We start from the raw sequence: 136,607 nt of genomic DNA, 5'->3' as shown, positions 1-136,607 counted from the left end.
CGGCGCCGGTGCAGTCGCGGCGCCCGGGGTCCCGCAGGGTCCTAGCGTCCACTGCATTGGCTGCCGAGGGTCACCATGTGATCTCGAGGGTGGGAGCAGACGCCTCCTCCGCGTCCGCCCGATGGCACACTTGGGCGCTGCACCAGGCCGGGCGGGGGCGGCCCGGGGCGCGACGGAACAGCCAAGCCCCGCGAGGTGGCCGGGGACGAGCGAGCGTGCGGCCAGGGTCCAGGAATCGGCGCTCCGTGGCGCTCCTGGCTGGGCGCTTCCTGCCGGGCCTCTACGCCCCCGCGCCGCCGCCGCTCAGCACCCGCCTGTGAGCCCCCGAACCTGGGGCGGGACCGCCGGAGTCTGCAGCGCCTCGTCCTCTTCGGCCGCCGGGCGCTGTCACGAAAGCATTTCCATCTCCAACTCCTTGTCCCGCCCCTTTGTCTGAACGCGGCGCCCGGCCGGGGCCCTGGGGAGGGGGCGCCCGGCTTCCCCCGCCCGGCGCCCCTGGGAACCGGCGCCCGGGGCTGCACAGGCTGGAGGCAGGGGAACGCGGTCGGAGCAGGGTCTGACGCCCACGTCGCCCGCAGCTCAGCTTGTCCTGGCGCAGCGCTGCACGCCCCACTCAGATACCGGATACCCGCAGCCCGCAAGGGGGTGCGGAGCCCTTGGGACCCCTCCCGGCTCGGCCCCCGCCCTCCTCCGTCCGCGCATGCGCCCCACGATCTCGGTGCAGGTGCAGAGGGGGGCTCTCGCCGCATGCCCCGCGAGCCCTAACCCGCCGACGCTGTGAGCCAGGGGCGAGGAGGTGGTGAGAAGTGGGCAGACAGGCAGTCCCAGACCCGCCCCCAGCACCTTCGAACCCAGCCCCCTGCATCTCTGCACCCCCTTCCCCGTGTCGCCCCAGTTCCTCGCCAGTGACCCATAGGGCAGCCTGGAGCTGAGTTCACACCCGCGCAACCGGAGGTGAGGCCTAGGGGTCCAGGCCTGAGGACCCTCAGCTCCCGTTGGGGCCCATCGAGGCAGATACAGTCACCTAGAGGCCAGAAAAGGGATGACTCCTTTCAGCCACCCAGCGAGGTGAGAAGAGGAAGGACGCCGGTCCACAGGGTCGTAGGGGGAGGGGCAAGCTGGGAAGTCACCTCCACATCGTGTTCAGAGATGCCAGGATCCGTCTGGGGTCCAGCCGTGACCTTCCAGGAGAACAAAGTGGCATGAGGGGAAATCTCAAAGGCACTCAGGCTTCCATTCAGGAACCCCCTCCACACGCTGCCTGGAGACTCCCAAGTGCCCCTGACCAGCCGCAGCAGGACCAGGCTCCCAGGGGTCCCGAGGATGTCCAGGAGCGTGGCCAGAAGAATGTCCCAGCAGAGAGGACAGCGTGCAAGGGGCTCAAGCAGGAAAAACCCAGAATGGGGGGGGGGGGCAGCGTTGGCAGCTGGTGGCCTGGAGGGGTCAAGGGCTTCCAAGAAGGGGAGGCTGGACTTGGAAAGTGAAGCTGGAGTGCCAGCCCAGGGGTCAGGAGGACACTTGTCATGCTGTCACATTCCCTGATGGGGGCCAGGAGGGGAGAGAAGCAGACCACCGTCCAGGACCCCTGACCCCAGATCCAGGTGGGAGGGATCCCTCAGAGCACAGTGGCCCAGTCCCTACAGAGCCACAGCTTCTGCCATCTCTTCCCCACCCTATCCCACCCTCAGAGCCTGAGCCTGAGGCTACCCCTCCTCTGTCCCAGCAGCCTGGCCTCACCGTTCAGCCCAGGGCCTTAGAGCTGTGATCCAGCACAGCCCTCGCCCCCCCCACCCCCCGCTCCACCATCCAGAGGGTCCTGGAGAGTGCCAGGACCAGGTGGGAAGGGGGAGCCAGACCCAGCTTGGAAGGGACAAGGCTGGACCCCAGGCTCGGCCACCTGTAAGGTCTTAGAGACGACAGGGCCTGGATTTCAACGCACTGTGAGTAGTGGGTGGGCTGAGAGAGGAAGACAGGTACGGGCAGCCAGGCAGCCCCAGGCCCCAACCCGGCCTCAGCCTGGGGCCCAGGGAGGTGGCCGAGGTCACCTAGAGGCCAGGAGGGAGACTGCTCCGCAAACCCGGCAGAGTGGGGGCGCCAGGAAGCACAGCCCATGCTGCCGTCAGGAGCCTATTTTATAGAAAACCGAGGGTCTGCGAAGTCAGTCTCCCTGTTCTCCCAGCGCCCAGGGCTTGTTGCCCTCACCTCCCCCCCAACCCTGCCAAGTCCCGCCCACCCCTCTGGCTTTGACTGCCTCCGCCACCGAGATTCTGAGATTCCTGGGCCTGGCACCCCAGAGCAGGCGGTCCCAGACAGGGTGTACTTGGGTGGGGGTAGGGCGGGGGGTCCTTAGCCCGACACAGGACAGTTCATTTAGCAGAACAGCCCCCAGCCCAGGCGAAGAGAGGGACCCAGGTAGAAAACGGTACTGGGAAGGACAGCAGATGGGTGGGAGCCCTGGAGGAAGGGGCTGGAAGAAAGAGACGGGAAGAACCAGGAAACCAGGGCCAGGTCGGAGGCCCAGGCTGCAGCTAAGAGCCCCCCCCCCCCCCAGAGAACACGAAGGGCAGAAAGAAGAAAACTGGTTATTGCCATCGCTGTCCCCAGCTGAGCACTGCCACTCCTGCTTGGAACCTGGCCAGCACCGTGAGTGCACCTTGGGTTCAGAGAGCTTCCTGAGGGCAGAGAGGGAGGGCTGCCCTTCCCTCCACAGAGGCGGCTCGAGCCCTCAGCAGAACAGCTCTGCTCTCCTGGGGCTTGGGGCAGGGGGGGGGGGGAATAAAGCAATGAAAGAACAGGAAGCTGGGATGAGAGGCTGAAGAGCGAGGTGGGTCGGGGGAAGCCAAGCGGCAGCTCCCGGGGAGAGGACGGCCTGTGCAAAGGCCCTGGGGTAGGAGGGGCCATGATCTGAAAGTGCCAGCAGAGGGCATTTTCAGACAGCCCGCTCAGAAAGGCCACTTTGCACCCTGTTCTCCAGGCAGCCCACTGAAGGCCTGCAACAGGGAGGAGACGGTATGGCTCTGGGAAGCAGGGGCTCCAAACTGGAAGAGTGTAGGGCGGGCAGTGGGGAGGCACAGCTGGCTGGGAGCAGGAGGGCAGGGGCCAGGGAGGGCCCCTGTCAGGACCGCTCTGACTGTTGGGGAACGTGAGGGCACGGTGAAGGCGAGAGAGGATAGCAAGACAGACAGTCTCCAGGAAGAACAAAAATGCCCCAAAAGCTGCCGAGAACTAGACTGGTCGTGAGAGGTGCTTGTGATCCGGTCGCCAGAAAGCAGTGGCACGGCTGGGGACAGGGCCTGAGGGCCATCGGCCTTGACCGCATGCAAGGCTAAACCCTTTGCAAGAGTCCTCTGCGACGATTTTCCAACTACCCCTTTAGTGAAACCCCCATGCAGGCCTTCCCCACCCCAACTGACCCTCTTCTTCTTTTTTGGGGGGCCACACCTGAGGCGCATGGAGGTTCCCAGGCTAGGGGTCGAATTGGAGCTGTAGCCGCTGGTCTATACCACAGCCACAGCAGCACGGGATCCGAGCTGCATCTGTGACCCATGCCACAGCTCATGGCAATGCTGGATCTTTAACCCACTGATCGAGGCCAGGGGTTGAACCTGCAGCCTCTCGGTTGCTAGTTGGGTTTGTTTCCGCTGCGCCATGTCGGGAGCGCCATCCGATCCTGTTCTTGTCAAGGCTGACGCTGACGATAACCAGGGCTGCCACGTCCAGTGGTCCAGCCTTGGGCCTTGCTTCCAGAGGCCTCCCGGGTCTCACCCTCTGGCCTCAGGCCTGCCCCTCCTCTGGGCGCTCATCTCCCCGCCTTCTCAGCCCACATCTTCCTCGGTCCACATGCAGGCCGCAGGGGTCCTGGCCTTCTCTCTCCAGCGCCTTTCCCAGGGGTCTCTGCCCTCCTGGACCTCCGGTAACTCCATCCCTCTTTTCCTCGTCCCTCTCTCTCCAAACCCACCTGCAGTTCCCACTGGCTCTTTCAAAAAGAAGTGGAACCCTCCTCTCACGCCGCCCCCGCTGCCACCACCCGCCCCGCCCACTGCCCCTCATCCCACAGCCCGATTCCCAGCAGCCAGAACTGTCCTGTTCAAACCGACTTCAACCTGCCCCAACCCAAGGCTCCAAAGAGGCCCCCTGCCCCCTGCCGCCTGCCACCTCCAGACAGACCCCACACAGCAGGGTCCTGGTCCTTCTGCAGTCTGCGCCCCTACTTCTGCCCAGGGGCTACTTCCCTGAGGGGCTTTCCACGGGCACTCTCGGCTGCCCCTGCTTTTATGGCAATAGGAGCCCCAATTGGAGCAAGGGCTCATGGCTGCCCACAAAAAACATTTATCAATTTTGGATAAATGAATAATTTTCAGTGTATGTCCCAAATATTGCATGGGACACATGGGCACTAAGAAGTACATACGTATGCCGGAAGTACCTGTCCTTTCCACCCTGAAAAGTCTCACTGGTCCTCCATCTGTTTGTGAATCTGGTCACAAGCCTTTAACACAGGCTGTACCCCACCTCCCTTGCAGCAGGAGCGACCACGTGACCAAGGCCAGCCAATGGGACATGAGCAATGTCTGGCAGTGCCCTGGGGGGGGGAGGCACCTGCCTCTGCAGCCCTGGGCTCCTTTAGGGGCCCCCAGAATACATGGACCCATTCCTGACACGGCACCCCACTCACACCCAGGCCTGAGGGCCTGCCTAGGCCTGCCCGATCTCGTCTCTCTGGCCTGCTGTAGTGTTTACGGGGACCCCCGACACCAGATAGCAAGCTCAGCCCTCACCATGGTCCCGACAACTGGACCAGCCCCTGCATGCTTCCAGCAGAAAAGGAGGTCAGGAGAGGTCAAAGTCAAGGGTTGGGGAGCCCCTGGGGGCAGGGAAGAGCCCGGGGCAGGGGATCTGAATAGGTATGTGCCTTCAAAACCCAAAGTTAGGACCAGAAGGCTGAGGTGCAGCCTGGAACACCCAGCTCTACCCACCTGAGACGGCAGGCATTACCGGAGGAGCCGCAGAGCCAGAGCCCCAGAGAGGCCAAGTGTCCCGCAGTGGCCCCTTCCCATTGTACCTACCGTGTCCCTGGGGTTTTTTATAACATGCCTGCGGCACTTCGGAAATGAGCTGTAGTTTTTACTTTAAAACACAGCGTGTCCGGGAAGCCTCCCGCCTGGTACTGTGCACACGTGAGGGGATATGAGTTCCTGGTGTCCCAGCTGGGCCGCGGTCTGCGGGAGGGACCCAGCAGGCAGGGTGAAGCTGTGGGAGCTCCCGCTCCCTGCCCAACCAGGCCCCTCTCCCTGCACCCTCAGGCTCCTTGGCTACAGAGGACTTGGCCAGGCAGGGCCCACCCACTGGACCGCCAGGGAGCCGCTGACTGGAGGTCAGAAGAGCTGGGCCAGCTGCTCCAGGGACCAGGCAAGTGGAAGGCCTGTGGATACAGGTCCACGAGGGGGACCCGACGGGCCTGCCCTCCACTCCGGCCCTGGTGTGGACCATGCCCGAGAGGGCCTCAGCCCACACAGAAGAGCTGGGGAAACCAAGGCCCATCCGGGGACTCCAGGGGCAGCGACGGGGGGCTCTGGGGGCCAGAGCAGGGACGCAGGACATAGACACGACAGGCCAGGTGTTTATTGGTGAAAGAACAGTGCCAGTTGAGGGTCCTCAGCGCCCAGCCGGCCAGCAGGCACACAGGGCCCGGCGCTCCGCCTGCAGCAGGAGAGTCTCCGTCTGAAAAGCAAAAAGGGGCCCTGAGGGAGCTGCAGAGCTGTCCCCCAGCTCCTGGCTTCCCCACCCCACCCCACCCCCAGCTCCTGGCTTCCCCACCTGCGCCCCCCAGGTGGTCCTCCCTCCACCTGCTCCCCCCAGCCCTGCAGACTGTGACTGCAGGGGACCCTGTGCTCCCTCCAGGCCTCTGCCCCAGGGCTTCCCAAGCCCTCTCTGCACGGCTAGAGCCTCTGGGTTTGTGCTTGCACTGCAGTCCCCCCCACATCCTTAGACCTGTTCCTCTTTCAAATTATACCCCCCCCCAAGGGATCCCCCTGTTCTCTAACTCCTCCCCTAATCTCAGGCTCCCAGAGAACACTACAGGTCTCAGAGTGGGCCCTCAGGAATTGGCCAGAACAAGGGACCAGGGTGGGGCTGCCCTTCCTTCTAGGTCTGGGAATGCTCTCCCTTTCTCAGGACCACAGACCTCCATCCTAAGTGAAAACTCCCTTGGCTGCGCACAGCAATAGGGTGGGGGACTCGCTGTTCACTCCAGACTGGGGACACCCGGCACTTCACGCACCCAGCACCTCGAGCACCCACCCCTCCCCTGATGAGCCTCGGGGTGGGGAACCTCTCAGACAGCTGTGCGCAGGCTGCCCAATACCCCTGCCGCCTTCCGACTCCTCTCGTTCCGCCTCGGTGTCCCCTCTGCCCACTGGGCCACATCCCCCACCTGGGGGACGTTGGACGGGCTGGCTGTCCTTCTCTGGGTCTGGATGGTGGTCACCAGGAAAGGGTCGGGTGAGGCCTTGGGGAGGAGGGGGCCCCTCCCTCACTGAGGCTGGAAACAATATGGGGGGGCATTTGAGGTGAGCATCCCTCCACTCCCTTGCGAGGCTCACCCGCGCGTCCAGGCTGTAGGCCGTCTTCCGAAGGTCCTGCAGAGCGCGTTGCATGAACTCGAAAGCGTGGCAGTCCACGCACGGGCGGCCTGCGGGTGGGGCGCGGGTCAGGGCGGAGGCGCGCTCCCAGCCCTGTCCCACCCGAGCAGCGGCCTCTGTGCGACCCCCAACTCCCACCCAAGGGGGCGCGCGCGGGGACCAACCGCGGAACAAAGGCGAGCCACGCCCCTCCCGCACGCCCGGGTGGGGTCAGGGCCCGCGGAGACCCCTCCGCATGCGCGCGCAGCACCTACTCTGTGCGGGGACCGCGCTCCCGGCGGCGGCGGCGGCGGCGGCGGCGGCGGGTTCGGCCCGGGCCTGGACGCCCAGCAGCGCGACACTCAGTAGCAGCAGCAGCAGCAGCAGCAGCCGCGATGACGACCTCGGGGGCCTGCACGGCGGCGAGGGGGCCATGGCCGAGCGGAGGGAGCCCGGGCGGCCTGCAGCAGCGGACGGTCAGCAGCGCCGGCCCCTCGGCCCCCGCGCCCCTCTAGGCAGCGAACCCCGACTCCGAGCCCAACCCCACCCCTCACCCTGGAGGTAGGGCTCGCGAACCCCCACACCCCAACCTCCCAGGACAGGCGGACCCACCTCCAGGGCCCCGCCCCCCCGGGACCCGCGTACCCCCGCCCCGCCCACCGGGTCTCGCGACGCCCCGCCACATCGGGGCCCCTCCACCCCCGCCACGCCCCCCAGGCCCAGCGACTCCCTCCCTCTCCCGCCGCCGGAGCCCGGAGAACCCCCACCCCGCCCTTACCGCGGTTCGGGGACCCCGCGACAGCAGAGCGGGCGACTCGGGAAGACGCGCTGCGTCCGGCGCGCACGCGCATGCGCCCGGACCCCGCCCGCCGTCGTCATGGAAACCCGGGGACTGCGCGAACCGCTAGTTTAAAGGGACCCAGGCGGCTCCCTGTCCCGGTTCCTCGGCCCCGGCCCGGGTCTGCGCCTGAAGCACCGTCAAGCCCGCAGGCGATGGAGTCGGGAGGGCCGCCCATAGGAGGCGGCGCGTGGACAGCACCTCCAGAGCCGCCGGCGGCGGGAGCAAAGCCGAGGAAGCGGGAAATCTGCCGCTGGAGCTTGGCGATCCTTAGCCTTGGGGTGTCCCTGAGCTGATCCCAGGGAGTGGCTCGATGCATGCCGGGGACTGAGGGCCAGTGAATGCAAAGGCGGGGCCTCTGCTCCTAGGCCGGTGGAGTCCAGTCGGGAGGGACTGGGGCCGGGAGAGGCTGCGGCCAGGAGCGCCCCAGGCAGGTGGGCCCGTGGGGTTCCCCTTTCTCCGCTCCTCACTCTGGCGAGAGGGGCAGGGGAGAAGCCCGGCGGCCTTGCAGGTCCCTCTCGTCTCTCTGTGCCCTAACACCTATTTGCCGCATAGCCCACCCTGCTGCACGACCCCGGAGGGGTCGCTTGGCCTCTCTGTGTCCTTTTCTCCTCCGCGGATGCACAAGGGTGTTGGAGGCAAAGAGCCAAGTGAGGTCCCCACGGGCACCCCGATGCACGCGGGCGTCAGGTTTGCCAGCCTCACGCGTGCGGGGCAGACTCGGTCCCGCTGAGAGGGATGGGCTCCACTTGGCGTCTACTTGGCCTCAACAAGGCCCAGCCTGTTGCGGAGGCTGCGACCTTCCGGGAACGCGCCTAGGCCCGCGCCCACGCCAGAGTTCCAGAGCGCCGGGCAGCGCCCGGCCCCTTGCTGGTGTGCAGCGTCGAGCCTAGACGTCCTCTGTCCCACACCTGGGCCTTGAGTCAGTTGTCGCCCCCTCGCGGGTTTGCTGCCTGAGGGGGTGGTGCCCTGTGACCGCCTCTCTCTCCTCCCCGTGGGGCTCAGGGGCAGGCTCGCGCTGCAGCCCGGGCCTGGATCCCGCGGCGTCCGGAAACGCGCGGGGTCTGGGGGACTGCGGCGCGATCCCGGACGTGCGCATTTCCTGGCTCTGCATCCGCAGCCCTGCGCCGGGGTCTCGCGGTCGCAGCCACCGAGTGGGGCGGGGCGGCCGGCCCTGCGCAGCCGCCCCGCGGGGTCACTCGCTTGGGACGTGCGCCCGAAGGACGCCGTCCAGCACAGGCTTTTTTTTTTCTTTCTTTCTTTTTTTCCTTTCCTTTTTTTTTTTTTTTTTTTTTTTGGTCGTCTTTTGGGGGCCGCGCCAGCGGCATGTGGAAGTTCCCAGGCTAGGCGTCAGATCGGAGCTGTAGACGCCCTCCGTCACAGGCACAGCAATGCTGGATCAGAGCCTCCTCTGTGACCTACACCACAGCTCGTGGTAACTGGATCATTCACCCGCTGAGCGAGGCCAGGGGTGCCCAGGACGGAACGCTCAGGCTCCCCCCCCCCCACGCGTCAGTCCAGGCTGCCTCCAGCTGGGGGCGGCTCCCGCCGCGCCCTCCCCTCACGCTCTCAGGGCAGAGCTCGGGCGGCTGGGCTGGGAGGCGGAAGGCCCAGCGACCGGCCCCGGAGCCCTCCCGCGCCCTATCCGTCGGAGCCTTCCTTCGCCCGCCTCCCTGGCGCTCCGGGATCCTCTCCGCCTCACTGCATCCCACGGTCCTCCTGACCACCGCCGCCCGCGCACCCTCGAGCCCCTGGCCGCATCCTCGGCGCGACCAAGCCCGGTTCCCAAGGGGGCTGCACCACCGTCTGGGGCTGCAGGGTGGACCCTCAGCGCTGCCCGGGGCCCGAGGGCCGGGCCTCTCCTCCTTTTCCGCCCCCCTCCCGCGCCAGCGCCAGTCCCCTCCCCCCAGCCTACCTCCTCCTCCCTCTGGCTGCCCAGGGCACGGATTTCCCTTCTCCACAGGCCCTTTTCCTCAGCAAACGGGCTGCGACTTCTTTCTTGTCCAAATAAAACCCACGGGTGAGCCCCTTGCCCCCGTCATGGCCTCTCCTCCCTGTCCAGCTGCTCCATTTTTCTCTCCTAAGCCCTCACCTGTCCGGCTCACCTCCCACCCTGCCGTGACACACCTAGCGACCCAAGGACCGGACCCCGCCCTTCCTCCCCCGCAGGCGCAGCTAGCCCGTCCTTCACTCACACCCTCCCCAGGGCCATGTCCTTTGTGACTTTGTCCAGTCACAGCTGTGAAAACCAGCCGCGGAGCTCCAGGTGCCCATGTGCCCACGCCCAGCTGCCCCGCCCCGGCCGTCTCCGCTGGGAGAGAGCGCGCAGCTGGAGGTCAGCCCGATCTCACCCTCCGCCGAGCGCCCTCCTCCCCCCAAGACGAAAGTCAGCAACTGCCCCCGGCCCCTCCCCACCTCCCTCTGTCCCGGCAGACACGCCCACCAAACCCACCGCGGCCTTTTGGAAACACTGTGTGCCCACCCTCAGAGCCACCAAGCCCGGGTCCACACGCCCCCCCCCCCCCCCCCCCCGCCTGGGCTCTTGATTCTGTCACCGTCACCCTGTTGCCCACACCCTTGTGGTCCAGTCTCCTTACAACAGCCGGAGGGACCATGCCTACCTTCTTTTTTAAATTACAGTAAAATATACATCACATAAAATACAGCACGGTCACCACTGCTAGGTGTCCCGCTCAGTGGCATGAAGTGCCCTCACGCTGTGCAGCCATCAGGACTGCCCGTGCCCGGAACCGTTTCATCTTCCCAAGCTGAAACTCTCCCCGGGACACACCGGCTCCCCGCCCTCCCTCTCTGGGCCCCTCATACCCACATCTACTTCCTGTCTCTATGGATCGGACTCCTCTAGGGACTTCAAATAAATGTGACTGCACAATATCTGTCCTTGCATGACTGGCTTTTTGCCCTGAGCAGTGTCCTCAAGGGTCACATACATTGCAGCAGGTGTCAGAAGTCCCTTCCTTCACTTGTTTTTCTTTTTTGACCGTCCCACAGCATATGGAGTTCCTGGGGAGCGAACCCGTGTCCCAGCACTCCCAAGACGCCACCAATCCCATGGTGCCACAGTGGAACTCTGCATTTATTTTTTAAAGTGCTACAGCACCCGAGACAGAAATTCCGGGCCAGGGATCAAATCTGAGCCACAGCCACAGCAGCTCGGGATCCTTTAAACCACTACACTGGGGGATTGAACCTGCACCTCCACAGCGACCCAAGTTGCTGCAGCCAGGTTCTTAACCCACCGTGCCACCAGGGAACTCCTCATTTCCTTTTTTAAGGCTGAATAATATTCCATCGTGTGGCTGGGCCACATTTGGTTCCCTCTCATCCATCCATGGATACTGGGGTGCTGCCGTGTTTTAGCTGTTGTGAGTAATGCTGCTCTGAAGGAAGGACCTTTTCTGTTCCCCTCAGACACTGCCCTCTCTGCTCACAGCCTCCATGGACCCCGTGTCACCCCAGTGACAGCCCAAGCCCTGATGTGGCCAAGAAGCTATCTAGCTGCCCACCTCCCCTCCCACCCCTTCCCTGCCCACCCCATGCCCGCCACGCAGCCTCCTTGCCAGGCTGCCCCAGGGCCTTCCCTCAGGCCGGGCCCACGGCTTCCTCCTCCCTCCCTTGAGGCTCCAGTCAAATTTCCTTCTCAGTAAGAGCCAACCCACCCATCCTGCAGAGTGAGGCTGCCCCCAGCCACCTGTCTGGTGGGCTCAGGTTGCCATAAGACACAGCCTGGGCGACTTAAATATCCTCAGTCCTGGAGGCTGGACAGTCAAGATCAAGGCTCTCGCCAGTCTGGTTTCTGGGCTCAATTCCGGCGGCAAGCAGCCGCCTTCCCGCTGAGAAAGCACCGGGAGAGCAGAGGCAGGGAGCAGGCCTCCCGTGTCTCTTCCTAAAAGGACACTCATGCTGTCAGATCAGGCCCTGCCCCCTGCCCCCCGTTAGCCTGTTTTCTCCTTTAGGGGACCCCATCTCCAAGCACCCCATCTCTGGACGTGAGCGCAGAGGGTGGGCAGAAACAGGCTAGCACCTCCCGGCCCTTCCCTGCGCTGCTTTTTTCATTTTCCTCCTCTCGCCCTCCAACCCACTGATATGCTTTATTAGACATGCCCGCCCTCCTCGTGCCCAGAGCTCTCTGGGTGGGGTCAGTTTTGCCCCGGGCGATACTTAGTAATACCTGGAGGCACTCAGAGCAGAGGTGCTACTGAATCCACCCGGCGGCGAAACGCCCTGCAGCGCAGGACCACCCCACCAGGACGCTCTGATCTGGCCCCAACTGCTCTGTGTCGTCTCACCGGGTGCTCGAGGCGTTTGCTCCCTGCTGCGTCCGCAGCACCCGGAACCACAGTCGGTGCTCAGAGGATGCACAGAAAGTGTGGCTGCGTGAAGGTGGGGCCGCGTGAGCCGGAGGCAGGCCTGTGCAGGGAGGGGGGCCTGGACCAGCGGGAGGAGGGCACCGCGGAGGACGCTGGCGGGGGGGGGCCGGGGCGGGGGTGAAAGGGCGCAGGGAGAACGCGTCCCGGGATCGGCGCTGTCGGGCGGGAGACTGCAGAGCCGCAGTGAGCAGGAGGGTGGCTTCCGCGGTGACGCCCCGGAGGTCTGGGAAGGAAGCCCCGGGACCACGCTCCTCCAGCTGCGGCCACCCTCGGCTGGCGCCGTCCGAGGGGCACTGCGAGAGGCTGCCGGGCAGAGTCTCAGGGCCCCTCCCCCGCGTCCCAAGCAGACACCCCCCACCTCTCAGCCTTCAAGTTGCCCCCCCCCGCGGCCCCCCTCTAAGGAGCGGAGACCCCGACGCGGAGGCGGAGCCCACCTGCGTTGCCACGGAGCCCAGGACGTGAGGGGAGGGGAGGCAGGGGCATCGCACGGGCCTGGGGGCATGGGGGGGGGGGCGCTCAGCTCAGGCCGGAGGCTCTGGCAGCCAAAGGCCTGGGAGGAGAGGAGGGAGGGTCTGGGCCGCCGGCTCCAAAGGTGAGCGGGGTTGCGGGGTTGCGGGGTTACGGGGCTGGGAAGGGCCCCCAGAGGTGCGCCCCGCCCGCCCTCCTGCCCTCCTCGCCCGCAGGTCTGGGAGGCGCCGTCTTGACGCTGAGGGTGAAGGGAGGAGAGGCCGCAAGGCAAGCGCCTGCTGCAGCCTCAAACTGCGGGCAAAAGCCGCGCGCTGAGTGCGCCAGGAAAATGCAGACGGGACCATCCTGGACGGGTGATGCTCATGGCACCTGGCAAAAGCAAATTCAAGTGATCCTGGGAGAAAACGTCCCCAGCTTAGGCCTTGGAAACGCCAAGCAGAGTGGAGGCGACACGTGACCCAACTGCACCCTCTCCGTTAGAGACTCTGAAATCCTGGCCTGGGAACGCCGCCCGCCTCAGGGCGGCAAAAACAACCAAAAAAAGCTCGATGCCATAAAAAGTGTATTCTCTGACCACAGAAGGAAAACTGGAACCTTCCCAAATTTGTGTAAAGAACCAAAGCATCAAAGAAGAAATCAACAGGGAAATTAGAAATTACTTGGAGAGTTCCCATCGTGGCTCAGCGGAAGCCATACCGACTAGTATCCATGAGGTTGCGGGTTCAATCCCCGCTCTCGCTCAGAGGGTGAAGGATCCGGCGTTACGTTATGAGCTGTGACGTTGGTTGCAGACTCAGCTCAGATCCTGTGTTGCTGGGGCTGTGGTGTAGGCTGGCGGCTACAGCTCCAATGTGACCCCTAACCTGGGAACCTCCATATGCCTCATGTTTGGCAAGAAGGAAAGACAGGAAGGAAGGAAGGAAGAAATTACTCGGAGAGCAGTGAAAACAAAACATAACAAAACTTGTGGGGCAGAGCAAAAGCAGTGCTAAGGGGCAAAGTTATAGCTGTAAACACTTATGTTTAGAAAAAGACAGATCTCAAGTTGACAACCTAATTTTACAACTTGAGGAACTAGAAAAAGAAGAATAATCTAAACCTAAAACTAGCAGAGGAAAGAGGTAAAGATTGGGGTGGAGATACATGAAATAGAGAATAGAAAAACAATAAAGTCAATGAAACAAAAAGTTGGTTCTTATTTTATTTTATTTTTTTGCGTTTTTGCTTTTTCCTAGGGCCGCTCCTGCAGGTTCCCAGGCTAGGGATCTAATCAGAGCTGTAGTCGCTGGTCTACATCACAGCCACAGCAACCAGGGATCCAAGCCACGTCTGCAGCCTACACCACAGCCGGATCCTTAACCCACTGAGCAAGGCCAGGGATCGAACCTGCAGCCTCATGGTTCCTAGTCAGACTCATTAACCACTGAGCCACAACAGGAACTCCACAAAAAGTTGGTTCTTTAAAAAAAGTCAACGAAATTGACAAACCTCTAGCTCAACGGACTAAGAAAAAAGGAGAGAAGGGAGTTCCCATCATGGCACAGCGGAAACGAATTAGACTAGGAACCCATGAGGTTTCGGGTTCGATTCCTGGCCTCGCTCAGTGGGTTAAGGATCTGGCATTGCAGTGAGCTGTGGTGTAGGTCGAAGACCCAGCTCAGATCCCAGGTTGCTGTGGCTGTGATGCAGGCCGGAAGCAGCAGCTCCAATTCAACCCCTAGCCTGGGAACCTCCATATGCTGTAGGTGTGGCCCTAAAAAGAAAGAAAAAAGGGGAGAAGACTCAAATTGCTAAAATCAGAAGTGAAAGCGGAGGCACTGCTACCAATGCAGCAGGAACGAGAAGACTCGTAAGAGACAGCGGTGGACAGTGGCACAGTGGCGCACCAATGAACTGGCTGGCCTGCGGATGAAACACAGAACCCGCGAGACTAAGTCGTGGAGAAGCAGGAATTCTCAGTAGACACAAACTAGTAAGGAGATGCAATCTGTGGTCAAAACTCTCCCAACGAAGACAAACCCTGGATCTGATGGCTTCACTCTGAATTGTAGCAAACATTTAAAGTAGTGTTAGCACCAGTCCTCCTCACGTGTTGCCAGAAGGTTGAAGAGGATGAAGCATTTCCTTCCTTATTCCATGAATCCAGAATTACCTGATGCCGAGGCCAGGCAGACACTGCCCAAAAGACTGCAGGCCAACCGTGCTTAAGAACATGGAGGCAGAAATTCTCAAGAGGTGCCCGCTGTGGCACAGTGGGTTAAGGATCTGGCATTGCAGCAGCTGTGGCTCGGATTCAATTCCTGGCCTGGGAACTTCCATTTAAAAAAATACATTTAAAAAAAAATATATATATATATATACATATCTCCTCAACAAAACCCAAGCCGACTGAATTGAGCCGCATGTGGAAAGCAGCTCCAGCAGCGGCTCCCAGGGCCTGTGTCACTCTAGCTCTTGATGCTGGGGCTGGAGACACAGTGTGTTTACTTTGTGGAAGTTGAACGGTGCGCTTATAATGCGTGGATCTTTCTGTATGTATTTACTTATATTTCCACACAAAGCATGAGACCAAACAAACACATCTTCAGACAGAGGCAGAATGTCCTCAGGGGGGAAATGCAAAAGGATGCAGTTCAGGCTGCGATAAAGGGCCCCCGACGGAAGATCTGGGGCTGAGCGAGGGCAAGGTGAGAGGGGAGTCTGGGGGTGAATGTGAAGAAGCCGTGACTCCACTTGGCAACAATAAAGGGGTCCTCTGGGGGTGCAGCCGGTTAAGGATGTGGTGTCGCACTGCAGCGGCTTGGGTCCCTGCTGTGGCTCAGGTTCAAGCCCTGGCCCCAGACATCCACATGCCACGGGCGAGCCTCCCAAAAAACATAAAGAGATAGAATTAAATATATGACAATCAGGAAGGGGTGGAGTTAATGTGTTCTGGATAAAATACCTGAAGGGTTGGCATTTCTGGTAGGAGGATGAAAGTGTTATTAAAGTGACTTTATCTTTTTTTTTGGCCGTGCCTGTGGGATGTGGAAGCTCCTGGGCCAGGGATCAAACCAGTGCTACAGCAGCCACTGGAGCCACAGCAGCGACACTCGATCCTTCACCTGCTAGGCCACTAGGGAACTCAGATTTTGTCACTTTTTTACAGTTTCTTTCAGGTGTGACTGGCATATGCACTAAACAGTTCGATCCATTTTTATGTATTTATACCTGGGAAAGTTAATGAGGGAAGACTCACGAAGACGGAGTTGGGGAGTTCCCATCGTGGCGCAGTGGTTAACGAATCCGACTAGGAACCATGAGGTTGCGGGTTCACCCCTGGCCTTGCTCAGCGGGTTAAGGATCCGGCGTTGCCGTGAGCTGTGGTGTGGGTTGCAGATGTGGCTCGGATCTGCGTTGCTGTGGCTCTGGCGTAGGCCGGGGGCTACAGCTCCGATTGGACCCCCAGCCTGGAAACGTCCATATGCTGCGGGAGCGGCCTAAGGAATGGCAAAAAAGACAGAAAAAGAAAGAAAAAAAAAAAAGACGGAGTTGGAAGGCCGGCAGGGGGAGCCCTCCTGCAGCAGCAGAGTCAGCTGCTGGAGTAACTGTCACTGACCAGAGGAGTCATCGACTCCAGGGCCCAGTGAGAGAACGTCTCCCTGGCACCCCCTCCAAGCACTGAACCCCCAGCAACTCAGCCAACGAGAGACGCTCACAGCTCCGAGCTCTCACTTTTCTCCAGGCCTTGGCTTCAAAACCGCCGCCTGCCTGTGGCTTGTGTATAGCAGGCTCTCATCCCAAATGGCAGTTCTCTGCTATTCCCGAGCGAACCCATTTCTGCTGGTAAATAACTTTTATTTTTAGTTTTATTTACTTATTTATTTTTATTTCTTTTGTTTTTTGTCTTTTTAGGGTGCACGTGCAGCATATGGAGGTTCCCAGGCTAGGAGTCGAATCGGAGCTGTTGCTGCCGGCCTACAGCCTAGGCCACAGCCACAGCAATGCCAGATCAGAGCCGCGTCTGCGACCTACACCACAGTTCACGGCAACACCGGATCCTTAACCCACTGATCGAGGCCAGGAATCGAACCTGCAACCTCATGGTTCCTAGTCCAAGTCGTTTCTGCTGCGCCACGACGGGAACTCCAATAAAATTTATTTTTAAAGTCAATATGGGGGGAGTTCCCGTCGTGGCGCAGTGGTTAACGAATCTGACTAGGAACTATGAGGTTGTGGGTTCGGTCCCTGCCCTCGCTCAGTGGGTTAATGATCCGGCGTTGCCGTGAGCTGTGGTGTAGGTCGCAGACGCGGCTCGGATCTCACGTTGCTGTGGCTCTGGCATAGGCTGGCGGCTACAGCTCCCATTAGACCCCTAGCCTGGGAACCTCCATATGCCATGGGAGCGGCCCAAAGAAATAGCAAAAAGACAAAAAGTAAAAAAATTAAAAAATAAAAATAAAAATAAAGTCAATATGGGGAGTTCTCTGAGGGTCTAGTGGTTAGGGCTTGGCACGTTCACCGCCCCAGCTTGGGTTCAAGCCCTGCTCTGGAAACTGAGATCCCACATCAAGCCACAGCCAAAATAAACAGACAAGAACCAAAACAAAGAAACAAGGATGAAAAAAAAGGCAAAAACAAACAAATTTTAAAAAAGGAAAAAGGGAGTTCCCGTCATCGCGAAGCAGAAACGAATCCAACTAGAAACCATGAGGTTGAAGGTTCGATCCCTGGCCTCACTCAGCGAGTTAAGGATCCGGCGTTGCCATGAGCTGGGGTGTAGGTTTGGATCCTGCACTGCTGCGGCTGTGGTGTAGGGTGGCAGCTGTAGCTCCGATTCAACCCCTAGCCTGGGAACCTCTATGTGCCTCGGGTACAGCCCTAAAAAGCAAAAAAGTAAAATTAAATTTAAAAATAAATAAATGAATAAAAAAGGGAAAAAAGCCATCATCGGGACCGATACTGTACTGCCGTCACCAACATGAAGAGGAGAACGCTCCCACCCCACCCGGAAGGCTTCCCCCTCCTCGCAGGCTCCCTGCCTGACACAGGTGCCTCCCCCCAGACGACCGCTCGTCCGCCTTCTGTGGCAGTTCGCATCGTCTGCGTTTTGTAGAAGCAGAATCATGCGACATACTCTGTCTTGTGCCCACACCCATGGCACGTGGGAGTGTGTGGGCTCCATGGCAGTGACCCAAACCACTGCAGCGACAGTGCCAGGGCCTCAGCCCACCTCGCCGCAAGAGAACTCCCCTCACTTAGTGTCTTTTACTGTCTCCCAGCTTCCTGGGTGTTTCGGGTAGTGGCAGGAACCTTCACCGCCCTTTCCTGCCAGTTCCATCATCCGTCGTGTTTCTGCTTCGGTTCTGACTGATCGTTTCCCCCTACTTTCCTGCTCCTTTATGTTTGCGGTAATTTTTATTGGATGCAACTTTTATTGTAGTTTTTATCATACTGGGTCATTGAAATTTTTTTATATGCTTTTGCGCTTTGGTCTGGAATGCAGTTAAGTTACTTGGAAATAAATTGATGTTTTGGGGTCTTTTAGGTTTTGTTAGGTGGGCTCAGAAAACTTAGTCTGGGCCAGTTTGACCCTCTGCGAAGGCGGTGGCTCTGAGCTTTCCACACAGTGCGGGGGGGCTGCAGGGACATAACCTGTCTGCTCATGTGTGCTCTGGGGAGCGCTCACGCGCTCTGTCCCAGGGTCCTTCCCAGCCTTGGGGCGTCTGCACGTGCTGAGTGCTGGAGGGGACACACAGCATTGCTCTCGCCCCAGCTCTGCCCTAAAATCGCTGGTCACCTTGGGCTCCCACATTGGGAACTCTGTCTCTTCAAGTTATAGGGATGCCAGGCAGTTTTGTTTGGGTTCCTCCTCTCTGCCCTGCAGCCCGGGAAGCCTCTCCAGGGTGGCCCGGCCCGTTGCAGAGCTGCCTCGTGGTCTGCCTGCTCCTGGGACGGCCGTCCTGCATGGCCCATGGTCCGCTGCCCGGAAAGCTTTGTTTCCTCTTTCGTCCAGTCGGTTTAGAGGTTGACAGGGCTGCGCTGAGAGGTCCTGCTCCTTGGGCGCAGCAGGTTAAGGATACGGTGCTGTCTCTGCAGCAGGTCAGGTCATTGCTGTGGTTCGGGTTCGATCCCTGACCTGGGAACTTCCACATGCCACGGGCTCGGCCAAAAAAAGAAGAAAGACTGTCTCCTGGGTTGTCATCGTCAGGTTGGCTTGAATTACGTTTTCCATTGCTTTCGTCCATCGCCTGCTGGCTTCCTGTGGCCACGAGCATGGCCTGGTGGAGGCAGCCGCCAGGGAACCGCTGCCCTTGCCCCAGACCCCTGTTTGGCACCAACACGGCCCTCCGAGCCCCCAGCTCCTGGCACCGCTCAGTTCTGCTGGGTCTCCTGATACCCAGACCACATTGCTTTAAGTGATGATGCTAAGAAGTTTACTCAAGCCTCTTCCGTTTGACTTGGGGCCCTTGGGGGCCCCAGTGACTTTGCCAGGTGGGGACCTGGGGGATAAGGAAGGGCGGCCCGGGGGCACGGGCGGCTGGGTGTTTGTCGAATGGGGCTTAAGTTGAAAAAGGCAAGTTGCTACACGGCCTGAAGAAGCCCCTTGGTGCTGAGATGAAGACGGAGCGACTCCAGCTCTGGACAACAAGGGCCATCTGGTCTTTGGCCACAAGGTGTCGTCAGGTGACCGAGGACCTGGAGGGAGTATCAGGACCCACCCCCGCGCAGAGCAGCAGTCCTGCAGGGGCCACCTGCCACCCTTCCCACACGCTGCTCTTCTAGGGCCACCGACATGGCCTGATCACCTGGCAGTCCCGGCACCCAGGGCAGTTCTGGTCCGTGACAGGTGGCCGACCCACGGGTAACTCCTTGGGGACCCAACTGCGGAGCCGTCATCCCACGTGCCACACCGTCCTCAGAGGTTGTCCAGAGCCTTTCTCGTCTCCGAGTGAGGAGGTGACCAAACTGCTAGTGGAGACTGAGTCTGCTGGGCAGCCACCCAAGGGGACACCCGCTGAGCCGGGTACACTTGCAGGTGTATGTGCGCCTTTGCCCTTAACTGGGAATGAACAGAAATCGGGCCGACGTGGCCAGGCTGGGGCTCTGCAGCCTCTCCAGTGGGCCTTCGCACACACGGTAGGAGGCAGAGGGTTACGTCCTCACCGCGCCAGTCCTGGCCCCGTGCGCAGCGTCTACAGGACACAGAGGCGGGCGGTTTCTCTCTTCTGAAATCAGCTCAGCAGCAACATTTGTAGGACTAACTCCTTGGATCTTCTGCACCGGAAAGTCGTTTAAATTGTTAACACGTGGACGGGGAGGGAGCGGGACGGACCGGGAACCTGGGGTTATGGATGCCAACTGTTGCCTCTGGACGAGATAAGCAATGAGGTCCTGCTGTGGAGCCCTGGGAACTCTACCCAGTCACTTGTGATGGAGCGCGATGGTGTGAGGAAAAGACTGTGTGTGTGTGTGTGTGTGTGTGTGTGTGTGTGTGTGTGTGTGTGTGTGTGACTGGGTCCCCTTGCGGTACAGTAGAAAATTGACAGAACCCTGTAAACCAGCTATAATGGAAAACACAAAAATCGTTTAAGAATAAACTGTTAGGAGTTCCCGTCGTGGCGCAGTGGTTAGCGAATCCAACTAGGAACCATGAGGTCGCGGGTTCGGTCCCTGCCCTTGCTCAGTGGGTTAACGATCCGGCGTTGCCGTGAGCTGTGGTGTAGGTTGCAGACGCAGCTCGGATCCTGCGTTGCTGTGGCTCTGGCGTAGGCCGGAGGCTACAGCTCCAATTCGACCCCTAGCCTGGGAACCTCCATATGCCACGGGAGCGGCCCAAGAAATAGCAACAACAACAACAAAAAGACAAAAGACAAAAAAAAAAAAAAAAAAAGAATAAACTGTTAGCACGTTTTAGACGGCCCTCAGCTCACGACGGAGCCTATTTTCCTGGGTCTGGAAAAGCCCCAGAAATCTTCCGAATCCCAAGAGAGCCTTGGTGGAGGATGCTGCAGAAGGAGAGTGGCAGATGCTGGCATTAAAGCCACCCACGAGGGACAGACGAAACCCTTCACGGTCACTTGCTCCTGTCCAGCCTCCCTTTTCCCCTCATCCCCCTTTTGAAGCACTTTTTCTTTTTTCGCCTGTACCCGAGGCATATGGACATTCCCAGGCCAGGAATCAAACCCTGCTCACACAGCGGCGATGCTGGGTCCTCAACCTGCAGTGCCACCGGGGAGCTTCTTGGTGTGTTCCTTTTTTTTCTTTTTAAGGCTGCACCTGCGACACATGGACGTTCTGAGTATCTATGTAAGCACTTAATTTCCACTCTTTTACAAATTAATATTGGCAATTAAGAGATTAGCTCCACCTTTGACCTGAGGAGGCTCCCCTAACAGCCACAGGTGGCCCCATTTTTAAAGATAACCATTTAATAGCCTCTTCAGAGAGAACGATTCCGACAGAGGATTGACAACGCGCTCCTGGGGAGTTCTCTTCATGCTCTGTGCTAACAATCCCGACTAGGATCCATGAGGATGAGGGTTCGATCCCTGGCCTCGCTCAGTGGGTCAAGGATCTGGCGTTGCCCTGAGCTGTGGTGTAGATCTCAGACGCAGCTCGGATCTGGCATGGCTTTGGCTGTGACGTAGGCCAGCAGCTGTAGCTCCGATTCAACCCGTAGCCTGGGAACCTCCACATGCCGTGTGTGCAGCCCTAAAAAGCAAAAGAACAATGAGTTCCCAGGGTTCCTGTTGTGGCTCAGCAGGTTAAGGACTCAGCTAGTATCCATGAGGATGTGGGTTCAATCCCGGGTCTTGCTCAGTGGGTTAAGGATCTGGCGTTGCCGTGAGTTGTGGTATATGTCTCAGCTGCAGCTCGGATCTGGCATGGCTGTGGCAGTGGTGTAGGCCAGCAGCTGCAGCTTGGATTCAATCCCTAACCTGGGAACTTCCACATGCTGCAGTTCCAGCCCTAAAAAGACAAACAGTTGTCATCTCACAGATCTAGTCTTCACCGGACCAGAGGTGTAGCTGCAGAAACAATCCCTCACCCACCAATCCTTTTACCATTCCCAAGTCTCCCCATTTATCTTGAGACTTGGAAGAGTTAAAAAAAAAGTCTGGCCTTAAGGAAATAAAATTTCCTCCTAGGACGAACTTGCACTTCTCCTCCTGTGCTCTTGACGTGTAAGTCTTCTACCTGCCTTCGGGGAATGCTTGTCTAAACCGTCTGTTTCAGTTGCAAATTTTGGGAAAGTAACTTTTGAGGAAAGAAAAAACAAAAGCGAGACAGGGCACTTGGATAAATCTTAACGTCCTCTCCGTAAAGGTTAGGAAACAAGGTCTAGCCTTCTAAACAGGTGACCTTAATTTATTTCATCTGCCAGAAACCTCTTTCGTAACTAACGTTTCGTATTACTGTACTTGATTCGTGGCTGAAATTTTGGAATGAGAGCGACGGGGGTCTCCGCAATGCGGAGCACTGACCCCGCAGCTCCTGGGGACTTGGCGGGGCCTCCATACGGGTCTCCGTGTGTGCGTGTATCACAGACGTGTGGTGTTGCCAAGACCAACGTGCGGAAGAGTGAAAATCAAGTGCTTATGTAGCTACTCGGAAACGTGTTCCCAGCGAGTTTCAGGATCACGTAATCTAGCATTAACTCCTTTCCTGTGGCTGCCCCGAGGCACATGGAGTCCCCAGGCCGGGGATCAGAGCCGAGCCACAGGCGTGACCTACGCTACAGCTGCGGCCGATCCTCTCTTTAGCCCACGGGTTCGAACCCGTGTTCTGGCGCCGCAGAGTCGCTGTTGATCCTCTTGCGCCACGGTGGGAACTCCCGGGATTATTTTCTTTTACGTTTAAAAGGTTGACTGAAGTGTAGTTGGCTTAATGCTGCGGTGATCTCTGCTGTACAGCGTGACTCGGTTACACATGCACACACGCCCACACTTCTTCAGACTCTTTTCCCACAGAGACGATCCCGGAATGCGTCGATTTGCCTGTGCGGTACAGCAGGTCCACACTGGCCAGTCTTTCCATAGACAGTGTGCACAAGCCAGTCCCAAAGCCCCAGTCCATGCCTCGCCCCCCCCATAAGTTTTTCAAAGTCTTTGAGTCTGTTTCTTGTTATTCAAATAAGTTCATTGAATCCTGTTTTAGATTCCACATACGAGCGATAGCCTACAATGTTTGTCCTTCACTGTCTGACTTCACTTAGTTTGATCATCTCTGGGTCTAACCACGTTGCTCCAAACGTCATTACTTCATTCTTTTCTTACAGCCGAGTAATATTCCATTGTATGTAAGTACCTCATCCATTGTCTTGGCTGTTATAAATAGTGCCGCTATCAGAATTCCGTCATGGTGCAGTGGAAAAGAATCCAACTGGGAACTATAAGATTGTGGGTTCAGGAGTTCCCGTCGTGGCGCAGTGGTTAACGAATCCAACTAGGAACCGTGAGGTTGCAGGTTCGGTCCCTGCCCTTGCTCAGTGGGTTGACGATCCGGCGTTGCCATGAGCTGTGGTGTAGGTTGCAGACACGGCTCGGATCCTGCGTTGCTGTGGCTCTGTCATAGGCCGGTGGCTACAGCTCCGATTCGACCCCTAGCCTGGGAATCTCCATATGCCGCGGGAGCAGCCCAAGAAATAGCAACAACAACAACAACAACAACAAAACAACAACAACAAAAAAAAAAGACAAAAAGACAAAAGATTGTGGGTTTGATTCCTGGCCTTGCTCGGTGGGTTAAGGATCTGGTGTTGCCATGACTTGTGTCTGTCATAGATGAGGCTCGAATCTCACCTTGCTGTGGCTGTGGTGTAGGCTGGAGCTACAGCTGATTAGACCCTAGCCTGGGAACCTCCATATGCTGCGGGGGTGTGGCCCAAAAAAAGACAAAAGACAAAAAAAAAAATTGCTTCTGTGAACATTGGGGTACGCATATCTTTTCAAACGATGGTTTTCTCTGGATAGATGCCCAGGAGCGGGACTGCTGGATCAAATGGCAGTTCTATGTTTAGTTTTCTGAGGACTCTCCATCCTGTTTTCCACAGTGGTTGCACCAATTTACGTTCCCACCAGCAGTGTCTTCTCTCCACACCCTTTCCAGCACTTATCGTTTGTAGACTTTTTTTTTTTTTTTTTTTTTTTTTGTCTTTTGGTCTTTTGTTGTTGTTGTTGTTGCTATTTCTTGCCGCTCCCGCGGCATATGGAGGTTCCCAGGCTAGGGGTTGAATCGGAGCTGTAGCCACCGGCCTACGCCAGAGCCACAGCAACGCAGGATCCGAGCCGCGTCTGCAACCTACACCACAGCTCACGGCAACGCCGGATCGTTAACCCACTGAGCAAGGGCAGGGACCGAACCTGCAACCTCATGGTTCCTAGTCGGATTCGTTAACCACTGCGCCACGACGGGAACTCCTTTGCAGACTTTGTGATGATAGCCATTCTGGCTGGTGTAAGGTGGTGCCTCATCGTGGTTTTGATGTGCATTTCTCTAATCATGAGTGATGCTGAACATCTTTTCATGTGTTTTTGGCCCTTGTGTGTCTTTGGGAAAATGTGTTTAGATCCGCTGCCCACTTTTTGATTGAGTTGTTGGTTGGATACTGAGCTGCAGGAGATGCTTGTATGTTTTGCAGAGTAATCCCCTGTCCGTTGCTTAAGCTGCGAATATTTTCTCCCATTCTGTGCGCTTTTTGTTTACGGTTTCCTTTGCTGGGCGAAACGTTTAACTAGGTCCCATTTGTTTACTTTTGTCTACGTTCATTACTCCCTAGGATTAATTTTTGATGATGAAAACAAGTTTCGTTTAACCAACACAGAACTGTCCCGGAATCACCGACACTGAAGTCCAAGACCTTTACGACACGTAGGTTTCCTAGAAGTAAGCGCGCACCCGTCAGCGTCTGCCACTTCCTCGCGTCGCGGGCCCCGCAAGGCCTCGCTCTGCACCCCCGGCGCCCGGGCCAGCGCGCGGCACGGGGTGGGGGTCTGCCGGGGGACCGCGAGAGCTGCCTCCCGCTGGCTCTTCGCGCAGGATCCCCTAGGCGGCCTCCTGACCGCGACCTCGGCGCTCCTAGTGGCGCAGGCCCCCGCCTCTGGGGCCCCGCGGAGGACAAGCCGACCGGGGCCTGCCTCCTGACCGCCGCGGGACCCAGGCCACGGCTTCCCCCGGCCTGCGCGGCCACCACGCGCAAGCGCCGGTCCGGAGCGGCGGAGGCGGGTGCCCTGGCCAACCGGCGCGGACCGGCGCCTTCGAGCGCCAGCCCTGGGGGTCGCCCGCCCCGTGACGTCATCTTCCGAGGCCGTCCAGAGCCGGCCGCGGGCGCCGCCATGTTGCGTTACGGCGGCCGGTGCGCCCCCCCCCCCCGGCGCCGCCACGAAGCGTCTCGCCGAGGCCCCGCCCCGCCGTCACGTCACGCGGCTCGCCGGGCGGGCGCCGCCATGTTGGGGGTCCTCGTAGCGAGCGCGTAGGTGTCCTCATAAGATGCCGGCTCGGCGGCGCCCGGCTTTTTTCCCCCCAAGATGGCGTCCATGCGGGAGAGCGACACGGGCCTGTGGCTGCACAACAAGCTGGGGGCCACGGACGAGCTGTGGGCGCCGCCCAGCATCGCGTCCCTGCTCACGGCCGCGGTCATCGACAACATCCGCCTCTGCTTCCACGGCCTCTCGTCGGCCGTGAAGCTCAAGCTGCTGCTTGGGACGCTGCACCTCCCGCGCCGCACGGTGGACGAGGTGAGGCGGGCGGCGGGGCACCCTCCGGGCCCCTGGGACCCCGGCCGCCCCGGGCCCAGCGAGCGCGGCGGGCCGGGCCGGGCCGGGCCGGGCCGGGCCGGGCGCGCGGGCCGGGCCGGGCCGGGCGCGCGGGCCGGGGCTCGGCCGCCGCTTCCCCTCGGGGCCCCGCCGGCCGCCGCTGCCCGCCGCGCGCTCGTGCCGCCGAGGGCGCGGGTCTGGCGCCCTTGCCGTCCGGCCCTTTCCCGTCTCGGCGAATTCATCGCGTTTGCGCGGAGGGTCGAGGCTGCCGTCGCCCCCCGAGCGGCCAACGCGCCCTTCGCCGCAGCCTCGGGCCGTTCCCGGCGGGGCGTCGGTGGCGGAGCGCTTCCCGGGTCGGACCCGCGAGCGGGGCGTCGAGCGCGGCGTGTCCTGCGTGGGCGGGTGGGCGCGCCCGTTCCTTTGGCGGCGGGGCCGCCCCCGTCGGTTCTCCGAGGACCGTGTGGTCGGGCGTCGCTTCCTGGGGTTCTTCCTTCTTCGGGGTTCTTGTGACTTGTTTGTCCCTTTTTCGTTCGTTTTTGTTTACGCCCGAGGGCATGCGTTCCACTGCTTTGGCGGAGTTTTACGATATTTATTTTGTTTTGTCTTTGAGGGCCGCACCCGCAGCAGGTGGAGGTTCCCAGGCCAGGGGTCTAATCGGAGCTCAGCCTCCGGCCTGCACCGCGGCCGCTGCAACGCGACCCCCCACGGCTCCGGCACCACCGGACCCTAACCCGCCGAGCGAGGCCGGACTGACCCGCAGCCTCACGGCCCTCGTCGCATTCGTTAACCGCTGAGCCATGATGGGGACTCCCTTGTGAAAAAACAGATTTTGGGGGGCTTCTCTGTGGCTCGAAGGACGGAGGATCCTCTGTCACTTCGGCGGCTCGGGTCCCTGCTGAGGCGAGGGTTAAACCCCTGGCCCCTCAACGTCCGCACTCCAGGGGGTGCGGCCAAAATAAGTACAAGTTAACACATACGTTTTGAAGAGCAGTCTTTTTTTCTTTTTTTAGGGCTGCACCTGCGGCACATGGAGGCTCCCAGGCCAGGGGTCCCGTCGGAGCTGCAGCCGCCGGCCTCCGCCAGAGCCACGGCCACGCGGGATCCGAGCCGCACCTGCGACCCACTCCCAGCTCAGGGCAGCGCCGGGTCCCGGACCCACAGAGCCAGGCCAGGGGTGGAACCCGCATCCTCGTGGGTAGCCGTCGGGCTCGGTACTGCCGAGCCCCGGCGGCAACTCTGAGTAGCGGTCTTCCTCACTCAGGCGTGCTCTGCCTTCCTTCCACCTGTGTGTCGCCCCCGCCGCCCCCTCGGCACGTGGAACGTCACTGGCCAGGGGTCAGACCCCCCGGCCGCAGCCCGAGCCGCAGCCGTGACCCCGCGGGCTCCGGCGGGTGCTGCTGGGCATCCGCTCCGGTGGGTGCTGCTTGGCATCGCTCCGGTGGGTGCTGCTGGGCATCCGCCCCGGTGGGTGCTGCTTGGCTGTCTTCGAGATCTTGGGCTGCGCAGACGCCCTCACTGTGACTGAACAGGCGTGCACCTCCGGTCTCCCCTACGGTTCCGGCCAGTCTTCTCTTGTTGAGGCGATGTTTCCCGAGGAGGCAGAGGAAACTCCCTCTTGTCTTGCCAGAGGCACAGTTTGCCTCTCACCTCTCAGAGCCTTCCTGGAACTCGGCCTGGGATGCATGTGAGTTTGTTTCCCCTCTGACGTGTTTACTGACCATGCCTGACCTGTGTTCGTGGCCAAGGCTGGAAACAAGCGGACGCTGTCTTTGGCCTAAGCCGTCCCGAGCTTGGCCTCGCGCAGGTGTCCGCAGTTCGTGGTGCTCGGGAAGCGAGGGAGCAGGCCGGGGAGAAGCAGTGGCGACACCTGCTTCGTGACGACACACAGCCCGGCTTCTCCTCAGGTGGAGGGACGGACAGGTGTCCTTGGGCTCTGCCGCCACCAGGGCCCCCCAGGTGCTCTGCTGACCACCCAGCCCCCTGCTGAAAGCGCGTGTGACCCTGGCCTCAAGCCTCCCCAGCTCCGCTGTTGGGGAGACTCGGCTTCGGGAGGGGTCCCCAGGGACCCCCTTGCTCGCCGCAGGTCAGGCGTCCTTTCTCCTCAGCTCTCCCTCGCCGTGCCTTCTGGCTCCACTCCCACCAAGAGGTGAGCCTGGCTCTCAGGTAGCCAGTGCGGTCGTTGTAAGTACGAGTGAATGCTGGGTTTTTCCGATGTGCAGAATGTCTGTGGACACGTGGTTGCCACTTCTACAGGACGCGTGTTCCTGAGGGCGACCTAACTTGTCGCTTTACCTGTAGGATTATGGTGATGTTTTGAATGGAAATGTTGTGTCTTTTTTTTCATTTCCTTTTTTTTTTTTTGTCTTTTGTCTTTTGGGGCCGCACCCTCAGCGTATGGGGGTTCCCAGGCTAGGGGTCTAATTGGAGCTGCAGCCGCAGGCCTACGCCAGAGCCACAGCCACGCCAGATCCGAGCCGCGTCTGCAGCCTACACCACAGCTCACAGCAACACCGGATCCTTAACCCGCTGAGCGAGGCCAGGGATCGAACTCGCATCCTCATGGATGCAAGTTGGATTTGTTACCGCTGAGCCATGATGGGAGCTCCCGGAATCGTTTCTTCTGAGTGTTTGGCCGAACTTAGTCGTGAAGCTGTCAGGACCTGGATTTTCTTGGCGGGAAGATGTCGAGTATTGGTGTTTGATGTTACGTTTTTTTGTTTTTTCGGTTTCGTCTTTTTAGGGAGACTCCGCGGCATGTGATCTTGAGTGGAATTGTCCAGGTGCTGTATATTTTCTGGCGATTTGGCGGTTTCCACTAGAATTTCACATTTATCAGCATCAAGATGATAACATCCTCGCGTCTTTTTTAACATTGGAAGCATGTGTGGCGATGTTCCCTTTTTCTTTCTTTTCTTTTCTTTTTTCATTTTTGGCCACCCTGAGGCGTATAGCGGTCCCAAGCCAGGGATCAGTCTGAGCCACAGCTGTGGCCTAGGCTGCAGCTCTGGCAGCGCCAGATCCTTTAACCACTGTGCCAGGCCAGGGGTCAGGCCTGTTCCTGGTGCTGCGGAGGTGCAGCTGACCCCGTTGCACCACGGTGGGAACTCCTCTTTTTTTTTTTCGTCTTTCTGCCATTTCTTGGGCCGCTCCTACGGCACATGGAGGTTCCCGGGCCCGGGGTTGAATCGAAGATGTAGCCGCCAGCCTACGCCACAGCCACGCCAGATCCTTAACCCACTGAGCGAGGCCAGGGATCAAACCCGCAGCCTCATGGTTCCTGGTCGGATTCGTTAACCACCGCGCCTCGACGGGAACTCTTTTTTCCATTGATTCGTCTCACCAGGTGGCTGTCACTCGTACAGGACTTCAAAGTGTCATAACTTTTAACTTCGTGTTTTCTGTTGCACAGTTTTTGTACTTTTGTATTTTCTTCCCTTTTTTTGTATTTATCTTGTTCTTTTTCTGATCTCTTAGGAGGGATGTCCTCATTTTTCAGCCTTTTTTTCTTTTCTATAATATACATTTTATGTCATAGGTTGTTTTTTTTTCTAGTCGCAGCTTTGGTTGCATTCTACAAGTGTGGATAAATAGTGTCACCATCACCAAGTCACAATACATTGTAATTTCTATGATGACCCTTTGTAATTGAGAAAAGTTTCTTAATTTCCTTACATGGGAGGGGGAGAAATTTTAGCTACATTTCTACCAGTGATTTCTAGCTAGACTGAGTGCTTGTCAGAGAAGGTAGTCTATATTAATTGTCATTTGAAATTCGAGATTTTCTTAATGTACTGTTTTTGTAAACATTGAAAATGAGCCTGAGAAGCGTGTTTAGGTCTGTGGGCCATTGCCCGTGTGCATTAAGTCAGGTTGTTTAATCGGGTTGTACAGCTATACGACAGTCTTACTAATTAAAAACTTTTTTAAGGAGTTCCCGTCGTGGCGCAGTGGTTAACGAATCCGACTAGGAACCATGAGGTTGTGGGTTCGGTCCCTGCCCTTGCTCAGTGGGTTAACGATCCGGCGTTGCCGTGAGCTGTGGTGTAGGTTGCAGACGCGGCTCGGATCCCGAGTTGCTGTGGCTCTGGCGTAGGCTGGTGGCTACAGCTCCGATTCAACCCCTAGCCTGGGAACCTCCATATGCCGTGGGAGCGGCCCAAGAAAAGGCAAAAAGAAAAAAAAAAAAAAAAAAAAACCACACAAACTTTTTAAAATCGGTTAATGTTAGGGTGTGTTTATGTCTGTTATGGTTATGGATTTATCTGGTCCTTACAGTTTTATGAGCTTTTGCTTTATGTATTTTGAGGCTATGTTTTATTTTTGTTTTTAACTTCAATTTTTTGTCTTTTTAGGGCCACTCCCGCAGCATATGGAGGTTCCCCGGCTAGGGGTCGAATCAGAGCTGTAGCCACCGGCCTACGCCACAGCCACACGAGATCCGAGCCGTGTCTGCCACCGACACCACAGCTCACGGCAACCTGGATTCCCTGACCCACTGATTGAGGCCGGGGACCAAACCTGCATCCTCATGGATACTAGTCAGGTTTGCTAACCACTGAGCCATGATGGGAACCTGCACTTACTTTATTATTGTCAGTCATTTAAGGGTCTGATACCTCAGGGCTGTCATTCTGAAGGTGAAGCTTTTGATGTGGGACCAGCTGACAGGGACGTCCATGCCCCAACACTGTTGTCCAGGGCACCGCAGGGCGTCGGAACGCGTAGCCCGAGCTGCCTCGTTGTGCCGTGTGTGCTGTCTAGAGAAAGAGAGGGAGAGAGGTTTTTATTAAAAGGAGATGGCTCGCCCACATGCCTCCTGAAAAGTCCCAGGATCTGTAGCCAGCAAGTTGGAGACCCAGGAGAGCTGAACCATAGGTCTTTTTTTTTTTAAGGCCCATACCTGCGGCACATGGAGGTTCCCAGGCCAGGGCTTGAATCAGAGCTGCAGCTGCTGGCCTACACCACAGCCACAGCAACACTGGGCCTGAGCTGTGTCTGTGACCTACGCTGCAGCTCACGGCAACACTGGATCCTTAACCCACTGAGCGGGGCCGGGGATCGAACCCGCGTCCTCATGGATGCTAGTCGGGTTTGCTAACTGCTGAGCCACGACGGAAACGCCAATGCTGCCTCTTTGGTGTGTCCAGGCCTTCAGTTGATCGAATAAGGGCCACCTGAGTTAGGGAGGGCAGCGGCTTCACCGCAGTTCAGGGGTTAATCTTATCCGGAGATTTGTCACAGACACACCAAGAAGAACTTTTGACCTGGTGTCTAAGCACTTCTTGGCTGGACATGTAACAGCAAACGGTGCAGGGAGTTCCCGCTGTGGCACAGCGGGTTAATGAGCCGGCCTGTCTCTGTGGAGGCGCTGGTTTGATCCCTGGCCTGGGAACCTCTCTGTGTCTCAGGACTGAAGGAGGAGGAAAAGATAAACAGAAGCATTATACACCTGCTACAGCTCGTATTTCTTTCCTCCTCCCTTCCTTTTTTTTTTTGCTTGGCTCTGTGTCATTGACCTCAAAGTACCCCTTGGAGACAGTTAACAGAACAAACATACAGGAGTTCCCATCGTGGCTCTGTGGTTAACGAACCCGACTAGCATCCATGAGGATGCAGGTTCGATCCCTGGCCTTGCCGAGTGGGTTAAGGATCCGGTGTTGCCATGAGCTCCAGTGTAGGTCGCAGATGCGGCTCGGATCCTGCGTTGCTGTGGCTCTGGTGTAGGCCGGCGGCTGCAGCTCCGATTTGACCCCTGGCCTGGGAGCCGTGTGCTGTGGGTGCGGCCCTTAAAAAAAAATACGGAAAAAACCAAAAAACCCAAACAATACACAGTGAGAAGGGAATTGGATCCAGGCCGGTGCCACCTGGCCCCAGGGGAAGTCCCCCAGCCCCAGCGGGTTTCTGCCGAGTGCCCGAGGGAAGGCCGTGCGGAGCCAGGAGCAGCCGCCGCCGGGTGGAGGAGCTGTGGGCGCAGGCACGGGCGGCCGCGTGTTGGTTTTGCCTCTGGCCGCGAGTGCGCTGCCGGCTGCCGGGGCGGAGTGTCCATCTGCCGCTTCCCCAACCAGCCTCGTCCCTCGTCCCCTCCACTCTGCACGCGGACACGTTGGCCTCCACCCGTTGTCGCAGCGGAGGGACCTTCCTGTCGTCTGCCCTTGTGTCTCATCGAGGTCCACGCCCGGCTTTCTCTGGCGATCGTGTCCCCATTCGCTTCGATGGCCCGTCGCCGTGGGCCCAGCCTTGGCGGCCACCCGCCTGGCAGCAAGACCCAGCCCGGCTGAGTGCACGGCGGCGTCATCGGCATCCCTGCTCTCCTCGGGCTTCCAGGGGCGCCCGAAGGAGTCGCCCACGCCGAGGCTGGGCTGGGCTGCGAAAGGGGCGCGGCTGGCGGGCCGGGGCCCCGGGCCCTGCGCCTGCGTTCCCTGATGCCCTCTCGAGACCCGTCCGCTTGTTTTGTGATGCGTCTCTTCTCTTGAAAGCCTCTGAGTAGACAACCACCCTTAGCTCTCACCGTGGCGGAGGAAGGGGAGGCTAGTGACCCAGTGGCGTAGTTTACCCGTGGGGGCAGAAGTGTCAGGCCCTGCTCTCTAGGCACCTTCCACTTGCGGAGGGAAGCGAGGACAGCGGGAGGCAGCGCAGAGCGGTGGGCCGCTGACCGCAGGGCCGTGGGGCCTGAGTCCTGACGTCGGGACGTGTGCGCCGTATTCGAAAGGGCGCTGAGAAAAGGGTAAAAGCCGTGCGGAGTAAAACCAGTGACCCTCTTGTCTGAGACCTAAACTCTGCCACCAAAGGAGGTCGAAGGGGTGGTGTCCGGGGTGACTGATGGCCTCGGGAAGTCTTAGTCCAGAAGCGCGCGGCTGGCATCGCTGTCTCTTTATCCCCTGGGATGACAAACAGGTCAGGCCAGCTGCCCAGTGACCAAGACACAGCGTTTCCCAGGGGACACGCCACAGCTGCGGATTTGCAGGACCTACCCTTCTTCTCCGCTGAGAGTCTCTGCAGCCCGAAAGTCACAGGCTCGGAGTTCCCTGGTGGCTCGGCAGGCTAGAGATTTGGCGTTGTCACTGCTGTGACTCTGGTTACAGCTGTGGAGAGGGTTTGATCCCTGGCTTAGGGACTTCTTGCTGCCATCATGGCCAAAAAGATAAATAAAAATGAAAAGCAGAGTTCCTCCTGTGGCACAGTGGGTTGCAAACTTGATTGGTATCTGTGAGGATGCGGGTTTGATCGCTGGCCTTGATCTGTGGGTTGCAGATGGATCTGGCGTTGCCATGAGCTGTGGTGTAGGTTGCAGACGTGGCTCAGGTCCTGCCTGGCTGTGGTGCAGGCCGGTAGCTGCTGCTCTGGTTCGACCCCTAGCCTGGGAACCTCCATATGCCACAGGTGTGGCCCTAAAACAGACAGACTGCAGTTGGCAGTGGCTTGGGTTGCTGTAGAGGCGCAGGGGGTGAAAGGGTCTGGCGTTGCCACAGCCGAGGCTCAGATCCAGTCCCTGGCCCCGGGAACTTCCATATGCCATGGGTGCAGCCTTAAAAAATAAAAATCGGAGTTCCCGTCGTGGCGCAGTGGTTAACGAATCCGACTAGGAACCATGAGGTTGTGGGTTTGGTCCCTGCCCTTGCTCAGTGGGTTAACGATCTGGCGTTGCCGTGAGCTGTGGTGTAGGTTGCAGACGCGGCTCGGATCCCGCGTTGCTGTGGCTCTGGCGTAGGCCGGTGGCTACAGCTCCGATTCAACCCCTGGCCTGGGAACCTCCATATGCCGAGGGAGCGGCCCAAGAAATGGCAACAACAACAACAATAAAAACAACAACAACAACAAAAAAGACAGAAAAATAAATTAAAAAAAAAATCACAGGGTCTGGGAAACTTTGAAACATCCCACTTTGTGTGTGTGTGTGTGTGTGTGTGTGCGCGCGCGCGTGTGTCTTTTTAGGGCTGCACCTGTGGCATATGGACGTTCCCAGGCTACGCTTCAGCCACAGCGATGCGGGGTCCGTAACCCACTGAGCGAGGCCAGGGATCGAACCTGCGTCCTCGTGGATACTAGTCACATTCCTTTTCTGCTGAGCCCCGACGGGAGCCCCTGAGGTTGGGCTCCTGTTTGTCGTGCGTCCTGACTCTCCTCTGTAAAGATCCGGATGGGGGCGTTTCAGTGGATGTGGAGTATGTTGGCTTGTCTTCCTCAGTTTTCCCTCTGCTGCTTCGTCTGTGTTCTTCCTCTTTGGCCGCAGCACACCAACCCCACTCACCCGTGGCCGCCCGAAGCCCCTCCCGGAGACGCGGTGTGCGCACGTGAACTTGGGGGGACGTGCGCCAGTCCGTCAGGGCCGGCTTGCTTGCTGGTGCTTTGCTGGGGTTGCAGTGAGCAGGGGGCCGCAGAGCAGGCGTCTCCGCAGCAGGAATGTGCTGCCACAGCTCTGAGTGGCCGGAGGTCACTTCCACGCCTCTTCCCACCCTCGGGGCTCCGGTGTTCTGTCCTCCCGGCCCGCGCCCTCACGTGGTCCTCCCCGCGCGGGGGTCTGCGCCCAGGTTTCCCCCTTGCGCGAGGTGCTGGCGGCCGGAGGCCACTCGGACGACCTCGTCCTGTTGACCTCGGCCTCCCGCAGGCCCTGTCTGCAGAGGTCACGCTCGGAGGTTACTGGCCTCGGGATCCGGGGCGGCCTCCCTCGCCCCTGTGCCAGCTGCTCCTGCCGCGGAGAGAGTTGCCAGGCCGGGGACCGAGGCCGTGCCCCAGCGGGAGCCCAGGCCCCACGCCTCGAGCCTGCGGGTGGGGGACACGCGCGTGCTCGCTCACAGAGAGCGCTGGGGAGACCGCTGTGTCTTGTCTGTGCCCCAGCACCCGGCTGGGCCGGGCCCCGCGTGGCGGGGATGCCCGGTCACCAGGGATCCGCCACCTGGAGCGCGGGCAGGAGCCGCGTTCGTTCTCCAGCGGAACCCACCTGGTCTCCCGTCCCCGACGCTGGGCTCGGGCGGCAGCGACCGCTCTCGGCGACGAGGCCCCTGGACGGTGACTTGTTGGACGTGCTAGCCGGTCGGGCAGAAGGCTCGGGCGTCGGGAGTGGTGACGAGTGTCCCGAGGCGACTGTGGCAGAGCTTGTGCTGGCTTCCGTCCACAGCCTGTGTGGTCCCTGCTCCCTGGGCGGGGTCGCTCCTGCCAGGCCTGTTCCAGGGCCGAGCCCCAGGGTGGCCACGCCAGCCCTGCTGGAAGCGCGTTCTCCGGCCTGGGGGTGGCCACGCTGTCCTGGGCCCCAAAGCCCCTCACTGTCGGGCCTGCCCTCCCAGGCCGGCCACCCCGGTCAGCCTGCTCTGCCCCTCTCTCGGGGGGACCTGTCTCCTCCTGGGTTTATTTTGCATTTCTCTTATGTTAAATCCATTTTAAAATCATCTTCCTCATGATAAACTTTAAAATTTGACCTGTAGGATCAATACACGTCTGTCCTTTGTGTTATAAATACAGATATTTAGGAGTTCCCGTCGTGGCTCAGTGGTTAGCAAATCTGACTAGGACCATGAGGTTGTGGGTTCGATCCTGGCCCTGCTCAGCGGGTTAGGGAACCAGCGTTGCCGTGAGCTGTGGTGTGGGTTGCAGATGTGGCTCGGATCCCGCGTTGCTGTGGCTCTGGCGTAGGCTGGTGGCTACAGCTCCGATTCAACCCCCAGCCTGGGAACCTCCATATGCTGTGGGAGCGGCCCAAGAAATGGCAAAAAGACCAAAAAAAATTAAATAAATATAGATATTTATAAAACATAAACACACACGTGTGTGGGTTTTTTAATTGCCTGGGATAGAAGTTGCAACTGTTTTTTTCACCCAGCTTGCTGTCTCTCTTGGTAGCATTTATGGGATTTGGAGGTTTTTTGGTAGTTTTCCATGCAAAAAATACTTAGGTAGTAAAATTCGAACTCGTGTCTTTGATGGCTCTTTGGTTTAGAATCCTAACCACAGAAGCTGTCTTACTTACTCAGCAGTCACGCAGAAGAGACACGTGTAAGTTTTCTCCTAGTGCTTTTTTTATTTTCTAAATTTTTTTTCCTTTGTCTTTTAGGGCCGCATTCTGCGGTTATGTAGACGTTCTCAGGCTAGGGGTCGAATCGGAGCTGTAGCCCCGGGCCTACACCGCAGCCACAGCCACGCCAGATCCGAGCCGCGTCTGTGACCTACACCACAGCTCACAGTAACTCCAGATCCTTAACCCACTGAGGGAGGCCAGGGATCGAACCCGCAACCTCATGGTTCCTGGTCGGGCTCGTTAACCACTGCGCCACGACGGGAACGCCCGCTGGTGCTCTTCTTAGTCTGATTTCTCAAATTGAGGTGCGGTCCATTTGGCATTTATCTGGGCGTAAAGCGGGCAGTGAGGACGGGGCTGACCCGGGGCCTTTCCGACTCGATTGTCCGAGGAGCTGACCCGCCTCTCCCTCTTCCTTTTCTTGTTCTTGGTTTTGCTTCGTGACCCTCGCACAGGACGTTGAGGCTCAGGGTGTCCGGTTCTGAGGAAGGAGCTGTGCGGTGTGAGCAGGGTCACCCCGGGTGTGTCGCGTCACTGGGGGTGTCCGTCTTTGTGCTGTTGAGGGCACTGGCCACCGCTCAGGCCTTGCTGGGGCTCCTAAAGATTTCACCGCATCTCAGGTCTGTTTCTCGGTGTGGTCTTTTTATTGCTTTCGTCAGCTGTGGTCGTGCCGTGTCTCTGACTCGGTTCTCTGCTTTTTGTCCTTATTTTTTCTTCTTTGCTCTTTAGGGCCACACTCACAACATATGGAGGGTCCCAGGCTAGGAGTCTAATCGGAGCTGTAGCCGCCGGCCTGCACCCCAGCCACGCGGGGTCCAAGCCGCTTCTACAGCCTACACGGCAGCTCATGGCAACACCGGATCCTTAACCTACTGAGCGAGGCCAGGGATTGAACCTGCAACTTGACGGCTCCTAGTCGGGTTCGTTTCCGCTGCGCCGCGATGCGAGCTCCTCATGTCCTTCCTTTGGCGTTTGGCGTTTGGCGGTGCTGTCCCCGCAGGGCGCCGACAACCCCGTGGCGGCTCCTCTGCTGCCTCCTCCAGGCTCCGGGCTCCCCCTGCGCTCACGGGAGCTCCCAGCGAGGGAGGCCTGGAGCCGTGTCCCGGGTGACGAGCCCTGCTCCAGGGACAGGCCTGTCCTTGTCCTGCCGGCCCGCTGCCTCCATCTCAGCCGCGCTTCCTGGGCTCTCGGACTTGTGCCGCCTGGTGACACGATGCTCGGCCAGGGCTGGGGAGGCCCCTGCCCGCAGGCGCAGACACGTTCTCTGGGTCCCAGGCAGGAGCCTGGGTGTGAGGCCAGCCTGTGGGCTCTGACTCAGCTTCGCCCTGAGCTCCCCCTGCCCCTCCCTTGTACAGATTTTCCGGTTGGGATAGTCACGTAGGACCCATTCTTGTAAAGTGTGCACATCGAGTTCCCGTTGTGACTCAGCGGTAACGAACCTGTCCATGAGGACGCGGGTTCGGTCCCTGGCCTCGCTCAGTGGGGTAAGGACCCGGTGTCACTGTGAGCTGTGGTGTGGGTTGCAGACGCGGCTCGGATCCCGCGTGGCTGTGGCTGTGGTGTAGGCCGGCGGCTATGGCTCTGACTCCACCCCTAGTCTGGGAACTTTGTATGCTGCAGGTGCAGCCCTAAAAAGCAAAAAAGTAAATACATAAAACATGAAGCGTCCAGATCAGTGATTCTGGTGTGTTTACGACGTGCCGTCGTCACAACTGTTTAACACAGCATGTTTGCGCCACACGGCGGGGGAAACCCTTTGCCCGCCGGCAGCCACTCCCTCCCCGCTCAGCTGTGGGGCCGCCGCCCCGCTTCCTGCGTCGGAGTTTACCTGTTCTGGACAGTTCGCACGTGTGTGCTCCCTCGTGTCTGGCTTCTTTCACAGAGCTTTGCGTTTGGAAGGCTCACCCATGTTGTCACACAGTTAGTGCTGCTTTTTCTTGCCAAACAGTAGCCGACGCACCGATAAACCCTCCGTTGCACAGGTGGTGACACGGGGTTGCTCCACTTTTTGGCTCCTATGAAGATAGCCATTCCGGAGTTCCCCTCGGGACTCAGCGGGTTAAGAACCCGACTCGTGTCCACGAGGATGCGAGTTCGATCCCTGGCCTGGCTCGTTGCAGCGTTGCCGTGAGCTGCGGTGTGGGTCACAGACGTGGCCCAGATCTGCGTGGCTGTGGCTGTGGCTGTGGTGCAGGCCGGCAGCTGCAGCTCCGATCAGACCCCCAGCCTGGGAACCTCCATATGCCGAGGGTGCGGCCCTATAAAGACAAAAAACCCCAGCCATTCAGTCCCTGTTTTTGGGGCAGACTTTCAGTTCTTTGGGGCAACACCTGGGAGCGCGGCGGGGTCCCGAGGAGACGGGCTGGTCTCTTTGAGGCGCCCCGGCCGTGGCGTCAGGCCTCCCACGTCCCCACCCCGTGGCTGGTGTCACCTGTTTTTCCTCGGGTCACAGGCAGGAGGCGGCACCCACGTTTGGCCCGCGTCAGTGACCTTCGCGGCCTCCCCTGGTCTCCGCACGGCCGGCCGTCTGTTTGCTTCTTGTTCTGGGTGCTTTGGGGCCACCGCCGAGGGGGCTGCTTCTGGGGAGCCGCGTCACGTGGGACTTGGGTTCCGAAGCCGCTGTCCTTCTTGACGCGGTGTTAGTTTGCCAGGGACGTGTCTGGACCCCTCGCGCCCCCGTGGCTGACCGGGAGGTGCTCTCCCTTTCAAGCCTGATGTTTGTAACGTAGGAGGGTTTAGAGCTCAGCGGATGAAAGGGGAAAGGTGGGAGGTGGGTTTATTTTTCCGTAACGTCATCTAGAAGCTGTCTGCTGCAAACATCACGAGACGTTTCCTGTTTTTGCTGCAAATCAAAAGAGCGCATTTCCCTGCATTTTGAGAGACAGGCCTTTGGAACTGGGTCAGCTGGCACTGAGCCTGTGGATCCTGTGCGTGGCCTACAGGAGGGCCCCCCGTCTGCCCCCCCCCGACGTCGGGCGTGGCTGGTGGGGACTCTGGGACACTGGGCCCAGCCCGGGTGGGCTCTGGCCGCACGGGTGTGGATGGGGGCTCCCCAGGCAGGTCAGGCCTGCCTGAATCCCGAGGGCAGTGGGCCGCTGGGCCAAGGCCCAGGCCAGCGAGCAGGCAGGTGGAGCCCAGGGCTTGGGTGGGGGAGGGAGGCACGCGGAGGGCCGTTCAGCTCTCGGGACTCTCAGACAGCAGTGACTGTGGCAGGACAGCGGGCAGTGCCACGGGAGCCGGGCTCTGGGCTCCGCGCAGCCCTGGGAGGAGGATCCAGCCTCGCAGGGAGGGGACGCGGGCAGGGGTGCGGCTCCGGCCGGGCGTGGCCCTGGTCCTCTAGCAGCCGCCACCTCCGGGTTCTTCCCTGGCCCCGCAGCCCTGCTGGAGGGTGGCTCGCCACTCCTGGTTGCCTTCCTGCCACATCGGAGCCTGGGCAGCAAGGCGTGGGACAGGGCTCAGCGCCGCCTGCCTCAGGGCCCCGACGCCACCTGGCCGGGCTCCGCGCACTCTGGGGGCCTCAGCAGCAGGTGCCGAGAGAGGCGTTTCGGGAGCTGGAACAGGCTGCTCCCTCGGGGCCTGTCTCCTGCTGTCCCGCACATGGAGCCGCCGGGAGGCCGGGGGCAGGGGGGAAGCGCTGCCCCGGGCGGGACGGTCCGCAGGCCAGGGCGGGGGTTGGGCGTTGCAGCCTGGCCGGGACGGGCGGCCAGGGACCGGTGGCCCTGGGGTGGGGGGGGGCAAGGCTGCAGAGGCAGGACACGGCCCTGTGAGACAGCAGGACGGGGCGGGCGACCAGGACTGTCCCCTGTCCTTCCTCGGCAGATGAAGGGCGCGCTCACGGAGATCATCCAGCTGGCCACCCTGGACTCGGACCCCTGGGTCCTCATGGTGGCCGACATCCTGAAGTCCTTTCCTGACACCGGCTCCCTGAACCTCGATCTCGAAGAGCAGAACCCCAACGTTCAGGACATCCTAGGAGAGCTGAGAGAAAAGGGTAGGTTGAGTGTGTTTGGCCTGTGCTGCAGGGGGAGGTGGGTTTCTTTAAAACGCCCCTTCGGAGATGAGCTTGGCCTTGAGAGCATTAGGTCGTGTGTGCTGTGTGCACGTGCTGTGCTCCTGAGACGTGCCCGTAGACACGCGCGCCCACCCGCTGCCGGGTGGCATTTTGCGCATCTTTGAAAACAGCAGCCCGTGCGCTCCTTCCCCAGGGCATCTGCTGTGCCCAGGGTGCCTGCTGTGCCCAGCGCCCCCTTTACTTATTTTCACGTGCGCACATGCTCTCTCCCCACTCGGCTCCCTGAGGACACGAACTCTGCCAATTCAGGCTGTACCTCCGGGGCCTAGAACACTCGCTGGCGCAGAACAGACACGCGTATGTGTTGAAAACATCATTAGTTTACATTCTTTAGAACGTGAACTGAAAACTACTCAGAAAACATTTGCAAATCGTCCTCAAAAGCACGGAACGATGAGGTCCGTTGTCCCCCCGCCACGCGGGCCCCTCTCCCAGCGGGAGCATTGCAGCTGCAGCCCCTTAAAGACGGAGGCAGCAGGGCCGGTGCCCGCCACCCACGAGTGGCCTCCGGTGCCTCTTCTCGGCTCCGCGTGGCCGCCCACACCGCGGCTTCCACTCGACTTGCAGCTGCCCACGGACTGCGTGGGCACCCCCAGAGCATTGGGGTGCAGACCCAAGCTGTCCCTGTCCTGGTCATCCCCTGACGAGGGTCCAGACAGGTCCAGGCCACCCGGGTGCCCTCCCTTGGCCGGCAGGGGCCTGCCCCGACGCTGCCCCTGTCTCCCGGAGCAGGGCTGGGCTGGCCCGTGCTTTCCCTCCAGGGCAGCTCGTTACCAACCTGGGCAGCGGGCTTGGGGCTTCTCATGCGGCCCCGAGAGGCCCCTGATGGGGGCCATGGGCCTGTGCCCCTCTGCTGCTGCCCTAGCAGGTGCACGGAACAGCTTCCAGAGGGCTGTGTTGATGGGCCTCTGTGGCGCCAGCCCTCAGCAAGTCCGGTGATGGGGGACGGGGGGGTGGCAGGCGCTTCTGCCTTTAAAAAGCTCCCAGGGATCCTGCTGTCCTGGACCTTGGGCCAGCGTGGCGGCCGGGCTGGCTGGGTGGCGGCAGGCCGGGGATGCTTGTTTCGGTTTTGAGATCCAAGCAGAGGCGCCACCTGCCAGGTTGTGGGTTGTCATCTCCTGTGAGCTGTGAACACGGTGGCCTGTGCGACACGCACCTCCTAACGTGTTGGTTCTTGAACGGGCAGTGAACGAGTGCGAGGCCTCGGCCATGCTCCCGCTGGAGTGCCAGTACCTGAATAAAAACGCCCTGACCACCCTGGCCGGGCCCCTCACGCCCCCGGTGAAACACTTTCAGTTGAAAAGGAAGCCGAAGAGCGCCACGCTGAGGGCGGAGCTCCTGCAGAAATGTGAGTGCCCGAGGGCGCGGGTCTGGGCGGGCGCTGCCCGGGGAGGCCCAGCCGCCGTGGCAAGACCGCCTGCCAAGCAAACCGCGCCTGTCTTAGGCCTGGAGCTTTTGTTTTTAGATTTCTTCGGGGGGTTACGGTACCTAAGTTGTCTTCTTTTTGGGGGGGGCCGTGCCTGCGGCATGCAGAAGCTCCTGGGTCAGGGGATTGAACCCTCGCCGCAGCAGTAATGATGCCAGATCCCTAACCTGTGCACCACAAGGGAGCTCTTCGATGCCCCGTTTTCAAAGAATCCAGATAAAACACAGCAGCCCTGGTGACTCTTGTTCCGGGTGGACGTGCCCTGGGGTCAGCCCCGCTCTGCGGCTTCACGGAGCTGGCAGCGCGCAGTGCAGGCCTCGGGCTCCTGGGCAGCTCCCTGGGGTTGGCTCAGCTCCTCAGACCCTCCACGTGGTCAGTGGTTGCACCTGCCAGGCCAGGTGCTGGCGTGGGGCTGTGTCCCCTGCTGTGGGGAGGGTCCCTTGTTTCCTGCCTCATGGTTCCACGTCTGTGAAGGGAGGTGCTGGCTCATGCCTACCGACCACCAGCGAGGGCGCCCCGGGGGCTGCCCGCCCCCTGCCCCCCCCCCCAGCTCAGCTCTGCCACGTTCTGTGCCAGCCTTGCCCCTTGTCTCTGGGAGGTGCAGCCTCAGCGGCTCTGTTCACTGAGGGTGGACTTTCCTGCACAGACAATGCAGTTGTGACATTTGAACTTGGGCCTCTCGTCCCACAGCTGATGTGTGTCTGTGCGTCAGTCCTTCCAGCTTCCTTGTAACTCAGACGGAGGGACGCCATCCGTCCCTCCACGGCGACGGGCGCCTTGTCGCTGCGGGGAGCACTGACACCCGCCCCTCCTTGCAGCCACCGAGACCGCGCAGCAGCTGAAGAGGAGTGCGGGCGTGCCCTTCCACGCCAAGGGCCGCGGGCTGCTCCGCAAGATGGACACGACGAGTAAGGCCCGGGCCCGGGTCTGTGCGGAGGGTGCCCAGAGCCACGCCGTCCCTCGCCCGCGGAGGCCTGGAGTGCTGGCTCTTGCCCGCGGAGGCCTGCTGCTGTGCTGCGGGCCCTGCCGGCTGCCGGGACAGGACAGCCCCTCTGCGCGCTGTTGCTGCCGCACTGCGCTCGCTCGGCCGCCTCCGGGTGCCCCAGGGCTGGGGGCCCAGGGCTCTGAGACGCGGGCGCGGGGTGCTGGGAGGTCCTGCAGGGGCTTCACAGATGGCCGTTCCCCCAGCTCCGCGTGGCCCGCGTCGCAGGGCCCCAGGCTGCCAGACAGGCGAGGAGGCAGGTGGGACCGGCAGATGCCTGCCCCCCGGAGCCGCAGGGAGGCTCCCCTGGGCTGGCCGTCACCCAGGAGGCCTGGCCGGCACATCAGGTTGACACGGGCTGTCACTGTCACGTCCCTTCTGTCCCCATGTGCTGGTCCCCCGAGACAGCTTCCTTCCCTGCCCCGGGGCCACGTGTGACCTCAGGAGTGGGCAGGGGACAGGCCCCGTTCAGAAGGGAGCGCCCTCCCTGTGTCAGGTGACTTCCCTGAGACAGGGCTGGGCCTGGGCGGGGAGGGTGCGGGTCCGGCTGCAGAGCGGGGGCTGCCAGCCCGCCACGGGCCCCTTCACCGGGAGACGCGCGAAAGGGGAGGTTGCAGGCGTGTCTCTGCCAAGGAGGTCCTCCTCAGCTGTGGTGCCGTCGGGTCCCACAGCCCCGCTCTTCGGGGCAGGCTGACCCCCACTCGGGAGGGTGGGCCTGGGGTCCCAGCGTCCCGGGTGTCGCCTCCCCTGCCCTCGCGGAGATGCGGCGAGTCCTCGGGAGCGCTTGCCCGGCTCGTGGGCGGCAGGGGCCGAGCTGGGGCACGGCGGGCGTGACGGGGCGGACGAGTTGCTGCCCGCTGGGCCCTGACCGGCCGCCGCCCGCAGCCCCGCTCAAAGGCATCCCGAAGCAGGCGCCCTTCAGGAGCCCCACCGCCCCCAGCGTCTTCAGCCCCGCCGGGAACCGGACCCCCATCCCGCCGTCGCGGACGCCGCTGCGGAAGGAGAGGGGCGTGAAGGTGGGCGCCCCCCTGCCCCCACCCCCCGCCCCCTGCCCTGGCGGCTCTGCTCCCAGGGCCCTGCCCCGCGTGCCGGGCTGAGCGCGGGCCTCTGTCTCGGCAGCTGCTGGACATCTCGGAGCTGGACATGGTGGGTGCCGGCCGGGAGGCGAAGCGGCGGCGCAAGACGCTGGGTGTGTATCTGGGCCGCGTCTCTGTCTCGGGCTCGTCCCCTGTGCCGCCTGTTGTCCCCCTGAGCCCGGGGGGGGCCGCCAGGGCGCTGAGGCCACTGCTCTGCCGGCAGATGCGGAGGCGGTGGAGAAGCCGGCCAAGGAGGAGACGGTCGTGGAGAACGCCACCCCGGACTACGCGGCCGGCCTGGTGTCCACTCAGGTAGGGCTGCGGGCCCCCTGGTCCTTGCTCAGCCGCTGGAGCAGGTCCTGTTGGAGGACAGACGTGCGGCCGCGGCGGAGGCGTGGCCCTGGCCGCACCGTGCTCCCTGGCGGGTCCTCTCCATCCAGCGAGGTGGCCGGGCAGGCCTCGCGGGAAGGCTGGCCTGGGCCTCGCTGCTCGGAAGGCCTTGGTCTGCCCGCGGGAGCCGGTCCTGCCTGCCCTCGGGCGGCTGGACTGCCAGGCACCATGTCACACCTTGTCGCTGTCATTCGTTTCTGGGTGTCAGGCAACTTGCCTCTTATTTCTCGTAACGCCTCTGCTTTTGTGGCAAGAAAAACATCGTTGAGCTTCTCTCGGAGACGGCTGGTGTGGGAGGCTCCACAAACCGCAGGAGCGGCCCCCGAGGCCGCTCCAGGCTCCTCCTGTGGGCACAGCAGTGCCCTGTCTTGCTGCTGCGGCACTGGAGGCGCCGAGGCCCACGGGAGCCGGCAGCGCCCGGTCTGGGGCAGCGCGCGCTGAGCCCCGGCCTCTGGGCGGAGCCGCGGCCTCTGTCTTCCAGAAACTCGGGTCCTTGAGCAGCGAGCCTGCGCTGCCCTCCACCAGCTACCTGCCCGCCACGCCCAGCGCGGTCCCAGCCTCGTCCTACATCCCCAGCTCCGAGACCCCGCCAGGTGAGCAGGGAGTCGCCCACGTGGCGCTTTTTTGGGTGTCAGGCCTTCTGTCCCGCGTCTCTTTCCTCAGCCCTGCTGCTGGCAGCGGGGCACTAAACCTGCGCTCCCAGCTGCTCTGCGCCTTCCTGGGCCACACGGGAGCTGCTCCCCAGGCGGCAGCAGGAGCACGTCTCAGCCCCCGGTTCAGAAGGAAGGTGTCTGAAGCGTAGTCCTGTGGGCTGTGCCCAGGCTTTTCCTCCCTGGGTTTAGCTGTGCTGCCAGGCAGGAGCCCGGCCCCGGGAGGGGGCCCTGGGGGTCCGGCAGGGCTGGATCCCGGGACCTGCCTTCTGGCGTCTCAGCAGGGCCGGCTTGGGGCTGGGGAGCTGGTCCCCAGGCCAGAAGGGGACCAGAGCCTGGACGTCTGGTCTGCCCGTGGCCTCTGGCCCACTGCCCAGTTGGCAGCACCACCCTGGCCCCGGTGCCCCGTAGGGGCTGTGCGGGCTCCATCGTCAAGGCCTCTCACCAGGCCACACCTCGCTTGCAGCCCCATCTTCCCGGGAAGCCAGCCTGCAGGCCAGCCGGCCGCCCGAGGAGCCCAGTGCCCCAAGCCCCGCGCTGCCTGCACAGTTCAAGCAGCGGGCACCCATGTACAACAGTGGCCCAAGCCCTGCCGCCCCCGCGCCCCCTGCACCCAGCTCGCCCCTGACGCCCACCACGCCCCCAGCCGTTGCCCCCGCCGCCCAGACGCCTCCGGTGGCCATGGTGGCCCCCCAGGCCCAGCCCCCTGCCCAGCAGCAGCCCAAGAAGAACCTGTCGCTCACGGTAGGTGGGCGGGGCGGGGTGGCGGCCCCGCCGCTGGGGTGCGGCTGTGCCCTGGGTGGGCTGGCGGGGCCCCGGTACCCACACCTGTTCCCCGCCGCAGAGGGAGCAGATGTTCGCTGCGCAGGAGATGTTCAAGACGGCCAACAAGGTCACGCGGCCCGAGAAGGCCCTCATCCTGGGCTTCATGGCCGGCTCCCGAGGTGGGTCCGCGGCCGGGAGGGGGCAGGCGGGGGGGGGGCGGGTCCCGCAGGGCGGGGGCGGGGGGGCGCGGGTCCCGCAGGGCTCGGGGGCGGCTCTGCGGACCCAGGCCCCCTCCCAGCGGCCCCCGCCCCCGCCCCGCAGAGAACCCGTGCCAGGAGCAGGGCGACGTGATCCAGATCAAGCTGAGCGAGCACACGGAGGACCTGCCCAAGTCGGACGGCCAGGGCAGCACCACCATGCTGGTGGACACCGTGTTCGAGATGAACTACGCCACGGGCCAGTGGACGCGCTTCAAGAAGTACAAGCCCATGGCCAACGCGTCCTAGGCCGCCGCCGCCGCCTCGGGTTTAGGTTCCGTGTCCCTGGGGTGTTTTGGACTCGGTTTTTAAATTTTAACGTGGGTGGGTTCCCTCGTGTGTGATTTGAGGCACTTTTTTGGATTCAATCTTACTTTTTTGAATGTTCAACTTGGCCAAAAAAGTTGTAACTTCCTGATCGTAGCGACAGCTCTGCCTGGTAGACGGATCTTTTTTATTTTTCTTAAGTTCCGCCCGCCTGGGGGGAGGCCCTTCCTCGCTGGAGCAGCGCGCTCCCCGCCCCATGAGGCAGAGGGACCAAAGCGGGCGCTGAGGGCAGGGCGGGGCGGGGCGGGCCCGGGCCGTAGGCGCCCCGCGGGGTTGGGGTTTGTATGTGTCTTTTGTACGGTCGCGAGCCTCTGAGCCCAGTCCCTGGGTCACCTGTTTCCATTGTAAAAACGACCTGAGTCATTAAAGTTGAGCTTTTCTAAAGAAAGCACCAGAGCTGTGTTTCTGGCCAGCTCGACCTCACTGCTCTGGGGGCCCGGCCCCCCTAGGGGCGGGTGCCGCTGGGGTCAGCCCAGGGGTTACTCCTTGGGCGGGGGGCGGGGAGGGCATCAAAGACTCTGGAGTCACGAGAAGGACCAAGGCCCGGGGCTCAGCTCCTCCCCCATCGCGGCACCTTCAAGGGCGAGGGCTGTTGCTTAAGATGGAAAAGCCACCTTTTTCCAAGACTGCTGTCTCTGTGCTCGTGTGACGGACACCTCGGCCCTACTTCCACGGCCACCAGGGGGTGACAGCAGGGGGCTGTGCCAGACGCCTCAAGACGATGGATGCTGGCGACTGGGAAAATGGAGAAAGATCCCAAGCTTGACAGTGCCGTGTGACATTAAATGAGTTTAAGAAAGAAGCCTTTAGACATTTTTAATACAAAAATACTCATACACAATTTTCCAAACAGAATTTCTCCTTAAATGCTATTATTATTTCCCCCCCCCCAACGGGCAATTCTCAAATCTACATTTCAGCATGTTTCCCCCGGAAGTGAACTTCAAGTTTTTAAGTCTCTGAACTGGCGGTAGCACCTGGGCAGTCCCACGAGGCGGGCCCTGGCCTGGCTCCGTGGCGCCCAGACGGCAGCAGGCGCGCCAGCGCTCGCATCTAGCTTCCCACTGGCGCGTCACATCTCAGCAGGGCCCCGCGAGGCGCAGGGACACTGCGTGTCTCACAGGATCAAGAATCTGGCAGCTGACGAGATGTCTGCATCACCTTTCACGAAAACGGGCTCTTCTCGTTCCCGAAAACAAGCTAGTCCTCGAAGGCGGGCGCCGCACGCCGGTTTGCGCCAAGGCGAGGCCTGGGGAGGCGCTGGGAGCACAGACCTGAGTGGGAGGCGGTGTCCGGAGTCCTCGCTGCATCGGACACGAGCCTGCGGCCCGCACGCAAGGCGTCCCGAGGCTCTCGGGCAGTTCTCGTTTTGTTTCCGCTTCGCATAACTGACCGAGACCTGAAACCGACCTTCAGAAAAGACCACATCCGTCCGGCAAGGACGCTCCCCTCAGGCACAGAGGCCCCGGCCCGGCGGGAGGGCCCTTCCAGCTCCGCTCGGCTCTTCCCGCTCCGCAGCCTGTCGGACTCCGATCCCTGCGCTGGTTTTCTACACGTGCTCAAGTTAGTGTTATCTGCTTGTGAGTCTCAGAGTTTGGAAAGAGGGCGACCACGTCTGAACTGTCCCAGCACTTCCTCCAGAAAGAGGGATTTGGAAATAATCACAAAGTTCTCCTGGGAAATACAAAAATAAGTTAATCTGTTCCCCACAGCGCACGGCAGAGCCAGCTCTGAGGTCCCGGCTGCGCACGAGCCCCTCGCTGGGGAAGGACGGGAGAGGACACGAGCCCCGGGCTCCAAAGGCCAGGGGCTCCCACGGCCGCCGTGCCCGCGCCAGGCACCCGGGGTGCAGGACAGGGATGCTGCCGGGCCAGGTCCAGGGCACGAGGAGCAGGAGTCTCTGTCAATCCAGTATTTTCCTACGACCACTCGAGGGAGACCAGAGTCTGAACCAAAACATCCCCAGTCCCCACATCGCGCCAGGCAGGCGGCTTCCGGGATGACTGAGCCACGTGCAGGAGCATCTTCACGAGGACAAACTTGTACCCCCAGTCCCACGTACAGTCACTTTCCCAGGGTCACCACTGATGGGCCACGGGCCGGTCGCCGTCACAGGCTCTCCCAGTCGTGCCCGCAAGGCCCGGGCACCTCACCCGAGGCACGCCGTTCCCCGGGGTCACGGCCTGGCAGAGCCCCACGGAAGCAGGGAGCTGGGGTCCAGGCACCCCCTGCAGTCCAAGCAGGAGGCCTCAGCAGCAGTTTCCAAGGACCCGCGTGTCAACTTGTCTGCAGAAGCGATGTCTTTAGTTACCTTGAGAAAAGGCCGAGGGGTGAAGGATCCAGCACCATCACTGCTGTGGCTCAGGTTCCATCCCTGGTGTGAGAACATCCGCGTGCCACGGGCGCGGTCAAGAAAGGAAGAAAGGGCCAGAAAAAAGCACCTGCTGCCGAGTGGCCCCTTCCCTCGCACTGCGGGTGGAGGCCGGCAGGCTCGCGGGCACCTGGCGAGACGCTTCCAGCGTCCAGGGCCCGGAAAGCGGGAGTCCGGCGTCCATGGAGAACCCAGCCCTTCCCGGAAGCGCCTCACCCTGGGGCCGGGCCGGTGAACAGCTCAGAGTTAGTGGGAATTGCGGGGTCAGGCCCCGAGCCCTGGACGTCGGCCCCGCGCAGCTCGCGTTTCCCAGGAACAGACCCGCAGGCGAAGGGGTCCCGTCCGATGGCCGCGGTCCTGAGCTCTGGGTCTCTCCTCAGCCCGAAAGCGAGTCCTGGACTTGCACGTTGCCCGCGAGCTCGGGTCCTGAGCACCCCGCAGCCCTGCTGTGTGACGAGCCCCAGGGACCGCCGGGCAGGGCCCAGGCAGACTGGTTCCTTAAGTCGTCACTTGACACAGCTGAGCGGGGGCCACACCCACGGCGCTCGTCCCTGCTGCTGCGAGAACTCAGGACGCATCAGTAAATACGCATCTCAGTCGGTGGTGATTTGTGAAACAGTTTAGCAAAAATATATTGAAAATAAAAGCCAGAAACTGGTCAAGAAAAGCCAACTGCAAAAGTACACAAACTTTAGGAGGAACCTCAGGGAGGCAGCCCCGCCAGCCTGCGCCGTGAGGGCCGAGCCGGGGCGGGGGGGGGCACCTGCGGGGCCTCACGACACGACGCTGCCCCCTCCCCCCCGTCCTGGGCTGCTGCTCACAAGGAGGGAAAAGAAGCATCTGGAGGAAAACTTTGCATTAGTACAAAAAAATCATACGTCTGTTCCATAAAAGCAAAATCATCAGAACCGTGGTTTCCGAGGAGTTTGGGGTCTGAGTCTCCGCCAGGGCCCCCGGTCTCTCCCGAGTGACGGCGGGAGGTGAGCAGGCCAGGTGACAGCGTGGAGATTCAAGGGTTCTTGGGAAAGAAACTACTTCCTCTGGCCGGTTCGGGTGAAGTAAAAACATTTCACACGCCAGCGACTGTTCAATCATCACTTGACCCTAAAGACACAGGCGGGAGGGACGCCGACACCCGGAGATTCAAGTTGGCCGTGGCCGTAAGGCTGTGTAGTGAGGCGTCTGTCCTGGACCGCCCGCAGCGCGGCGGGAGCCACGCGGCCGGACGGTCGTCAGTGCGGGCGCAGCGGACGCTGCGGAGACGGCTCAGTGGGGGAGGCGCTCCCTCCCCAGGAGGCCTGTGCGTCCGTCCTGGTGGCTGCAGGCCGCGTCCTGCGGGCCGGTCCCACGTCTGGCCCTCTACCCACAGGGCTGCCCCTGATCCGACGGAGCCGCGGCCTGGCGCTATTTGCCTTCTGTGACCCTGCGCCAGCACCGTCGCCGCCGCCTCCTGCCCTTGGGCTTGGCGGGCTCCGGGCAGGGCTGCTCAGTCTGGGCACTTCTGGCCGGCTCTGCCCTCAGGTCGTGCTCCGCGCAGAACGACCGCCCGTCCTGGGTGGAGCCGAAGGCCGTCCCGTCCTGGTGGTCCTTGCAGAAGGAATTGGGGCAGAAGTGGCAAAATGAAGTGGAGGGTTTGCCACACACGTCACAGTGATGCCAGGGACACTCCCACTTCCCTGCAAGGAAACAAGGTGTCACCAGACAGAAGTGATGGAGCAAGACTTTTAAACACGCAAACACGTCCATGGTCTGGAGCTCCCGTCGTGGCGCAGGGGTCAACGAACCCAACTGGGAACCATGCCGGTGCAGGTTCGGTCCCTGGCCTGGCCCAGGGGGTTGGGGATCCGGCGTTGCCGTGAGCTGTGGTGTAGGTGGCAGCCGTGGCTCGGATCCCGCGTTGCTGTGTCTCTGGCGTAGGCCGGTGGCTGCAGCTCCGATTGGACCCCTCGCCTGGGAATCTCCATATGCCGCGGGAGCGGCCCAAGAAAAGGCAAAAAGACCAAAAAAACCCACGTCCATGGTTGAAAGAGCTGCTCAACTCGTGCTAGGCAGGTAGCTACACAGGAACGAGGAGCCGGTGCTCGGAGGCCTGGAGGCTCCCGGTGGTCACCCACCCACCGCGGCCGGCCTCTCTGGCGCCCACCCCAGAGCCTTCAGGACAACATCCGTCCGCGGTGCTGGCCTTGCCCTGCCATCTCGGCCACGCGGGGGTCTCTGCTGTTCAACCACCTTTCGGCTGCTTGGGGAGCCCCTCCCCCCACCCCCGAGGTGACGGTCACGGGTCCCTGGAAGGCGCAGCCCCCCCCCCCCACGGCTTGGCCGGGCCCCCACCCGTCGGCCGCCCGGGACCCACCGAAGGGCCGCTTGCCGAGGCCCAGGCAGGGCAGGTGGTAGGCCTTGGTGCAGGACTTGCGGTCGCACAGCACCAGCTGGCCGCCGTCGCCGCAGCGGAAGCACTCGTCCTCGGACCGCTTCTTGCCCTCGCCCTTCGAGCGGCGCCTCCTTGTCCTCTTCTTGGCCCTTTTACCCTTGTCCTCCGAGGACAGGGCTGCCGAGGTCTGGGAAGGACAGTACAGCTCGCTGAGGGCGACCGTCGGGGTCGGGAGCCCAGGAACCTGGACGCGGCCTGACATGGAGGGCTCCCTGCAGCCCCGGGGACAGGCACGTACTGCATGCGGGGGGACAGGCCACCGGCTGCCCATGCGGCGCCTCTGGGGCCTGCCGCACCCACACACGGGCCACGGAGGGCTCCCCCCGCCCAGGGCAGTCCCGGTTCGTCCGTTAAAAACCTCACGGAGGGAGCATGACTGCCCCTGGGCTGCAGCGACGGAGGCGCCCTGGGACGCACAGCCTCGCATCCGGCCGGCATCACGCCCCCCTCCCTGCGCCGGCCCCGCCGGTCACGGCGCGGTGACTCACCTTGGGCCTGTCCCCGAGGAAGCCGCTGCAGTTGGAGGCCCCGCACCGACAGACCGTCTTCTCGTTGCCCAGACAGTCAAGGTTGTAGTTAAAGGTCAGCTCTGTCCCTGGGGGCGGAGGGACCAGGTGCGCTGGGACCGCCGCCCTTGCCCAGCCCCACCGGAGCGCCTGGGCCGCGCGGCCCCTCCCGCCCGGCGCCCGAGTCCCGGGCCCCCCCGACCCAGGCGGGGGGCCCACCGCATGGTACCTGCGGGAATGTCGCACACAGCGAAGAGGCCCACGCGGGTGTCACCGTTCACTGTCCACTTGAGGGTCTCGCAGTTGGGCTGGCAGCTGTGGTTCATAAATCGGGAATAGTTTCCTTTGGGGCCGGCGTCAATTATACGGTCCTGGAAGGTACAACTCGGGTTTCAAGCAGCAGCGGCGCACGCGGCACCGCTCAGCCGTCACACACGTAGCGGGCGTCTTCCCGTGTCGCACTGGGAACCGTGGTCTCCCGTGTCACCTCGCACGGGAACCCCCAAACCAGTCCTGTTTCTCTGGCTCCCGGGGGGCAGGTCAGGACCACGTGGAGAAGACCGAGTGCCCGGGGGCCCAGCACCCCCGCCAGAGGGCAGCCCGCTCGCGAGCACAGGATCCGGCCGCCCGGACAGGCCAGCAGGGGAGGAGACGCCCCGTCACGGGGCAGTGACAGCTGGCCTCCCTCCCCCCCCACCCGAGCCGCGAGGCTGCACCGCTGATGGGAGGGGCACCTCCCGCCAGAACAGCCTTGAGACGCAGACGGGCCACCTGGGCAACAGCCGTGAGGGCCACAGACGGGAGGCTGCGGGCCTGCCCTCGAGCTCCCAGGAACCACCTGCTGTCCCGCGGGCGCCCGGAGCCTGGGCAGGCCCATGGCGGGAAGCCCAGCATGGGGTATACTCGGGGGACGGCAGACGAGCCGGGGCAGACCCGGCCTCCTCACCCCAAGGGTCCTTCCACCGGCCGCAGAGCTACGGCCCCGACAGGAGCAGCCCTGTGAGGACAGAGCCGCACTTAGGGTCACAGCCACGCGTGGGGACAGACGTGTGTGGACACAGACGCCCCAGGGGCTCGGCCCCGAGACGCTGGCCAGGCTCCCTGCCCCAGAGGGCCGGCCGGGGCGTCTCTGGCTGCTGCTCTGCAGGCAGAAGGCAGCACCGAGCCCTGCTGCGTGCCGTCCTCGCGCTGCCGCCTGCCGCCCGGCCTCTCCTTCGTGCTCTGCAGACGCGCTCCGCGTGCTCTGAGCACCTTGACAGCTACGCGGACAAAGCCTTCTCACGAGGTCACGCCTGCATCTCAGCCTCACAGAACCTCCCCACTGAAAACTCTAGCTGCTCCTGCACGCGGGGCTCGGCCCCCAAGTCAGACAGGAGCTCTGCGGGCCATCCCTGTCACCAGGCTGGGGCCGCCGCACCACGATTGCGCCCAACGCCTCCCAGAAGTGGTCCTCCCTCAGCCGGGCCGGTCCCGCAGCCTGACTGCCCTACGCGGGCCTCGGCGTCACCTGTCGGGCTTTGTCTCTCAGCGGTGAGCGCCGGGCTGCGATCACAGGGAACGTGTCCACTTCAGAAGGTGCGTGTCGGCGCAAACACTTCGTCTCGCGGCCAGGGACGCGCTGTGCGCCCCGGCGGGTGGCACCTTCGACATCCCCCGGGGCCCAGGGTTTCTCCATTTCCACACGTGTGCTCTGGCTGTTCGTGTGCTTCTGCGTACGAGGGAGCAGGGAGAGCGGGCCCCAGGGCGCCGGCGGCGGCGGCAGCAGCGGCCAGCGCGCCTGCTCGCGCTTCTGGGTCCAGCGCCAGTGCGGCTGCCGCGGCCGGTTCGCAGAGCCTTCGCCCCCACGGCGTCTCTTGCTGCCCCGACTCCGCGACTCCCGAGGCGTCTGCGGCAGGATCAGGCCCCGGCTCTCAGTGCTCTGTCAACGTGCATCCCAGCCCCCTGGGCACGGGGGCTGCCTGTGCCCCCAGGTCCCCAGAGTCTGAGGTTTACCCCTGAAAATCAGGGGCATCGTCCCCAGTGGCTTTAGAAGGGGACTGCTCTGCGCCCCCTCTGGCCCCGGCTTCTTTTCCTCACTTCCAACTCGTGTGTTGTCTCCGAGGCCGTCCTGACCTTCCTCCTTCCCGGTCAGTGCTCACTGCGGGTCTCAGAGGGGCCTTCCCCGTGGCCGCTTCGGGGGGAGCGGCTGCTGGCTCGCCTGGGGCGCCTGGGGCGTGGCCCGCACAACGCTGGGCCCCGAACCTGCCTCATCCCAGACCTCTGTGCCATGATTCCGCGGCCCGGCCTTGTGAACAGGCCCGTTCTCCAACCTTCCAGAATCCGTCTCTCGAGACACACAGAGACGTAGGACTGGGTGACCTGTCGGACGGCTAATTCCTTTGGACAGATGTGACTTGTGGGGCACGGCTCTAACACATCCGCCTGTCCTGCTTGTGCATGTGGGTTTTAAGCCGTACGCGCACGTTTCCCCTCCCGCCGTGCTGGGAACATTTCTTTCCGCTGCTGGCTGCCCGTCTCAGGACACACAGGCCCGTGTGGAATGTTCTTGGCCTGTCCCCGTGGCGCCGTCCACGGGCCCACTTGATGGCCAGTGCGTCCTCCGGCCACCCTTACAGCCCGATTTCAATCAGCGGCGTTCTTGCCTTCATCCTTAAAGCGCTAAAACCTCCTCTCACGGGGTGTCCCAGCTCGGACTCCTGGGCGTCAGATCAAGCACGGGCTGCTCTGCCCTCCCGTCTCCGGGAGGAGGAGCCACTGTCTGGGCACAAACCACGGTCCCTTTGCTGGCGCTTCAGCGGACTTCTCCCGGCACCCCGGACTCCTCCAGCGGCACGTCCCTCCCAGGCAGCCCCTCGGCTCTCGTGTCCTCCCCTCGCTCTGCGGACACTGCCACCTGAGAGCTGCCTGGCTGCAGAGGCGGCTGCAGTCCACGCTTTCCTCGAGAATTCTTCCGGCCCTACTCTGTGCTCAGGCACTGGGTTCCACTGTGACAAGCCTCAGGATGGCTGTTCCTCTTACACGGAAGTCAGTTTTTTGGGTTCGCTAGCCAAAGGGTTGTCATGTCTGATTATTTTATTTTTACTTTGCTTTCTAGGGCAGCACCTGCAGCATATGGAGGTTCCCAGGCTAGGGGTCCAATCAGAGCTGCAGCCGCTGGCCTCCGCCAGAGCCACAGCCACGTGGGATCCGAGCCGCGTCTGCGACCTACACGGCAACGCCGGATTCTTAACCCACGGGGCGAGGCCAGGAATCGAACCCGAATCCTCGTAGATGTTAGTCGGGTTTGTTACCGCCAAGCCATGCTGGAACTCCTCTAATAACTGTAGTAAGATATTCACTTACTCTGTCGACCATTCTTGATGGGTTTCTCCTAAAACACAGGCTATTCTTTCAAGACCTAGGCTCTTACCTGCTTGAATTTCCCTGGAACGTTCTGACCCTCAGCCACTGCCGCGGGCCTGTGGTCACACACAAGCCCTCCGCGCCCGCCCCGGGCAGCACTGTCCTGCTCTGCCCCGTGCTTTCCACCCTCCTGCGCTGCTCCAGGCGGCTCAGGCCTGACTGCGGAAACGCTTTTGCCTTTTTCTTCCCTCACGCTCCGCTCTCCTCGCCGACTCGCTGTCTGATTCCTCACGCTGGTGCTGGCTGCTGGGGGACTAAGCTTGGCGGCCCGTCTCTGCACCTGCCGGGAGCCTCCCGGGCTCCTCACCACCCGCCTCCACACGTGTGGGGCTTCCTGGAGCAGCTGCTGGCTGGAGTCGGGGAGGTGCACTGGGTTGCCTGTCTCAGGCTCCCTGCTCTGTGTCACCTGCCGGCCACAGCTCTGCAGCCCTCCTCTGCCCCATGGAAAGCCGCCCCACCCTTGGCAGAGGGTCCTTCTGAGCCCTGGCACCACAGCTCACCAGGACCCCAGCCCTCCTTTTCCCACGGCGCCTGGTCAAACTCGCAGGTGGGCTGGGAGCAGGCTCGGCTCGGGGGGAGCTGGGAGGCGCCTTTGGTGGCTCTCGGAGGCGCTTTCGGGAGCTGAGTCCGTCTGGCCCTGGTTTCACGGAAGACGCAGGGTGTGTGCTCGGGCGCTGCTGCCTTGGAATCAAGGCTCCACCAGAATCCCGTGCGGAGATCTGTACTGCATGGACGGGGGCCACCGTGTGCCAAACCCTGCCTGCTTCCTTGGCACCGTGGCACTGCTTTCTGGTCCCTCCAGGCTGCCTCACGCATGCCTGCTCCTTCAGTCTCCTGTGCGGCCGCAAGCAGCCTGGTGGGTGTCGCCATTCAGTGAGTGCCCCTTCTCAGCTTAGTGCTGCCTCCTTCCACATGGTCTTACTTGATGTTAATACAGCCAAGGCCGCCCTCTTGGGGGAGGTCTTGCTAAGCTTTGGGGGGGTTTCTTGTGCTTCGGGCCACAGCTGCAGCACATGGAAGCTCCTGGACCAGGGGTCGAACCCCCACCACTGTGGTGACAACACCAAGTTCCCAACCTCTAGGCCACCATTGAATTCCGTCTCTGCGTTTTTGTCTTTTTAGGGCCGCACCCGTGGCATATGTAAGTTTCCAGGCCACAGCCACAGCCAGAGGATCTGAGCCACGTCTGCAACCTACACTTCAGCTCACAGCAACACCGGATCCTTAACCCACTGAGCGAGGCCAGGGACGGATCCTGTGTCCTCATGGACGCTAGCCGGATTCGTTTTTGCTGAGCCACGACAGGAGCGCCTTTACAGGTCTTTTTTTAAAAAAACAAAAACAAAAACGACACATCTAGGTATAGATGTGTTTTAAATCATCCTGCGCAAAACTTGGTCAGCGTCAGCCATACGATGATCTGTGTCAGACTCCAGAAAATTCTTTTTCCACACTGCCTCGCCCCAGGACTCTCATTTCCCTTCTGGAACATCTGCTGAATGTTTGTCTTCCACGTCCTGTAACTTCTGCCGCTGAGTCCCTGCTTTGCTTCCTGTGCCGAGACCTAGTTTCTCCAACGTGGTCTCCAATGCATATCCTTTTCTGTTGCTACCTAATTTTTCTTTTTCTTTCTTTCTTTTTTTTCTTTTTTTTTGCTTCTTAGGGCCACACCTGCCGCATATGGAGCTTCCCAGGCTACTAGGGGTCAAATCAGAGCTGCAGCCCCCGGCCTACACCACAGCCACAGCAACGCGGGATCTGAGCTGTCTGCGACCTACACACACCACAGCTCACGGCAACGCGGGATCCTTAACCCACTGAGGGAAGCCCAGGATCAAACCCGCAACCTCACGGTTCCCAGTTGGATTGGTTTCCGCTGCACCACAGCGGGAACTCCTCTACCTAATTCTCCTAACCATCCGCTCAGCGACCATGTGGCAACTCCCAGTTTTAGCTGTTTGTCCAAACCTGCCTCATCTGCGTCCCCCAACGTCTCGTTCTCCTCCTCTGCCTCGAAATCTACCTTTACTGCTTTAATCGCTTCTAACACACTTAACATCTTCTTTCAGACTCGGTCTAGCACCGCAGGGTCTCACCCAAAGCAGGCCTCCCACGTGGGGTCTGCCTGGGAGATCTTGTTCCGCGGTGTCTGGGCACCCGTGGGCAGGGCTGTCCTGGCAGGAGGCAGCCGAGGCATCTGCCGTGTGTCGTCGCCTGCCCTTGCTTCACCGTGGGCCCAGAGCGCGTGGTCCCATTAGGGACCACGTGCGCATGAAGTCGTCAGCCCGGCGCTTTTCAAAACGTACAAGTGGTTCAGGTTTAGACTCTAAGCACGGAAGGCCCAGGCCCAGGGTTTCCACACAGGAAAATTACACCGCCTCCCTCACCTCCCCAAAAGCAGGGGGGCAGAAGGGAGTGTAAATGTGCCACCCCCTGAGGTGCCTGTGTCACCAAAGGAGCTACTGGAACGGGCCTGCCCATCGGGCATCCAGTGGCCCAGACGTGCCCCTTGGCGCCCCCGCCCCGCCCCGGGACAAATGCTCTTGCCCACCTTCTGAGAGCACGGACCCGCCAGCAGCTCAGTGTTCCAAACCGCTGACCAGTCTGGGCTTTGGGGAAGCCACACCGCAAAGAGGCTCCGCTGGACCCCGGGAGGCAGTCACGCCCGGACCTGCGGACGGGCCGGTAGCCCTGCCGGCCTGCGTGGGATGCAGGAGGCACCCTGGAGGCTCGAAGGGCCTCGGAAGACGGGGCTGGGAGCCCGCGGCGCCAGCGGGCCGTACCTTGTCGATGGTGAGCATGTAGAAGCGGGTGATGTCGTGCTCCTGCGCGCGCCTGATGCGGGCCATACACTCTTCCTCGTCGATCAGCTCCCCCACATACTCGTTCACGAACTCGCCCTGCGGCGGGAGGCCGGGATGAGGGCCGGCAGCTCACCGGCCGCCCTCTGCCCCAGGGCCTGGGTGCCCGCAGCGGGAGAGAGCGGATGGCCCCGTGGGCCAGGGGTTGCGGGGGAAAACCTGCCCACATCTTTCCATTTCCATTAACGTCTGTCTTCATTTCTTGGGCTGCACCCGCGACAGACGGAGACTCCCAGGCTAGGGGTCGAATCGGAGCTGTGGCCGCCGGCCTGCACCACAGCCACAGTAGTGCCGGATCCTCAACCCACCGAGCAAGGCCAGGGATGGCACCTGCGTCCTCACGGATGCCCGTCATCAGATTCGTCTCCACGGAGCCCCGCGGGAACTCCAGCTAACGTCTTTTTCATACAGCGACCCCACTTCGCTTCCTGGTGTGCCCTGTGTCCCAGGGACCCCAGAGTGGCCCTCCAGCTCCCCCAGGACCTGGCCCCAAAGGCAAGTGCCCACGGGGAAGGGTTGGAAAGACGGTGGCAGCCTCGCCCGCGAGAGCCAGGATGGACAGCCGTCAAGGCAGGAGGAGGAGCAGGACTGCTGAGGGTCGGGCCGAGGACGGCCCTGGGTCTGAGGCCGGCCGCCCTGGGCCACGGCCGCGCGCACGGCTGCACCGGGCAGGCAAGTCCGCGCCCCAGTCTGAGAGCGGGGGCAGGCTGCTCGAGTCCCCGTCACCTCCTAACCTGGTTCCGCGCCGTCCCTGGGCCCCAACTGGAGCTGCTCGGCTCAGCAGCCTCCTCAGCCTGCCTCCCTCCCGAACCTTTCTCTGCCGCCAGCAGCCATCAGAGCTCCGGGCGGAGGCGAGTTTTCGGGGACTTCACAAGTCTCTACCTTCAAGGGCATCTTTCCCGTGACGTTTCGTCAAACTCACAAAAAAGGCTGGAAATGCCGTTCCCACACGCACCTGACGGCCCTGGGGACACGCGCGCGCACGCACGCACCTTTCTGATGTCCCTCTTGGCCACCAGGCCCCAGCCTTTGCCGTCCGTCTTGATGATCTTGGTCTCAGGGTACTGGCGCTTGGTGAAGCACTGGTTCTGGCAGAACTCGCCGGCCGGGCACACCTGGGGGTGGCACTCGAACATCAGCATCCGGTTCAGACACTCCGAGTCGAGGCCGCAGGGGTTCTCGTCGGTGGGCTTGCAGTTGCACTTGGGGATCTCGGAGATGTCCGCCGTGTGGATCTGGGCTTTGCCGTACGGCTTGTTCACCTGGCGGAGAGCCGGCGCCTCAGCCCGCACGCCCGGCCGCCCCCCTGCCCCGGGCCCGGCCTCCTGCGGGACCTGCAGCCCTACCCATCCCTGCGCCCCCTTGCCGCCTCGTCACAGCACTGGGCTTTTGTCTTTTGGTCTTTTTGTCTTTTCAGGGCCGTACCTCCGGCACATGGAGGTTCCCAGGCTGGGGGGTCTCATCGGAGCTGTAGCCGCCGGCCTACGCCAGAGCCACAGCAACTCGGATCCGAGCCGCGTCTGCGACCCACACCACAGCTCACGGCAACGCCGGATCCTCAACCCACTGAGCGAGGCCAGGGATTGAACCCACACCCTCATGGTTCCCAGTCAGATTTGTTAACCACTGAGCTGAGACGGGAACTCCGGGCTCTCTGTTGATGGGACGAGCCAGGCTGTGCCCACAGAAAGAGGGCGCCCAGTGGGACCATGTGGTGCGGGAGCCCAGCAAATGCCCCAAGATCCCGTCTCCTCGCAGCCCCTGTGAAGAAGCACGCAGAGGTGGGCACGGGGGCACCTCTGCCCTGATGGACCCGCAGCTCCTCTTTAAGGAGCAACCAACCAATCAAGCAGCAGAAAGGACTGCAAAGAAACTAGCGCGGAGCCGAGCAGGGCTGGGGAAACGGGGCCCAGACGCCCTTGTCAGCGTCCTGGGGGAGCCTGTGCCGCTGGAGAACCACCTGGAACCGGGCTCAGGAGTCCCAGGTCCTTCCTCTTGGACCCAGGAATTCTACTTGTGGGAACGCAGCCCGAAGAAGAGACTGAACACAGGCTAGAACAGGGGACACTTCCTTGACCCACAGGGACCGGGATTTCAGCAGCAGACACAGCCCTGGAGCCATGAGCAGGGGGCTGGCATGTCCTGTGCGTGGCGCCAGCTGGCAGGGGGCTCTGGGCTCGCCGTGCTCAGAACACGGCCCCACCAGCACTGGCGCTCTGTCCTGGGGTCAGCGCGGCCCTCCGCCCCTCCCGCTGCAGGCATCCTGGCCGGGACGGGGTTTGCACCCCGGCTGGGCCTCCCACAGCAGCGCCCCGGAGGCTCACCTTGATGTGCTTGTAGGGCGGGGGCCTGCGCTCGCTCTCCTGCGTTTCTCGGGCCTCCCTCTGCAGTTTGATCTCACGGAAGCGAGCTTCAGCCTCTTGCAACGCTAAGGAGTCGGTGAAACGTGAGTGCGAGGTTTTGGCACCGGTACAGCCACCCCGAAGCTCTGCACCGTAACCCCGTAGTGGAGACCTCACCTCCCTGCTAAGGGGTGTCCCGTTTCCACAGCACTGGCGGCGGGCTGCACGTGTCCCCACGGACGCGGGCCCGGGGGGCGCCGCCTAGGGAGGCCCCGGATGCTCGGCCCCCAGGCCTCCTGGCAGGTGGGACGTCCCAGCTGCGCCACCTGCCCCCGACCTAACCCTGAACTCAGGCCGCACCCCCGCTCAGTCTCAACACCCCCCCTTCGCGTCAGTTTTGAGAGCCTCTTGCCCAGCGTGCGCGAGGCCCCTCGCCGAGCTGTCGCGGCGAGGTAAGCGCGGAGGAGGGCTGCATGAGGCACCCTGAGCCGCCTGTCACGACCTGCGCTCGCGAGGCTGGCGGGTCCCCGCCCCCCGCGTTCCACATCACCAAGCGCCCCCCACTCTCTGCCTCAACGCGTCCGCCTGTAAACCCCCTTCCCGGCTGGAAGCAGCCAGAGTGCTGAGGCCAGCGTGTTCTACACAAACCGAACCCTCGAGAGCAGAGCCAGGACTACGAAGGCACCCGAGCTCGCTGTTTCTGTCCACCTGGGAAGCTCCGTACCGTTTTTGAAGACTCTTCCGATCCCTCTGACCCCCTGGTAGCGGCTGCCCCGGTCCCCCTCCATGTACGGGAACGCTCGCGCCTGATGCGTCCAGTAATAATCTTTAGACCCAAAGAAAAACACAGGGAATTCTCCAATCTCGTGCTTCATTTTCTGAATATTTGGGGGAACATTTTTGGGATGGCAAACTTCTGCCGGCCACCATCTATTATAAATATTAAAAACAGGGTTCACAGACTCTTCAGAGAGAGTGACAACAGCTGCAGAGTTTAAGTTCTGTAAAGTAAAAGCAGACGGAACAAGGAGAAAGAGCACGGCGGCTACTGCCCACACCTGTAGTTGCCCAGCTTCACCCAGACGACGTCCTGGAAGTGCAGCTTCTTCCCGGCCCTGCAGTCGTTGCAGAACCAGCTGCCGTCCGGCATCTCGATGTTGAGGCAGTCGGGGTGGAAGGCGGCGGGGCAGGACTCGCAGCACAGCAGGCTTCCCCCTGCGGAGGGCGGCGGCGGCCACTTAGCCCGGCCCTGCGGCCCGGGCCCGCCGGACCCTGGGACGCCAGACGCCTCAGGCCCCGTCTGTCTGCGACACGGCTGTGGGTGGCGCAGAAGCCCCAGAGGGCGCGGCGCGCGCAAACGCGGGGACCCGCCCACGCCCCGGAAGGCCCGCCCGCGCCGCCCCTCACCTTTGGAGCACACGAAGCACCAGCTCACGTTGACGTGGGCGTGGTGCCGCTTGCCCTTGCGGGCGGTGAAGTGGGCCGTGCAGATGATGCTGTGGGAGGCGATCACGGAGCAGCCCGCTGCCAGACACGCGTCCCCGCTGTGGTAGGCGACCGGGCAGCGGACGCAACGCATCATTTTACCTGCAGGCAGACACCCCCAGATGCCGGGACCATGAACATGTGACCAGAGACGGGTGAGGCTCCCCGCGTCTGCGCCTACAAGGCCGCTGCTGAAATACACCTCAAGCAGCTGATGCGAAAAGCACCCCGGACAGGAGAGAAGAAGATTTGTCAGATGACATGAAAACACACTTCCTCAAGGGGACTCCAGAGGATGTCAGGAAGCCATCGACCACTTAAAATGCTGTATCCTGGAGTTCCCGCTGTGGTGCAGCCAGCTGCAGATCCAGCATCGTCTCTGCGGCGGCATGGGTTTGATCCCCGGCCCGGGAATCTCCGTAGGCCGTGGGTGCAGCCAAACAAAATAAAATAAAAATGCTGTATCCTGGGAGCTCCCTGGTGGCTACTGGTTGGGACTCAGCACCCGCACTGCCGTGGCCCAGGTTGGGTCTCCGGTCTGGGCACTAAGATCCCATTACCAAGCCACTGCATGCCTCAGCCAAAAATTCAAAAAAAAATTTTTAAAGATGCTGTACTCTTGGCATTCCCATTGTGGCTCAGTGCAAACAAACCCAACTAGGAACCATGAGGTTGCGGGTTCGATCCCTGGCCTTGCAAAGTGGGTTAAGGATCCAGGGTTGCCCTGAGCTGTGGTGTAGGTTGCAGACAGGGCTCAGATCCTGAGTTGCTGTGGCTCTGGCGTAGGCCGGCGGCTACAGCTCTGATTGGACCCCCAGCCTGGGAACCTCTATATGCCGCGGGAGCCGTCCCTAGAAAAGGCAAAAATAAATAAATAAATAAAAATAAAAACAAAGATACCGTATCCTGAAATAACGTCATCCAGGGCTTTTGGGCCTGTGGGGACCGTCCTGGGCACTGTGCCACGGTCAGTGCGTCCCCAGCCTCCGTCTGCTGGATGCCAGCAGGTAGCCTGAGACCTCTGCAGACATGCTGCAGGTCCCTGGAGGGCAGAATTGCCCGGCTGAGAAGCACTCGTGCTAAAAGGTGAGCTAAGCCACCCCCCAATCTCACAGACCTATGGCAGCAAACCCAGATGTGATCTGATTTTAAAATGTTTTCCTTGTCTATGAAGGACCGTTAAAGCCAGAACAAGCAGAGTCTATCCAAACGGCTTCGAAGGCTCCCACCCCCACCCCCCGGCCAAGCAAGGGATCTTTAAGACAATTCAGGGCAGGAAGAAGGGGGATGGCAACCAGGAACAGAACCGCTGTCCCTCCAAAGCCACATCGGGGCCCACAGCTCTGGTGACAAACCCGACAGCCCCGCCTGCCCTCCACATGCCTCGTGACCACGTCAGACCCACACGGGGGCTCTCACGCGTCTGTACCTTTCGACGGCCTCGGGTTCGAGGGGTTGGAAGCGTGGCAGCTCACGCAGCTGTGCAGGGGGCAGCGGAAGCCCCGGCTCTCAAACACCGTCAGTGGGAACCTGCGCACGCAGGCCTCGTGGTAGAACTTGCCGCACTGCGACACGACGCAGCGCCGGACGTCCGCCTTGCTCTCCTTGCACACGAAGCACGAGTGCACCCCTAACGGTGGGCGGAGGGCCGAGAGAGGGGCACGGGCAGGACTCAGGCGGCGGCTTCTAGCCTCGCGGCCCGTTCCTTCCTCCCCAGACTGTGCCGGGGCGGCGGGGGCGGGGGGGGGGGCAGAAACACGCAAAAGCGGCGCTGGCTTGGGGCCCGGCCTGGAGTCCTTTGGATGGACACCGTGTCCTGGGGGACTGGGCCACCCCGGCTGACACAAGGGACACGGGGCCCCTGTGCACCCCCCAACCCCATCCTTCTGCTCCCCCCCAACGCTGAGCTGACTTCTGGGGGTGCTCCCGCCACCCTTGGGGGCGCCCGGGGGCCCACGGGACACACCTGAAGTGCACTCGAGGCAGGTGAGCCTTCCCTCGGGCCGGCGGGCCAGGCCCAGGCAGGCCAGGTGGAAGGCGCCACAGCAGGGACCCTCGCACAGCACGAGGCTGCCCGGCTTCTCGCACAGCTGCGGGCAGAGCATGGCGTGAGCCAAGGGAACGGGAGGGAAACGCGGGGAGTGGGTTCAGGAGGTTTCAAACCAGGCGCGAGGAACAGAAGAGCTACGCGCACGGTCGCGGGACAGGCCCCCTGGCACCGGAGGGCCTCCCTGGGCCGGAGCCTCTGCACAGGGACCCGGAGGGCGGGGGAGTTGGGGGACGGCAGGGCAGCCCCGCACCTGACACACGTGCTCCTTCTTGGCGGCCGCTCCTCGCTCCGACCGTTTAGACGAGACGGACGCCTCGGTCTGCGTTTCGTCCGCGCTCTCGTCCGGGGACTCGAGGGGCTCGTCTCCCGGGCTGTCCGAGACCTGGGGAGGAAGGAGGCGGACGACAGTTCACGAGCGGCAGCGAGCAGCCCCCCGGCCCAGCCCCCGCGCCCAGGCCCCAGGCCCGCTCTCCCGAGCGAGCGAGCGCGGCTCGTCGGCACACGGCGCCGGGTCAGACATGGCCCCGACCCGCCCTCCGGGCAGGACGCGCACTGGTGTGGGTGCGACGTAGCCCCCTCGGCACGCTGCCTAAGAGAGGAGTCGAGTTCAGGAAAACCTACCCTCGCGGTGACCAGCGACGGGCTTCGGGACCCAGGGCCCTGCGTTTCTTCCCGGCCCTGCTCAGGTCCACCTGCCTACGGGGGGGGGGGGGGGGGGGGGGCGGGGGCGGCCATGGGCCGAGGGCACACTGCCAAGGGCACTCTGCCAAGAGCGGGCTCCCGCGGGCGTTCCCGCAAGATCAGGAACCGGGTTTCCAGACTCATCGCACCCCCTCGTCTCTGAGGGACCACCCTGTTGGCTTCCGGCCCCCACGGCCTCAGGGCCCGCCAGAGGGGTGGGCCGGCCAGGCGAGGCGAGGCCTGCTGAGAGGCCCGGAGAAGGAGGTGGACTCTGGGGCAAAGGAAGTGACTCACAGGTCGGATTTTGTCCCTCCGGCCTTCATTCGGCAGCCACCAGTGAGGCCAGGCCGGGCCTCTCCCTCGGGCCGCACGCGGCACCTCCCTCACTTGACCAGATCTTTCCGCAGAAATCAATAAATCTTCTAATCAGAAAACTTGATGTCAAATTCAGATTTTTTTTAAAAAAGCCTAAAAACATGCTCAGTATTTATCTGATGTTAGGTAGTTAAATATGGAAAACGGAATTTCTCAACAGAGCAAAAGCATAAGCTACATTTCCCGTACACTTCGATTATCACAGCAACAAGTAATTATCATACAGGCTTGCTGTTTGCCAACAAACACACAGCTAGAAATTGAACCAGGCCACATTAAAAAAAAAAAAAAAAAAAAAAAAACCAACAGAAGAAACCCAGCAGGCAATCCACCCAATTCTGTCACCTTATCAATGACCTCTTCCCAGATTTAGCCCCGAAGTCACAGGGTGCAGTAGGAGGAACAAATCCCAGCAAACACAGGAGCTCTTGCTACTCAAACTGGTGTGGAAGGGGCCCTGCCGCTCTGACTGGTGCCTGCGGCGGGTGTCCAGGCCGCGGCGCCAGCCCCGGGCCCTTCGGACACAGCAGTCTCGAGAGAAAGCAGCCGTCTGAACGTGACTTCCTCAGCTTTCCGAGGGAGCAGCGAGCGCGTGAAGGAGCACAGGGCTGTGTAGGTCTGCGGCCGCAGGGTGGCCTGGACGGCGCCCCTCTCCAACGGCTCACCAGCCCCCCACACGGACACCCCAAAGAAGGCAACTGGGAATACGCTCGCAGTTCAACCCCCACGTGTAACAGGGCCAGCCGTCAGATACAGGGGCACAGGTGGGGCGAGCACCTGGGGCGCGCGCGCAGCGGGCACTGGGGGAGCCGCACCCCAGGAAGAGCAGTGACCCCGCCAGCCCTGATCCCACTCGGCTGCATGAGAGGAGGCCCAAAGAAAGGGCCTTCAGGGTGGGCTCCCGGGAGAGCCTGGCGCCCTGCCCACCAACCCCTGGTCCACCCTCAGCATGGCCGGAACAAATGAAAACGCTAAAAACGGAAAAAAAGAAAAAAGAAAGAGAAATAAAAAAAGGGAAAATGCACGGAGAGAAAGACAGAAAACACAGACCAGTCCTGGGTCAAAGGAAGAAACAGCACCTTTTATTGAAGCTTTACAGAAGAGTCAGCACGTTTCCACTGAGGCATTTCCTACAGGAGCAAAGTCTGCTTGAGGAGGTGAGCCCGGGTACACACTTGGCACGGAGGCGGGCATGTCCAGGACACGGGCTAAGGGACGCGCCCGACACGGCCCTTCCGCAGTCCAGTCCGCGGCCGGTGCGGGCGCTTCCGCTCCTTCCTGCCGCACCCCTTCCCCGCGCCGCCGCGCCGCGCCGCGCCGCCGAGCGGACACCGAGCACACGGCCGGGCTCCTCGGCGCTCACTGCACCAGCGGCGCGGCCGCACCGCGGGCAAAGCACCGGGCGCGCCTCGCTCCAGCCGCAGGCTCCGCCTCCAGGGGCACCGGGCCGGGAGATGCCTTTGCGAAAGGGACACCTTCGCCTGCACGGTCCCAACACAGTCCCACAGCTCAGTCTACGACACCTAGAGTCTAGTCCGTATCCAGTAGGAAGCACTTGGGAAGAGAAAAGCCGGGCGACCCGGCGCCCGGACCCACCAGAGCCAGGCCCACGGCTGGCGGCTCCAACCAGCAGCCTAGCCCTGACCCGCCAGCCTCCTGCCGGCCCAACGCCCGCTAGCCACGCGGTGGGCACAGCACCCGCTGCCCGTCCGCCCGCCAGCCCGCCCGCCCGCGCGCGCGCCGGTCCTCTGCAGAGAACGCCGTCTCCGCGGTAGAACAGGGCTCTGCCCGCACGATCAATGAACGTGATGCAGCCTAGTGCACACAGCAGACCCGCTTCCAGCGGCCGGGTCAGGAGCCCCAGGCGGGAACTCCTGGGAGACACGGAAGCGGCCCCTACAAGGTGGCCGGTGTTACACACAGTGCATTTCCAATCTTTTAACAAACAGATCCCTCCCCGAGTTGAAAACCACATCATTTGTCAAGTACAATTACAGACCTTGAACAACAGATATTTCCATAAACCCACATCATGTTCATGGTTAACTCAGGCTTTTGCAGATCGGTAACCGGAAGTACTTTCGCACAGAATTTTGGATTGACAAAGATAAGAATCCTGTACTCAGGAGATTTAATGAGTTTAAAACCAAAAGCCTAAAATCTCAAACAGGTCTTCCAAGTTAACATCACAGTGAAACACTGGGGTGGAATTAAAGTCACTTTTAACTTCGTCATTTGTCACCGGAAGTACTGTAATTCGGACACAAGTGATTAAACTTTTGTCGAGGCGACCCTTCCGGATGACAGACTAGAGCCTCGCCAGCTGCCCTCGACTCCGGGCCTGGTCATTGTCCTCACACCCGCCTCCTAAGCTGGGCGCTGCCAGGGCTGGTGGGAGCCAGTCAGTCAAGACGAGTCTCTACAATGTCCCACCGACCGTGTCCCGAGCAGTGGCTCTCTGGATGGGGGAGCTGGGGGGCCTGGGCGGACGGCCGCAGGTACAGGCTGTGTGCCCACCACCCCTGGCACCCAGACTGAGCAACCCCCCGCCCCACCACACCCCCTGCTGGGCCGAGACACCCTCCCCGCCGCCACCCCCGTCATTCCTGGCAGGTGCCACAGGCCCTGAAAGGTTAGCGTGCACTTCAAAACACATGCCAAAGAGCTGTACGCAAAGCCCAACACCTCACTCAGGCCAGAACACCGTCACCACGGATCCCACTTGCAAGCAGGCAGGTGCGGAGGCATCTGATGGGAGGAGGCCTGTCTGGTTCCCAAGGAGACTCTGAAGGCCACCCCCGGGGGGTCCTCGATGGGGAAACTGCCCAGAGGGAGGAGCCTCTGACCTCGGCAATGATGTGGGTACAAGGCCTGTGTGTTTTGCCTGCTTGAGGATAGTTAACTTTGCATCGCTGGCAAGCACCTCAGTAATAATTTCTAACCCTCTAAGTAAAACGGCAAAAACAGTACTTAAAAGGATGAAAATCGATTCCACTGACAAGACAAATCCTAAAATACACAAGAGCTGGACTTTTTCTTTCTTTCTTTCTTGGCCACACCCACGGCCCATGAAAGTTCCTGGGCTAGGGATGGAATCCGAGCTGCCACAGAGACAACACCTGATCATTAGCCCCCTGCGCCACTGCGGTAACTCCAGATTATTTCTTAAAAAAAAAAAAAATTAAGAGCTGATGCCAGGTCTGAGAGCATCTTGAGAAACCTTTTCCAGTAAGTGGTATTTCGATTCTCTCAGCACAACTATGACTGAGATCCACAGTCTAGAAAGAAACCCCGGCCTCGGCAAATGCGCCTTCTCTCTGTGGACTTCCAAGAGCTGAGCTCTGACGCACAGGAGCTCCAGGCTCCCCCCAGGCCGAGAGCGCTCTCGCCCGGTGCATGAACAGACACCCTCCTGACCAGGACACCTCACAACCGCAGGAATCATTTAAAGGAGCTGGATGCTTCAGGAGCATGTTAAGCCACAAATCAAACGGCAAAGCAGCCCTGCAAACCGGCCAGAGTCACAGGCCCGCGCTTCTGCCTCTCCTTCGGGCAGGGGCCCTCCTAGAGACGGGCCCTCTCGGCCACCCGGGCCTGCACGCGGCCTGGCCCACGGCATCCTGGAACCCCCACCAGCACGGCTCTCTCTACTGGACAAGCGAATGGAGGACGCGCCTTTATCTACAAACGCTCAGGCCTCTGTGAAACGATGGCACAAAATCACCACTCTCCGCCTGCCATGGGGGGCCCAGCATCCACTCACGTTGGGCTCTGGGGTCGAGAACCTCAGCCTCATGCCCACACGTGGGCCCTTCTCTGCTTTTGGAACTAGATGCTCGCGTGCCGTCTGAACGTCCTTCTTCTGAGCAGGGAGCATGAGCCGCCCGGCTCTCCTCCACCCCTCAGGGGCTGCACTCAGCTGCCCGCGACTCCAGCCACAGCCACCTCAGGCAAGGGCCACCTGTCCCACCCCCCAGGCCCTGAGCATTCCGTCTCAAACATCCCTGTGCCTCCGCAGGAACTTTCCAGGCATGTGGAAAGAGGGCGGCAGCCCCAGGGAGACGGCCTCCGAGCAGCCTCACCTCCTAGGCAGTCAGGGAGCCGCCCCTGGGTGCCTGAAACTGGGCTTGGGTTTCTGGCAACAGCCTCTTTAAACAGCGAGGTTCCTTTGGGTTGGGAGACACGGGCAGACGAGCACCCCAGCGAGTGTGGGCCGCGGGCCCGCCGGATACCGCACAGCCCCGCCTCAGACAGCCCTCCTGATGTTTGCCCCACGCCGCCCCTTCTGCTCTGGGGCTCCTTGCCGTGGTGGCTGCGCCCCACCAGGCACAAGGGGGCCTGGGGAGGAGGCCGTCCGTGCCGTGACCCCGAGGACAGCGTAGGCACATTCGCCTCAGCCACAGGAAGTGGCCGCCTGCCTGTGACCTGAGCAAACGAAGCGGCCACGTCAACAGCAGCGCAGGGAAGCCCTGTGCCCCTGCAGACAGACACCGCGTGGCCCTGCGCGCTCCCGCTCGGCTCCCGGCCAGCGCTCCGCAAAGACGGCCCCCACGCGGCCTCCGGGTCTCTGAGCAGCACCGCGGGGCCCCAGCCCTCCCCGCAGGCGGCCCGCGAGCTCAGCTGCCCGCGGGCACAGCACTGGGTCACCCTGGGGTCTCGCCCTCGCCTCTTCCTCAGCTGACTCCTGACACACCTATGGGACCTCGGCCATCAGGCTGTACCTTCAAGTGAAGGCCTTTGGGGCGGGAGCCTGGGCTCCGGGCGACGCCTGCCGACCTCGGGCCACCTTTCCGGCACCTCCTGTCAGCAGTCAAGCCGCCCCGGCTGGGTCCCGGGACGCGAGCATCGCTGCAGAGGTCTTCCACGCCCGCAGGGATGGCGAGACGGGCACCGTGCTGGCCCTGGGTCCCCCTGCCTCGGAGCAGAGCCACCCAGGAGCCCTCGGCCACCGGCCACACTCTGAAGCGCCCACCTCTGGGTCTCCTCTGCCCCCGTGTGCACAGTCCCGTCAAAAGGACCCCTCTCCAGGCCAAAGCAAAGTCTATACTTTGGATAAAAATGGAATGATGGGGATTTTATGATTTTTATTGTTATAACCACACGGTCACAAGAGCAAACCGCTAAGTCCCTGCCGGGCGCCAGGCTCCGCCAGCGTTTCACATGCGTCACATCACTTAATGGTTTACAGCGCCAGGGTCAGTGAGAAACGCTCACTCCGGGTAACACGCGTCACGCGTCGGAAGAGCCTGTGGGGATGAACCGAGCGCCCCTGGCCCGTGGCATGCGGGGGGCGCTCCCACCGCCTGGCGCTCAAGGGCGCGGAGGCCTCTCCTCACCGGGCAAGCATGCGGCAGCCCGGCCCCCACTGCCCCCCCGGACCTGACCTTGAACCCGGTGGCTGGCGCTCTACAAGAGCGGCCAATGCAGCGGTCGGCGTCAGGAACCTGACTGCAGGAGCTGGGTGTGGGCCGAGTCCGCAGAGCAGCGAGACGGCTCTCCTGCACACTGACCACAGCAGTGTCACAGGAAAGCTTGGGCTAAGAAAAGACAGGATCGAGAGGCTTCCTGCCTCCTCAGTGGGAAACTCGATGCCTGTCTACGGGGAGAACACGCCCGACCGGCCACGAGAACAGGTGACAAGAGCTCCTTTGAGACTGGGCGGTCGCTCTTTTTTCTCGATGTACAGATGCTGACATTTTTCTCAACAGGAGTTCAGTAAGTTACGCTCTAGAGGAGGGAAGGGGCCTCTCGCAGGACGAGCCCCTCTGTTGTGCTGTCCCTGTCCCGGGCCTAGGACAGCCCCTGGAAATCTACAGTGACCACCGGGATACGACCGTGGCTCTGCTATGGGATGAAGGCGACCGGTTAAATGGCCTTGATTCGGTATCTTACCTTGGTCTTACAATTTGTTATCTGCTTTCTCCATTGTGTGTGTTATTAATACCAGTAAAAACAAACTGTCACCCGTCTTCCACAAGTGACTGGGATAGGAATGCCGCCTGCAGCAGACACCGTGGGGGGTTACGTCATGTTAAGTGCAGCACAGAGCAGCTGAGTTCAAGTCCAGCTTGGCTGATGTGGGCTCCCATAAAAGCTGTTACCAGTGAAGGCGAAAAAAATAAGAATTTGCTCTACTAAGGGAATAAGAAACGAGGTTACAAACACTTCAATCACACTCCTTCCTCCCAGGCCGTTGTCATGCACGCGTGCCGTCTCCTGCCCCCGCCAGGATGTGGGGCTCCGGAAGAGCTAACCTCACTCCTAACTCCGGTTTCGTTGTCACTGTCCCTGAGCGAGAGGAATCCAGATCACGTGACCTGAAGCGTCTGGAAATGCCGACCCTCTGAAAACCCTCACTCCCGCCGATGCTGACGAAGGGAGGAGATAAGCCAAGGGCACGTGACCCCAAGAAGGGGCCGGCCCGAGCCCCGCACGCGGCGGCCCCTGGGGCCCTCCTTCGCTAGAACGCCGCCCTGCGCCTGTCGTGCTGGGGCATGCGGCGTGGAGACGCGCCCTGAAGGTGCGCCTGGGTCCGCGGGCCTGCCTGTTCACCTCGAGGGCTTCCAACCAACAGCACAGTTCTGCAAACATCAACTCCAACGGGAGAGTTACATGAGCCACCAAGGCCTAAGAGACACCTAGGGACTGAAATGCTTTTCGGAAGGAACAGAATCCACCCTACGGGAGGCACGTGTCACCTTCAAACGCAAGAAGCTGTAATTAACATATTTAATACAGGAAGGTATTCAGGCATCTATCCACCTGTGGAGGTCTAAAGAATTAAAAGTCAGGGAGGGCAAATGACTGCAAACGCTTGGTCTAAGTCTCCCAAGTTCAGAACCAACGTCTAGGCCAGAAGGATGAAACTCGTCCTGGCAGGAGAGGCAGCGGACCCTCCCGGGCCCGACACGCTGCGCCCCACCCTCCCGGCCCGCGGTCCCTGCGCTGGATCGACGCCTCTGACCCCACGGCTCCCGACCCACCGGCAGCTACAGGCAGATCTCAGCGGCCTCAGGGATCTTCGTTTGATCGCATCGGATGACAGTAAAAGGAAAAACCCCCTCCAATAAGTGGGCCAAAATATGATACAAGAAAAACTCATTAAAAAATTTTAAACAAAACAGCTGACTTAAATAAAAGGGTCTATGGCACTGGAACTTTATTTTCGTTTTCCTCTTCTTTACAATTGCAGGCCACCTTTTATTTAACTTTTTAGGATACTAATCTGAACCTAGACGAGGAAAAAAGGAAAAAGAAAAATGTCTGGTACAGCATTTGCCTTCGCACGCTTCCGTAAACTCAGAGACGCTGAGGATGGGTTCCTACCACCCTTTCCCGAAGGAGCCCCGAAGAAACGCCTGGCACACACGGAAACTGTCCCTGCTGAGCCGGCTGAGCCCGAGGGCGCCCCCCTCAGAGGGGCGCCCCCCTCAGAGGAGCGCCCTGTGACCCTGGTGGAGGACTCGGGCGGAGAGCTGCACACCTGGCGTCAGCGCCAGAACCTCGCACCCAGGCAGGCCGGCCCTCCTCTCACCCAATCCCCGCCAGGGACCGTGGAGGAGACCTCGTCAGAGGTGCCACCTTCTGGCCCAGCAGGCGGAAGGGCTCCCCCCTCGCCTCACTACCCTGATCCGAAAAAGCCCAAGGCCCACACCCCTTCACAGATGTCCGCAACACAGGACTCACGTCTACAGTGAGAAAGAACCACAGGGAAGAAAGAACAAGAAACTAGAGGGGGCAAGTCAGTGCCTCGGGTCCTTGCTAATCCTGGGAGGCCAAACTCCCTCTGGGCACAGCGTCCCGTGCCTGCGTCCTGGGGCTGTCTGCAGAGACTCAGCTAGGAGGCTGCGGCTACACGTCCGACGCCCTCCTGCGTGAGAGCCTGACACGGCTGGTGTCTGCCAGCACGTCCGTCTGCAGGTCGGGAGCAGAGGAGCCGCGCCCCCACGCAAGGGCTGACTCCCTCCACCCTCACGGGCCTGAGAACGCGCCAGGATTTACAGGACCAGAGCCGCAGGCGCGTGCACACGGCGGGCCCTCCATCCCGCTGGGCGCGCCCACGGCCCGCAGGCAGCCCCAGGGGCCCGGTGTCTGCTCAGGACCGTGAGAAAAAGCACAGACAGATTTCCAGCACAATCAAATGCATCAACACGAAGTACAGCCACGCATGTTCACACAGACACTGTGCGGACTCTGGGTCTGAGACGGCGCTCAGGGCGCCCAGCTCCCTGTCTCTGGGGAGAACGCCCACCACGTGAGTCTGAGCTGCCACACAGCCACCCGGGCAACTAAGGGACCTGTGAGTGGTGCCGTGCTGGCCACCATCCCTATGATTTTACCTCATTCTCAGTGAGGGATGCAGAAGGAGACGAGCTTTTGCTAAATGCCAGCGACGCAGCCGCTGCCGGGGGGGCCCGGAGCCTCTTCTTCAGGGGTTTGCACGCGTCAGACAGGTGTTTTGTGGCTGTAAGATAAGGGTGGTTCGTGAAAGTCGAGTCTGAAAGTCAAGTCTGGAAGCTTAGACGCTCAACCTCTTTCCGGCTTTAAATGGATCCCTCTGATAAATGAAGTTCTAAAGATGACTTTTCTGGACTCCTACGTCACAGGAGAGGCTTAATTCTTTGTGGTGGAAAAATTGGGGCAGACAAAACTGCCTAGAGAGCTCCCGGGTCCCCCTGCCCGGGCCGTGATCACCCTGCTGGTTCTTGTGCAGCAAAGCCCAGGCACCTCCCTTCATCATAGGAAGCTTAGAACAGCTCTGAACAGAGGAGTAAACGCAGCCACAGGATCACCACCAGACTTAAAAGGAACAACCCTTTCCACCACCAGATGCCCACTCATTGTTCACAAATGTCTCTTGCTGTTTTTTTTGGTCTTTCTAGGGCCGCACCCGTGGCATATGGAGGTTCCCAGGGTAGGGGTCTAATTGGAGCTGCAGCCACCGGCCTACACCACAGCCACAGCAACGCCAGATCCGAGCCACGTCTGCGAACTGCACCACAGCTCACAGCAACACCGGATCCTTAACCCACTGAGCGAGGCCAGGGATCGAACCCGTGTCCTCATGGCTACCAGTCAGGTTCGTTACCACAGAGCCACGATGGGAACTCTCTGATCCCCCTTTTCTTCCTTTTGACAACTATTTTTCACAAACATTTTAGGCTGGTTTCTTCAACATATGAAGTAGAAATACCTAGTCCTTGCTTTTGTTTTTAGCTAATACACATGGAGGACCAAGTACGAATGGTAAGTTGGAGCTCCCACTGTGCCGCGATGGGACTGGTGGCATCTTGGGGGTGCTGGGACGCAACTTGATCCCAGGCCCGGCACAGGGGGTTAAGGATCCATGTTGCCGCAGCTGTAGCTCAGGTCTCAACTGCAGTTCGGATCTGATCCCTGGCCCAGAAACTCCCTATGTCATGGGGCAGCCCAAAAAGAAAAAAATAATAAAAATTAAAAAAAATAGAAATGGTGAAATTTACAGCAATAACCGGTACCAGCAAGTCAGAACCCTGGACACCTCTCATTTAAACCACTTCTTTAATACAATTTTCAAGTGAAAATAGCAAAGCCGAGTAGGAGTGGGCGGAAAAGGGCCCTCGAAACCCCTCAGCTGAGCCTTCCGTCTCCGAGTGAGAGCACTGCATTTCCAGCTGCACGAGAGTTGCCTTTCCACCCCCTCCAGACGCCAGTTTCGTGTTCACAGGCTCACCGCCGCCCCCGGGGGGCTCCCGGAGGAGAGGGCCAGGCTGGCTGTCCCTCCCGCCCACCCGCGCCTGGGCACCCGGCCGGAGTGCTGACCACATTACCTGCCTGGCTCTTCAGGGAGGAGGCTGCCTCAACGGCCTTGCACGCGCCTGTGCGGGCCGGCTTGTCGGTGACCGTCTCTCTCTGTTATTGAAAACAGAAAGAGGGCGGGAAGATGAGGAAGAGGAACGAAAGGGGCAACATCTCCAAGCAAACCAAGATGGGTGTGAGCAGCTGTGCAACACAAACGTCCTCCTCTGGAAGCGTTCTGCACACGTGCCACCTTCCCGGGACCAGAGCCGCCCTGGCGCCCGCGCCCCCGACGGGCACCTGCTGGGGGCGGGCCGGCGTCACCTGAGACACTGCAGGTGGAAGCGGCTGGGAGGAACCGCCTTCTGCTCTAGACAAGGCCCGGCAACTGAGAGCTGGTCCCCGCCCCCCGACTTCCAGTGCTGAGACAAGGTGCAGAGATGCAGCGTAGACAGAGGCCCCCCGCAAAAGCACACTTCACGACAGAAAACAGCAAAGAAAAAAAAGGAGCATGAACACTTGTCTCGTGTGCAGAACTGGAACAACGCGGCAAAAATACTTTCTGGACAGCACTGTGGGGCCGCCGCCTCGCGGCCACTCTGCTCTGGGCTCCCGTGGGAAAGTCAGAGCCCTGGGGGCCGGGTCACAGGTGCACAGCGCCTGCACTGCGACCCGGCCCATCCGCTCAGTGCGTATCAGGCACTGTGCTCGGTATGACTTAACTCTCTTTTTAAAAACCATGTGCTAGTTCCTCATCTAGCAGGTCATAAAATATTTCCATCTGGCTCACAAATGTTTTTCTGTAAGTCCTTTATACAAACCTTCCTTTCTCTGTTCCTCTCCCTCTCTTTCTTTTTTGTTTTCCTTTCTCTTTTTTTTGCTTTTCAGGGTCACAGTTGCAGCATACGGAAGTCCCCAGGTTAGGGGTAGAATCAGAGCTGCAGGTGCCGGCCTGCACCACAGCCACAGCCATACAGGATCCAAGCCACACCTGTGACCTACACCACAGCTCATGGCAACACTAGATCCTTAACCCACCAAGTAAAGCCAGGAATGGAACCCGTGTGCTCATGAATACGAGTCGGGTTCATTGCTGCCACGACAGGAACTTCTTAAAGGCTTCTTGGAGAATAACACAGCTAGGGAATTCGGATGCTCTTCAGTCAGGCCATTATTTACACAGTGAACGACACGCCCTAAAATCCAGGGTCATCTTACGTATGCGGTTTTGTTGAACCGCAACATCAAGTATCATTCACCGCACGTCTGGCTGGTGCCAGTGCCTGGCAACTAAGAACGCGCTCTCTCCCGAGGCCTTTCCGAGCAGCTCCAGGAGCGTCCCCGCCGCCCACTGAGCACCCCGTGGACCCTGAGGAGGCCTGGGCGTCCCCGCCTGCATCCTGACGGGAACCGGGCAGGCCCAGCCGAGGTTACCTTCCGGAGACTGTGCCTGTCCGCCCGGAGTCTCTTCCCAGGCGCGCCCTCAGCGTCGGCAGCTTCGGTGGAGTCCTGGGTCCTTTTCACGTGGTTCCTTTTTTTCCCATTTAAGTTACCTGGGAAGGGGAACGGGGGAAACGGCCATGACCACCACCCCAGGAGCCACCCTCGAAAGCACAGAGCCAGCCTGGGACGGGCCCCCCGGAGCCCTGCGCACGCCCGGGCCTAAGTCCCACAGGGCAACGCTCTCTGCACGTTCCAAACTGCAAGGGACCATTTCCCGTGAGAGGAGAAAATCCTCCTCTAGAGGTGACTTATTGGTCCCTAGTGCAGTCTAATGCACGGTGGCACTAAATTTAAATATAACCCGGCCTCTGCGTTTTCACCCTTTAGTAACTTCGGACGGGCGGACTTTAGGTTGAACTTTAAAAACAGGGGCAACGTGCTACTTGTAGCACGTTGCCCTGCAGAAGCATCTTAAGTGGCAGCACTAACTCCATCTGCCATCTGTGAACCCAGGGCCTCTGCAGGAACACCGCCTGCCCAGATGTCAGGGGTCCAAGCTGTGCTGACCCAGAAAAGCAAGACGGAAGGGCAGAGTCAGCGTCTAGAGAGCTGGTGGGCTTGCCCAGGCCAGTGCTGCGGGCACACACACCCAGAGTCTGCACTGGCAGGACCACTTTACAGAGGCGCGGGGCATGCCCGGCCCGTTCGGCAAACGTCCCGTGGAAGGCGGGGTGCCCAAACGCTGCTGTGTGGTGAGACAGAGCAGCCGGCAGCCAGCAGCCCAGGGCTGACAGCGCTAAAAAGAGCCACAGCGGGAGTGCTGGCCTCACCAGCTGCCAGTCCCCGCCTGGCATGAACCAGCCCAAGAGCAGCCCTCACCAAGCTGGGCCCCGGCCACAGCCCTGGGCTGGCCTCAGGGGACCCAGGGAAGAAGGCTGTAGACTGGTGGCCGTGGGGCCTGCTGAGCAGCCAGAGCGCAGCCAGCCTGACCTGCCGGCGCCCAGTCCGGGCTGCCTCCCTCAGCACGGGCACTGCAGACAGACCCGCAGGAGGGGTGAAATCGCATCGTCTGCCGTTCCGTAAGGACCGCCCTGCACCAGGACACGGCAGCGCTAGTTCCTCACAGAAGTAAGACGGGCAAACGTGTGAATCCCTAACGCCGAGACGAAGGGACGGCGGACACCACGGCCCTGGCCTGTCACTTTGATGGTCAGCACTGGGGCCCCTGGGCGGGGGGAGGCCTAAGTGCCAGCACCCCCGACACACACCAAGAACTCAGAACGGTCCACGATGACAAGAGGGCCGCACGAGCGTGTCACACCTGCTCTTCAGGAGTAAGGCCCGGGGCCTCAGGGAAACCGACGCTAAGCCAGCGGCCACTGCTTTAGGCTCAGTGGGCCGCCGCAGACCCGCGAGTCCTGCCTTTCCCAGGAAACACTCAGATCTCAGCATCCTCACTGTTCTAACTGGCAGCGTTCGCAACGAAGGCTGAGGGAACGGAATTCACTGTCAGGATCATGAGACGGGGGGTGCCCTGCCGTGGAGAGCGAGAAGCGTGCATCCGGGCCCCAGAGCAGAGGCAGCTTCTCCTGAGCCGCGGCCTCGGTCAGGGGAGTCCGGAGACGCCCCACGGCTGGCCCCTCCAAAACTCCTCAGCGACCACCCCTGAGAGACGCAGCCATTTCGAGGTTTTTGTTTGGACTGTTTTCTGGCTTTGCCCATGGCATGTGAAGGTTCTGGGCCACAGATCAAACCCATGCCACAGCTGTAACCAGAGCCACGGCAGTGACAATGATGGATCCTTTACCCTCTGAGCCCCCAGGGAACTCTTTTTTTTTTTTTAGAATTTTTTTGTTTTTAAACTGAGGCCTAAGAAGAACCAGAGGACAGGCACATTTAAGGCCAGCCCAGATCACCCTCCTCGGGCTGCGAGCTCTCCAGCAAACAGGCCACGAAGGGCCCTGGGGGGCTCTGGCCCCTGCCCACTCGGGGGGCCGCCTGTCTTCCGCTCGGGCGCAACCCCACTGCTGCAGAGGCGAGAGGGCCCTGGGGGCCCAGGAGTGAGGAGACACAGGCAACGGGAGCTGCAGTACCCTGCCCACTGGCACGCCTGCCGCCTCACGAGCCCAGCACCGTGCAGCCACACCACACAGAGGACACGAGCACAGCGGGGCGTTTACCGGACTCTTCCTCGGACTGGGAGGGGGCCACCAGGGCAAACTTGGTGTTGTAGCGTGCTTTCTGCTTCTCCGTAAGCACGTCCCACTGCGACCCCAGCAGCTCTTCGATCTCCTCAGCAGAGGCGTCTGGGTGCTCGGCGACAACCTGCCAACACAGGAGAGGCAAGGGGGAGGCTCAGCACCTGAATTCACAGGGCCCGATGCGCAGCCCTCGGGAGCGCGGCACGTCGGGGAGCTCTGCCCCATAACAGCTTCAAAGAAAACAGTGTTTAACTGATGCAGCTACTCAGCCAAAACCAGCGCCGGTGGCTGTGTGAGTGCAGGAAGTGAGAAGCGGTAAGAGAAAATCACTTCTCCACAGTCGCCCGTCACTGACAATTTCCCGGGCGCCCGTGAGAAGCCAGCCATAGGAGGGGCCCTTGGATGCAGACGGGAGGTCTTGGCCGCACCACCCTCCACCAGGGACAGCGCTCTAATGTAGCCAGGCCCGAGCTCCCCTGGCCCTGCAGCCCCCACCCCGCATTTCCACAAGGTCCGCAAGGGACTCAGGTGCTCAGAGGCGGGGGCCCGGGCTGCTGGCCGGAATAAGCCCGGGGGTAGGGGGTGGACGCTGGTGCTCAGCCCTGGCCAAGACCACGCCACCCAGCAGGCCTGGCATCACTTCTTTTTTTTTTTTTTTTGCTTTTTAGCTGGGGGTCAAATTGATCTGAGCTGCACCTGCAACCCACGCCAAAGCTTGTGGCAACACCGGATTCTTACCCACTGAGTGAGGCTAGGGATCAAGCCCACATCCTCCCAGATACTAGTGGGGTTCTTAATCCGCAGAGCTACAGTGGGAATTCCTGACTTGACATTTTTATTTTAAAGATGTTCATTTTTTTCCATTATAGTTTGTTTACAGTGTTCTGTCAATTGTCTACCGTACGGCGAGGTGACCCTGCCACACACACACACAGACACATTCTTTTTTCTCACATTATCCTGCGCTATCACAAGTGACCGGGTAGAGCTCCCAGTGCTGCACAGCAGGATCTCATTGCTTGTCGTTCCAAAGGCCATAGTTTGCATCTCCGAATACCCCAGATTCCCAGCCCGCCCTCCCCCTCCCCCCCGGCAACCGCAAGCCTGTTCTCCGAGTCCCCGGCTTTCTTTTCTGGAAAGGTTCACCTGTGCCACGTACTAGAGTCCAGACATGAGTGACATCATATGGTGTTTGCCTTTCTCTTTCCGACTGACTTCACTCCGTATGAGAGTCTAGTTCCATCATGTTGCTGCAAATGGCATTAGCTCGTTCTTTTTGATGGCTGAGCCGTATTCCATTGTGTGTTTGTACCACATCTTCTTTATCCGTTCATCTGTCGATGGACGTGTGGGTTGCTTCCAGGTCTTGGCTGTGGCGAATAGCGCTGCGGTGGACATACGGGCGCGTGGGTCTTTTTCAAGGGAAGTTTCGTCTGGGTATGTGCCCGAGCGGGACGGCTGGGCCACGTGGCGGGTCCACGTACAGTTTTCTAAGGCGCCTCCGTGCTGTTCTCCACAGTGGTTGAACCGGCTTCCACTCCCGCCAACAGAGCAGGAGGGTCCCTCTTCTCCACGGCCCCTCCAGCACTTGCTGTCTGGGGACTGACGCACGACGGCCGCTCTGGCTGGGGTGGGAGCTGGTCCTCGCAGTCGTCTTGATTTCACTGCTCTAAGAGTCGGGGACGGCGAGCGTTTTTCATGTGTCTGTTGCTCGTCTGTGTATCTTCTCTGGAGAAATGTCTCTTCAGGTCTTTCGCTCATGTTTCAGTTGGGCTGTTGGCTTTTTGCTGTTGAGTTGTACAAGTTGCTTGTATATTTTAGAGATTAAACCCTTATCAGTTGCATCATTTGAAAACAGTTTCTCCCATTCTGTAAGTTGCCTATTTATTTATTTATTTTTTTATGGTTTCCTTTGCTGTGCAAAAGCTTGTCAGTTTGATTAGGTCCCATTGGTTTTTATTTTATTTTTATTTTTTTTGTCTTTTGTCTTTTTAGGGCCACACCCACGGCATATGGCGGTTCCCAGGCGAGGGGTCTAATCAGAGCTGTAGCTGCCGGCCTACACCACAGCCACAGCAACATCAGATCCAAGCTGCATCTGCGGCCTACACCACAACTCATGGCAACACCGGATCCTTAACCCACTGGGTGAAGCCAGGGATCAAACCCGAAACCTCATGGGTCCTAGTCGGATGCGTTTCCGCTGTGCCATGAAGGAAACTCCCCGTTGGTTTATTTTTGCTTTTATTTCTGTTGCCTCGGGAGACTGTGCTGACAAAACATTTGCACGGTTGATGGGAGAGAATGCTTTGCCCGTGTTCTCTCCTGGGAGTTTGATGGTCTTGTCTTACGCTGAAGTCTTTAAGCCATGCTGAGTTTATTTGTGGGCAGATGGTGTGAGGGTGTGTTCCAGTTTCACTGACTTACAGGCAGCGGCCCAGTTTTCCCAGCCTCACTTGCTGAAAAGGCTGGCTCTTTCCCATCTTACGTTCTCGCCTCCTTTGTTGAAGATGAACTGACCGTAGGTGCCTGGGTTTGTGGAGCCCTGGTCTCCTGCAGGACAGGCAGGGTGCTCCCCTCTGTACAAGCGAGGGTGGACCTGACGTGTTGGAATGTGGAAAACAATCTGAGAAAACACTCCCTGGCACGTAAAGAAGAGGGAACGCAAGCCTCAGCGCCCACCGCAGTCCCCGGGGAAGCCGGCCGCAGGCACTCAGGCCCACGTCCTGTGGGGCTCCCTCTGCCCTCCAGCAGCAGAGCTGCGGAAGCGCCCAGGCCCTGGCAGTTTCACGTGAACACCCCGGGCCCACCTCTCACGCCTGCCTGCTGCCCCCTCTCAGCCCAGCCTGCCTGCCCGCCACCCAGCCCCACCCAGCGCTTCAGGCATAGATAGAGGCTCTGAGACGCCCGCAGTGAAGGGTTCTGGGCAAAGGTTTGGGTTCAAGGGCCCTTGCTCGCCCCGACACCCCAAAGCACAGCACATCCATTGTGGCTGCTGCCTCCTTGTCACCCGACCCAGACCACAGTGTCCCTGGTCAGAATCAAGTAAACGTGTCCACAGCCACCTCCTCAAACGGGACCCCCAGCTGCCCAGGGGCCACCCTTCCCCTGCACCTAACCGGCGCCAGGCTGGCCCGCTCCCCTCCTGCAGGTCCCACTCCCCTGGCGCTCCCTCAGGTCCATCCACAGCCGAGGTCCCCATCCCACAAGGCCCCCCTCCACGAGAGGGAGCACAGCCCAGTCCCGCCTGGGGAGACGCCTGTCACCCCACGAGCCCGGACCCGAGGCGGACTGGGCCCTGCCCGCAGACAGCCTCCTCCGCAGGCACGGCCTGCGTCCCTGCACAGGCCCCTGGAGTCAGGACGGGAGCCCCGGCAGCAGCCGCCCCCATCCGGGGCGCCCACACTTGTGCTCTCGGTCCCCCACCCACATGGCGCCCACGGGCGGAGGAAGCATGCTCGCCATTGTCGTGGGCTGAGGAACCAAGCCACAACCGTCCCCCGACACCTGTGTGGCCACAGGTGCCACCCTGTGCCCACGCTTCGGGTCAGCTCCCGGTCCTACTACTTGCCTGTGGCCCCAGCCTGGAGCTCGGCACAGCCAGCGCTAAGACAGGGCCGGCCAGGCCCGCCTCGGACACACAGCGGCACCAAGAGCGGCTGCCCCTGTCTTCAGCAAACCCTCTCCGACGTAGGAGAGCGTGGAGGCCCAAGGTCCCCTGGCGGCCACACCGGCGAAACGCCAGCCACGCGCCGAGGCTCCACCTGCCCCTCGCAACCGCACCCTACCCTCCACGCACAGCGGAGAGCTGTGCGGGCACCGCGCCCCCCACGAGCACATGCCCGCCCCACCCTCGGGCCTCCTGACAGAGCAGCGCCCGCAGCGCGGCATGGTGGTGCAACTGCCAGGTCCAGGGCTCCAGGCCTCCACCCTGGCCACGTGTGGACCGCATGTGGGGGGCGGGGGGGGGGGGCGGCCTCCGGGCTGGGAGGACCCCCAGCAGCCCCACGGACAGGCCCCCTGCCGAGCCACGCGCGTGCAGCCCCAGCTGAGCCCTTCCCCATGACCTCTGAGACCTGAGGCAGGGCCCGCTAAGCTGCTCCCCTACCCCCGACCCAGAGAAATAATCAATGCGTGCTGTCAGGAGCCTCTGAGCCCAGAGGTGACTTGTACAGCCACAGACACCTCACACAAACCTGTGTACAGAGGAGTTCCCGTCGTGGCTCAGCAGCAAAGAGCCTGACTGGCATCCCTGAGGACAGAGGTTCTATCCCTGGCCGCGCTCAGTGGGTTGAGGATCCGGCGTTGCCAGGAGCTGTGGTGTGGGTCGCAGACGCGGCTCGGATCCCGCGTTGCTGTGGCTGTGGTGTAGGCGGGCGGCTACAGCTCCCATTCGACTCCTAGCCTGGGAACCTCCATATGCCGCCGGTGCAGCCCCAAAAAGACAAGGGAAAACAAAGAACAGGCAGAGAACATGCTAGCAGCAATCCCCTCCCAGAGACAACAATCAGCAAACCAAGCAGCGCCTAAGCAGACAGGAGGGCTGCCCACGGCCTCCCGGCAGGCGTCTGTGCTAAGGCGGCACTGCCTGGGGCTCAGTGTCTGGAGCGGAACGCGGCGCACCCACCGTCTGCAGGGACGCGCACGGCGACCGAAGCCGGGTGTGAGCTGCAGGGCTCTGGCTCTGCGTGTGCGGTGGCCACACGGGGCCCCTTCGGCGCTGGCTCCTCGGTCCTCTCGGAAGCAACAAGCTCCTGTGTGTCCGTGACACACACTTCGGTGCGAGAGGGCGGAGAGCAGTCTGGGTCCCCCAAGGCAAAAACGGCAGCCTTTGGAAAGCGGTCTGAATGCTCTCCCATCGCTTCACACGAGCAAGCGGTGCACCCGCGGCGACACGGACGAGGAAGAGGCCGGACCAGGGCGGCGGGTTCCGCGCTGTCCTGGCCTCGCCCCCTTCCAAAGCCGAGAGCAGTGCTCCTGGCCACGCAGCCTCGCCCTCAGCAGGCGCCACGCGGCAAGGGCGCTGCTCGGGGCCGGGGTCTCCAGCCCCCGGAGCTCCACAGGGACTCGGGTCAGATGCGGCAAGCAGGCCACACTCACCGGGGGCAGGGGGCTCCTCAAACTCCACCTGGGTGACACTAGGTGACAGGACCTGCAACCCCGCAGAGCGGGCTCTCCCCCGGGACACACAGGAGGTCCCCTGAGCTGCTGCCTAGGGTTGTGCCGTCTGCCATTCGGCAAATGACTTTTTGCAGCTTCGAACGCTGTGCTGTCTCCTTGGATGCAAGGGGGAAGCTTTTCTTGGGTGGCTGCCTCGGCCTGAAGTTACAAGACCGAGAGCACGTGCATCCTCCACGCCACCAGACGCCGCCAAATTCCTCTTGAGATGCGTCGGGAGGGACGACGTTCCCCCGGCCCTGACGGTGGAGCCACTCCTCGCCTCGCCTCCAAAGGCGTGTGGCTGGGTCTCCTCGCCTCCCCTGACCGTGGCACCATGACACATGGTTCCCTGGCCGACCTGGGCTCACAGCCTCTCTGTGGGGACACACTGGCCAGCCGGGCTCTTCTGCAAAGAGCCATTGTCACGGCCTTTCCCCGCTTCCTTCAGGACTGTGTGAGCCTGTCCCTTCGTCTTAACCCAGCTCTGTAACGTCTGTCATCTGTCTGGCCTACGAAATCCTCCCGAAGTGACAAAGTTCTCCCATGCGGCCAGGTTCTGAAATCACCAGTGTGGTCGCAGGGCCTGTCCCGAGCAGCCAGCCCACTCCGCTGGCCAGCAGACCTTTCTCGTCTGCTTCCACGGGCTCGAGAGTCTGCTTCGGGTTCCGCTCTGGGCAGTGTCACCGTTCTCAGTAACAGAACCCCCTCTGCGGTGGGCGAGGCTGCAGGCCAAGCTTCACTTCAAACACACCTATGTTCGCTTCCGCTTAAAAAAGCAAAGACTTACTTCCTGGAGTTCCCGTCGTGGCCGCAGCGGAAACGAATCTGACTAGGAACCATGAGGTTGCAGGTTCGATCCCTGGCCTCCCTCAGTGGGTTAAGGATCCGGCGTTGCCATGAGCTGTGGTGTAGGTTGCTTTGGCTGTGGCGTAGGCCGGGGGCTACAGCTCCAATTAGACTGCTACCCAGGAACCTCCATATGCTGCAGGAGCGGCCCAAAAAGAAAGGCAAAGACTTCCTGCTGGCAGGTGTATTAGGACGACACAGGATTTACAGTGTAACCCAGGGAGAGATGACAATTTCAACTTCAGAATACTGAGCCTTCCTGTAACGTGTCTGTAACACCTCTATGTAGGTCTGCTAAAACATCAGTCTCTTTCCTCCAAAGTTACACATATTTTGTTGTATTTATTCCTTGGTATCTCGAGTATTTGATGCTATCACAGAAGCTCTTTTTAACATTCCACTCGCTCGCTGCCGCTGTTCGTGTGTGCTCATCTTACTTCTACCAGTGCTGGGCACCCCTTCCTAAGGCTAAATATTTTCGCAGACTCTCCAGAGTTTTCCACCTGGGCCTCCGCCAGCAGGGACAGCTCCCCTCCTCGTTTGCAGTCAGGCACTTCGTCCTCCTCCTCCTCTGCAGCAGCAGCGGCCCCGGCACAGCCGTGACAGCCCTGCCTCGTCCATGACTCAAGAGACGACATCTCCGGTTTCAGGAGTAAGTGCCATCTGCCTGAAGTTTCTGACAGACACCCTTCACAGACTGAAGGAAGCTCGCTTGCTAACCTGTATCGAAAAGCCATGCCACCTGCTGAGACCATCAGTTGGTCTGAAAGCGCGCATCGCACTAGCACACTTGCCAGCCTCACAGCGGCCTCCCATGCCTGAGAAAAGCCGCCAGCTCATTGTGAACACAACCAAACACAGGGCCTGACCCCTTTCGCTCCTCACAATGAAATCAAACCTTTCGCTGTCCAGAGAGCCGGCTGCGCTATGAAAGTGAGGAAGAGAATCACTCGGGAGTCGCTGTCCCTGGGGCACGGCAGCCCTCCGGCCCCGCCGCCAGCGGCTGCCGGAGGGTCTGTGCAGGCGCAGGCGTCCGCAGGCAGCTCCAGAAAAAGCTCCTGGGGAAGACGCTCCCTGGGCCAGATGCTCGGGATGTGGCCGAGCTTCCAGCAAAAGGCAGCCCCACGAAGGCCCCCTCCGGCCACCCCCGCGTCTCCTCCCCAGGCCGGGAGGAGCACGGAGCAGCCCAGAGAGCAAGGACTAGCCGGCCTGGCCCCAGGGCTGAGAGCCGCCCTCCGAGCCCCTCGCTCGGCACAGCCCGTGCTGCCGACGCTGAGAAAGCGGCCGTCAGCAGCGAAGGAGTGGCCCTCCCACGCAGAACCCCCCAGGAGGAACGCCACCTGGAACCCGCCTCGACACCGACCTCGTCCCTGTGCTTCCGACAGAAGACCAGAAACTGGGCGGCCGCGTCCCCCTTCCGGCTTCTCGGCGCGGAGGCCAGGGCCCTTCTCCTCCCGGGAGGAGACCCCACTCCTCTCCGGGGCGCGGCTTCCGCCGGCTTCTGAGGGGTGCCCTTCAGCGTCCCGGGGTCGCCGTCTGGGCTCTCGGCGGCGCTGCACAGCGTGGCTCGCCGCCTCCTCTTGACAGGCACGCCCTCCTCCCCCGCGGACAGGGGCTCGGCAGCAGCGGCTTCCAGGACTCCCGGGGGGCCCACGGCGACGCCGGCCTCCTTGGCCACGTGGGGGTTGAGGCGGAGCTGGTCTCCCACGTAGAGGAAGGTGAACTTGGCCTTCCGCTCCTCCACCGACATGCTCGCAGCCGCCTCCGCCTGGAGGATGCCCACGCCCCACTGGGCCCTCAGCTTCCCTGAGATAGGTTTTAACAGCTGGAGAGAGAACAGGTACACATGGAAGTTAACCCATTTTACAGAGGGACCCACTTGAGAATTTCTGATAAATTCAGAAATCAAGAACTACAAAAGCCAATTAACTTGAAGGTTTTAGAGTTCATGCCAGTATAACTCGGCTATTTCTTTAAGCTAGGAAGCGATTCTAATGAAACTAATATACGTTTCTAATATTACAGAGGTATTTATATATCTATATCTATAAAGGAAAACAAGAATTATAAAACGAATTCTCTCTGGGAGTCGTCAAAGGAGTAAAAAGGACAAGCCGTGTCTCTAAAGAAACTTGCCGTGTTGCACGACACAGAAAACTTGGCAGAAGCAAACAATGACAGACATAAGAAGCCATTACAATACTTTAAGCAACCACAAGTTCAAAACAAGGTAAATAATTAAGAATAAAAATAAAAGTTTTGGTCTAAAATTGTACTTAAGGAACAGCTATCACCTTAATTTTCTCAGCTTTCGTGGGTGCCTGCTTGGCACTTTCCTGGCATAATTTTTCAAACTGTCCTTCTCCTTCAAAAGCTACAAGGCTCTTCTCAAATATCCAAGCTCTTTCTGGGGCATCACCAAAGAACTGTACGTGATACTGGCGGGCACTCTTTTTCTGACCTAGTTTTTAAAATAAAACGTTAGAACTTCGAAGTTAGAATTTGGGATGAAATAAGGCAAATCTATTAATAATTACTGATATAAAGTTAGGAGCTGCTTTGAAGTTTTTTATTTGATGCTGTTGGAATCCGTTAACCTCAAATACACCCTGCTCATTCCTCCCCACCACGCTCCACGCCGCAAAGGGGGGGCCTCTACGAGCCACGATGGGGTTCCACACTGAGCGGGAAGGGTGTCCACCAGAGGCACTGCTCACAGCCTCCTTCCAAGATCTACCCAGGATCCCCAATCCACAGGGCAAGCGCACAGGAGCAGAGGGCCAGTCAACAGAGAAGGGACCAGGCAGCAGTGAGGGGACACAGGCTGCTGTCGACAGCCTGGGTTCAAGTCCCAGCCCTCCCACGGGCCAGCTGGGTGGGTGGCCATGGGCCGGCCACTCCTCACAGTGCCCAGAGGGGCATGAGGGCAGCCATGAGGCCACCGAGTAACCCTCAGGGGGCCACTGCTCTTACCCTCAGCAGGAAAGAAGCCACGGCTAACAGCCCAGGCCGACGGAACCAGAGTGGGGAAAACTCAAAAGACTTGGTCCCAAAACCCAAAAGACTCGGCTGGGGTAGAGCGAGGCTGAAAACGTTGGTTCAAAGGTCAGATCTCTGTGCCAAGTTGGGGAGAAAGAGGGGCTCTCCCCTGGGGAGCTGCTAGTCCCTGCCCCCGCACACAGGATGAAAGCCACAACACACCGCAGAGGCAAACCTCTCCACCAACACTTGTGGAGAGTCCCCCAGCCAAGGGACCCACGTCCAGCCAGACCTTCTAGGACAGGCTAACAGTCTCCACCCCAGCTGCAGGTGGCCCTGAGTTTGGCCTCCCGGACGCGAGCCCAGCACCCGAGAAACCTCGGGCGTGAGTGTTTCCAAGATACACAGAAACCAACAGTCTGCAGAGCCAGGCACGATGGCAGGAAGAGATGACACTCGTCCAAGAAGGACTCCAGTTTGCTAGGAGAGGAGAACAAAGAAAGAGAACGTGCTACAGAAACATTAAAACACAATCAGGAAAATGAAACTCAGAGGAGTTCCTGCCGTGGCGCAGCAGGTTAAGGATGCAACTACATCGGGTCAGGTCACGGTGGAGGCACAGGTTCAATCCCTGGATGGGTGCAGTGGGTTAAAGGATCCAGCGATGCTGCATCTGTGGCGTAAGCTGCTGCTGTGCTTGATTCAATTCCTGGCCCAGGACCTTCCATGTGCTGTAGGTGTGGCCACCAAAAAAAAAAAAAAAAAAAAAAAAAACCAAACCTTCAATAAGAAAGCTTGGACGAAAAGTTAAGAAATCTCCCAGAAAGAAAAAAGTTAAAATGAAAAATATTTACTCCCCAAGGAAACCTACAGGATCAGTCTAGGAGGTGTGTGGCCAAGACAGAGAGAGAGAAGCAGGGACCAGCAGTGCGAGAGCCCGTCTCAGAACTGGAACAGCCTGAGCGCCCTGCCAGCACCGCCGGCAGGGCACACCTGTGTGCCAGTCAAGCTCCTAGGGCGGGCAGAGAACAGCTTCCACATTAATGGAACGAGACACAGAGGGCAAAGTGCCTCGAGAGCCACGCTGGGCTGCTAGAAGGAAACAGGGCAATACCTTCAACTTGTGAGAATTATTTTCAACATAAAATTCTATACCCACCCAAACCACTACCCAAGGGTGAGGACAGAGAAGCGGCATCCTGAGAACCACCTCCCGCACAGGCTTTCTTAGGATGCCAACGACCAACTCCACAAAAAGAAATACTGTCCAAGAAAAAGCACAAGGCGGAACCACAGAGAGCGTGTGACTCGGGAAAGCGCCCTGAAAGAGTGCGCGGCCGGTGAGACAGTGAAGCGGGGCCCCGAGGGGAGGGGAGATGAGAGACGTCCTCCCACGAGTCGGAGCTGCAGGGAAAAGGGGTCAAGACTGAGATCCAAGAAGCAGAAAAGGAAAACGGGAATCGAACACAGGTGTTCATTTTTTCCCCCAATCAGAGAAACTGACTACATCACAAGAGGAGTTTCCGGTTTGGTTTGGTTTGGTTTGGTTTCTTTCTAGGGCCGCTCCTGTGGCATGTGGAGGTTCCCAGGCTAGGGGTCGAATCGGAGCTGTAGCTGCCGGCCTGCACCACAGCCGCAGCTGCTCGGGATCTCAGCTGTGTCTGCGACCTATACCACAGCTCACAGCAACACCGGATCCCTGACCCATTGATTGAGGCCAGGGATTGAACCTGGATCCTCATGGATACGAGTCAGATTTGTTTCCACTACACCCCAATGGGAACTCCCCATAGGATGAGTTTTAAGAAGAGAGAAGTAAATTCCTGAAAAGAATTAAAGCTGGGGGTTCCCATCGTGGCTCAGCTAAAACAAACCTGACTAGCACCTATGAAGAGGCAGCTTCGATCCCTGGCCTCATTCAGTGGGATAAGGATCTGGTGTCGCCGTGAGCTGTGGTGAAGGCCGCAGATGCGGCTGGGACCCTGTGTTGCTGTGGCTGTGGTGTAGGCCGGCAACTACAGCTCCAATTCGACCCCTAGCCTGGGAACCTCCATAATCCCCCACGTGCAGCCCTAAAAAGCCAAAAAAAGAAAAAGAAAAAGAAAGAAAATTAAAGTTGTATGAATAGCAAAGTATATGACTTCAAAAGAAAGGGGACAATTAACTCCAAGAAAAACACAAAAGGTTGTACCAGAAAGAAAATGCGAGTATAGGACACAGCTTACTTTTTCACTGAATGACGTTTACACAGTCAGAGTGACGGGAACACTTGTGTCTGATGTAATAAAAACACTGGGGGGAGTTCCCACCATGGCACAGCGGAAACGAATCTGACTAGGATCCATGAGGACACGGGTTCGATCCCTGGCCTCCTCAAACGGGTTGAGGATCCGGCGTTGCCGTGAGCTGTGGTGTAGGCTGCAGACGCGGCTCGGATCCCGCATGGCTGTGGCTGTGGTGTAGGCCGGCATCTGTAGCTCCGAGTGGACCCCTAGCCTGGGAACGTCCATATGCCGGGGGTAGGGCCCTAAAAAGCAATAAAAATAGAAATAAAAAAATACTAAAAACACCGAGTTAATTACATGGGCAGGACAGAAAGGAAAGAAAGAGGAAACAACCGAAGAGCCCCATCGTAATTTTCCATAATGAAAAGTCAACAGAGGGCGTTCCCGTCGTGGCGCAGTGGTTAACGAATCTGACTGGGAACAATGAGGTTGTGGGTTCGATCCCTGGCCTCGCTCAGTGGGTTAAGGATCTGGCGTTGCCGTGAGCTGTGGTGTAGGTCGCCGACGCGGCTCAGATCCCACGTTGCTGTGGCCGTGGTATAGGCCAGAGCAGCTATGGCTCTGATTTGACCCCTAGCCCGGGAACCTCCATATGTCGCGGGAAGAAGCCCTAGAAAAGACAGGAAAAAAAAAGAAAAAAAGAAAAGAAAAGGTCAACAGAAAATATCTAAATGATAAATCCAAAAAAGGTAGGTAAAAGCGGAGAAACGTGCTGAAAGTCGAGTTCCCTCTGCGGGGAGGGGCCTGCTGTTACCCAGCAACGTCTAAGCACAACGTGACTTGCTTCTAAGTGTGCCTATTTCTTTCACTGTAAAATAGCTAAAACTGAAAAATGTGTTGAGGTTTGCGACTTCTTCCATTATTCTAATACTTTGAAAGAAATTCCTCAGGTCATAAAAGGGAACACAGACATACGTTATCATATTTGCATAATGAAAAAGATCTTACGGTACATATGATGAAATAATATGAACATAATTACTTTTTACAATAAACAGTCAGTGATACAGAAAAATGCTCCTTACATGTCAGCTGGAAAAAAGCAGAGGAGAATGTGACAGGCTGACCCCAAGTTTACAAAATTAATTTAACATTTTTGAAGTTCCTTCTTGTGCAAAAACTTGGTAACAAATGTAACCCAATTTTCTCATATTTTGAAGGTTTTCCTAACCCATGTGAATTTTATTTTGGTCCAAGCTGAGAGGTGACTCACCAACTGACTTGCCACCGTCATTCACCGACAGCCCCAGCCCCAGTCATGAGGGCTCCCTGTGCTGACCTCTGAGGCCCATTCTTAACCAGGTGGTAAGAAAAGACTCCTGAGGCCCCGCCCACACCCCCTCCTACGAGAACTTGACCCTGCCCGTGACTCGGGTACCTGAGGGGGTGCCGCCGTGCTCCTCGCCATCACAGCCCGTCCAACACACGGCGGCCCCTGGCGCTCTGGGCTAGACTGAGCCAGTCTCTTCATATTCTGTGGGGCCTCTGAGCTGACAACAACCGTCCACGTGCAGAGTGGACCCACAAAGAGACACGGCTGCCTCGGCGCTGAAGCTCCAGAGAGGAGGAGAGGCCGCAAGGATGCAGGCGAGGCTGGGGGTCCCCGGAGGACAGAGCTCAGAGACAAGAGCAGAGTTCCGCGGGAAAGCAGGAACCCGGGCACCACGCTGAGCTCCCTGCTCAGTCCTTGGGGTCACCAGAACCCCAAACGAGGAAAAGCAGACACTGACAAAATTTCAAGTAGAAAAGGTATATCCCTTATCACAGTGAGTGATCTTCACACACCTCCCCCTGCGGCTGAGAGAACGGCAGAAAGGAAATACATCATCCAAGCACTATGGAAAACAGTACGGAGAAAGAAAACGACCATATATGACCCAGCCGTCCCACTCCTGGGCACATACCCAGACGAAACTTTCCTTGAAAAAGACCCACGCGCCCGTATGTCCACCGCAGCGCTATTCGCCACAGCCAAGACCTGGAAGCAACCCACACGTCCATCGACAGATGAACGGATAAAGAAGATGTGGTACTGGAGTTCCCGTCGTGGCGCAGTGGTTAACGAATCCGACTAGGAACCATGAGGTTGCGGGTTCGGTCCCTGCCCTTGCTCAGTGGGTTAACAATCCGGCGTTGCCGTGAGCTGTGGTGGAGGTTGCAGACGCGGCTCGGATCCCGCGTTGCTGTGGCTCTGGCGTAGGCCGGTGGCTACAGCTCCGATTCAACCCCTAGCCTGGGAACCTCCATATGCCGCGGGAGCGGCCCAAGAAATAGCAACAATAACAACAACAACAACAACAACAAAAAAAAAGACAAAAGACAAAAAAGACAAAAAAAAAAAAAAAAAAGAAGATGTGGTACAAACACACAATGGAATACGGCTCAGCCATCAAAAAGAACGAGCTAATGCCATTTGCAGCAACATGGATGGAACTAGACTCTCATACGGAGTGAAGTCGGTCAGAAAGAGAAAGGCAAACACCATATGATGTCACTCACGTCTGGACTCTAGTACGTGGCACAGGTGAACCTTTCCAGAAAAGAAAGCCGGGGACTCGGACAACAGGCTTGCGGTTGCCGAGGGGGAGGGGAGGGAGTGGGGTGGACTGGGAATCTGGGGTATTCGGAGATGCAAACTATGGCCTTTGGAACGACAAGCAATGAGATCCTGCTGGGAACTCTATCCAGTCTCCTGCGATGCAGCATGACGAAGGATAGTGGGGGAAAAAGAATGTCTGTGTGTGTGTGACTGGGTCACTTTGCTGTACGGTAGAAAATTGACAGAACACGGTAAACCAACAATAATGGGGAAAATAAAAATCATTTAAAAAAAAAAAAAGGAGTTCCCATCGAGGCACAGCCGTTAACAAATCCAACTAGGAACCATGAGGTTGAGGGTTCGATCCCTGGCCTTGCTCAGTGGGTTAGGGATCCGGTGTGGCCGTGAGCTGTGGTGTAGGTCACAGACATGGCTCAGATCCTGCGTTGCCGTGGCTGTGGTGTAGCCCAGCACCTGTAGCTATGATTTGACCCCTAGCCTGAGAACCTCCATATGCTGTGGGCATGGCCCTTAAAAAAAAAAAAAAAAGGGAATAAATCACATTATACTATAAATAACCCAAAAAATGAGAAAGCCCGATTACTGAAATACTTTTAGAAAATGCTGGAATTCAGAAATAAAGCAATGAGGGTCCCTTCCATAACAAAGAAAAGGTGAAGCACAAAATTTCCACACCAGAAGGTTACTTGATCAAGACCCCTGGTGTCTAAGGAGAAGCCCAGCAGGACCGGTTGTGCCCGGGCGATGGTGGTGTCCCCAGATCAAGACAGGCCAGCTCTTCCCGGCACGAAACCCAGAGCACACTCATCCTGACTCCAACTCAAGGATCAGGCTTCTGAGCTGCTGCTTCCTCCATCCTGAAGCCGGGCACCTGAAGTCGCCAAGGTTAAGTTCTGCCGCTACAAATCACAGTTCGTTTTCAAAGGAAACCTCAGCTCTCCAAAAGCCTAGGCTGACCTGCAGCTTGTGAGCTGTGCTCTCTTCTGCATGTACATTACACTTCAATTCTTTCCACGTCACTTTTACTTTATTTTATTTTTTTGTCCGCGCCAGATGCAGACGCTCCCAGGCCAGGGACTGAACCCTCGCCACAGCAGCAACCTGAGTCGCTGCAGGGACAGTGCTGGATCCTTAACCTGCTGCACCAAGGAACTCCTACACTTCAATTCAAGCTTAAGCGCATTATACTGATCCAGGTTCAGGTGGGTCTATAATCCCAGGCATGAGAAACAAAGAGAAGGACAAACACAAAGGCAGGCAGGCGGGCAGGGAGGGAGGGAGTCTGGGCTGGGAACAGGGGACAGGGTGAAGGAGGTACATCTTAGAGAGAAACATAGTTCTTGCTTGCCAAGACCCCATGCTCAGCCAGCTTCAGGCCAGAAAGCCGCCCTCCTTCCTGGCCCCCTCTTTCCCCAGCAAGGACGCTAAGCCCCTAAAGCAGGCCCAGCACTCCCATCACTCCCACTCCAGGTTCTGCCTGCCCAGTGCTGGCATCGCATGTGCCCAGAGCTCCACTGGGAGCTGGGACCAGCCCTGCCTGGAAACCTGCCTCACCCCCTAGACGCCTCTGCTCCCCACGGCCATGGACGCACCCAGAGCCCAGACCCGGCTTCCCGACACTGACTCTACTCAAAGAACCCCGAGGTCCTCTGAGAAACGGCTGATTCCAGGACTAGGGCAAAGGCAGTGCCAAACGAGCCCAAGCACCTTTGGTTGGGCCACGTGTAAGGAAGTGTGCAAAGGCGGCTGGGACGAGTCAGAAGCACTCGGCTGACAGGGACTTCGTGGACTCCCACCGGCTAGATCTAGGACAATTTGAACCTTGAGGAGTGAGCTCACTTTCACAGAGAAATGCCAGCTACTTAAACGTGGAAAGCTCGATAAAAATGGACAGCTTCCATTTGATCGGCCAGTGGCTCCTCAAGGAGGCTCACTCCAGGGAGCAGGGCTGCTGGGGAGCCCGGTCCCAAGCACGGGCTGGGGCCACGGGCCCCTCACCGAGGACAAAAGGGGCCGTACCTTCCCACTGGAGAACTCTGGGCCTCCACCTCCTGGGGTGTGGGCCAGATGCCACCCCCATGTTCTCCCAGGTCCCTCTGACCCCTTTTCCATCCAAAGCTCATCTGGATCTCACCCCAGCTAGAAGACATTCATCCCGGCTCTCTCTTCTAAATTGCTTTTCAAATGCACACTACCAGAGTTTCCATAGTGACTCAGCAATAACAAACCCGACAAGTATCCATAAGGACATGGGTTTGATCCCTGGCCCTGCTCAGCAGGTTAAGGATCCAGCATTGCTGTGCACTGTGGTGTAGGCCAGCAGCTGCAGCTCTGATTTGACCCTAGCCTGGAAAATTCCATATGCTGTGGGTGCAGCCCAAAAAAGCAAAAAAAAAAAAAAAAAATCCCCTGCACATCATCAGTCTTCTGAGGTTGATCTGTGCTTTCACAGGCCCCCTCCATCCCCTGCACCCCAAAACAATCCCTGGAGAAGCACACGACTGGGCTACACCCCTCTTCCAAGAAGGCCTGCAGCGAAGGGCCAAGTGTGAGCCCTTTCTCACCAGAAGACAGCACAGTACTCCCGTCTGGCCTTGTGGACAGAGCCTGACCGTAAGGCCAGAGCAGCCAAGAACAGGGCTCGGCCGGAGAAGGCTGCTCTGGACCGTGGTGGCTAGAAAGGACACGGCAGCCAAACGCAGCCCAGGCCCCAATGTGACCTTGGGGTGAAGGAAAAAAAAGTGGAGGGGCATCTGGACAAGGACACCAGGAGGGATAAAGTTACTGACCCAGCACTTCCTGCTGCGTGGGCTGCTGCCCTTGTTCTTAGAAGCCCCCACTGACACACACAGGGTGACGTGCTGGGAAGTTCACCGTCTGCATCTGTAGGGTTGCTGGGGTTCCTGCTATGGCGCAACGGGATCAGCTGCATCGCTCCAGCGCGGAGACGCAGGTTTGACCCCTGGCCCAGCACAGTGGGTGAAGGATCCCGTGACGTCACCGCTGTGGCACAGGTCACAACTGTGGCTTGAATCTGACCCCTGGCCCAGGAACTCCATATCCCGTGGAGTGGCCAAAAAAGAAAAAAATAAAACTAAAAAACAGAGTTGGGATGATAAAACTCAGTAGCTCCAACAAAGAGACATTCAAAGACTCCTTCCGTTACAAAGGCCTGAGACACAAGGAGGTTCACAAAAACAAAGCAGAAATCCTGATACCAAGAAGGATCGCACGAGGTGCCACGTGCTCTGCAGGTAGGTAACCTGGCCGTCCTGAAGCCCAGGCCGGCTGCACTTGGCTTTGCTGTGCGGGGGACCACACAGCCCCTCACCGCCCCCAGCTGCTGAGGCAGAAGGCCCGCCCCAGGCACAGCAGGGCCACACAGCTTCTGTCTTGGCTGGTACTTGTCTCATACTCTGACCAAGTCTAGATGCCTCGAGGGGGCATGTGGAAGCCCTGAAGCCCCTTGGAAAGGATGCCCTGATGCCCGCGGACAGTGCTAAATGTCCTCGGGGAGCCACAGCCAAGGCCAGCCCACAGGCCCCTGCAGCCACCAGGCCTGCAGAGCACGTGTGCTCACTGGGCCCTCGAGGCAGAGCCCCAGCCCCCAGGGCAGGAGGCCTGGCCAAGGCTCAGGAGAGGTGCTCTTCACCCTGAAGCCATTGGGAGCAGGGGTGCCACCAGAGGCTGAGAGAGGCCAGGCGCTCACGCTCGGCCAGCCCACCACTCCAGCCGCCCCGGCCTCTGGGGTGGCTCAGGGTGCGGAGGCACAAACTTGCTCGGCTCCAATGCTGTCACCTTCATCAAACCAAATTCAAACTTTGCTCTGGAAGAACTTTCCACAAGAATCTCAAACCACCTAATCTCTTGGTTTTCCCCTCCAAAACCACGTGTTTTATGTGCTTCCTGAACTGACTGGTTATCGTTTCAACTGGGACTGGCCCGGCCCGTGGTGCCAGTGCACCGCATTCTCAGCACGTTCTGCCATGGTCCATGTGCTGACTGCCACCCCGCGGCTCAGGACACCGAACCTGGGCGGCGCCTCTGTTCTTCCCACAGACCTCGTCCACCGGGACATTTTAGAACGCAAGCTCACTTCCGAAAATCATGTTGACATAAGCAATCGCTGTGTATCTAAGTAATAAAGATATTTATCATGAAACCTGAAAAGCAAAAACAAAAACAAAAACAAAACCTGAAAAGCAATGCAAGGTAAAGACCGTCTCTGTTCACACTAATTTACTCCAATAAAGTACACATCCGAATTGGACACACACAGCAAGGGCAGGAGCTCCCACTGTGGCACAGCGGGTTAAGATCCAGCATTGTCTCCGTGGTGGCGGGGGTTTGATCCCTGGCCCAGGGCACTGGATTAAGGATCTGGCATTGCCACAGCTGTGGCGTGGATTTGAACCCTGGCCCAGGTATCCAATGTGCCATTCCATATGCCACGAGTGCAGCCAAAAACAAGGAAAGGGAAAGACAATGTGTCATATCTGAACTTTAGGCAACATCTGGAAGATGAATCACAGTAAACTTAACACCCCCCCCACCCAATTCAAAGGCTGTAGAAACGGCCAATAAGCACATGAATAGACGCTCAGCATCCCTAACCACTAGGGAAAAGCAAGTCCCAACTCAGACGGGGACAGGAAGCAGAAGGCATCCCCCCTCCCCCGGGCCAGGACTTGCTAATTAATAGGGACAGCGTTTCAGATCAACAGGATGAAAAGGACTCTGGGTGTGGACGGTGGTGATGGCTGCAGAGCAAGGTCACTGCATTACACACTACTCACTGTGCACATAAAAATGGTGACAGGTGACTTTCACATCTTCCTATTTTCACACAATCGAAAAAGGAAAGAAGAGCCACAAGGGGCTATTTAAGAAAGACTGAGAAAGAAGTCTGGAGACGGGGGTGATGAAGGGCAAAGGAGGAAGAAGGCAAGACGGCCCGCAACGCAATACCTTTGAGTTTGGTGTAGCTGTGCAGCAGCGGGTCGGCAGAGACCATGCACGGCCACCAGGGGTAGCCGGACACCTTGGACCACACCAGATCCCCGACACTGTACTTCAGCAGCTGCTCTCTGTCTCTGCTGCTGTTTGGACAGGGGTCTTTCTCAGCTGGAACCTGAAAATGAACAGCAACAAAAGACACATCCAGCAGCTGGCCCTAAATCCAGCCTCGCGGCCGCAGAAGACCAAGGATCAGCTAGAGGCTCAGCACCGCGGGAGCGCACCTGTGCGCCCGCACACACACCCGCGTGCCCGCGCCCCTAAAAGGAACGTGCAGCCCTCGACAGCTTTTTAGGCCACCTCATCGTTTGTCTCTTGCCCTCGGCCCACAGGTCAGCGAGCTCCTGGCACCCAGAGGGCCCGACGCCACCGAGACCTCTACACAAGGCTATTTCCTTGGCCTGGCAGCTGGTCTCTGACGGTGCTTTACTCACGGGTCAGAAACGAATTCCCCTGGAGCCCGAAATCCATACGCTGACCCTCCCGCGCCTTCTGAGCCCGAGTCTGATGGTCAGGTCTCTGGAGAGGTGCTGGGTGGCGAGGACACAGGGCCTGGCAATGCAGCTCCGCTCCACCAGGCGCCATCCGCAGCCTGGGGCTCTCGCGGCCCGGGGCTCTCCATCGCAGCGCCCAGCCGGGGAGGAGGCCGAAGGCCCGGCATCCGGGCGCGGACACGGTCAGCGCGGCTCCTGGCCTCCCCCTAAGAGCGCTCCTCCCGTGAGCAAATCACCGAACGTCCCTGGGCCTCGGCTTCCTCAGCCGTAGACCGCGGTGAAGGGCGCTCAACCCACACGGTCGTGGCAGACGTCGGCGTGCGTGGCGGCGAGGCCGCAGAGCCGTCTGGGCACACGCTCGTGAGCAGAGGGCTGGCGCTCGGGTCACCCCACATCTCGCTTTCGTGCTGGCTGCCGTCTAGGCCACCTGGCGCCCCCGTCAGGATGAGGGATGGAGGTGGCGTGCCCCAGGCGGCTGGCAGAACCAGGGGGAACGTGCTCCAGCCTCTTGCCCTACCAGAGGGCGGTTCCCCACGCGTGGGTGCTTCAGAAATCCATGGCTGGAGTTCCCGTCGTGGCACAGTGGTTAACGAATCCGACTAGGAACCATGAGGTTGCGGGTTCAGTCCCTGGCCTTGCTCAGTGGGTTAACAATCCAGCGTTGCCATGAGCTGTGGTGTAGGTCGCAGACGCGGCTCGGATCCCGAGTTGCTGTGGCTCTGGCGTAGGCCGGTGGCTACAGCTCCGATTGTACCCCTAGCCTGGGAACCTCCATATGCCGCGGGAGCGGCCCAAGAAATAGCAACAACAGCAACAACAACAACAACAGACAAAAAGACAAAAAAAAAAAAAAAGAAAGAAATCCATGGCGTCAGCCCAGGTTGCTAAACCAGGCTTTTAAACCATTTGCCATTATGATTCCACTAGGAAGAGCCCATAAGCACTCTAAAGACATTTTTTTTTGCCTTTTTTTTTTTTTTTTTTTAGGGCTGCACCAGCGGCATATGGAGGTTCCCAGGCTGGGGTCGAATCGGAGCTACAGCAGCCGGCCTACACCACAGTCACAGCCACATGAGATCCGAACTGCATCTGCGACCTACACCACAGCTCACAGCAGCACCGGATCCCCAACCCGCTGAGCGAGACCCGGGATCAAACCCACAACCTCATGGTTCCTAGTCAGACTTGTTTCCGCTGCGCCACAACAGGAGCTTCTCTGAGGATATTTTCTTAAACCTTCGAAGTTGTTCCTTACTTTAACTATTTCAAGGCAATTTTGGTCCTTTCCCTCTCTCTCTGTGGAATTGTAAATAAGATTTCTCGACTCCCCTTTCGCACCAACTACTCCCGCCGCAGTGATGAACTGGTCCGTCTGGTCTCAGCTGCCCTCTCCGCACTCCCACAGGCGGATGCAAGCGCACCTGAAGGCCCAGCCCACTGGCCTCGCGGACCCTGCTGGTCCGGACCGCCAGCCCTGCTGAACACGCCCGGCCCCAGCTCCGAAGCCGAGGTCAAGGCTGCTCTAACCCGCGGCAGCAGGAACCACCGCACTTGCCGTCTTAGAGGAGGGGGTTTCTGCCCCAGCCTCTGCCCAGCGCCGTCACGTGCCCACGGGCTGGGCTCTGCGCCAGGAACGGAGAGCGTGAAGGCGCCGGCACAGCCGCAACCCTGCAGGACCAGGGCTGGAGGAGCTCCGGGACTCAGGGCACCCCTGCATGGCGGGGCGCTGCCCCCGCCCCCCAGACGGTACCAAGGAGGCGCCTCCGCCGACCCCCCACAGGCTGAAGGGCAGCTCTAGGGAGGACATGCGTGCAGACAGGAGAGCCTGAGGGTCCAGGGCTCTGGCACTGGCCAGACCTGGGTTCAGAAACTAGTTTCATCTTAAACACGGAGCTCCCCTCTCTAGGCCTCACCCCGGCTCAGCAGGCGGATGGGCGCGTCCCCGACTGTCACAGCCGGGGTGCCCAGCCGAGGCACACCCGTGGTGACTGTGCCCACCTCCCTGGCACCCCCCGCACACCAGGTGTCCTCACGGGCTTCTCCTGGGCATTGGAGCTGCAGGCCGCACCCCCCCCGCCCCGCGCCCCACACGCAACTCCCAAGTACCTTCTCGTCGGAGGGGCTGGAGATCCCGGACGCCAGGGCTGCTTCGACAAGGCCCTGCTCCAGGAAGGGGTCACATTTGACGCTTCTCTTCCTAGTCCTCCTCGCCTTGTTTCCTGGCTTTTGTCCACCCTCTTCCGTCGGGGACACGGCGGCAGCGCCATCGCCACATATGGAAGACTCGAAGAGAGGCTTTCCATTCATGTACGTTTTGGTGATTTTCAGCTTGATCTCCGGAGAGCCGTTTTTGACAGGGGTGGTGTGAGGGGGGGTCCCCAGCCCCTTCACCTCCTGGGACTCAAAGCGCAGCCGGGCGTCGTGAGCGCCAGGCTCTCCGTTGAAGACGCGGGAGGTGAGGTCCTTCAGCTTCTCGGCCGGGATGAAGGGCAGCGCGTCGTGGCCGTTAAACTTCTGCACGACGCCCTCCTGCAGGCTGGCGGAGAGCTGAGCTTTGCTGAGGAACACGGAGCACTCGCGGCTCACGTCGCAGCTTGGCGCCTTCCCGTTCGGGCTGCCGAGGATCTCCGGGGCCTGCTTCATCCTGGCGCGCGGCACGGCCTTCGGGCCAGAGAGGGGGCTCTGCTGAGGCTGAATCCGCTCAGCCAGACGCTCCCGTGCTCAGAGCACTGCGGTGTGAGAGAAACAAAGACAAACGCCAACGGGTCAGTGTGCCACGGGCGGCGCGCGCACCAAGGACGCCGTCGCGGGCGGGGTCTGGGCGCCGCGAGGCAACTTAGGGTGTTGATGTGACTCAGGCCACAGGAGACAGGGCTCCCTCGCGCGCTCTGGCTTCCCTGTGGCCCACGGACGTTCTCGGACCAGGGGCTGAGTCTGAGCCACAACGGCAGCAACGCCGGATCCTTTACCCACTGCGCGGGCCGGGCCCCGAACCCACGCCGCTCCAGCAGCCTGAGCTGCTGCCGTTGGATTCTTCACCCACAGCGGCAACTCCAGGAGGCCGCTCTAATATTGGCAAAAGGACAGGAATCGCACAATGAGAAGGGGAAAGGAAAGGGACAGGCATAGTTTTTAAGGGAGAGCCCAAGTCAGGCAAGGAGACTGAGGCACGTCGCCGCCGCCGCCGCCACCGCCACACCGCGGGGCCGGGGACGCCCATCAGCTGCTTGGGCAGCTGCCGCCAGAGCAGCTAACACAAGCCAGGCCCCTGCAAAGGCCGCGACAGCCCCTCCTGTCACAGTGGAGGAGGAGGTTCCCGGCCAGCAAAGCTGAAAACCAGACCTTCCAACGCCTGGCCCAGCACAACTCCCGACGACAGCCGGGGGCAGGGGACAGAGGGCTCCAAGGGCTGAGCTCTCGCCCCACCTCACGCACCCCTCGCCCGCCCCTCCTTGGGCACAGCTAGAGCCCCAGGCTGGGAACTCCTGTGGGGTGGCTCAGGACAGACCAGGCAGGTGCCCACATGGCTGGGAAGATGCCCGCCAAAGGTGTGCTCTGACACCCATGGATGACAGCCCTTTGAGAGGGTGGCAGCCACCGAGTGGGCCCGGGGAGACGCTGAGGGCCGGTACCACGGACATCCACGGAGGGACAGCGCTATGCAGAGACAGGCAGCCGGCTGGAGATATGTGACTGTCACCACGTGGGAGCTGCCAGTGACACCTACTGGGGAGCCACGGATACAGCTGCCCATCTTCAAGGCACAGGACAGCCTCGCAACAGAACAATCACCAGGCAGAAAGTGCCAATGGTGAGAGGGCAGCACCAAGGAGCCCCCTGGGGGAAGGGCGACCCTAACCCCAGCGCCAGCCCAACCTCGCGAACCCTGGACTCTGCCCAGCGCCCCGCTGCGACTCACAGTTGTCCCCTAAAGGTTAGTCAGGTGGTTCCTAGTCCAGCTCTGAAGGCGCTGGGAGAGGCCAGGAGCGGGGCGCTCGGGAAAGGAAGGGGCTCAGAGGATGGCAGCAGGTGTGTGGGGACAAGGAAAACTCCCAAGAAGAGACAGCCGCCCCAGAAAAGCCCCTGAGCCTGTGCAAAACTGTTGCCCGGAACCCAGGCCCATCCATGCACGGGGTGGAGCCTCGCTTAGAAAATACTGAAGCCATACGGCAGAAACAGACAGAATATTCTTTTTTTTTTCGGTCTTTTTGTCTTTTTGGGCCGCACCCACAGCATATGGAGGTTCTCAGGCTCGGGGTCAAATCGGAGCTACAGCTGCCTGCCTACACCCCAGCCACAGCCACGTGGGATCCGAGCTGTGTCTGCGACCTGCAACACAGCTCACAGCAACGCCAGATCCTTAACTCACTGAGCGAGGCCAGGGATTGAACCCGAGTCCTCACGGTTCCTAGTCGGATTCGTTTCCGCTGCGCCACAACGGGAGCTCCGACAGAACATCCTAATCAACTATAATGAAAGACATTTAAAAAGAAGATAACTGAAGCAAGAGTTGGTCACTGGACAAAAAAAGCAACACACCTCTCTCAAGATCAAAACCACCCGTGAGGACGCTGCTGCCAAACGCGGAGAGAGGGGCTCCCGCCGTGGTGCCACAGGGTTGGCTGCATCTCTGCAGCACCAGGAGGCAGTTGTGACCCCTGGCCCCCCACAGTGGGTTATGGATCCAGCGTGGCTGGGGTGTAAGTCATGGACACGGCTCGGATCCCATGTTGCTGTGGCTGTGGTGTAGGCCGGCAGCTGCAGCTCCAATTCGATCCCTAGCCTGGGAACGTCCATATGCTATGGGTATGGCCGCAGAAAGGGAAAAAAAAAAAAAAAAAAAAAAAAAGCATATTAGGAGCTCCCGCTGTGGCGAAGCAGAAACGAATCCGACTAGGAACCATGAGGTTGCGGGTTCGATCCCTGGCCTCCCTCAGTGGGTTAAGGATCTGGAGTTGCTGTGAGCTGTGGTGTAGGTTGCAGACACGGCTTGGATCCCACGTTGCTGTGGCTGCAATGTACACTGGCAGCAATAGCTCTGACTAGACCCCTAGCCTGGGAACCTTCACATGCCGCAGGTGTGACCCTGAAAGGACAAAAGACAAAAAAAAAAAAAAAAAAAAAAGCATATTAGATATAAGTCAGGAAACTTGAAATAGATGAGTAAAAATTCTTTAAAAAAAAAAAAAAGAGAAAACAGAAAAGGAAACCGAGTCCTCAGCGCTTACAGAAAAACATCCAAAGGGCTGGGTTCCCACCCCACCCAGGAGAGGAGGAAGAAAAAAATATTTGGGAAAAAATATCAGAAAAACTTCTAAGTTCAGTAATTTCCCAAATCTACAGATTCAAGAAACTCAGTCAATCTCAAGCACGATATACACCGAAGAACCCACACCCACGTGCACACAACCACAAGAAAAAAGGCTCGCTATGCGCAAAACAATGACATGGATGAGCATTCACTTCCCAGGAGAAACGAGCGCCCCGTCGTGGCTTTAAAAGTAGGAAACTGCGGAGTTCCCATCGTGGCGCAGCGGAAAGGAACCCCACTAGTGCCCCTGAGGATGCGGGTTTGATCCCTGGCCTTGCTCGGCGGGTTGGGGATCCGGCGCTGCCGTGAGCTGTGCTGTAGGTCGCAGTCGAGGATACAGCTCTGATTCGGCCCCTAGCCTGGGAACGTCCACGTGCTGCAGGTGCAGCCCTAGAAGGAATGCCCCCCTCAAAAGAAAGAGGTAGAAAAGTGCCGAGAACAACAGGACACACTGATATACCCACCGCTCCAAAATGCCAGTTTTTGGCATTTTGCTTCATGTGCTTCAAGTCCTTTTGACACAAAAGAAGGAAGACGTGCAGGCAGCAGCAATCAGCATTAAACACCTACCTGCAGTGCGGCTCCAGAGCTGACCGGGGAGGGGGGCAGCACCCCACAGGTCCCCAGGCTCACCCCAAAGGCTGCCCACCACCAGCCACAAGCCCTCAGCAGCGCCCCGGGCTTGCCGTCACCCACGTCCAAGCGCTCAAAGGCCGAGGCCCCACTCCAGCTCCTGCCTCCCCGGGCCCTGGCCCGGGTGCCTGAGTCCCCGGGCACAGTTCCAGGGGCTGCCACAGAGGCACCCCACCACCAAGGATCATGCGAGCTCCCTTGCAGGCTGCGGTGAGCGCGCGGGACACTGCTGCACGGGGCATGTCCGAGCAGTGCTTGGCATCTCCCCCCCCGCTGACCCGGCACACGTAGCTCAGCCGTGTCCTGTGCATCCTGCGAACACAGCGTGGCTGCTTAAGTTATTCCAGAACATAGAAAATGATGGGCGTTTCCCCAACAGGACATAAGGCTGGCTGAACTCTCATACCAAGACCAGAAAAATGAGTGCCAGAGAGCTAGAGTCCAAAGTCGGTATAACTGTTCAAAAAAAGAAAAAAGACAAGACAGAAGTGAATCAACCCCAGTCATCCCCACATTCCAACAGGAAGCCGCGGCTACGGAGAGCCGACCCCCAGGGAACTCCACTAACCCTCCGTCGCCATTTCCACCTCACGGGCGGCTTCGGGGGAAGGTGGCCAATTTCTCTTTCTTTTTCAGAAAAAACGAAGTTACACCTCCTAATTCAAAGCAAGAAAGGACATCTCCAGGTCCAGAAATGAACAGGGAACAGCAATCAACCTTCGAGGGCACAGCTGCCCAGGGTGAGGACTGCGGGCAGCGAGCGCTGGGCCTGGCACTGCAGCCTCACCACCGCTCAGCCCAGGGCTGGGCGCTCTGCAAAGGGCCGCTGGAGGCCCCTGGGGAACAGGGTCACCCTCAAGAACTCTACCTCGGGAGGCCGAGGCCCCCAACACTGAGCCCAGAGCCTTAAGAAAAGACAGGCCCAGAACGAGGGGTGCCGGCAGAGCCCTGAGCAGGCTCCCGGGTGGCTCCACAGCCAGAGCTCGCCTGGGAGATGCCCTGCCGCAGGGAACGAGGAGACGGAGGCTCCGGCAGGGGGGCACCCCAGGGAGAGGCATGCGGCGATAAGGGGGGGTCTTCTGCAGAACCAGAGCCGGGAACTATTTTTTTCATAACTTGTACCTCTGGAAAAGGAAAAACCGGCACTGAAACACAGAAGTCAACGGGCAGACTCGACCCAACTCAATATGTGGGTAACAGATGAAAAAATAAATCTCAACAAATCACCCCAAGACATAGGACTGATAAAGAGATGAAAAATATTTAAGGGATTAAGAGATAACATTCATATCTCATTTTTTCAAAAATGTATAGAGTGCCTAAGATGTGCCAGACACTGAATTTTAGGTGCCAGAGTTACATTGAGCGAAATGGGATAAACAATACTCGGCCACCGTGGCTGAAGCAGTAAGACTACCAAGGGGAATACACAGGAAACAGATGGGAAAGAAGAAACAGGAGTTCCCGTCGTGGCGCAGTGGTTAACGAATCCGACTAAGAACCATGAGGTTGAGGGTTCGGTCCCTGCCCTTGCTCAGTGGGTTAACGATCCAGCGTTGCCGTGAGCTGTGGTGTAGGTTGCAGACGCGGCTCGGATCCCGCGTTGCTGTGGCTCTGGTGTAGGCCGGTGGCTACAGCTCCGATTCAACCCCTAGCCTGGGAACCTCCATATGCCGAGGGAGCGGCTCAAGAAATAGCAACAACAACAACAACAACAACAACAACAAAAAAAAAAAAAAGACAAAAGACAAAAAAAAAAAAGAAGAAACAAAACTCTTGTTCTGCATAGATGACCTGATCATCTATGCAGAAAATTTGAAAGAATCAAAAAATTTCTGACACTTATAATTAATTATACAAAGGCCACAGGATACCAGGCTAATAACATACAAAAGTCAATCACTTCCCTATATCACGGCAATGAACCAGTAGAATTCAAAATTAAAAACACAGGGAGTTTCCGTCATGGCTCAGTGGAAACGTATCTGACTAGCATCCATGAGGACACAGGTTCGATTCCTGGCCTCCCTCAGTGGGTTAAGGATCCAGCATTGCATGAACTGTGGTGCAGGTCACAGATGCAGCTCCGGTCCCACCTTGCTGTGGCTGTGGTGTAGCTGGCGGCTCTGGCTCCAATTCGTCCCCTAGCCTGGGAACCCCCATATGCTGCAGGTGCATCCCCAGAAAGCAAAAAAAAATTAAAAACACAATATACTTTGTGAAATTCAGGTTTGTGTACTATGAAAGGTGAAATACTTGGGCATAAATCTAACAAAACATGTATAAGGCCACCCAAGGGAAACTACAGACCTCTGACGAAGGACCTCAGAGAGAAACCGCCAAAGTGGAAAGACATCCTACGTTCTTGAACGGGTGGATTCAGTGCCATCCAGACGTCAGCTTCTCCTAACCTGATCTACCCCAGTCGAAGCTTCCGCAGGTTATTTTCTGGAGACTAACAAACTAATTCTCAAGTTCAGGTGGGGCCCCACTGACCCCCAGACTTCTGTGAAGGTACAGAGGTTAAAGCAGCGTTGCACTGGCCGAGTCACAAACCTGTCAACAAAACAGAGCAGAAGGACCAGAAATAGACCCTCACAAAATCAGTCAACTGATCTTGGAGAAAGAGCAAGGACAATACAAGAGAGCAAGGGGCGTCTTTTGTGGCCGCCCCGCAGCACAGGGAGAGACTCCGAGTCAGAGCTGCAGCAATGCCAGATCCCTAATGCACCGTGCTGGGCCAGGGATGGAACCAGTGCCTCCCTGTGGAGCCAGATCATTAAACCACTCAGCACAGCAAGAATTCCAAGATAATCTTTCCTAAGAACAAAATAAACGAACAAATCAAACCAAACAAAAACAAGCAGATACAGAGAACAGAGTAGTGAGGGGGTGAAATTGATAAAGGGGCCAACTCTATGTTGACAGATGGAAACTAAACTTTCGGCGATAAGCAAGCTCAAGGGCTTACAGAACGAGAAACACAGTAAGTATCATGGAGTTCCCATCGTGGCGCAGCAGAAATGAATCCGACTGGGAACCATGAGGTGGCAGGTTCGATCCCTAGCCTCACTCAGTGGGATAAGGATCCGGCATTGCCATGAGCTGTGGTGTAGGTCACAGACCCAGCTCGGATCTGGCACAGCTGTGGCTGTGGTGCAGGCCGGCAGCTGCAGCTCCAATTAGACCCCTAGCCTGGGAACCTCCATATGCCACGAGCACAGCCCTAAAGAAAAAAAAAGAAATATAATGTCGTAAATGTGAAACATATAATATTATAAACCAATGTTACCTCAGTTTTTAAAAAAAGATAGTCTTTCCTACAAATGGTGCTGAAACAACTGGACATCTATATGCAAAAAAAAAAAGAGAGAGAGAGAGAGAGAGAATCCAGACACAGACTTCACATCGTCATAAAAATTAACCTGAAATGGATCACAGACCTCCATGTAAACTACAAAACGATAAAGCTTGTAGACGATGACACAGGGGAACCTGGACCAGAGGTTTGGCAGCAACCTTTTAGATAAAACACCAAAGGCTGAATCTGCGAAGGAGGTCATTACCAGGCTGGATTCCACTTCAAGGAAATTCAGGGGAGCCCCATCGTGGCGCAGCAGTAACGAACCTGGCTAATATCCATGAGGACAAGGGTTCATCCCTGGCCTCGCTCAGGGCGTTAAGGATTCGGCGTTGCTGTGGCTGTGGTGCAGGCCGGCAGCTACAGCTCCGATTGGCCCCCTAGCCTGGGAACCTCCATATACCAAGGGTGCAGCCTTAAAAAGACAAAAAAAAAATTTTAAAAAACCACCTCTGCTCTATGAAAGACAATGTCAAGAGAATGAGAAGACAAATCAAAGACAGGAAGAAAGATGTGCAAAAGACATATCTGATAAAGGACCATTACCCGAAATATACAAAGAATTCATTAAAACTCAACAATAAGAAAACAAACCACCCGAACAAAATACAGGCCAAAGACCTAGACAGACACTGAAGACGACACACAGACAGCGAATAAGCATGAGAAGATGCTCCACACCACACGGCATCGGGGACGTGTAAATTAAGACGACAAGGTCCCACTCTACACCTGTCCGAATGGCCAGCCCCCCAACACCCACAGCACCCCAGGCTGGCGGGGCCGTGGCACCTCGGGGCCTCTGGGCACAGCCGGTGGGCTGCAGACCGGCGCGGCCAGGGGGGAGGAGGGTCGGGCGGTTCCTTACGAAACGAAACAGGCTCTTACCGTACGATTCCGCCATCCACCCCTTGCTGTTGCCCCAAGGAAGCTGAGGAGTTACAGCCACACACACCCCTGCCCAGGCAGCTCTACAGCAGCTTCCTTCGTAACTGTCCACGCGGAGCCCCCAAGGCGCCCTTCAGCAGGGGAAGGAACTGCTGCCCTGTGGTGCCTCCAAAGCACGTGAGCCACTGAGCCACACTGCAACACGGAGGGACCCTGAAAACTTGACACTAAGGAAAAGAAGCTGGCTACCAAAGAACAAACGCTGTCTGAGCCCGCTTACATGAGGTCCCTGGAGTAATCCAGTTCATGGAGACAGAAAGGAGAAAGCGGCTGCAAGGGACTCGGGCAGGGGAGAAGGACGAGCTGGTGTCTAAGTCAGTCAACGCTGGAGACAGTGTGGAGAAAAGGGAGCCTGCTCTACGCCGGTGGGAAGGTAAACTGATGCAGCCCCTATACAGAAGAGTATGGAGGTTGTTCAAAAAAACGAAAAACAGGAGTTCCCATCGTGGTGCAGTGGTTAACGAATCCGACTAGGAACCATGAGGTTGCGGGTTCGATCCCTGGCCTTGCTCGGTGGGTTAAGGATCCGGTGGTGCCATGAGCTGTGGTGTAGTTGCAGACACAGCTTGGATCCCAAGTGGCTGTGGCTCTGGCGTAGGCCGGTGGCTACAGCTCCAACTGGACCCTTAACCTGGGAACCTCCATAGCCGCAGGAGCGGCCCTAGAAAAGGCAAAAAGACAAAAAAAAAAAAAAAAAAAAAAAAAAAAGCTACCATATGACACAGCAATCCCACTCCTGGGCATCTATCTAGAAAAAACTCTAATTTGAAAAGATACCTGCACCCCAATGTTCACTGCAACACTATTCACAATAGCCCAGACATGGAAACAACCTAAACGTCCATATCCAGAGAAATGGATTAAGAAGATGTGGTACATATATACAATGGAACATTACTCAGCCATAACATGAATGAACGAATGCCATCTGCAGCAGCGTGGATGCAACTAGAGACTCTCATACTGAGTGAAGTCAGATAAAGACAAATATCATGTGATATCGCTGAGCTGTGGAAGCAAAAATACAACACAAATGAATTTATCTCCGAGACAGAAGCAGACTCACAGACACAGAGAACAGACTCGTGGCTGCCGAGGGGCAGGGGGGACGGATGGCTTCGGAGCTTGGGAGCTTGGGATCAGCAGAGGCAAACTACTATGTACAGATGGAGACACAAGGTCCTACTGTATCGCACAGGGAACTGCCATCCAAGGGCTGTGATAAACCGGAACTGACAGAGCATGAGGAAGAACGCGGGCCGCCCTCCCGCGCTGAGGCCAGCCAAGGGTCTGACATCGTCTCTGCTGTGGCTCAGGTCACTGCTGAGGCTCGGGTTTGATCCCTGGCCCAGTTGAAAAAAATGAGCCACACTCCTGTACTCAGGTATGCTCTGGCTACACTAGGAGGTGAATCAGGTGGCTGGGGAATGGGGGAGTAGAGGGCTCGCCACACCATACGTTTTGATTCTAAAACACGTGACTTTATCATCTAATTAAGGCTTTTCTTCAGATATTTAAAGGAACATTGAAAACGTAAACACGTGTCCAAAATAACCAGACATCACGGCATTCTTTGCGCCTGCGTTCCACAATCGCCGAGGGCAAGCAGACGACCAGATGTCAGCGTCCCTACAGTCCTGTCCAGAGGAGCAGGAAAGGAGCTGGAGGGAGACGGCCAAGCAGAACCAGGAGGACAACAGCGAGAGGGGAGCAGCGGGCGGGGGGGCGGGGAAGAGGAAACCCAAGGAAACCGGAAAAGACACGAGGGAGGGGAAAGGAAAGGGAAACACAGCGCCAGGACATCGGAGCTGAAAACTTGAGACCCGGGCAGACATTTTTCCACAGAAGACATGCAGGTGGCCAAGAGGCACAGGAAAGATGCTCCACATCTCGCAGCCTGAGGCCAGGCAGACGCAAAGCACAGGAGGGAGGCGTCGCCCACACCTGGCAGAAAGGCCCCCATCAACAAGGTGAGCGGCCACACGTGCCGGTGAGAACCAGAGCAGGGACGCCTCCTGCACCGTCGCGAGGAATGTAAACTGGTGCTGAGGATCGGAGCTCCTGCTGCGACCCAGCGGTTAATGAACCCGATTAGTATCCGTGAGGTTGTGGGTTCAGTCCCTGGCCTCGCTCAGCGGGTTAAGGATCCGGCGTTGCCGTGAGCTGCAGTGTGGGTTCTGGCGTGGCTGCGGTGTAGGCCGGCAGCTAGAGCTCTAATTCGACCCCTAGCAAACTCACAGAGGCAGAGAGTAGAATGGTTGGTTGTCAGAGGCGGGCGGGTGGGGGGGGGGGTGTCAAGAAATGAGGAAATGTTGGGCAAAGGATACAAAGTTTCATTTATAAGATGAATAAGTTCTAAAGATACACAGTGTAGGCACTAAAGTTAATAAATACTGTATTATACACTTGAATTTTTTGGGGGGGGGTTTGCATCCGTGGCATATGGAGGCTCCCAGGCTAGGGGTCGAATTGGAGCCGTAGCCGCCGGCCTACACCACAGCTCACAGCAATGCGGGATCCTTAATCCACCGAGCAAGGCCAGGGATCGAACCCGCAACTTCATGGTTCCTAGTTGGATTCGTTTTCACTGCGCCACAAAGGGAACTCCCACAATGTATATTAAACCCTTACATTGTACACTTCATCTTTTTGGTTTTCCTAATTCTTTTTTTCTTCCAGTTTTGAGATGTAGTTGCCACACGGTGCTGTGAAGGTTTAAGGTGTGCAGCATAATTATCCAACTTCCATACTCATGAAACAATGACCACATCAAAAAAGAGAAAATACATACATAAAGGCCAAAAATAATAAAGTAATGCCTTCAGATCTGTTTTGTTTTTCGGGATATTTTTGCTTTTAAGGACCACACTCACGGCATATGCCAGTTCCCAGGGTAGAGGTCTGATCGGAGCTACAGCTGCCAGCCTACACCACAGCCACAGCAATGCCAGATCCGAGCCGCATCTGCAACCGACACCACAGGTCACAGTAATGCTGGATCCTTAACCCGCTGAGCAAGGCCAGGGATTGAACCTGCCTCCTCATGGATACTAGTCAGATTCGTTAACCACTGAGCCACAACAGGAACTCCAGATGTTGCTGGTGTCGTTGTTTCAGGGCCACACCCACAGCATATGGACGTTCCCAGGCCAGGGACTGAACCCAAGCCACAGCCTCGACCTACACTGCAGCTGCAGTAATGCCAGATCCTTTAATCCACTGTTCCTGCCAGGACTGAACCTGCACCTCTGCAGCAACTTGAGCTGCTGCAGTCAGATTCTTAACTCACTGCACCACAGTGGAAACGCTCACGTTCAGATTTTTGATAAAAATTATTCCCAATGCAAATTACATACCCAGCAAAGCTATCAATCCAGTGTAAGCACAGAACATCATTTTGGCATGCAACGTCACCAAAAATGTTGCCTTCCACAGAGTCTACGATAACTGCCAGAAGGCTTATCACCAAAACATGAAGGGAACCACAGAGATGTGAGACCCAAGAAGCAGGTGGTCCATCTCAGAAGATAAAGAATGTGCAGCTGTGGCAAAGGCCTAAGAAGAGTCCAGTCCGGAGCAGGAAGACATCAGCTCTAGGAGACAGGTCACCAAGAGAAAAACGAGGAACTGACAGATTGAGTGTAACTGACCATCACAAAATGATTTTTATATAGCGTGGCTGGAAAACTTGGGGCTGAATTAGTAACAGATGCGTGGAAAACTAAGCAAATATAAAAACAACATAATTATTTCCACTAGGAAAATAATATTTGGTTTAGCTGAACAACATAACACTTGATAAATATTCATTTAAACCAAAAATTATTAAAAAAAAAAAAAAAAAAAACTGGAGTTCCCGTCATGACTCAGTGGTTAACGAATCCGACTAGGAACCATGAGGGTACAGGTTCGATCCCTGGCCTTTGCTCAGTGGCTTAAGGATCCAGCGTTGCCATGAACTGTGGTGTAGGCTGCAGACGCGGCTCGGATCCCGTGTTGCTCTGGCCATGGTGTAGGCCAGCAGCTACAGCTCTGATTGGACCCCTCGCCTGGGAACCTCCACATGCCGCGAGAGCGGCCCTAGAAAAAACAAAAAGACAAAAAACAAGCAAACAAACACAGTAGTAAATTAAAGATGGCCAAGCCACGGACCTATGGTCAACTAATCTATGACAAAGGAGGCAAGACTATACAAGGGAGAAAAGACAGTTCCCTCGATAAGTGGTGCTGGGAAAACTGGGCAGCTCCATGCGAGAGGATGAAGTTAGAACACTCTCTACCACCACACACACACAGGCCCAGAATAAAGACCTAAATGCACAACCAGACACCACCAAACCCTTAGAGGAAAAGAGGGCAAACACTCTGACATAAACCACAGCAATATTTCCTCAGATCCACCTCCTAGACTAATGACAATTTAAAAAAATAAAAACAAAAAAAACAAATGGAACCTAATTAAACCTAAAAATTTTTGCAGGAGTTCCTGTCGTGGCGCAGTGGAAACGAATCCGACTAGGAACCATGAGGATTCGGGTTCAATCCCTGGCCTCACTCAGCGAGTTAAGGATCCGGTGTTGCCATGAGCTGTGGTGTAGGTCACAGACGTGGCTTGGATCTGGCGTGGCTGTGGCTGTGGCTGACAGCAACAGCTCCAATTGGACCCCTAGCCTGGGAACCTCCATATGCTGCGGGTGTGGCCCTAAAAGACAAAAAGAAAAAAAGGGGGGGGAGAGTTTTTGCACAGCAAAGGAAACCCTAACCAAAACGAAAAGACAACCCACAGAATGGGAGAAAATATTTGCAAATGAAGCCTCTGACAAGGAATTAATTGCCAAAATACATAAATACCTCCTACAGCTCAATATTTAAAAAAAAAAAAAAAAAGAGTTCCTGTAATGGCTCAGAGATAAAGATCCCAACTAGTATCCATAAGGACAAGGGTTCGATCCCTGGCCTCGCTCAGTGGGTTAAGGATCTGGCGTTGCCATGAGGTGTGGTATAGGTTGCAGATGTGGCTCAGATCCCACATTGCTGTGGCTGTGGTGCAGGCCAGCAGCTGTAGCACTGATTCAGTCCCTAGCCTGGGAACTTCCATATGCCGTGGGTGAGGACCTCAAAAGACAAAAAAAAAAAAAAAAAAAAAAAAAACCAACCCCATCCAAGAACGGGCAAAAGCTCCAGCTGTGGCGCAACGGGACTGGTGGCATCTCGGGAGCACTAGGACTCCGGTCTGACCCGGGGCTGAGCACAGTGTGTTAAGGGTCCGGCGTTGCCACAGCTATGACTTAGGTTGTGACTGCAGCTCAGATCTGATCCCTGACTGGGGAGCTCCATATGCCACAGGGTGGCTAAAAATGAAAAAAATATATATATATAGGCAGAAGATCTAAACAGACACTTCTCCAAAGAAGACACACAAGGGCCAAAAACAAATGAAAAGATGTTCAGCATCACTCATGATTAGAGAAATGCACATCAAAACCAGGATGAGGCACCACCTTACACCAGCCAGAATGGCCATCATCACAAAGTCTGCAAACGATAAGTGCTGGAGAGGGTGTGGAGAGAAGGGAACCCTCTGACACTGCTGGTGGGAACGTAAATTGGTGCAACCACTGTGGAAAACAGGATGGAGAATCCTCAGAAAACTAAACATAGAAAAAACTACCATTTGATCCAGCAGTCCCGCTCCTGGGCATCTATCCAGAGAAAACCATGACTCGCAAAGACACCTGTACTTCAGTGTTCATTGCAGCGCTGTACACAATAGCCAAGACATGGAAACAACCTCAATGTCCATCGACAGAGGACTGGATCCAGAAGATGTGGTACATACACACGATGGAATATGACTCAGCCATTAAAGAATGAAATCATGCCATTTGCAGCAACGTGGATGGATCTAGAAGTTATCACACTAAGCGAAGTCAGAGAAAGACAAACATCACATGATGTCACTTATATATGGAATCTAAAACAAGGACACAATGAACTTATTTGCGGAACAGAAACAGACTCACAGACCTGGAAGAACTCGTGATTTCACCAAAGGGGACAGGGTGCAGGGAGGGGGGACAAGTTCGAAAACTGTTGTGAGGAGGGTTGTACAACTACTAACAAAAAATGGCCGGAGTTCATGTCGTGGCGTAGTGGTTAACAAATCCAACTAGGAACCATGAGGTTGTGGGTTCGACCCCTGGCCTTGCTCAGTGGGTTAAGGATCCGGGTAGCCGTGAGCTGTGGTGTAGGTTGCAGACGCGGCTCGGATCCCGAGTTGCTGTGGCTCTGGCGTAGGCCGGCGGCTACAGCTCCGATTCGACCCCTAGCCTGGGAACCTCCATATGCCAAGGGAGCGGCCCAAGAAATAGCAAAAAAAAGACAAAAAGAAAAAAAATAAACACCCAAAAATTCTTAGTCACTACCCCACTGGGATATAAAGTCTATTTCTCCACACCCTTGACTCCAGCCTGGACCACTTTCAGGTGTCGAAAGTGATGCCAGGCCAGAGCCAGCCCCACCCCTAAGAGGACTGCAGCCTCACTTCCGCGCTCAGGACCGGGCCACCATGCTGTGAGGAAACCCAAGCAGCAACCCCGGAGGCCCACAGTGGGGAGAACAGCGGACCCTGGCAACAGGCAACACCAACCCCCAGCCCCGGAATGAAACAGCTAACCCTGCCAGGTTGCGTCCAAACTGCAAATGTGGGATCAAATAAACGCTGCTGTGCTTTCAGCCCCTAAGCTCTGGAGTAGCTTATCAGGCAGGCAGAGAGAACCCGGACCCCACAATACCATGGAAAAGGGGAGGGGGAGGGAGGCCAGGGGGATAAGAAACCCAAATCCTTATCTCCTGCAGACAGAACTTGACACATAATCTAGAAATCTCAAAGTTCTCAACTCAACAAAATAAGCGAGCTCTTTTTTGAAAGCACAGATAGATACCACAGGGAACAGGTGAAGCATGGGGCAGCTGCCTCCTTAGGGACAGTTCCCTCCTCGGGGGCAGTTCCCTTCTTGGGGCAGTTTCCCCCTTGAGCAGCTGCCTCCTGGGGGCAGTTCCCTTCTTTGGACAGTTCCCCCCTTGAGCAGCTGCCTCCCCAGGGACAGTTCCCTCCTTGGGGCAGTTCCCTCCTCTGGGACAGTTCCCTCCTCGGGGGCAGTTCCTTGGCCTTTTGCCTTCTGTCACGACCCTCACAGAGGAAGCCGTTTTTAGGGCACAGCATTCAGTTCAACGAGCAAAAAAGATAAATGGGAGTTCCCGTCGTGGCGCAGTGGTTAACGAATCCGACGAGCAACCATGAGGTTGCGGGTTCGGTCCCTGCCCTTGCTCAGTGGGTTAACGATCCGGCGTTGCTGTGAGCTGTGGTGTAGATTGCAGACGCGGCTCGGATCCCGCGTTGCTGTGGCTCTGGCGTAGGCCGGTGGCTACAGCTCCGATTCAACCCCTAGCCTGGGAACCTCCATATGCCGCGGGAGCGGCCCAAGAAATGGCAACAACAACAACAACAAAAGACAAAAGACAAAAAAAAAAAAAAAAAAGATAAATGGGAAATACACCTAAATGTTTGGTTGATAAGATTACAGTTACCTAAATTTCCTTCCACTTTCCTGGTCAAATGTTTCATAAAATGTATTTTCTGATTGTAAAACTAACAGTAATTAAGCTTTCTCTTTTGCCTTGATGATGTGTCAAGAAACTGCATACTCTTGAAAGTAAGATTTCTACAAACTCTACACTGGAACCCATACCTCAGTTTCTGCTACATCATTACTGTGCTGGAAACTCTCAAAGGTGGGGAGAGGTGAGACGGTACCAGGATCAGGGCACCAGATGAAGTACCAGCTCCGAGACCTCTGGCCACTAGCAGAGAAAAGAAGCTGTGATGGCTCCCAGGAGACAAGGGCAACCCCAAAGAGGGCACAGTCAAGAACAGGACCCGGCCCCCCGACACGCAGTGTGGGCCCTTCACACGCTGCGGTGCCCAGCTCCCCCGAGTCACCCTGGAGTCTCCAGAGGCAGACGTGTAAGTCAGGGCAGGGGCCCATCAACACTCACTCCATTTCTAATGCGCCACCTAGACACACACGTCTTCTACCTCAGAAGTTTATCGACCAACGAAAATGAACAGGGTCCCCTCCCAAGGAAGCTGAGCGGGTAACCACCTATGGGGTGTGCGCCCTCTACAGACGGGATCGAACTCACAACGGTCCCTAAAGCAGCCAGAGCAGCCTGGGGTCTGAGAAACGCGCACAGGCCTGGCCTCCGTGGCAGACACTGGACAAACAAGAACCACCAATGTTTTTTTCGAAGAAGTTATAAGCCGCTGAATTTTAAAGAAATAAACGTTTTAAATACAGACTTCAGACGCAACAGACAAGAACCCAATAAACTGTCAACATGCTACATAAAAGCAACTCATCTTCTACAAAGCAAGTAGGCGATTTCAGCTGCAGAAGAAAAGGGAGGAAAAGCGGACACTCTCGGTGTGACCCCTCCCTGCGCCCGGCAGGGCCGAGGAAGAGGAAGTTGCCTGAAGTCCGACTCCACCCAAGAGAAGAGCTCCAACCCAGGAGAAGCAGGGCCTCAGCACCACTCCGTGCCCAGCCACGTTCAGGCCGCGCAGCCCCCACGCCCGCTCTCGGACGTGGCCAGGAGGGGCCCCGTGCTGAACTGTCCTCGAGGGGTTGACAGCAAACAAGGGGCCAGAGAGCACAGACGCACAATTACAAGTGGACGGTCAAGGTGGGCTTCGCTGAGAAAAGCACTATTTGAGTGAAGGAGTCAATGAAATTTTAAAAATTCCTTTACAGGCTTTTCCCAGTTTCTGAACCCTGAAACTCAAGAAAGTGCAAATGCTTACAAAATATATACCGTCTGGACAGAGGATGGCGTGCCCACCTGTCTGATTTTGTCTGACAAAAAGCACAGGGGCCATCACTGCGGCCTCCCCCTTTGCAGTTACCCAGCAGAGCCCTTCCCAGCTCGCCAGCCCTGCCCTCCTGTCCTCAGCCACCAGCTCAGCCAGGACCACACCCCAGGCTCCAGCAGACCTGGGGCAGCAGGAGGGCAGACACCAGGACCCTGGGCAGGGCTCTTCGGAGCAGATGGCTGGGCCCCAGCCCAGAGCTAAGACCCAGCAGGGCTGGCAGGTGCACTGCTAGGGTGTTCCCAGGTGACGGATGCTGCCAGTCTGGACACCGGACTTTGAGAGCCACCAGACCCGGTGCCATCCTGGCTCACAGTACATATCTGTGCACTTCCGTGAGACAGAAAAGGGGACGTGATAAAGCACACGTCTCTCAAAGCTTCCAGTCAAAAGCAACACGTCACTGCTCACTGTCCAAAGCAAATCACGTGGCCGCCCCAACGTCAAGGGGGCGGGGCCGTTCGGTCCCACACGGACCCACAGCCAGGACAGCCAGAGAGACTCCAAGCCCAAGAGCAGTTCCTCCTTCTCCCCGATGCTCCCATCACCACCTAGAGCCGACGCCGAGACAGGGGCTTCCCAAAGCCCACAGACCGCGCCTGCCCCCGCTGAAAGCCCTCCGGGATGAAAAGGACCTGGCCCTTGTTTTCACAAACAGATCCCTCAGCCGGGCTCCCGCCACAGCAGCCCTCTGCGGTCCCATCACGGGTGCCCACACAGGCTGGTCCCTCCAGATGCCCATGCCACCCTCTACCGAGCCCCGTCCGCCTTCTGCTCCAGCGTCCATCCCGCCGGGACAGCGTCCCAGACACCCACCCCCAGACAGGGACACCCCGCACATCTACCAGACGCGCCCAGTCTGCCTTCAAGGCCGGCTCTCCTCCTTGTGCCCTGTCTCCGCAGCACCACCACCCAGGCTGGGCCTGATCCAGCCACACCCGTGCCCCTCCCTCACCACTCTCGAGTGGGAGGCAAGTCCCAGGTGGTGAGGCACCTCTCTGACCAAGTCTATACGCATTTCTATCAGGTATAAATTCTTTTGTTTGTTTGTTTGTTTTTAGGGCCGCTCCCCTGGCACATGTAGGTTCCCAGGCTAGGGGTCGAATCGGAGCTATAGCCTCTGGCCTACACCAGAGCCACAGCCACGTGGGATCCGAGCCACGTCTGCAACCTATACCACAGCTCAGGGCGATGCCGGATAGCTAGAAGGTATACATTTTTAAACGAGAAGTTCCCGTTGTGGCTCAGTGGTTAACGAATCCGACTAGGAACCATGAGGGTGCAGGTTCGATCCCTGCCCTTGCTCAGTGGGTTAAGGATCCGGCGTTGCCGTGAGCTGTGATGTAAGTCGCAGACACGGCTTGGATCCTGCGTGGCTGTGGCTCTGGCTTGGGCCAGGGGCGATAGCTCCGATTCGACCCCTCGCCTGGGAACCTCCATATGCCGCGGGAGCGGCCCAAGAAATAGCAAAAAGACCAAGAAAAAAAACCCATTTTTAAACGAAACCAAACCACTACGTCAGCTAAAAAAGAGTAAGAAGCATTCCTTAATGACAAATCGAATTGGTGTCCCAACTTCTAACTGTCTCCACCATCGGCAGCAGCGTCCAGTCACGTCGCTGATGGGCCGGCCCGTCCGGTGCAGGGAGGGACCGGCCTCAAAACTCTTGTCGTCCTCAGACGCCTTCGACCTTTTCCGTGCGGAAGGGACCTGGTCACTGGCCCCCCGCCACGCTCCGCCAGTGGAGCCCCCCCCGGGGAAGTTTAGCGACCCCCCCCCCCAGTTCTGGGGGCAGGGGGCGTCAAGGCTCAAGCAGCTTCAGGTTTCCTCCTGTGGCACGTGTGTCTGTCTCACAGGTTCTTCCAAGATGCAAACTCTGTCCACTGTCCGTCTCGTCCCCCTCACAGTCTGCAAAGTCCAGGGGACCGAGGACGGAGGTCTTGGCTCATCACTGGCACGCAGCTGGTTCTCAACGAAGGAAGACGGGCTGGCCGGAGGCGTGCTGGCACGCTGACCAGCGGGACAGAAGAGCCCGCCCTCAATCTGCCTATAGACGGTCTGAGGTCCAGATGTCCCCTGAGGGGGAGGACGAAAAGTCCCCAGAGCCCAGAAGCAGAGGCCGGGCCCTGCAGGAGGCCCAGTACTTCCAGCCCGTGCCTCTGGGTCAGGACCAAACACCTCCAGGGCTCCGTCTGCCGCTGCGCCGACTCAGGGCAGCGAGGGAGGAAGACCTGCGGCCCGAGGCCACAGGAGCAGCTCACTCTGACGGCAGTGACCTCAAATCTTTGGAGGAAAACACCACAAAAGGCTCTTATTTCTGACAGGCGTTTTCATTTTAAAAATCTAGGAGTTCAATTTTTATGAAATAAAAATCTTTAGGAAAACAGAAGCCCCCAAAGAATCCCCAGGTGTTACCGCTTGGCCAGCTCTGCCGGCGCCCAGAGCCCCGAAGGCAAGTCCGAGGGCCCCTGGGCTGAGGACTGGCGGCAGGGGCCAGGCGGCGCTGCCAGGCCAGGGCCCTGCCCGCCCAGAGCAACGGCCAACCTCGGGGCAAAACCAAACGCATCTGGCGCCCCGGGCCCAGGGGCAGCAACCCTGGAGGAGACAGATCCGGAGCACCACCCGGCCGAGCGGGACAAGCCAGGAGGAAGCCACTGCACACCACAGACTGGGGGCCAGAGCCCCACGCATGGCCAGAGGGCGGCGGCACGGCCGTGAGACCTCAGGGAGCGACAAGGGATGGGCCGGCAAGGTGCCAGGAAAGCCACGCTCGGGACCGGGGCCTTCCCGCCTGGGTGAAGCGCAAGGCCCCGGGGTCACAGCTCCAGCCGCGGTTGAGATCAGACTTCCGGGCTGACAGTGAGAGGAGGACGTGCCCTCGCCACCCGAGCTTTCGCCCGGGCCCAGCCTGCCCTGATTCCGAGCCTGAGCCTGCGAGTCCCAGCCCCTCGGGGCGGCTGCGGCCCCTCTTACGGCGCGTGGCCTCGCCTCCCGCCCCCTCGGCCTGGGGAGGGCCCCGGCCTCCGGCCCAGGAGCCTCCTCTCCGGCCTCGGCCGCCTGCCCGCGTCCTCTCCCTTTCCGACCTGGCACTGGGGCGCGCACGCTCCCGCCGGCCCCCCCGAGCCACGCCATCCGGGGACACGTGGCGAGCCAGACACCGTACGAGGGCTGAGAGTCTACTCACTCAGCCCCCCCGCGACCGGCGGCCCGCCCGTCGGGGACTCTTCCAGGCTCTGGGTCTGACAGGCGTCAGAGCCAGACGGAGAGGCGGACGCTTCGCGAGGAAACCAGCGGCGTGTCAGAGCCCGAGGGCCACGGCACAGAAGCCGAGGCGGACAGGCAGGGCCCCAGCAGCCGGGGGTCTTAAATCAGGGGTCAGGGAAGGTGCCTGAGGGGGGAGCTTGGGCAGGCCTGCCGGGAATGGCCGCGGTGCCCGGCCGGCGAGAGGCCGGGGCAGCTGGGGCGGAGCGGGCGCAAGGGGAGACGGCGGGCGAAGCACAAGCATTCTCGACAGGCCTGCGGGGCTCCCCCGACAGGCAGGGGTCCAGGGTCACTTTCTCGGGGTGAGGTCCAAGCTGCGAGCTGAATGAGAAGGGATTCAGGGGAAAAGACAGCTGTGGCCACACAGGCCCTGGAGTGAGTGAGTGAGTGAGTGAGTGAGTGAGTGAGTGTGTGTGTGTGTGTGTGTGTGTACACGGGGACCAGTGGGGAGAGCAGGGGCAAAAACGGACCGTGCCAAGGCCCCAGGGAAAAGCAGGGCAGCAAGAGACGGGCTGGAGAGGGCCGGGGATCAACCGAGCCCCTTGAGGAGGGAGGCCCAGGACGACCAGGCAGGGAGGGAGTGGAGAGCTGACTGAGGCGGTCAACCTGGAAGCGGAAACGTGCTCTCTGATCTGTCAGCCTCCACAGCGCAAGAGCCGAACGCGAGCGGAGGAGTCCCACGGCGGCTCAGCAGAAACGAATCCCACTAGCATCCGTGAGGATTCAGGTTCGATCCCTGGCCCCACTCAGCCTGTTAAGGATCCAGCGTTGCCGTGAGCCGCGGTGTAGGTCGCAGACATGGCTCGGATCCCGTGTCGCTGTGGCTGAGGTGTAGAACGGAAGCTATAGCTCCGATCGGACTTGAGCCCGGGGAACGTCCATATGCCACAGGTGTGTCCCTAAAAAGACAAAAACAAAAAACGAAAAAAAGTGGAAAAGTAATCAAAGTGTGAGAACAGCACGTCAAACTTCATTTACATCCTCAGTTCTTTCAGTGACAACCCAGTCGACTAAAAAATTGCACTCTCAATCCTTCCAGTAAAGATAAACAGTGTTTCTCTGCACACACACTAGGGAGGACACCCCCGGAGCTTTTAAGCTGCAGGCCAGCACTCAGTTCAACCAACACTTAGCAACTTCCATCTTCAGATACTGTGTTGAAACTATTAAGTACGAATAATGAAGATGCTTTGAAAATTCATCTTTAGCCATTTGCTTTTTGGAAGGTAGACTCAAGAACAAAACTAATTTGGGATCTGTCTTGAATTTTTTAACAAACTACAAATCTCATCAAATCAACCTGCTCCTTCTAAAGCGATACTACAACCAATAAACAGACGCAAAATGCTGACAAGTCCCTGGGATAACCAATTTAAGTCTTTTTCTCTACAAAATCCTCTAGAACTTTCACGTCACCTCTTGCTTTTGTAGATTGTAGCCCCCCCCCTTCTTCTTTTGGTTTTGGTTTTTGTTTTTTTGCTTTTTAGGGCCACGGGTATGGCATAGGGAAGTTCCCAGGCTAGGGAATGAATCAGAGCTACAGCTGCCGGCCTACACCACAGCCACACAGGATCTGAGCCGTGGCTGTGACCTATACCACAGCTCACGGCAACGCCGGATCTTTAACCCACTGAGAGAGGCCAGGGATCGAACCCGAAACCTCCTACATACTAGTCGGGTTCATTTCCCCTGAGCCACAGCGGGAACTCCAAGTTGTAGACTTCATATTCTTTTTACTTTGCCCAATTATACAGAGAGGTACAGTAGAAAGACCACTGCCTGATTCATGGTGGTGGATATAGGTCTATTCCATTATTTTCTGTATTTACATACTTGCGATGTTTCATAATTAATGTCTGTGTAACATTGTAGTTATCAAAGATGAGAAAAGGGATGAGAATAGGAAAAGAAAGGAAACTGCCCACCTGGCAAACAGAATCTTGGATTTCCAACTAAAGCAGGGTGATCTTAAGCCAGACAGTCCCTTTCCACACTCAGCTTCTTCCAGAAGGGTCCCTTTCTGCTCCAACATGAGTTAACAAAAAAAAGAGATAAACTGAGTTCCTATTGTGGCACAGTGGAAACAAATCCGACTAGGAACCACAAGGTTGCGAGTTCGATCCCTGGCCTCACTCAGTGGGTTAAGGATCCGGCACTGCTGTGAGCTGTGGTGCAGGTCGCAGACACGGCTGGGCTTGAATCCTGCATTGCTCTGGCTGTGGTGTAGGCTGGCAGCTGCAGCTCCAATTAGACCCCTAGCCTGGGAACCTCCATATGCCGCGGGTACGGCCCTAAAAAGAGAAAAAGCCAAAAAAAAAAAAGAGAGAGAGAGATAAACAAACCACATGCTGGCATTAAAATAGGTTGTCCTAAGCCATGTGCCCATTTATTCGGCATTCACCGAGTGCGTGCCATAAGGAGGCACCAGCAGAGGCCAGGCTGCCCAAATTACGAGTCCTACCTCCAAGAGAAAAGTTACATACGGCCATTAAAGGGCTGAGTCCTATGTGCTCAAAAAGGGAGGACAAGCAGCGGTCCACAGGCAACAACAGTCCAGGCAAAACCCTGGGTCAGGACAGGGCACCGTATATTCGGGAAACAAAGACACACTTACTGCAGTCCAGCAAAAGAGAAGAGGGACGCTCAGAAGACCAACATGCTTATCCAAAACTGCACACATTCTATACCCAAGCCAGATAACCCCAAACTGTCTACCAAAACATGGGAGGAGAAAGCCTTCTATCTTCAGTTCCTGCTGATTACGATCAATTACAGTGTTTACTTGGAAAGCTTACTTAGACAGACTGAGAAGAGCAGGGCAGGGGAAGGGGGGAACGGGATGGACTGGAAGTCTGGGGCTAGGAGAAGCAAACTATTACACTTAGAATGGATAAGCAACGAGGTCCTGCTGTGCAGCACAGGGAACTAACTACATCCGGTCTCCCGGGACCGGCCATGATGGAAGCCAACACAGGCAAAGTCCGTGTACACGGACGACGGGCTCGCTGTGCTGTGCACCAGAAATCGGCACAACAGTGTAAATCAACTCTACTTTTTTTTTTTTTTTTTTGCTTTTTTAGGGCCGCACCCACAGCATATGGAGGTTCCCAGGCTGGGAGTCGAACTGGAGCTGTAGCCACCAGCCTACACCACAGCCACAGCAACGTGGGATCCAAGCCACGTCTGCAACCTACACCACAGCTCATGGCAATGCCAGATCCTTAACCCACTACGAGGCCAGGGATCGAACCCACAATCTCATCGTTCCTAGTCGGGTTCGTTGACCACTGAGCCATGACGGGAACTCCCAACTCTACTTTAATAAAATAAATTTCAATTTTAAAAACTACAGAAAAAAAATTTCAAAAAAAATAAAATCAAGAAGGGCAAAGAAAAAAAAAAAAGACAGGACCACAGGTTATAGTACAGCAGGTTAAGGATCCAGTGTTGTCACTGCCATGGCTCAGGTCACAGCTGTGGTGCAGGTTCAGTCCCTGGCCCAGGAACTTCTACTTGCTGGGCATGGCCAAAAAAAAAGAGCAGGGCAAGATAAATTTGGACTATGGAGTTCCTCTTTGGCTCAGCAGGTTAAAGACCTAGAGTTGTCAGTGCATGGCACGGGTTTGATCCCTGGCCCAGGAACTTTAACATGCCATGGGCATGGCGTAAGTAAAATATTTATTTATTTATTTATTTATTTATTTCTGTCTTTTTAGGGCCACACGCACAGCATATGAAAGTTCCCAGGCTAGGGGTCGAATCAGAGCTGAAGCTGCAGGGCTACACCACAGCCACAGCAATGCAGGATCCAGGCTGCGTCTGTGATCTACACCTCAGCTCAGAGCAATGCTGGATCCTGAATCCACAGAGCGAGGCCAGGGATCGAACCCTCATCCTCATGCATACTAGTCGAATTCATTACCACTGAGCCACAACGGGAGCTCCCACAGCATAAATAAACAAATAAATATGGCTTAGGAACCCCAGCATCACCCTAGCACATCCTTTTGTGTGTGTTTGGTGACAGTCCCTTAGCTCACACGGCACACTTTTTTTTTTTTTTTTTTTTTTTTTTTTTTGGTCTTTTTGTCTTTTCTAGGGCCGCACCGACGGCATATGGAGGTTCCTAGGCTAAGGGTTGAATCGGAACTGTAGCCGCCAGCCCACACCACAGCCACAGCAACTTGGGATCTGAGCCGCGTCTGCGATCTACACCACAGCTCTTGGCAACAATGGATCCTAAACCCACTGAGCAAGGTCAGGGATCGAACTCGCAACCTCATGGTTCCTAGTCAGATTTGTTAACCACTGAGCCACGATGGGAACTCCTCATACAGCGCACATTTTATTAACGTTTTCTAACCTCTCACCAGTACTTCTCAGTAAGTCTAATTCCACCTACTTTTACATGTTTTACAACGTAATGCCAAACTATAGAAAAGGAAGTGACTACTTACTTTACGTTCTGCCATATAAATAAATCTTTTAAAACTGGACTACTTGAAGGAGGAAAGGTCATCTGAATAGAAGGAAAGCCCGACACACTTTCCCGTAACCAAGCCACAGGGTCTCTAATTTCCGCAATTCTGACTCATTCATGTGATTCCTCGTATTTAACAAGGTACGGTTTTATTTGGCCGTGCCCACAGCTTCCAAAGCCAGGGATCGAACTGGTGCCACAGCAGCCACCAGAGGCACAGGAGTGACAATGCCAGACCTTTAACCCACTGCGCCACCAGGGAACTCCTTAAGAAGGTACTATTTTAACAGCCCTGTGTAAATCAACTGAATAAAAATCACAAGCGGAGTAGCCACACATGGTAGCCGGTTTATCTGCTTTGTTCTCTGTCTCCACAAATTTCAAGTCAGTTTACATGGTACGCGTGGATAAATGCGTGCACACAGAATGACAAACTGCCCGGCACCTTCCGAAATTTACCACGTTATTTACCTGACACTCTTAGATTGGAAGGTTTACTGCTGAAGGCAGAGGCCAGCCTTCTCGGCAGTCATGCAGGCAGGAGGGAGGGGGCTTTGTGCTACACTGATCAGCGTCGCTCACAAGAGCTCACACGGACTCAGCCCTGCAGTCAGTCCTCACTTTAACCACTGGCCCAAACTGAAGGCTGCTGGGCGTCTGAGAAAATGGAAGAGACCGAGAGGAAATGACTCAAAGTCATCGCGCTTAAGGCATGCGTCTCTTCACTTCCAGTCGGCAGTTTAGATTTGAACTCGGCTGAGGGGTGCGCAGCACACGTCAAGCACACCAGGAAGGGGCCGCGCTGCCAGGACTGCTTCCTCCGCGCTCCTGCCTGGAGGTGGGCTTCTTTGCCGCGGCTCCCATCACGTTTAACTCTGTGACGAGGACATTTAAAGCATCTGGGGAAATAAGAGAGCTAAAGTCCCAGCTGCATAAATGAGACGGCTCCTAACTTATTTCCCACCGTGGCCTTATTTTCAAATGCACGAAACACGAGCCGCTATCACGGATGCGCGGTGCCGACGTGAGCTTTCCGCTGCCGAGGGGTTGGGGCACGCGCCCCTCGGCGTCATTTAAAGCCGAGACCCGGAGAGGGTGAGCGCGGTGTCAGGACGGGGGGGACCTCACCCGCGGAGGCGGCCTTCCCTCCCCAGGTCCTGGGACGCACACGCAGCCCAGCAGCGCCCGATGACCCGCCCGGGGGGCTGCACGCCCCGCCGACACTAAGTTTCCACCAGCGCGGCAGACCCACCGCCTCGCCAGGGCACCCAGGGGAAGCCGCCCGGGCTGCCCAAACGCAAGACCAGCATTTTTTAAATGCCGAGATTTTAAACCGCCTTCTCGCCAGTGGGGCAGGGCCGGCGTGCGGCCGGGGCCGCCCCGCTGCGTGTCCGGGCCTCGCGGCCGCTGTCCGACCGCCGCCAGCCCGGGCCGGGGCCCCGCGCCTCCACCTGCCAAGGCCCGGCGGCCCCGGGCGCCGGCGCTGACCAACGGCCGGCGTCCGAGTGTCAGCGGCCCCTCCGCAGACAAAAAGCGACCCCGGCCCCGGCGCCCCTCCCACCGCGGCCGGCCCGGCCCCGGCCCGCGCCTCACAAAGGCCGGGCCGGCCCGCTCGGCGCCGCCGCGAACAAAGGCCCCGGCCCGCCGGCGGCACAGGTGCAGCCGCCGGCCGCCGGGCCCAACATGGCCGCGCCCGCCCGCCGGCCCCGGCCCCTCAGCCCTCCGCCCTCCGCCCCTCAGGCCCGCGGCGGTTGGGCCGGCGGCGCCAGTGACCTGTTGTGCGGCGCATCCTCCGGCGGCAGCGGCGGCGGCGGCTCTCCGGCGCGGCGGCTCCGGCGGCGGCGGCGGCAGCGGCGGCCGGGGAGGGGGCCCGGGCCGGGGCCGCGGGGGAGGGAGGGAGGGAGGGCCGCGGAGGGGAGGGGGCGGCGGCGGCGGCGGCGGCGGCGGCGGCGGGCGCAGCGCGGCCAGGCCGAGGCTCTCCGCGCGCGACGCCGACCCCGCCCCCGCGCCTCCCGCCCGCCGCCGCCGCCGCCGGGCCGCCGCCGCCTCACAGAAGCCGCGGGAAAGTGCGCGCCGCTGATTGGCTGCCGCGCTCGCGGGGCTGCGGCCGGGCTTTTCAAATCCGCGCGGGGCGGGGCGGGGCGGGGCGCGCGGGCGGGGGGGCGGCGGGGGGCCGGAGGCGCGGGCTGGGGCTGGGGTCAGGGCGCGGGCTGGGGCCGGGGTTCGAGGGCGCGCTGAAGCCAGGGAAGCGGGACCCCGCCGGCCGCCTCAGACCAGCGCCGGGGCGCGCGCCCTGCTCCCGCTACTCGGCCGGGCGCGCGCCAGGCGACGGCTCAACCGAAGGCCCGGAGCCCGGACTGGCCGTCCGGAGCGCGCGCGTGGTGACGTCACGGCCGCGCGCCCAATCGCCGCCCGCGAGGCCGCCCCGCGCGATCGCGGTCCCGGCCCCGGCCCCGCGGCGCGGCTCCCTCCACGCTGGCTGCAGGCCGGGCACCCGGGTGATCACCCACGCCCCTGCCTTGGGGCGGAAAGAAGACTCCGGTTAGGAGGCTCTCTGGCGCGGGGCCTGCTCGAGCCGCCCGGATCCGGGAAGGCGGAGGTCAGGTTCCAACTGCCCCTGCACGCGAAACCCCGCTGGAACTCGCAGGGGAGCGCTGTGGAGGGAGCTCCCGGGGCTGCGGAGAAGGGTGCAGAGGTCCCCGCCATGCCTGCGCTCCTGGAGCCCACATTACAAACCTGGCATAAAGAGTCACAAACAACGACAGGGAGGAAGATAACAGGCCGGAGAGAGTCTGGCCGGCGCGGTGGAGGGGGGGGGGTCTTCTAGAGAATATCCGTGGGGCGTGCATTTAGACATTCCCCCCACCTCCCAGGCTCGGAACTGCCCTGATCTGGATGTCGTGGGGAATCCTGAAACTACTGGGGCTCCTGCCGTTCTAGTGAGGCTGGGGTGGGGAAGAGGGCCGGCCAGGCCCAGGAGTGCCAGCCTGTGGTCAGGATCCAGCTTTGGGAAGATCAGTCTGACTTGCAGCTGGGATAATGGACCTGTGTGGTGGACCCAGATGTGCCGCTGCGGACCCCTTCAAGGGGGCTCTTCCTGCCCAGCCACCAGCTGCCAGCTCCTACAGGGTCTGCTTTGGCTGCCGAGAGCCACGTCACTGCTGGTCTCACCCTTCCCAGGGGCAGCCACATCCCTGACTGAGGGGCTGGAGTGCAAAGGCCTGGCCAGCACTGCCAGTGCAGGACTCTGGTAGGCAGCACTTAAAGCACCCCGCCTGGACGTCCTTCCCACCAAAGCAGGGGACGCCAGAACCGAGGGGGGCCCTCCCCAGTGTGCCAGCGGAAAAGGAATTAGAGAACTGTTCACACTTCCACCCAAGCGCTCCACGGCGAGGTCCCGCTGTGTGCTGTACCCTTGCAGGGGACTGGGGAACCTGGCGACTAGAAGAGACACCTTCGTCACAGCAGTCACTGCCGGGAGTCACCTCTGGCCCCCAGGAGCCTCTGGAATGCGTCTAGTGGGTGGTGACCCATTCACATTTGCATTTTGCCACATCCCTCTCTGGGATCTGGATCCCTCTGGGGCACAAGCCTGGAAAACTGCCTCCCTCCCCAGTCCTTAAGTCCCTGCAGTATTTCACAAGTTTGGAATTAGGATTCCTCTTCAAAGAAAAAAATCTGCATTTAGAATAGTGCAATCAACATGTAAATTTATTCAAAACTTGCAAGTGTGTGTGTGGATTTTCTTGAAGAAAGTTATTTGGGGCTGGCTGATCTTTTCCTGCCCAGTGCAGGCCTCCTTGGGCCCAGCCCTACTGTCTCCTGGAGGTCCTAGGCCCTTCTCATCGAGTCTGGCCAGCCGAACAGCCCCAGTCCTGGCCTCTGGGAGAGCAGAGGGTCTCCCTGGTCACTGCAAAGGGGAAGAGGCCCTCCCGGGACTGAAGGAAACCCCGCAGAGATAGTGTCCTGAGGAAGCCATCATCTACGCCCCTTGCAGGCGGGGGGGGGGGGGGGGGGCATGGGGGTGGAAGCCCCCAGCCCAGTGGGCCCAGAGGACTGCAGGGTGCTCGAGGATGTCGGCAGCTGGGGCCAAACCTTGTTTTGGTCTCTTTGAGGCTCGTCACTTCTCTGAATGCAAATTCCATGCTCAGAGAGGAGAGACTGCAGAAGATAGGCCAGGGGTCCTCTCGTGAGAGAAAGCAGCAGCCACAGGGGAGAGGCGTTTCGGAGGACAATGGCTGCCCCCCAACCAGCCTCTCAGGCCAAGGCACTCAGGACCAGGGTATCCCAGGCCCGCCTGCCAGCTCTGGGAGCAGCCCTGCAGCCAGGGAACAAGGGGTCAAGCGGAGCTGGGAGTCCCCTGGCTGCGAGGTCTGTATCCGGACCACCTCTGGCCGCTAGGGGCATAAGCTCGAGGAGGCAGAGCCCACTCTAGGATCTCTGCGTGGCGCAGGCCGAAGCCCACTCTGCCTCCATGCTCCATCGACACCGGTCCTGCAGCTGCTGGCACAGACCTCCCTGTAAGAGCTGCTGCCAAAGGTGAGGCTGAGGCCCCCTCGCCCCCAGAGCCCCTTGAGCCCTGGTTTGGCCTCCCCATCCCCCACCAGGGCCAGGATCCCCACAGGGCCGGGCTCATTGCTGTTTCCATGGGGATGCGTGCACTCTGACCCCAGCCTTTCTCCATCCCTGGCCAAATAAAGAGGGCTTCCAAGTGGAAACCAGCGGTCTCAACCGCCCCTCCTCCCGTGCCCCAGGTGGCCCCTTGTCTCCAAGGAGGGCATTGGGGAGGCCCCTCTTCTCAGCCCAGACCCCAGGCTGAGCGGTGGCGGGGGCCTCCCACCCACAGACCCTCTCGGCGGCCCCTTCCCAGCCCAGACTGCTCTGTCCCCCAGGCTGGAAGTTTGCCTTTCCAAAGGACCAGCCCAAGGGCCACTCCAGCCCACGGGGCCAGCCTACAGGAGCCAGCAGTCAATCCTGTAAGAGCCCTTTTGGGTCCCCTGAGCCCGGGCCGCTGTCAGGCTGGGAGAGGGATGTGGAGACTAAAGCCCTGCTGAGAAGCCTCCCGCTCAAGTCCTGGCTGAGAGGCCTGAGCAGGAGGCCTCCCCACCTTCTCTGTCCCTCCCACTCTCGGCCCGCCTCGGGGCTGACCTACGGGAGCCTCTGAGAGGCCTGAGGTGTCTGTCTGTCACCTGGTTCAGTGGGTCCCCGTTAGGAGCAAACCACAGCCCAGGACCGTGGTCCAGGCCTGAGGGTAACCTCAGACCCATCTTCCCCACCACCCCACCCCAGCCACAGGCTGCTTCCTGGAGATTCCACCCCAGCCAGTCTATGGCTCACGCCTCCCAGGATTCCACTTCCTAACCCAAACCTTCCTCTAAGCCAGCCTCTCCTCTCCTGCCACTCTGCCCACCCTGCCACCACAGCCTTAGCTCACTTCCCTACTTGGGATTAAGGCAGGGCTTTTTTCTTTTATTTTTCTTAAGGCTGCACCCACAGCATATGGAGGTTCCCAGGCTAGGGGGGCTGAATCAGAGCTGCAGATGCCGGCCTACACCACAGCCACAGCAATGCCAGATCCAAGCCACATCTGTGACCTACACCACAGCTCATGGCAACACCAGATCCCTAACCCACTGAGTGAGGCCAGGGATCGAACCTGAATCCTCACAGACACTAGGTTAGGTCCTCAACCTGCTGAGCCCAAGGCGAACTCAAGGAGGCAGTTTTTCATCCACTGATTTTCCCACCCACTTTCTCCCCCTTTAGTTCATTCTCTGCACCCAGCCAGGGGAGGTTTGTTTGTTTGTGTTTGTTTTGTTTTGTTTTTGTCTTTTTGCCTTTTCTAGGGCGGCTCCTACCAGAGCCACAGCAACGCAGGATCCGAGCCATGTCTGCGACCTACACCACAGCTCATGGCAACGCCGGATCCTCAACCCACTGAGTAAGGCCAGGGATCGAACCCGCAACCTCATGGTTCCTGGTTGGATTCATTAACCACTGCACCACGATGGGAACTCCCAGGGGAGTTTTTGTAAACCACGAAACTGCCCATGTCACCCGTCCACTTAAATTCTGCTACGGCTCCCCAGTGTCCCTCACACAAAGCCCACTCCTCAGCAAGACTTGCATCCTGCTTCCAGGAGTGGGGCCCCCATCCAGCTCTGCCTCTGTAGCCCAGCCCTCTCCTCAGAGCCCCTGGCCAATAAAATTGACCCCTCACTGGATGTCACCCCTGAGCAGGACCAAACTGAACTTTTCGCTTTCCCGTCCCTGTGCCAGATCTTAACTGGACACTGCTTTCTCCAGAGACTTGCTTGATCCCTGCCGGGCGGGCTGAGACTCCCTGGAGTACACACAGCCCGAGTTTATTTCCGCTGCCCGTGCTGCCTGGACCCAGACTATCAGGCCCCCAGTCCTGGTTCTCCTCGCGCAGGACACCGAGGATGCTGGTATAGTGCTGCTGGACAGTGGGGTTCTTTCCTCCCAGTTCCGGAGGCCAGAACCCGAAACCAAGGTGCACGTTAAGTCGAATTCCTTGCAAAGGCTCTCCCGACCTCCGGTGGTGGCCAGCAGTCCTTGGGACCTTTGGTTTCTGCCTCATCCCTCCACACCCAGGCTCCACTCACCCCGCCTTCTCTCTGCATCCACGTGTCTCTGTTTTCTAAGGTCACTAGTCCTCAGATTAGGGCCCACCTAATGACCCCCGTTTTAACTTGATGAGGTCTGCAAAGGCCTTGTTTCCAAAAAAGGGCGCATTCACAGGGCAGTTTATATTTGAACACATCTTTTGGGGGGGACACTGTTTAACCCACAACCCCTCTCTTCCGGGTTGTATGACCTTGGGCAGGTTGCAAGGCCTGTGTGTGCGTGTGCGTGTGCGTGTGTGTGTGTGTGTGTGTGTGTGAGAGAGAGAGCGAGCGAGCGAAATGGTGACACTAACTGCCCAGTATCTGCCTGGGGAGCGGCTCTTAAGCAGGAATGGCTGCCTCCCCCGAGAGAGCGAGCTCGCACCTGCACCTGCCGGGCTGCCCTCCTGGGGAACGCGCAGGCTTGGGACGGGGGAGCCAGGCGCAGCGGCGCGTTTGGGGCAAGAAGCCTCCCAGGCCGGCCAAGGCATGAGGAGCCGGGCCTGGGCGCAGGGCTCCGGGGTTAGGGACCTGGGGGTACAGCCGGCACGTCCCGCAGCCGCCCGGCCCCGCCCCGGCGCCCCGCCCCGCCCCGGCGCCCCGCCCCTGCATTAGCCCCGCGCCTCGAGGCCACGCCCGCCGCGCTGGCCCCGCCGGCCGCCGCGCTCCTTCCCGCACACCCCAGACCTCCCTCCACCCGGGAGCCCGCCCTGCGGTTTGGTTTTTGGAGCTCGGGGTCTCCCAGAACGAAGGAAAGGAACGGAGAGCGATGGGGAGAAGACGGGCGACCTTCACCGTGTCCCCCGCCCCATTCTCCACGGGGACTGCCCAGATCCACGACCAGCCAGAGCAGGGCGGGCGACCAGCACTTACCGCTCACTCGGGTTTTGGCTAAAGAAACATTGTTTGGGGCCAAAGTGGAGCTTCTTTTTGTAGTTGTGAAAATTGCAGGAAATTAAAACCCAGAACGGCAGAAAGAAGAAAATAAAAGTTCTCCCTAAGCCCTGAGCCCGCAGCAAGATTTGGACGACTCTGTTCTGGACTGAGCCAGATGGAAACCAAGCATCACGGGGCCGATCCTTAACCCACTGAGCGAGGCTGGGGGATCGAACCACATCCTCTTGGATACTAGTCAGGTTCTTAACCCGCTGAGCCACAATGGGAACTACCGCCCCTACTCATTCCAAGGACACCTATGACTACCCTGTGCCCAGCTGGATAATCCAGAGTGAATTCCCATCTGAAGACCCCTCACACAATCACTTTTTCTGGGGTCTCTCCTTCTTTGTAAAGTAGCATAATCGCAAATTCCAGAATTAGGATGGACTGTGGACGTTTTCAGGGGTCATTACTCTGCCTGAAAGGAAGATGTTCTTTTCCTTGCCTTTTCTGTTCTGCATTTTAGGGCCGCACCTGCGGTGTATGAAAGTTCCCAGGCTAGGGGTCGAATCAGAGCGACAGCTGCCAGCCTACGCCACAGCCACAGCAATGTCTGCAACCTGCACCACAGCTCATGGCAATGCTGGATCCCCCACCCACTGAGTAAGGCCGGGGATCGAACCCGAATCCTGAAGGATACTGGTCAGATTCATTTCCGATTCGCCACCACAGGAACTCCGTGAAGATGTCCTTTTCAATAAATGGTGCTGGATCCATTTGTGCCCGCAGGGGAAAAATAATCCTTGATCCCTGCCTCCCAATGCACAAAACATACACCAATTTCAAGTCTAAATATTAAAAACAGAATACGTTTCTGGAATAAAACATGAGACTATCTTCAAGACCTTGGGGTGGCAAAGATTCCTTTAATCACAAAAAGTACTTGTCGAAAAAGATATCAAAAGGAGTTCCCTGCTGGCTCAGTGAGTTAAGGATCTGGCATTGTTGCTGCTGTGTCATGGGTATGATCCCTGGCTGGGGAACTTCCACATGCCTTGGGCTCAGCCAAGAGAAAAAAAAATGACACTGTTGTGAGTTGAAAAGGTAATCCTGGAGTTCCCGTTGTGGCGCAGTGGTTAACGAATCCGACTAAGAACCATGAGGTTGCGGGTTCGGTCCCTGACCTCACTCAGTGGGTTAAGGATCCGGTGTTGCTGTGAGCTGTGGTGTAGGTTGCAGACATGGCTCAGATCCCGCGTTGCTGTGGCTCTGGTGTAGGCCGGTGGCTACAGCTCTGATTTGACCCCTAGCCTGGGAACCTCCATATGCCGCGGGAGCGGCCCAAGAAATAGCAAAAAAAAAAAAAAAAAAAAAAAAAAGGTAATCCTGAATAGGAGAAAATGCTTCCTCCTCCCCCCATGCCCATGGCATGTGGAAGTTCTCAGGCCAGGATCCGTGCAACAGCAGTGACCTGAGCCATAGCAGTGCCTGCTGAGCCACATGGGAAATCTCTGAATAGGAAAAAATGCTTAAAATACATATAATAAGGACCCACATCCAGAATAAGCAAGGAATTCTTACAAATCAAAAAAAAGAAAAAGAAAGAAAGGGAGGAGTTCCCACTGTGGTGCAACAGGATTGGTGGTGTCTTGGGAGAGCTGGGATTCCGGTTCGATTCCCAGCCCCGCACAGTGGATTAAAGATCTGACATTGCCGAAGTTCCTGTCATGACAAAGAAACTAGCCTCACTCAGGTGCTCCATGACAGGAGATCCAAAAGCATAGGAAGACCTGCCTCTCAAATCTCCGTCGTGAAAGGAGGGCAGAGCAAAACCATGCTGTGCCCACCCTCAGGAGAGACCACAACAACGCGGCCCGGGGTCTGCAGGACTTTGGGATAAGCTGTCAGAACACTCTGGCACACTGTTTGCCAGGATTTGCTAAGGCTGAACTTGAGCACACTCTCGACTGGCAATTCCGCCCCTGTTAAAGTCGCACGTGTAAGCGGTAAAAGCCGCGTGCAAGGATATTCCCAGCAACATTATTTTAAAATGGCCCCAAATCGAGGGGCCATCAACCCCAGCATTGATAAGCAAACTGTGGTCTATGCCTATACTGGGATATTGCACAGCGATGAAAAATAGCAAACTATGTTACCCACGACTACGCTGATGAATTTCATAGACATAATGCTAAAGGAAAGCAACCAGCTTTTTGATTTTTTTATTTTATTTATTTATTTGCCTTTTAGGCCTGTACCCACAGCATACAGAGGTTCCCAGCCTAGGGGTCCAATCAAAGCTACAGCTGCTGGCCCATACCACAGCCACAGCAACACCAAATGGGCAACGCTGCATCCTTAACCCACCAAGTGAGGCCAGGGATCGGATCCCCAACCTCATGGTTCCTAGTTGGATTTGTTTCTGTGCATGGTGGGAACTCCAGCAACCGATTTTTTAAAAGCATACAGTACGTGGTAAAGTGAAAGGACAGGCAAAAAGTGATTTTCAAGGTAGAATTTGAGGTAGAGGTTATCTCCGAGGAGAGGTGACATCAGAGGGCCTGCAGAGGCTTCTGGAAGCTGGCAGCCTTCCGCTTTGATTGGGGTGGGGGGCTGCCTGGGTGTGTGCATAATGGAAAAATGCTTCCATCTGTATGCCTGGGACTTGGCCACTTCACATACACAGAAATAAAATTAAATTTTGATTAATCTTTAGTTTAAAATTAAAATTAAAAAATTTAAAGGCTTTTTAACAAGGTTTTCCAGTAAACCCAGGGTTAAGAGGCAAGGAGAGGGCGGATGTTGCTGTGGGGAGCCAGTGGGTGCAACCTCAGTCCCACCGACCCCACCCTTGGTTCTCAAGACTCAAATGCTTGTCCGCCCTGTACCCCAGCCACCACCTTGGTTGTGCAGCCATGTACGGGTGCGGCCAAGGCTGTTGGAGGAGACACACCTCTTTCTGATGCTCAAAGCCTCCTGGCCCTTCTCCCCAAGGACCTTGCCCTCCAGCCCCGCCGCAGGCTCTTCTCCTGGGCGGCCCACACCCTAGTCCTTGCCTTGGCCTGTAAGCCGCACCCACCACCCCCACTGTAAGCAGCCCCCTCTCTGCCCAGCTCTCTTGCTCCAGTACCAACTCCAAACTCACTTCAGGCCCGCCGGCCCCACTGGCCTGTGCTCCTGCCACCTTCCAGTGTCCCAAGCCACGCTGCCCCCTCTCTTCCCTTCCTCCCCAGTTTGAACTTCCTGATTAAGGCTTAAAGAAAGTACTCACTTGGAGGTCCCGTCCTGGCGCAGTGGTTAATGAATCCGACTAAGAACCAGGAAGTTGAGGGCTTGATCCCGGGCCTTGCTCAGTGGGTTAAGGATCCGGCGTTGCCATGAGCTGTGGTGTAGGTCGCAGACGCGGCTCGGATCCTGCGTTGCTGTGGCTCTGGTGTAGGCCGGCGGCTACAGCTCTGATTTGACCCCTAGCCTGGGAACCTCCATATGCCGCGGGAGCGGCCCTAGAAAAGGCAAAAAGACCAAAAAAAAAAAAAAAAAAAAAAAAGTCCTCTCTTGTACAAACCTTGACTCCACTGTCCCTCACTTCCTGCATCACACTTCTGGGTACAACCTCAACCCGGTCCAACCCAGTTCTGCCTGCCCTGCCCCCGAGGGTGTGCGTGGCCAGAGCCCAGCGCTCGGCCCTGCCCAGGTTTCCTCTGACACCCTCACCCTAAACTGATTCCCTAAGCCGATCTCTAATCTGGCCTCCCAATCGGATTCCTAATTTCACCCTACCCTGATTCCCTAAGGGATCTCTAACCTGACTCCTTAACCCGATTCCTAACCTGATTCTCTAACCTCTTTAACTGGGGTGTTTGTGCCGTCCGGCTATCCCACCCTGTTTCCCTTGACTCTGTCACTTGTGTAAACATGCAGAGAGCTTATATACAATATGTGGGAGGCGAAGTTCCCATCATGGTGCATCGGTAACCAATCCGACTAGCATCCATGAGGACGCGGGTTCGATCCCTGGCCTCGCTCAGTGGGTTAAGGATCCAGCATTGCCATGAGCTGTGGTGTAGGTTGCAGACACAAACACGGCTGGGATCCCGAGTTGCTGTAGCTGTGGTGTAGGCCGGCAGCTGAAGCTCCGATTTGACCCCTAGCCTGGGAACTTCCATATGCTGCAGGTGTGGCCCTACAAAGACGGGGGGGGGGGGAAGAGAGAGGGAGAGAAAAGAAAAAGGCAGAGAGTCCATGATTTTATTTTTTTATTTTTTGCTTTTTAGGGCCACACCTGCGGCATATGAAGTTCCCAGGCTAGGGGTCAAATCAGAGTTACAGCTGCTGGCCTACACCACAGCCACAGCAACTCGGGACACTTAACCCTGTGAACAAGGCCAGGGATCGAACCCACAACCTCATGGTTCCTAGTCGGACTCGATTCCGCTGTGCCACAACAGGAACTCCCAGATCCATGATTTTATTTTATTTTTATTTTTTTTGCCTTTTCTAGGGCCACTCCCTCGGCATATGGAGGTTCCCAGGCTAGGGGTCGAATTGGAGCTGTAGCTGCCGGCCTACACCACAGCCACAGCGACGCGGGATCCGAGCCGAGTCTGTGACCTACACCACAGCTCACGGCAACGCTGGATCCTTAACCCACTGAGCAAGGCCAGGGACCGAACCCACAACCTCATTGTTCCTCGTTGGATTCGTTAACCACTGCGTCCATGATTTTAAAACAAATTTGTGTACCATGGTGCTGCGACCTGGGACTACTGCCTGCAGGGATGCAGGGCAGGAAGGCATCAAAGATGTCACATCTCTACTTGTTTCTTTATATATTCATTTTCACAAACGTGCTACAAGCACATGTTCTTCAGATAATCAGGAAACCCAATAAACTTACTGTTGAAAAATGAGTTACTCTAACACCTTGCTCTGCCCAGGCTGCAGAGCATCAGAGATGGTGCCCAGAGGCCACAGACACAGCACCCCAACGCCCTGTTAAGACCCTATCTTTGGATTCCCTCTCCACTCCACCTGGCTGGACCAGGGGTGAGTTATCCCAAAGGCAGCTGATTAGCGTTGCCACCCCCCCCAACCGGCCGCGTGTCCTCGAAAGTCCTTCAAACAGACACTCACGCCCATTGGTTGGTCGTTGCCTTTGCCCCGCCCTGTTTCCGGCCAGCTAGGACCCTGCTTTGATTCTTGCCCCCTCTGGGGGGCCTCCCCTCTGCCCCTGGACAGCTTTGGGACAGAGCCCTAAGGAGCCCAGAGCCCAAATCAGTTACTTGTACTAACAGGAGGGTATTACTACACTTTGGGCTTTAAAAAGCCGGTGCTGTCCAACCCTGAGCACCTGTTGGCCCTGGTTCAGGCCTAGCCCTGGATGGGGACAGGGCAATGAGAACTCTCCTGCCTTACGCCCCCCTCTCTCCTGGCTTTACAGTTTGTTGGCAGTAGAAGCCTGGGTTTCAGGTATAGGCGAGCTTAGATTAACCCTGAATTTTAAGTCCATAGTGCTCACTGCCCAGTGTCAATACAGGCACTTCATGTTATCTTCAAAGTCACCTGCACCCTCTCCCCTCTGAGGCGGGAATTCTAGGCCCATCCCTGTCCAGCACCTGGCAGTTCCCGCTCAGAGAGGTTCAGGAAAACCACCGCAGGCAGGCTACTTCTTCCAGATGGTGAGGACTGGGTTTGGGGGGAACCTCCTGGGGAAGATTGCCATTCAACCAGTCCCTGAAGACTCAGGAGCCTGCTGGGATCAGGAGTCCACACTCCTGCACCCGAGAACAGATACGCACTGAGTGCGCACTGCAGAACCTCACCACACAGGGTCCTGGGTTTACACCAACGAGCAAGACAGACAGGCCGAGGAGGTGAGAAGGACTAACAAGACCTTCTGGGTGGAG

At 58.6% G+C, this 136,607-nt stretch overlaps 3 protein-coding genes, 3 long non-coding RNA genes and 1 other non-coding gene across 16 annotated transcripts; 3 read left to right on the top strand and 4 right to left on the bottom strand.

Moving 5' to 3' along the window:
• Nucleotides 1-5,600: 5,600 nt before the first annotated feature.
• NICOL1 (NELL2 interacting cell ontogeny regulator 1) lies at nucleotides 5,601-9,635 on the bottom strand. Of its 3 annotated transcripts, none has more exons than XM_084971278.1 (4): nucleotides 9,374-9,635; nucleotides 6,896-7,081; nucleotides 6,603-6,691; nucleotides 5,601-5,721 (listed from the first exon to the last, which is right to left on the bottom strand). In XM_084971278.1, exons 2-4 carry the CDS (start codon nucleotides 7,053-7,055, stop codon nucleotides 5,656-5,658), a joined length of 315 nt encoding a protein of 104 aa, XP_084827404.1. In that variant the 5' UTR covers nucleotides 7,056-7,081; nucleotides 9,374-9,635; the 3' UTR covers nucleotides 5,601-5,655. The 3 variants fall into 3 exon arrangements, with proteins under 3 accessions (XP_084827404.1, XP_084827405.1, XP_003128861.4); XM_084971279.1 differs by lacking the exon at nucleotides 9,374-9,635 and adding an exon at nucleotides 7,388-7,471; XM_003128813.6 differs by lacking the exon at nucleotides 9,374-9,635 and adding an exon at nucleotides 7,399-7,471.
• Nucleotides 9,617-10,353, top strand: LOC146400277 (uncharacterized). The gene is made up of 2 exons (XR_014812047.1): nucleotides 9,617-9,793; nucleotides 10,099-10,353. It is a non-coding gene; the product is annotated as an uncharacterized LOC146400277 (long non-coding RNA).
• Nucleotides 10,354-24,811: 14,458 nt separating this feature from the next.
• On the top strand, nucleotides 24,812-45,396 carry NELFA (negative elongation factor complex member A). Of its 3 annotated transcripts, none has more exons than XM_003128808.6 (11): nucleotides 24,812-25,036; nucleotides 38,883-39,054; nucleotides 40,322-40,483; nucleotides 41,380-41,469; nucleotides 42,429-42,559; nucleotides 42,663-42,732; nucleotides 42,843-42,931; nucleotides 43,491-43,602; nucleotides 44,126-44,403; nucleotides 44,504-44,603; nucleotides 44,746-45,396. In XM_003128808.6, exons 1-11 carry the CDS (start codon nucleotides 24,827-24,829, stop codon nucleotides 44,928-44,930), a joined length of 1,599 nt encoding a protein of 532 aa, XP_003128856.4. In that variant the 5' UTR covers nucleotides 24,812-24,826; the 3' UTR covers nucleotides 44,931-45,396. The 3 variants fall into 3 exon arrangements, with proteins under 3 accessions (XP_003128856.4, XP_084827402.1, XP_084827403.1); XM_084971276.1 differs by lacking the exon at nucleotides 24,812-25,036 and adding an exon at nucleotides 25,242-26,738; XM_084971277.1 differs by lacking the exon at nucleotides 24,812-25,036 and adding an exon at nucleotides 38,060-38,186.
• Nucleotides 29,621-37,078, bottom strand: LOC146400276 (uncharacterized). The gene is made up of 2 exons (XR_014812049.1): nucleotides 36,892-37,078; nucleotides 29,621-29,811 (listed from the first exon to the last, which is right to left on the bottom strand). It is a non-coding gene; the product is annotated as an uncharacterized LOC146400276 (long non-coding RNA).
• A 414-nt stretch (nucleotides 45,397-45,810) lies between the features above and the next one.
• NSD2 (nuclear receptor binding SET domain protein 2) lies at nucleotides 45,811-125,201 on the bottom strand. Of its 6 annotated transcripts, none has more exons than XR_002346526.2 (22): nucleotides 124,970-125,201; nucleotides 98,380-99,002; nucleotides 95,732-95,894; nucleotides 85,234-85,400; nucleotides 84,303-84,764; nucleotides 76,913-77,057; nucleotides 74,724-74,842; nucleotides 73,322-73,403; nucleotides 71,852-71,976; nucleotides 62,707-62,838; nucleotides 62,373-62,496; nucleotides 61,836-62,036; nucleotides 60,329-60,508; nucleotides 59,980-60,136; nucleotides 59,646-59,747; nucleotides 58,904-59,007; nucleotides 57,572-57,841; nucleotides 56,502-56,618; nucleotides 50,546-50,687; nucleotides 50,299-50,405; nucleotides 49,733-49,937; nucleotides 45,811-49,055 (listed from the first exon to the last, which is right to left on the bottom strand). XR_002346526.2 is itself a non-coding variant. In XM_021100913.2 (22 exons), exons 2-22 carry the CDS (start codon nucleotides 98,914-98,916, stop codon nucleotides 48,784-48,786), a joined length of 4,017 nt encoding a protein of 1,338 aa, XP_020956572.1. In that variant the 5' UTR covers nucleotides 98,917-99,002; nucleotides 124,970-125,201; the 3' UTR covers nucleotides 45,811-48,783. The 6 variants fall into 6 exon arrangements, 5 of the variants coding, with proteins under 5 accessions (XP_020956572.1, XP_084827357.1, XP_084827358.1 ...); XM_021100913.2 differs by having other exon boundaries at nucleotides 59,646-59,851; XM_084971231.1 differs by lacking the exon at nucleotides 124,970-125,201 and adding an exon at nucleotides 119,323-119,615 and having other exon boundaries at nucleotides 59,646-59,851.
• On the bottom strand, nucleotides 50,771-50,894 carry LOC146400275 (small Cajal body-specific RNA 23). Its single transcript, XR_014814189.1, has one exon.
• On the top strand, nucleotides 76,562-84,578 carry LOC146400274 (uncharacterized). Its single transcript, XR_014812048.1, has 2 exons — nucleotides 76,562-78,951; nucleotides 81,368-84,578. It is a non-coding gene; the product is annotated as an uncharacterized LOC146400274 (long non-coding RNA).
• Nucleotides 125,202-136,607: the final 11,406 nt, after the last annotated feature.

Source organism: Sus scrofa, chromosome 8, assembly GCF_054392235.1.
Source record: "Sus scrofa isolate SSC_HxYL_T2T_F1_AM1 chromosome 8, Sscrofa_HxYL_maternal_Yorkshire_Landrace_v2.0, whole genome shotgun sequence".
In the NCBI taxonomy this organism is placed as follows: Eukaryota; Metazoa; Chordata; class Mammalia; order Artiodactyla; family Suidae; genus Sus; species Sus scrofa.
Note: the sequence above shows the minus strand (reverse complement) of the source record. Positions and strands in the feature narration are given on the sequence as shown.

What these genes read in the sequence shown, in the direction of transcription:
- NICOL1 (XM_003128813.6), bottom strand. Translation starts at nt 7,471, where the DNA reads ATGCGCGTGCGCGCCGGACGCAGCGCGTCTTCCCGAGTCGCCCGCTCT. An exon ending in CGCGGGGTCCCCGAACCGCG is followed by an intron (nt 7,082 to 7,398) that starts GTAAGGGCGGGG and finishes CCGCTGCTGCAG; the next exon opens with GCCGCCCGGGCTCCCTCCGC. An exon ending in GAGCGCGGTCCCCGCACAGA is followed by an intron (nt 6,692 to 6,895) that starts GTAGGTGCTGCG and finishes CCCCACCCGCAG; the next exon opens with GCCGCCCGTGCGTGGACTGC.
- NELFA (XM_003128808.6), top strand. Translation starts at nt 24,827, where the DNA reads ATGGCGTCCATGCGGGAGAGCGACACGGGCCTGTGGCTGCACAACAAG. An exon ending in AGGAGAGCTGAGAGAAAAGG is followed by an intron (nt 39,055 to 40,321) that starts GTAGGTTGAGTG and finishes TTGAACGGGCAG; the next exon opens with TGAACGAGTGCGAGGCCTCG. An exon ending in GGAAGGAGAGGGGCGTGAAG is followed by an intron (nt 42,560 to 42,662) that starts GTGGGCGCCCCC and finishes CTGTCTCGGCAG; the next exon opens with CTGCTGGACATCTCGGAGCT.
- NSD2 (XM_021100910.2), bottom strand. Translation starts at nt 98,916, where the DNA reads ATGAAGCAGGCCCCGGAGATCCTCGGCAGCCCGAACGGGAAGGCGCCA. An exon ending in CGAAAGCTGAGAAAATTAAG is followed by an intron (nt 84,765 to 85,233) that starts GTGATAGCTGTT and finishes TTCTCTCTCCAG; the next exon opens with CTGTTAAAACCTATCTCAGG. An exon ending in TCCTCGGGGACAGGCCCAAG is followed by an intron (nt 49,938 to 50,298) that starts GTGAGTCACCGC and finishes TGTCCTTCCCAG; the next exon opens with ACCTCGGCAGCCCTGTCCTC.